General features: G+C 57.9%; 2 protein-coding genes across 3 annotated transcripts; both read left to right on the forward strand.

The window, feature by feature from the left end:
* Positions 1–19,866: 19,866 nt before the first annotated feature.
* On the forward strand, positions 19,867–109,100 carry RASA3 (RAS p21 protein activator 3). Of its 2 annotated transcripts, XM_022576681.2 has the most exons (24): positions 19,868–20,011; positions 55,699–55,816; positions 67,391–67,494; positions 76,426–76,520; positions 82,920–82,996; positions 86,166–86,246; positions 86,572–86,644; positions 87,234–87,310; positions 88,054–88,158; positions 89,567–89,723; positions 90,019–90,167; positions 90,708–90,822; positions 91,517–91,591; positions 92,219–92,342; positions 92,671–92,777; positions 93,637–93,714; positions 95,111–95,188; positions 95,648–95,721; positions 96,525–96,631; positions 96,986–97,068; positions 101,699–101,907; positions 102,043–102,146; positions 105,632–105,815; positions 107,761–109,100. In XM_022576681.2, exons 1-24 carry the CDS (start codon positions 19,957–19,959, stop codon positions 107,834–107,836), a joined length of 2,505 nt encoding a protein of 834 aa, XP_022432389.1. In that variant the 5' UTR covers positions 19,868–19,956; the 3' UTR covers positions 107,837–109,100. The 2 variants fall into 2 exon arrangements, with proteins under 2 accessions (XP_022432390.1, XP_022432389.1); XM_022576682.2 differs by lacking the exon at positions 88,054–88,158 and having other exon boundaries at positions 19,867–20,011.
* A 2,530-nt stretch (positions 109,101–111,630) lies between these two features.
* Positions 111,631–121,447, forward strand: C18H13orf46 (chromosome 18 C13orf46 homolog). Its single transcript, XM_089899803.1, has 5 exons — positions 111,631–112,357; positions 116,370–116,421; positions 116,947–117,362; positions 119,103–119,400; positions 121,358–121,447. Exons 1-5 carry the CDS (start codon positions 112,027–112,029, stop codon positions 121,422–121,424), a joined length of 1,164 nt encoding a protein of 387 aa, XP_089755929.1. The 5' UTR covers positions 111,631–112,026; the 3' UTR covers positions 121,425–121,447.
* Positions 121,448–139,309: the final 17,862 nt, after the last annotated feature.

Genomic DNA, 139,309 nt, shown 5'->3' on the forward strand with positions numbered 1-139,309 from the left:
TACCCCGGTTCACTTTTCCATCTGGCTCGAGAAGGCTTTTGTGCAGCTAGATAATTTTGTCGCCAGTTATGGGTCCTGCGGTGTGGCCTCTGGCAAAGCCCTGCCTCTGCAGGGCAGGGATGCGGATGCTGGCGGGACCTGCAGAGTCAGCAGAGCATCTGGTCCCCGGAGGACCCATAGGACCACCTGCCGGGAGGCCCCCCGGGAGAGCCCTTGACCCACCGGCGGCCGCAGACACTGTCTCAATAGCCCTGAAGTTCGGGCTCTGCAGGGGCGCAGGCTGAACAGGACGTGTGTGTTCTGGGCCCCAGGGCTGCGTCCAGGGGACCCTCCAGATGCTCGTGAGCTCGTCAGGAGCCCAGGGAAGGAGCGGGCCCCAGGTCTCAATCCCACTGTCCCTTGCTGCCATTTTAACGTAGATGCCACTGTACGATAAGAAACCATTTCCTCCCTCATGGAAACAAGGAGACAAGGAAGTGGTTCACCAGTAGTCTTGGCAGCACATTGAGGAAAAGGAGAAAATGCACCTGGAAAGAAAACTGCACCCCCCCCCCCAACTAGAAGAAAAAGGAGATGTGAGAAGAGCGCCGTTCACCCACGCTGTAACGAAGGGCCTCGGCCTCCGTGTGGGAAAGCAGTTCTGGGATCACTTGCCGCCGCGTCTGCACCTCTGTGTGGCCACCCTGGGGGGCGGCTGGCTCGGCACACTACCAGGTGACCAGGGGGAGGCCGCATCTCAGCGCAGCTGGCGAAGCCAGTTTAAGTAGTTATGTGTATGGTCTCCCTCCTTCCACACTCTCCCCTAACAGTGAGTGGATGAGCTCTTAAAGCTTGTTTCTTCTAGGACAAAATTGAGGTTAAATGCCAGAAAAGTGTCATGTTGTCATCTTGTCCTTGGGCCAGAGGCACTCTTGAGCTACTTAATTTTTAAAAATGAAAGTGATTGCTGTCAAAATGGCACCAGATCCAGTTAACAGTAATAACAAGGGTTCCAACCTTACACAGCAGGCCCGGCTCCGGTGGAGACAGAGCTGGGCCCAGGGGCTCTGACTCTTGGTCCAGTGATGTCTCCCTCTGCCTAGACCTCGGTGTCTGTCGTGTCTTGGTGAAATAAGCCAGATGTTTCACTGGTAATAGCTTACCTTCTTCTACAGACATCACAGTAGCTATCTTGGTGTCAAGGACATACAAGTTAGAAGGTCTGACCAGGTCGCTCGTTGAAGATGAGCTGTTGCTTTCCTTGAGGCCATGCTGTGCAGGCGAAGTGTTTCCACTCCGCAGTGTCGCTGACAGTGGCCTGGAAAGGGGAGGGCAGGGGCTGGGCTGTGGTTTCCCCCGCTCCTTCCCCTGGCTCACCAGCTGCTACAAGCTGTTTCCTCTGCTGTGTGAGCTTCCAGGGCCCTTTCAATCAGGTTCCTGACCGTGAGTCTCCATGGAGACCACACCAATGAAAATTTCCAAAATCTGACCTGCTCACTGCCCAACCCGAAGGTTCCTGTCCCGCCCCTGACCTCGCCTTGCTTCTCTCCCACCTGCTTCTGTACCACTGGTCCCTCCGCAGGAAAAATGCAAGTTCACCCTGAAGCTGAAGAAGCTGACGTCCAGAGCCTACACTGCACCCCCCAGACCCCAACCCCAAGGCCTTGGGAAGAGGCTGCCATTTTCTCTTTGTAACTTTAACCCCTTTTCTTTTTGACAGACAACCCCCCTCTCCCAATACCAAATCATATCGGCTTCAGGATCTGCCCCTACCTTTCCCTTCTCTGCAAAATGCTTCCTGTTCCCGTGTTCTCTGCCGGGTAGACGTCTCCTGAGGTGGCCCCTGAGCCACCAGAGGGTGTGAGGCTGAGAGGGCAGGACCCCGAGCGCCTTCCAAACCCAAGCAGAGCAACTCTTCCTGAACATGCTTAAATATGTTAGTTCTGTGCTTTTGTTTGAAGAAAACGTCCTGACACTCATAGGAACTATGAAAAACTAAGTGATCCATAGCTGGAATATTAAGTGTTAAAGCTAATAACTAGTACGTGTGACATGTGATATTTGCCCATAAACAAGGAAGAGTAATTTGCTGTGATGTCTAATTTTAAAAGATGTCAGTGAATTGGGCAATGAATCAGCACGATTCTTCCCAGTTCCGTGGAGCTGCTGAGGTGACACCTGCAGGTAAGTAGAAGACACGGTCGTAGATACTGTTTTCCCCTCTCTGTCCTCGAGTATAGGGATTTGGCCTATTAGTGAGGCCAGGAGATTTTTACCCATGCCACAAGGCACCCTCACAGAGATGAGTGGCACAGGGAGGGTTGATGGGGCCTGCGACATCCTGCAGGCCGTCCAGGAGAGCGTGACGGGTCTTCTGGGAGCTCCACACGGACCAATTCAGAACGGAGCAGGCAGAGCCCTTCCCCGTAACCCCACAGGTATGTTAGGCCCCCCTCTCCGAGCCTGACCTTTACTAGAAAACTGATTCACCCAAAAGGTCGACATTCAATAGTGACAGAGCAGCGTCTGAAGACCCCAAGTGTCCAAGCACTTCAGCACAAGCTGAACCTTAATGACCAGACAATAGGACAAAGGAAAGACGAGCGAGGGTCCTATTGTGTTGAAGACGGATCAGCAACAGAGGTGATTTTAAAAAGATGAAAACCTGCTGCCGAGTGCTGTTTCCAAGGATAGACTAGAGACAGTAACTACGCCGTCTCAGCACTTCTTGAGCTCCTAGAAGAGTGACAGGTCAGTTTCGCTCCACACCGGGGGTCGTGAAGTGGCAGGACGCCCCCAGACATCTGGGCCTCCCCCCGCCTCAGGCCTCACCAGCGGGGAAGGAGACACACGCAGGCAGGATGACCCCAGGGCTGCGGAGGCTGCGCTCACCCGTGGGAGGGGCCCTGGGCCCGAGGTGTGGGCGTCACAGGGCGCGGTTTTGTGCACAAGCTCCCGCGCCTGCCCCCTGCCCCCCCCAGCCCCTCGGCTCGCCCGTGGGGCAGACACCAGAGGGCCCTCCTTCAAAGACCTGGGTTGGGCTGCAACTTCTAACTGTGTCTGTGGCCCCCCGAGTAAAGGCTTCCTTATTCTGGTTTGGGTTGGGATATGTTGGGGGTGGGGGAGGGGGATGGCCCACCTACTGCCCAGCTGACTCCTCGCCCATCTACCCAAATAAAGCAGCAAAACCCATCTGTGGACACACAACCCCAGCTAGCCTGTCCACTCTGAGGACCCAGGGGAACCCACAGCTGCTCTCCAGGAGCAGCCTGATTCTTAACCTAGAGCCTTCCAGAAGAAAGTCAGCACAGAGGAGAGACATGAATCTCCACAGAGACGCTGACCTTGGAGCAGACAGCTAAGTAGAAAGCAAAAGAGAATTAAAAGTCGAATTATTGTCCTCAGAAACGTTCCAGAAAATATTGCATGTCCATAACGTAAGAACGGGATGCTGTTTTCAAACAGGCAGAGAACAGGAAAGAAATTAGAAAATGACTGCTGAACTTAACTCCCACGGAAAAGCTGGCGGCCAGGGTGGAGCTCAAATGGGGAGAGATGGGGAAACACACAGGAGAGGAAGGGCCATCGATGATCAGCCTGGGAGCGATATGCCTGACTACTAGGGTGTCAGGGAGGAAAAAGAAGGGTGAGTACTCACTAGCACGTAACAGAGAAAACTTCCCAAGCAGGACGAAGCCGTGGCTGAGGAGACTGACCCCACGGAGGCTGAGGACGTCAGGAGTGGGACGGGCTACCCAGACCCGGCCCGAGGGGATCTGGGGACACCGGACCCGTCAACGCCAGTTCACAGGACGCGAGCCATCAAGCCACACAGGGTGAAACAGCAGAGGGGAGATGATGTCCACCCCCACTTCTGGGAACAAAAATACACACAGAAAAGGAGAAAAAGAAACACATTCCACCTCCAGCGAAACAAGGAGCCAGCCGAGAGTCTGAACTATGCGGACCGGAGACGTGCGAGGGGCAGGAGACTGCAGGCCACGAAGCTTCAGAGTCAACGCCAGGCCCCCAGCGAGGAACAGAGTGTGGGCGTCAGGGCTCGCGGCGCGAAAAAGCAGCGGTTAGAACCACCAGACCAGGCCTCGCGCCTCGCGCCTGCCAGCGGGCTGGGGGATCACCCGGGCCCAGCCCTGGTCCGCAGGGAGTGGTGCTAGCTGGACAGGCCCCACCCCCGATGGAGCCCCCTGTAAACAGCTGATCCAGGGAGGACTTGCTACGCAAAGGTGAGCCATCACCAGAAAGGAACCAGCACAGGACCTGTGCAAAGACACGGCGAGAATAAAACACACAAAATAAAGGGAAAAGAGAAAGCAAAACACAGCAGAAGGAGCAGAAAAAATGGCCATGAAGGGGGTGAAAACTGAGCAGACACCCCTTCGGGAACAAAAAGATTGCCCTTCCGAACGAGAACACGCAGCAAATGAGAGACACAGAGTGAAGTTTCTTAAGGAGAATTAATTATAACCAGAAGCTATAACAAGAGATATGACGACAAAACTAAGACTAACCGTGTCCTTGATATCAACAAATGTCCTTAGTTCAGCTCAGCTGCCTTTTAAAAGAAGAAGGCCGTCAGGTCGAATCACAAAGCAGGAACCTGCCTAAAGCAGAGGGATTCAGGGTTTGCAATGAGAGGACGGGCAGAGGCATGCCAGGCAAATGATCCCGAAAAGAACATCAGAACGGGGTTGCATATTTTTTTAACTATAGACAAGGTAAAGAACCAAAGATAGCCACAAAAAATATCTGAGGAAAAAGAATCATGGTGGTGGGGTGGTGCTAGTCTATAAATAGACCAATTAACAAATTAGAAAACCCAGAACTACCCTCAAGTTTATAGAAGAATCTACTGATAAAAATGGCATTTCAAATAATCAGGGAAAGGATTAGTCCTCATGTGGTCCTGAGACAAGTAAATAGCCGTCTGAAAAATTAACTTGAATCCACACGAAAATAAATCCTAGAGGAATCAGAATTTAACTGGAGGAAATGAAAGCATGAAAGTAGTAAACGAAGATATGAATGACTTTTAAAATAATATTAGAATTGAATTTCTTTCTAAAGTATGATACAAAACTCCAGAAGATAAAGATTAATAAAAATAATTTTTAAAATAAAATATCAATAAATTTTATCACATAAAAATAAAATATATCTTCAACAAAACACAAGCCAAAGACAAAAATTGCAACCTATAAGCATAAACAAAAGGTTAATTTCTTTAACAAATGAGGATACCCACAAATCAATACAAAAGACCACAGACCCAATAGAAAAGTGAGCAATAACTATGAACAGACATTTCACAGCAAAAGAAATGCGTTGGCCTTAAAACTGTGAAAAGATTCATGACCCCAAGAAACACACACAAACGTTACAAGGAGTGTGGGGTGGGGTCTGCTGTGGTCCTGCTGGGTGTGTGGCTGAGTGCCTCTGTGCCCCCGTTCCTCAAAGCATTTTTACACTTCTTCAGAGCCAGCCGTGCCTTCTTTGGAGTATCCTTATATATGGCAAATCTCTGTCATTGAGGGTAAATGTGAATTTTATTTTTCAACACAGACCACAGTAATTTGGAATCATGACTTTAAGTGACACAAGTGTCGAGGACAAGGCAGCAGCACTTCCCAGAGCTGAAGGTGCCACGCAGTGGTTCCAGGAGATGCTGTGGCGGCTACGGCTCTGGGCCCCGCCGCTGGACGGGTCTAGCCTCAGCCTGTGGCTTACTCACAAGAGCATCTGGGACAATCCCTTCGTGCCCCCAGGCCCCGTTTCCTCCCCTGCAAGACGGGGTAACAGTGGGTGGGAATCACGGGGTGATTACAGGGTGACTGCTGTCTCAGTTTGCCCAGGCTGAGGGGTGTCCTTGGACACTAGATGGGGGCTGTGCTGGGGGACTGTCTGATAGGCCCCAAGGAACTAGAACTGGACGTGCCTCTCGGCACGGATTTGGGGGGCACTCTGCTGGTGAGTGCCCTGCTGGTGAGTGCTCTGCTGGTTAGAGCTCTGCTGTTTAGAGCCCTGCTGGTTAGAGCTCTGCTGGTGAGCCTCTCCTTTCTCACAAGTTGCTTTGAAAGACAATTCAGAAACCATGAAGTTTTTGTTAAGAGATTGTGGCAAACTGCTTAAGGGTTTGTGGCTGAGCACAGGTGGTCCCTTTCCATGCTGCTTCTGGGCTCGGCCAGGTGACTTGGTTCGACCGATGGGACAAAAACAGATACTCGAAACGTGCATGGATCTTGGGGTTTGCCACCTGTGCTGTGGGGAACCCCTTGGTACCGAGTTAGCAAGCCCACTTTGCTGGCCTGAGAACAAGTGACCAAATGGTGGGGCCGGCCCTGCACTGGTGAGTGAGGCCCTCCTAGGCCACCAGCCTGGCCACCAGGAGAACTGCCCACCAACCCCAGAACAAGAGAGCGACGCCGCTTTAAGCCACAAGATGTGTGGCGGTTGTTTTATAACCGGCAGAGAGATTTTGTTAAAAAGTTAGTGGTTGGGGCTTCCCTGGTGGCGCAGTGGTTGAGAGTCCGCCTGCCGATGCAGGGGACACGGGTTCGTGCCCCGGTCCGGGAGGATCCCACATGCCGCGGAGCGGCTGGGCCTGTGAGCCATGGCCGCTGAGCCTGCGCGTCCGGAGCCTGTGCTCCGCAGCGGGAGAGGCCACAGCAGTGAGGGGCCCGCGTACCGCAAAAAAACACAAAAAAGTTAGTGGTTGAAGCCAAAGCTCCTTAGTGCATCAAATGAAGATGTGGAAATCGTTCCACGCGTGGACATAAGAAAAGAACATAACACTTTATAAAGTGCAGAGCTAAGACCTAAAGAAGTGAAGTATATAAAATACATCTTTAGCTTAGATGCACAATGGTCTCTGAAAGGTTTTTTACCCCCGTTTGAATGGTTACCTCTTTCAAAGTTCCTCTTTGTAAGAGAACCTTTCTTGTAAACAAATCCAGACTAGGTGTTGGGGCTTGTTCTGCTGTCTTCCTGGTGCGTTTATATCTCAGGAGAATGTCTGCCATGATCGCAACAACGTTCTGGACGATTCATTGGTACTAGAGGTAGAACTCCATCACTGGGGTGGGTGCTTAGGTCAGGGTCCCAAAGTGCCCTCCCAGGTTTGCCCCAGGATGCTCCAGTTTTAAAACTGAAGTCCCATGTCCTGAGAGCCCCCTTTGTCCCTGGCAGACCGGGACTGCTGGTCATACCTTTCCAGGAACAAGTGAAGAATCCTTTGGGATCTGACAGAAATGCCAATTCCGGGCCTGCCTTGGACCTGCTGAGTCAGAACCTCAGGCCGTGCTGTGCAGCTAAGGGTTGTGCGCTGGCTCCAGGAGGGGCTGGGGTCCAGGCTCGTCTGGCCGGGGCCCAGGGAGGGCTGGAGTTTAGCAGAAGCACCTCAGGAGCCCAGTGGCTGGGCAAGCCGGCAGACCTGTGGTCTGACCACCGGCTCTCAGCCCTAACCTGCCAAGACTCAGGAAGCTGGGTTTTCCCGGCTGGCTCCAGGCCACCTTCCAGGCTTCCTTTTCACGTGGGGACATTGTCAATGTTTCCAGCAGGTGGCCCATGCTAATCACCCCGTCAGAAATCTGAGTAAACCCAGTGGTTGACTTGGTTGCTGAAGCATCAGGTGTCTCTATTGGCAAAGCACACGCGGTCAATCACGCCATCAGCGGTGATGAAGAGAAACGTATACTTGGCGTAATTAGCACTGCAGTGCGGTCGTGTGTAATTACAAAGAACTCTCTCCGGCTCCAGTCAGGCTGAAACTAGTAAGCACAGATTTTTGAGGAAAAAGAATAAAGGAGGATATTCTGAAATTCAGCCCATTTACTCAATCACATTTTAGCTTTTACTTTGCTTTGGAGGTGATGCGCCAATGTTGCCCGGTCCTGGTAAAAACCTATGGGGTACCTTCACCAGGACAGAGAAGAAAGTAAGATGGTTTACTGATGAGTGTGGCCAAAAATGCAATCTCTTTTTTATTTTCTTAAGGAGGAAATTTGAGACAAAGTAAAGACAGTAGCTCTATAAATTTTTGTAGTATTCCCATTACTTCACAGTTGGCTTAAAATAAAAAACACATAGTATAGGTTATTTCTGTTACCTGAGAAATTGCCCCACATCACAGCGACTTCTGGTGACTGACTTCCACGAGTGACTGTCTACTGTCTTGGCGTTGGAATCTCCTGCAATGGCAGCAGAGGACGTGATCATGGGGCTGCTCTGAACAGGACGTGAGCTGAGAGCAGCAGAGCCGATGCAAAGCGATACCTGAGCTCCCAGCCCGGCCACGGCTGGTGCGGAAAACTTGGCAGGTCCCAGTAGCCCGTCGGGGCCACAGTGGAGACATAGCTGAGAACCACAGTGACAGGTGTGCACAGGGCCTCGGCTGCCCTCATCACTGGCCAGATTTTGGGAGAAAAGTTAGCTTTGAGATCAGCAGTGACATGGGCCTCTCTGAGTTTTGAATAGAGAGTCTTGTAACTTAAACAGGGATTAAGCATTTCAGCACAGTGTTGAGTAGGTAAATATGGCTGGTTATCCTTGACGCTCTGGGTTGAGCTGGGCTTTGCCAACTAGCTCTGAAAGTCTCATACAGAAATCAAGCCGTTAAGGGCACTATGAACATGGTTGGGAGTTTTTAAAAAATCTGTTAGTACAAAAGCCTTTGAATATCTAAGTCCATCTTAGGAGAGTCTCATACTGGTAATTACACAATGATGCCTATCTATATATAGTTTAGATGTTGGCATTTAGTTTAGAGCACACAAAAAAAATGAAAACAAAGATGAAACAGAAGTACCAGATCCTCTCCAAAACGAACCAAATACAGCCCTTTTGAATAAGAATTTCAAAATACCATGCAACCACCTTTTTTGTATTTCTGATTATTTTACGGGGAGACTGAGACACAGATGAAGCTAACACACACCAGCAGTTGAGGGTAGAGCCAGGAATGGCATATGTCGATGCCAGGTTCTCATCTCGAGCTGGAGCGGTTGTTTCTGCTTCCTTTTCTCAGTTCTGGCTTAACCCCACTTAAGAGTTAAAGAAATTGAATTTGTATGTGTTTCCGGCCCTGGGACTTCTCAGTTGCCTTTTTAAACTCAGCACTGAGGGCTAGAAAGGAATTCGGGGAAATCCGCCAGCGAGGTGCTCTGGTTTGCTTAGCGGTCCAGAAATCGTGCCAGGGGTTTCCCATCTCGACACCTGATGGGACCCACCAAACCTTAACTCCTGGCTGCTTGGGGGTCAGACAGCTGCTAAATCAGAAAACATCGTCAATCGCAACGACAAAGACGATGATGCCACACATCTTAATTCTCATTTTGATCCACCGTTTAAATTCCCTTTGGGCCGAGTACCACGTGTGTGGAGGGAGGTCAGACCAGGGCACAGGCCACGCACACAGTGGGAGACCTGCTCACAGGCTTCTGGGGCCACGGGAGGCCGGGGCGGCAATGCTTCTTGTCTCCCTGGCAGGAAGCCCTCCTCCAGGGAGCAGGAAGGAAGTGACTGGAGGGCCGTGAGTCACCGACTCTGGCTGAGAATCCTCCGGTGAGGGCATGCGGAATGTTCAGGCCCTGATTAGCTCTGTAGGCCGGACGGCCGCGAGCATCCCTGAGGCTCAGTCCCTCCCGTCTTCAGATGTACACTCACCACGGTTTAGAGATGGAATGCCTGACATAAACATAGGGGGGCAGACTGACACCTGGGGATGCGGCCTGGCCCTGTTACCACTGGGGCATCACCTTTAAAGTAAATACGCAAGTCTCAGGAGGGGCCTCGGTGTCACTGTGGTAGACTTTTAAAAGTAAATTTCTATTTCACTGGCTTAGAAATTTGGGATGAATTAGAGCACGGTCACTGCGACCCAGCCAGCACAGGGATAAACATCTTTTCCTCGCCTCGCAGCGAGAAAGCGACCCTCAGGAGACTGACAGCCGCTGCCGCTCTGTGCAGACCCCAGGCCGGCGGCCTCCTTCGAGTCTCAGGCCCTGTGTGACCAGGCACTGCTCTGGCCACCGGCCTCCGGCTCTTCCATCCAGCAGACTCATACATTTACGTTCCGAGTCCCGTCCACTGTGTGAGCTGGAATTACAAAGAGAATTCAGCTGGGAGCCATGAGGCTTCCTGCTGCCCCGGCCCCCAAACCCGGCACCTCAGCCCGGAGGCCCCGTCTGGCCCCCTCTGGCCCCGTCTATCCCGGGGCTCCTCCAGGGGCCTCTCCCTCCTTCTGCTTCAGGAAGCTGCTCTACACGATGGGGGTGGGCAGGGACAGTGAAGGCGGGACCTTTGGGGACCTTTGGGTGGTTGGGGTCCAGGGTCATGATCTCGTTAGGGGCACACGGCATTTGCCGCTTTCTTCGTCCAGAGGAAAAGAGGCCCCGCTAATGCATCTGTCCTTAATTAAAGCTGGAAAAGGCAGGGAGAGAGTTGTGGTGGGAGAGGGAAATCGTGGCCTCACTTACCTCATCCCCTTCCAACGCGCAGAGCCCAGTTTCGCCGTCCATGCCAGGGAAACCCTCAGGCTGTAGTGCGCGCTCCGCTGGCGTGGTGCAGGGGTCCGGCTGTCCAGGACCTTGTGAAAATACAGGCGCTCAGGGACAGGACTGCTGCAGACGGGAGGGGGGCACGCGTGGGCTCTCAGGTTTCCCGTAGCTCTGCTCGTACAGCAACCGGCAGCGGACACGCAGAGAAGTGCTCTGGACGCTGGAGTTGGACGGAGTGCGTAAGCAACACACGGCCACATGCAGCTCCCGCCGTGTGCTGTCCAGAGGGGCGGCTTGGAGGACGACCCTCCGGAAGGCTGGGCGTTCTCACTCGGTCGCTGGCCTCTCCCCACACCTCCTCCGCCAGGTGTCTTGACAGGGACAGTGAAGACGCCCCCTGAGTCAGCAGGATGGCGGGAAGCCAGGGCCCACACCTCCCCGAAGCTGATGCCCGGTCTCCACGGCAGGATTGTGGGTGTGACAGCACTGCACCCCCAGCTCAAACACCAGCCAGTCCTGGGCGCCGGGCCCTCCCACACCCCCGTCAGTCCCTTCACATAAAACAGAGCTGGGCAGGCGAGGGGAGCTGCCTGGAATAGGGCATTTCAAGCAGTGGGTCATGGCCAGCGACGGGCAGGTAAGAGCTCGAAAGCTGCTGGGGAGTGGGGAGAGGGGTGCGTGCAGGGCTTGTCCATTTCCATGGCATCAACCCTCCGGCTGGGAAGAGACGAAAAGGGCCCATCGTATACGGTGTTTCCACCGTGTAACAGCCAGTGAGGACTTCAAGAGCAGGGGTTTGTACAGTTTTATAAACTTATAAAGCTTATATAATTTAATTTAAAATAATGGTCCTGTTTAACAACAAGCTGGCAGAACTCCCGAAAATGTAGCGGTTGATCTCGTGAGCTGCTCCCTCCAGGCCACCAGTGGCTCGCTGGCTCATTGAGGGTCCCGAAAGCAATTTCAAACTTATGTAAACCAGACGAGGTTAAGTGAAGCTGGAATAGAATATGAAATTTTAGAGCAGATTATATCTAGTCAGGATGTCAAGTACTTGTGTGAGTGTGTCAGGTCGTGACCTAAAGTGTATTTACTTTTGTGGGTCTTTTAACAAGAAGTGTGAGCAGTTCTGGAATCGCGACTCCAGCTGCCTTTCCGTCCAGCTTCAGAGTGACCGTCGGGAGGGCCGCGCCCATGACCTGCTGCCTGAGGGAGATGCCCCGAGAGCTTAAGGAGACAGACTCTGCGAAAGGAGACCCTGGAGGGGAAAGAAGGTGCAGAGACGGGTTGGTCCTTGGGCCCCTGAGCCGCAGGCGCCAGTCGCCGTCCTAGGTGTGGACGGGGACCCACACGTCACCGTCTCGTGACACCAAGGGCAAGGTGAGCGGTCGTGAGGAGACCCCTCCCGGGGCGCCGGGTCTCAGACTCCCCGCAGGAGGGGCCTGGGTCCTGCGGGGCTGCAGCAGGAGCACAGGAGGGACGGTGAGTGCTCACCTACCACGGTCTTGTCCTTTGCAGAAAAATTATTTGGGGCTTCCCTGGTGGCGCAGTGGTTGAGAGTCCGCCTGCCGATGCAGGGAATGCGGGTTCGTGCCCCGGTCTGGGAGGATCCCACGTGCCGTGGAGCGGCTGGGCCCGTGAGCCATGGCCGCTGAGCCTGCGCGTCCGGAGCCTGTGCTCCGCAACGGGAGAGGCCACAACAGCGAGAGGCCCGCGTACCGCAAAGAAAAAATTTTTGTTATTTTGAGGTCATCGTAGGTTCACGTGTGATTATATGGCGTAGGACGGAGACCCCGCATCGCCGTCCCCAAGGCCTCGTGTGGTGACGTCCTGTGTGACCATGGTGACTGCACAGATCTCAGCAGGAGCTGGGAGAGATACAGCCCGCTGCCCGCTCGGGGTGCACTGGGGCACAAGCACGCGCGCATGCGTGTGTGTAGATCTGTGTGATTCTGTGACGTGCACACGCGTGTGGCCACCACCACTGTCAGGGCACAGAACACGTCCACCCCACGGGGTCCCTCCTGCTGCCTTGTTACGTCCGCAGCCGTCGCCTCCCCCTTCCCTGGGTCCTGACCCCCACTGTCCCTTCCCCGTCTCTGCAGTTTGTCATTCTACGAAATTTGTGTAGGAAGTTCCTGATGGCCTAGTGGTTAGGATTCCAGACTCTCACTGCCAGGGCCCAGGTTCAATCCCCGGTCGGGGAACTGAGATCCCGCAAGCCTCGCGGCCAAAAAAAAGAAGAAAGAAAAGAAGTTGTGTAAGTGGCATCACGCATGAGCACGGCAGGCTCTCCTCGGCCTCGAGGTCGCCGGGGTTACTGCGTCAGTCGTCCGTTCCTTTCTGTTGCAGAGCAGAGTCGGCTTCGGCTCCTACCTGCGGAAGGGTGGGTGGAGGTTGCCTCTGGTTTGCGGCGTCAGTGAACAGCGTGGTTTTGTGAGCGTCCTGTCTTTCGAAGGAGACTTTCTTCCTCCAGGTGGAGGGTCTGGGGAGAGCGTAAGGCCTCCCTCTGCACTGGCTACAGGCTCACCGGGGGCGGGCGGGGGGGACTGACTCTTGGGAGGAGGTAGAGCTCTGGAGGGACCTGCGGGGACTGCATCCCAAGGTCCCAGGGCAGAGTCGCCGTCGCCCACCCCCCAGCGTCTCCCAGGCCCGGCGCAGGTGCTGCAGGACAGCCAGTGTCTCCTGGGCGCTGGGGGGGGCGAGGGGAAAGCACCCTGCCTCACCCTGGGGATAATGAAACCGCCGAGCCGGCCAGGGTGCTGAGCGCCGCACAGCAGCACATGGGCCCCACGGCAGCCGGGTGGGTGGGCACTGCTGCTGGCCCATTTCACAGGCCAAGAAACTTAGAAACAATCGGGGGGAAGACTTCTGTTCACCTCAAACCATGTGGAAGGAAGAGAGGTAATTTAAGTGGGGTGTCGTGGGCTACGTCTGTAGTAAAAGCAGTGTCAGCCCGTCACTTTCACACTCAAAGTTGATTGCCACGTGTTCACACCCCCAGGTGCTGTGCTTGTACAGTCTGGCCGGCTGCCACCGCCCACTCCCTCCTTCAGGGAGTGATGGCCACACAGCTCCCGTGAAGGGGTGAGGGGCAGTCCCGGCCGGGCCATCCCGAGGCAGCTCCCCCATCCCCAGAGTCAGCACAACCTCAGAAATGGGCTTTCCCACAATTGCAAAGCAATTATACTCCAATAAAGACGTAACAACAAAAAAGAAAGAAATGGTCTTTCCATTCTTCCTCAGTGCTGCCACTGTGTTCATAGCTTCGAGACCACGTCAGCTTCTGGGGTTGTCTCCTCTGTTTATTTCCCTGCACCATTCCAGGTGGAACTAACTGCACGCCGCGGGGTAGACAGTGATTTCCTGCTCTTCCCACGGGGTCTCGCGGCTTCTGGACATGTGCCCCGTGCTCAGTAAACGAATCGCTAAACAAGAGTACATACTCATTCAAACACCTTGTCCGGCCACTGTGCAAGATTGTCTATAAATATTAATAAAACCTTGAAGGAAATACAATGTAATGGTGGGCGCACAGGTATCATTTTGCCCTTTTCCAGTTTCTTTACTATTACGTTACATCTCCCAACCTAATGTTTCACAAAAGCAGCAGCTCCTACTGGCCATTGATAAAATCTGTTGCGCGGTTGTAACAACCTGCCAAGCAGTTTGCCACCGTGGCTTCCTTTGTCGCTGGGTCTCTGGAGCCTGACTCCCTGGACAGGAAGTGTCTGTGGTCAGAGCTCCTGGGTTTTCTCCTTTGCAGCTTGTGTTGTGATTCTGTTGTGAGGACTGACTGACAGCAAATCCCCATCTCCCGTGGTGGGGATCAGTTACCTCCTCCGCTCCTTTTAGCTTCTGGGATCCTTCGATGGAGATTTTAGAAGAAAAAACACACACCATCCGTCCATAGCTAAGAAGGCAAGACTTGGAGGCTAGTTAATTGCTGATTTCAGGGGTGTCTTCAAGGAACTACTTGATATTTGGCTAATTATGGTCAAAAATAACAAGTTAAACTTTACTATGATAAAAACGTAGATATTTTGAGCAAATGTTCTTGATAATAAGCGATCAAGGCATTATACAAGTGTATTCAACAGGTGAATCATTAGGTACCTGGGGTTATATTTCACTATTAACTCAACCTGACAGGTATACTGATATGAATCAATGGTGTCGCACATCAACGGTTAGGGTTCCTGTTAGTGAGGCCGGGCCAGGCGTGGGCTGGGCCAGTGATCCCTACATCTCGTTGGCTTTACACAACAGGAGCCATTTCTCACGTTTGTTCATCAAGACGGTTCCAGGGCAGCTGCCTCTCCACAGGGACTCAGGGGTCCACTTAGCTCTGAATTTTAAAGCGAGGCCTCCCAGTCGCCTTCGATGGAGAAGAGAGAGATGAAGCTACACGGTGGCTTTTCCCAGCTTCCAACCAGGTGCGCTCACTTCCTAGGCACCCGGTCCCTCGGCGAGCTGCCAGGAGGGAGGCGGCGTGGTGCCTACTCCCCGCACCCCCCAGCCCATCCCAGGAGGAGCTCCTGGTGCTGGCAGTGGCTCTGGCGCTGTCTCCTTGTAGGCAGGCCGAGCCGGGCCTCCTTTCCACCAGCAGCACAGAGCATCTGGGCTTCGAGCATCCAACAGGGATGCTTCAGTGCAGCATCCCCTTCAGTGCAACTTCAGTGCAGGCGTCTCCCCTCTATGGCTTTTCTCCCCAGTGTGGCCCAAACGACAAATATTGGAGAAAGCTTATTTGAGGGTGTTATTACTCATCTCTCTGGATTCTCCAAATGCTTTCTCTCCTAGACTCTCAGGTCACCAGAGCCACATTCCTTGACTCCTAAGGGCCTGAGCAAACTATCAGAGAATTGGGATTGGACGTTACGTTCCCAACTTTTCCATGTGACAGTAGGAGAAACCACTATGTTCATTCAGAGAATATTAGTTGGACTTTTACCATGTGCCAGGCAGTGTTGTGAGCAGAGCCGCAAAGGTCAGTCATTTGAGATGGAAAAATCCTTCCCTGACTTGTTGAATATCCATATGAAAAAATTTGTCTAAAAAATTCCTCCTATTGCTTAGTTGGCCAAAATATTCTTTTCTGAAAAAATGGATACACTTCCTTTTATGAAGTAATATATAACATATATGGAAATATGGAAACATGTTTCCATATTTCCCTTTTCACCTTGACTATCAGGAAACTCAGAGCTGAGCTCTACATTCATTGCAGTAGCTGTTTTCGCTGCAGGTGTTTGATACAATAATTTCTTCCTTCAAAGTTCATTGTATGCTGGTCATTTATTTTATGTCACTTCAAATCCTTTGGAAGTAGACTGAGCAGATATGAATAATAAACTATCTAATTATGCTGTTTTAGCCAATACATAAATACCCACTGGTTGATAGATTGACACTTCTCAATAAATATTCTTTGGGGGGGTTGCAGAAGAGGACTCTATCAGAGAGAAAAAGACAACAGCGAGTTATAAACAAAGAGAGTATAGACGCTTTCTATGAGTCATCACCTTTTCCTTTAATCCCTCAGTATCTTCCTATCTCTTATAATCACAACTCTAAGGGAACAGATTCTAATTTAGAAAAGAAGGATCAGTCCCTTTGGGCAGAGCACAGATTTAAGAAGGCATGGTGCCCGCACAGGGCTATGGAGGTGAGTCTTCTTAGGGAAGGAACAGAGGAAGGGTGCTGTGTGGGTCTCCGTGTTGCATGGGGGGAAACGAGGTGCTCACCCACATCTGGCCCCACTGATGTGTGGCCCCGCATCCTCATAAACTTATTTCCTACCCTCTGAGCACACGCGTCTTATCAAACCCTCTGATGAGCTGCCAACCTCGTGCTCATTTGGTCTGATTAAAATGATGTCATCGATACGGCAAACCAGACTGATGCTCTGCAGACTGTCCAGACTGTCCAAGTCTCTTTGGGCTGTATTATAACAGAGGGCAGGAAAGCCTAAGGGTGCAGTGAGATTCCAAGTGTGTGCTAGAGTCTATGCCATGTGATGTAAACGGCTTCTGATTCTCCTCCTTATTCGGGATGGAGCAGAGGGCATTTCCCAGTTCCATGGCCATATGCCACAGATCAGAGGCCATGCTGATGTGGCCTGGAAGTGGCACCACCTCTGGTGTGGCAGCTGCAATGGGGGCTACTGTGTGGTTGAGTTTTTGGTGGTTCAGTGTCATCCTCTAGAACCTATCCGGCATCAGACATGAGACTGGCGAATTATATGATCCTTTAGGTCTTTAAGGGAGGTCTTGATCTCCATGGTTCCTCCAGGATGCGTCATTGCTTTTGAGCCTTCCCTGCTGGTATGGCTGTTAACCCACATACCAAGGAACCAAGGTGGGTGTTTTGACAACTGTCACATGCATCCCTACCGGTCCCTTACCTGTGGTGCAAGGAGAAATGATCACTTGGGGGTTCCCTGTGAGCCGCTCCTAGCAGAGTTCCATGTGTTTCTTGGACCTCACAAGTTTTGCTTTAACCGGGGTGTGACGAGCCCTCGACTCAGACCTCAGCCCAGCAGCCCTTCAAACGTCTAGGTGTTTCCCTTTCCATGTGGAATTACATGAGTAAATGGCCACAGGCCCCTCTGGGGTCATCCCAGGGGCATCCTCACTGTCAACACGTGCAGCCGGGTCCTCTCCTCCAGTCAGCAGGCTCCAGGGCTGAGAACTGGCTCCCGCCTGGAAACTGGGTAAAGGGCTGTGACGTTTTATTGAAGCAACTTTCTTCAGCACCCCCGAGCCCCGTGTACGATTTCCTTAGGCAGCATAAACTGAGTTATACCGCTGCTGGCCGGCTCTCCGTCCTGCCCTGACACTGTGCTCGACTGACCATCACTACAGCCTCTGCAGGTCAGGGCGCCGGGGCTGCCGCTGCAGCCTTGCTGCACGATAACTGCCCCTGCCTGGCTTCTGATGTTAAGTGTCACCTCTGGCCTCCATCATGTCACCACCCCATCATCCTCACGCTCTTAGGGGGCCCCACGCTCCCTGTGACAGCGTCTCCACCCGCGGCCCAGTCCTGCATGTCCAGCCGCGGTTGAGCTCTCTCTGGCACGTTCGTCATCCTAGGCACTGACTAGGTTTCCTGGTCTCGTGGAGCTTATTTACTCTCCCGTGCCATCTCTAAGCACTGGGATGCCTTCCTCGCTGTCTGCACTTCACTTAGTGTGGGATGATGCTTTTTACAAGCTTTCAAAAGCCATACTAGGGGCCTGGGGTCCTGGCCAGTGTGCCAAATCCTGCATCGTGGTTGAATGATGCCATACCAGTGAACTCTAACCTGGTCCCCCTTGCGTGCTGCCTCTCCTGGGTCCAGCATTCTCTGGCTCTGCTTCTGCCTTTGCTCACCCACTCCCACTGGCATTCCTCCCGGGTCTGTTTGCAGACCCAGCGCTTCCCTGGCTGGGAGTGGAGCTGGACACAGTGCTGGTACCGTCCCGCAATCATCTCCAAGCACAGGGGAAGGGGGACACCTCTTCCGGTCCAGAAGGTTTACGGAAAGCTGGGAGTCAAGGTTTTGAGTGCATTAATTCAGATGATGCTCCCCCAAGCTGCAGGGTTACAGCAACCTTCCTTGGGTTGAGCCTGCAGGCAGCCCTGGAGCACCACTACCTTCATGATTAAGTTCTCGCTCTGATCTGCACCTGTTTTGGTTCTCTGGGGTAGGAGATGAGGCTGTCTTTATATGGTAGCAAGAAAACCTTTTTGTCACACTTTTCTTTAAATGGGTGATCTTTTCACTGCCTTGCCCTCAGCAAGAACCACCTGATTCCAAAGTTGAGGTGATTCCTGCTTCCCAGCCTCCCCATGCCTGAGACGCTGCACCCCACTGTGTGCCCCCCACGCTCAGCACTGCTGCGTCCAACAGCGGGTGTCCTGCTCTCAAACCCCATCACAGAGGCTGCCCCTAGAACACTCCTGGCCCCAACCATCTTACGCCGGGTTCCTCTGGAAACAGACTCCGAAGAGACGTCTGTGTGCGGGCCTTTATTGGCAGTGTTCTCAGAAGGGAAGTCCTGTGAGGGTGTGAGGGAAGGTGGGCTGGACAGAGAAGCAGCTTGACAAGGCTGCTGCTACCGGGGCTCCGGCCGATCCTCTGAGAAGCGCGGGAGCTGGGGGTGCTTTTCAGTTATGTTGATGGAGGCAAAGCCTTGGTCATGCAGAGGGATGACAGCACTCGCTACAGAAGCCGCCTGAGGTCCAGGCTTGGAGACAGCAGCTCTAACTGGCTGCTTTCCTACCCTCCATGTTAAACCTGAGTAAACACCTCCTATGAAGGTCTTGAGAAGATAAACTCAAGCAGAGGACTGAGGACCTGGAAGGAGGCGCAGGTAGTCTGGGTGAAGAAGGGTCATTAATCTTTTTTAACATGTACCTAAGCATTTTTTTTTAGGAAGTGAGGTAAAGCAATGAAAAGAACAGGCCTTTCTCTTTATTAAGCTTGTAGTCTGGTCTACACATGGTGTGTGTGTGTGTGTGTGTGTGTGTGTGTGTGTGTGAGAGAGAGAGAGAGAGAGAGAGAGAGAGAGAGAGAGAGAGAGAGTGTGGTGTTGGCGCTATGAAGCCAGAGGAGTAGGAAGTGGACAGGAAATCAGGAGACACAGAAAATGAGCTGAGGTTGGTGGCCTGCGGGTCAGCAAGGGCAGACAAGAGTGCACTTGGCCTGTGTGAGAAGCTAGGAGCCAGGGTGGCCCGAGGGAGGCCCGGGGACAGCGGAGGGGCAGGAGGGCAGCGTGAGGGACTGGGCAGCTTTGGAGCCTGATCAGGATCTCACCCCGACTGCGCACTACCCCTGACCCCAGGTGGCCGGCAGCCCCTACTCTGAGGGGGCTGAGCTGGGCCAGGGAATTCTTTTCCTTTGATACCCGTAGGTCTGAGTTTCTTAAAACCCTGTGCATGTGCCCCCCTCCCAAGCCTCCCGGGCAGGTTCCACCGCCCCCGCCTGGTCCCCACCACCACCAACCCTAGCCCGGTCGCCCCCCCCAGCAAATCTCGCCCGGTCGCCCCCGCCGCCCGACTAGGTACACCGGCACTCCCGGCCGGATCCTCCCCGTGGGGCGAGACGCCCCCTCCGGGTCCCTTCGATGCCTCCTCGGAGGCCAACCCCGCCCCGCTGCGGGCCTTGGGATGTGGGCGGAGCCGTCTTGCTCCCGCCTCCTAGCCCTCAGCCAATGGGCAGTTGGGGACGCGCTGTTGGCGGAACCGTACCGCTCCCGCCCCTCTGCGGGCCTTGGACAGTCGGGAACTGGGCAGGGCCGTGGGCGGAGCCTCCCCGCCCCCACCCGCGTCCTCGGCCAATGAGCGGGCGTGTGGGCGGAGCCGGAGGTGGAGGTGCAGCGGACGCGCGGGCACGGGGTAGGGCGCAGAGCTCCGGGACTGCGCCGCCGCTCGGGCTCTGCTGCTCCGCGGGGTTCGGCGCGCGAATTCCGGGCAGACCCAGCATGGCGGTGGAGGAAGAGGGGCTCCGGGTTTTCCAGAGCGTGAAGATCAAGATCGGTGAGCTCCCGGGAGCTGGCGGGGGCGGCGGGGTCTTCGAGGGGGCTCGCGGCGGGCGCCCCCAGGCCCCCGACCCCTTCCCTTGGGGCCAAGGCCCTGACGCCTTCTGGCCATGTGTGCTCCCCGGTTGCGGCCCCTCCCCACCCCCTGGAGATCCCCAGCCGCGGCCCCTCCCCACCACCCCGGAGGCCGCGGGCCTCGGCCCCCTCCCCATCACAGGGAGATGATGGGCCGTGGCTCCTTCCCCATCTCCAGGAGATGCCCGACCGCTGCCCTCTCCCCACCTCCCCCAAGGACGGACTGGGCCGAGCCGGGCTGGCGGCTCCGGGGGACGCAGCTCCCTGCGCTGGCTTCACGCCACTAGCGGCCCCAGGTCCCCGGAGGTGGGGTCGCCTGCAGCAGAGGGAGGTGCGGTGCCGGTCTTGGGTCTGGTCCCCGCTGGGAGTGTGTATCTGCGTGTGCATGAGCGCGCGCGCGGGTGCTCTCCGGACGAGTGCATTTCAGGTGCCAAAAACACCAACCCCGGGGTTCCGAGCCTCGCTGAGTGCGATACCCAGACCCTTCCTTCGCTGGGGACGTGGAAGCTCTTTCACATTCCCCCAGGGGCGAGGGGCCGAGCGGGCGGCTGAATGGAGCCTGGGTGTGCACGCGACTGTGTAGGTGGACGTGTGGGCATGTGTGTGTTCTTGCGTGTTTGTGTGTGTGTGTGTCTGCCTGTGACTCTGTGGAACGCTCTGGCCCAGGGCTCCCTCCGGGCAGGTCGCCACAAGAGCCACCCCTCCCCCTTCCATTGAGAACTGGCTGCGGGAGCTTTTGGCCACCAGGGCCTGCCATTCAGGTCGTGTCCCCAGAGCAGTCTGCCTTTCTCACTGGACCCAAGAGCTGGGGGAGGGAAGTGCAGATTCTGGAGTGGGCTGGAAGGCTGTATCAGGACTTCCTGGGTTTATCTGGAGAGACTTGCTTTTTCCCAGTTCGGTTTTAACTTGGGAGGGTGATGTGCAAGTTTCTTCCCCCCGAAACAAGATCGGTTCCTGGAGTGACTGTTGCACATTAATGCCATAAATGTGCCAGCTGAGAGGACAGCTCCCCTTGGAGAGGGCTGCTGAGACCCTGGTGTGTTGCCCGTCCTCGGGGCCCTTCTTGCCCACTGAGTGCCTGGGTCCTCCACATTCCCATGTGAAAAAGGGGCTCCGGGAACCAAGCCAGACGCCCAGTGACTGCTGGAGTGTCAGCTGCTGGCGACATTCGATGCTGCTTAGGGATTCCAGCTACCCCAAATCAGCGTGTTGTTTCCTGTCCGCTTTATTTTGGTTTATGGATCATCGCTGAGACGCTGTTGATGTTTGGCTCAGAAGCGCTGCAGATAGGATGTGGTCGCACTTCAGCCTCGAGGAGCCTGCCTGGAGAGGGTTTCTCTTGTTTACTTGGTTGAAATCTGCTGTCCCTTTCTGCTGAGAGGTTCAACATGGCACTCCACCTGAAGTGGGCAGGGAAAGTGCCTCTCAGTGCCAGGGTCCAGTGAGCATGAGGGGGCTGCCAACCCAGAAGCCTTGAGGTGTTTCCTTAATCAGGGTACAGGAAGGGGTGGGCCACGGCTGTGAGGCCTGGGCCCGGCTTCTGGGTGCAGCAGGCAGGAAGGGGCCTGGGGACTTCGGGGCTCAGGCCCCGCACGGCCAGCCTGGACTCGACTCAGGAGGGTTCTGGAACGGGGGTCTGTTAAGCAGAGCGGATTGACTTCTTCGAGAATGGCACCAAGGAGATCTGCTGGCCTGGCGGGGCGCCCTCATGGGAGGTTCTGGACCTCACACACAGGGGCCACGTGTGGAAGGAAGGGCTTTGAAGATGCTGCTCGGTTAGGCTTTCCCTCTTTTGTGCTTCAGTTTAAGCAAGTGAGAGAAATGCCCAGCTCAGCCGAGGGCTAGTGCAGCGGCTGAACGTCTGCTGGCCTAACTCCACGTGGGCACGGGGTATTATTGGAACCTTTGGAGCCCCGCCCCCACGTCTGGGGGCTGTGGCAGAGCGGATGAGCAGAAACGTCTGTGCGCAGTGGTCCATCTCCCTGGACGCGGCTCCAGCTCTCAGAAGCCCCTGTCTTCTCCCCTCTCCAAGGGTCTTCGCCTGCAGCTCGGGGCTGCAGGAGGGAGACATCTGTGTCCCACCCTGGTTGCTGGGGCTTGCAGGGAGCAAGGGCCTGCGCACAGCACAGGCATTGGAGCAAAGAGGTGTCCTGGGCTGTGCTGCCGACTTAGAGCCGGGGCCGGCCCCAGAGGTGAGCTGTGGGGACTGGCCTGGGGCTTCATCTTGTTCCGCTGTGAGTAGACAGGGCCTGGTGGGTGGTGCCCCGAGCTCTCCGTTTCTCTCCTTAGTCCTCTGCTGTGGCCAGTCTTGACTCTGACTTGCCTGAGTGCCCCAGCCGTGAAGGTACAATGACGAGGAAGGACACCAGAGATGACCTGGAGGAGGGGCGGCTGTGCAGGAATCACAGGCCTGCTCGCCTCCTTGTTCCGGGAGACCCTGGCTGGCTGGCCATTCACGCTGAGCCCTGTCTCCGGGCGGCTGGCAGCGTGCCCGTGTCTGCTGGTGGCCTGTTGGCCTGCCGGCTGGAAGACCCAGGGCAGGCGCCCCCCACCCCGCCCCCCTTTCATGGCCTCGTTTTTCCATTTGCGAAATGCCAGCAGTCATTGTCTGCAGCATCCGGTGGGAGCCCCTCATCCCAGAAAGAGACAGAGAGAAATTCTCCCTCCAGTTATACCCTCAGCAGTGTCACCATTCCTGTTGCTGAGGGGAAAGGCGGAACATTTTGGGGGGCTGAAGAGTTTTTAGTGGGGGGGCCTTGGCCGTTAAGTCCTTAGAAAGTCTGGAACGTGTGGTGGTAGTACGTGGTCACTGAGAGGCTAACGCTGGGGAAAATGAGAAGAATCTCTTCCTTTTCTCCCTCTTCTCCTTCTTCCTTCCACCTTTCGCAAATAAAAGTGGGGTATTTTTATTGTAACCATTTCAACTCCTCGTCCTGAAGAGCTTGTGTCTTTCCCCACTTAAATCTCGCAGTTATTTTGGGCCGTTCTGCTGCACACTTGAAAATCTTACCCGCGGTCTATCTTTGGTAACAGCAGTATCTCGTGTCACGTAAGACTGAACACACTTCCTGTGAGGCTGCTTGAGGAAGTGTGCTCCTCTGGCTTTCCATGAGTCAGGCCTTCAGCCCTGGAAGGGAAGCAACGCGAAGGTTTGTAGGCGGCGACGGGTGAAGACTCCCGGCCAGAGCACCTCTGCCCAGCAGGGTCGTTTTGGACTCAGCACTCCTGTAGGCCTTGCAATGTAGCTTTACTTTCCGGTGATATTTCCCTTTTCCATGATAGTTACTCCCTGTTTTTAAAAGTGTCGTCTTGATAAATATGTCCAATTAAGAGCAATGTACAAAGGTATTTCTCTCAAGCTAAAAAAAGAGAAAATCCTGGCCTTGCCCTTGAGGGTGAGAAAAGCCCTCTTGGGCTGTGAGTGGGTCTCGTCGTTGTCAGGTTCGAGGGCAGCTTGGGGATGCGTGGCGAGGCCACAGGGCAGACCTTCCTTCTTGGACCCAGAGCAGCGGCCCCCCTGCTCTCCCCGGGCTCAAAGCACCCACTCCTGTCCCTTCTCATTCAGATTAGAACCCGTCACCAAGAAGGGCCAGGGCGGTCTGGGTGCAGCGCGAGCACAGGGGAAGCGACGTGCCCCCATTCAGCCAGACGTGGCCACGCAGCAGCTGGCTGTTGGCCCGTCTGCCCCCCAAACGTCACCCCCCCACAGACGCAGGAGGCCCCTCAGGTCAGGGAAGCGGGGAGCAGGGAGGGCCCCTGGGCGGCCTGGAGAAGAAGCCCCAGACCACAGGGGCTGGGAGCTCAGGGTTCTAGGGCCACGCTGCCGAGAGTGTGATTTTTTTAACCCAATGTCCAATGTGGGAAGCAGTGGCGCGCCAGTTCCGGGGTCTGTAAGGCTCAGGCGGGGTGGTCCAGCTTATAAGTGGCAGTGGTTGTCAGCAGCTGGGCGTCACAGGCTCCGTTAGAGGACACGTTCTGTGCACACGATGGCCGACGTCTGCGCAAGGCTGCGCGTGAGTCGGGGAGCGGGGAGCTGCGCCGGCCACGCACGGTTCTTGGCATCAGGGGCTGCGTGTTCTCCGGAGCTCTCTGATGCTAAAATTAGCCTGGATACTCTATTAACCTGGGAGCGCAGCTCGGGGGCTATTTTTGGCCCCTGAGGACCGGTGTGCAGACTGGCGCCGCCCACGGGGCCGCGAGGTCGGCCACCTGGCCGCAGCCCGCGGATCTGGGCTCCTCCGGGCAGTGGCGTGTGCTGACGTGTGAGGTGGGGAGGGTGCAGACTTAAGGGTCTGGCGTGCGCCTTCTCTCATTGCACCTAAGCTCTCACAAGCCCGCGTGGAGTCACGTGCCCAGGGTCTTGGCCTGCAGGGGGCGGGAGCTCGCCTCGCGTGCTGCCTCCTGCCCGGTAACGCGCATGGACAGGAGGGGCTACCGGTGCCCCTGAGGGGAGGGCCCGGGCCACTGGCGCCTGTGGGAGGACCAGGGCGTGCGCACACGGCCCCTAGTGCAGGTGCTGGCCGGAAGCTGGAGGGGACAGAACTCGTGAAGGTGCAATTGAACAGGGCACGAGATCCAGAGGCGACCCCTAGAACGGGGCCACCTGCAGCCCACGGAGCCCCGGGCACGCAGGGAAAAGGGTCTGCAGGTGGTGGGGCCCCGTGGACGGGTCATGGGGCTGCAAAACACCATTTGGCAGAAAACGTCTGGATTTGTTTCTCTGAAGCTAACGAGGCACTTGTGTGTGTCAACACTCACACCTTCCGGAGAGTATTTGGGAAATCAGGACATCGGAGCATCACGCTTTAGAAACAACCACAGTGGGAGCAGCTAAGCCCGAGAAGTGAGGTTTGCAAGTCACACTGGAAGGTGGAGGCTGCAGGTGCCCCAGCTGCTTCCGAGCGAGGAGGGTCCATGCTGGGCCCAGGCGGCTCAGGAGGGGAGGCTGGGACCTGAGACTGAGTCCCGGCCACCTTTCTCGCTAACTCTGCAACTTCAGGTTCATCTGAGCCCACTCTGCTTCAGTTTCTTCCTCTGCAATAGGGGAGAGTAAGGCCCTTTCTGTGCAGCTCAGCGAGCTTGTGTGAACACAGGCACTTGCATTGCTCCGGTCCTGATGGCAAGGTGTTACTGCTGGTACAGTTTGAAGCTACTTGTTCTCTTAATCTTGTAACGGGTTAGAGATCCAGCTCAGCAAGTCAGGAGAAGTTGGTGAGGCAGCAGTGGGGAGGGCTCGCCAGTTGTCTGTCCCCTGCACCCAGTGTCAGCATGGGGGTCTGTGTTCCAGCTGTGCCCAGTCGGTGGGACGTTCAGATAGCAAAATGGGGAGACAGAGTATTGATAAATGCCAGATGAAGGGGCAGTTACATTATGGAGCTTCCACAGCCTGGAATACTATGCAGCTTTCAGAGAAATAAGTTGGAGCCCGGCCCGGCCATGTGACATGCAGGAAGCCCGTGGGGTGTGACTGGAAAGAAAGCAGCATGCGGAGCGTGTCTCCAGAGGTCCCGGAGAAGCGCAAGGCAACAGCTACGGGTGTGCAGGTGTGGGGACGAGACCCACACACGTCTGTCACTTGGACCCCGGGGCTGGGGAGTGTGGAAATGGTTTAGTAGGAAGAGGGAATAAAAGGTCTGTTTGAAAAAGCAAGAATATTACTAGTATGTATAAGATAGGTCAGTAAAGAGTTTAGAAGTCACAACCACTTAAAAAATGGAATGAACAAGTTCTGTAGGGGACACCGAGGCCCAGAAAGATAAAATAATCTCCTAGACACACACAAGGCTCACTCAGTGCAGGAGAAGTGCGGGGCTGCCGTCAGGTCCAGGAGCAAGTGAGTAGCGGGCTGAGGGCTGGCCCGGGAGGGGACCTCGAACGGACCCAGACACGCGGGCGGCGCGGGCTGCAGCCCTGTGTTCAGGAAACGCTGACCCGGATGAGAGGGGATTTAAAGTCCCACCATCCACACAAATGGCCCTGTGCTTCTCTTTAAGTGTGAGGCAACTTCCAAAATTAACAGTGAACACATTCGAGTTGCGGTGTAAATGCACGTTTCATGACCCTCCTTAGAGATAAGTGGACGAGTGTCCCCGACCGCGCGTCCCAGCTCTCGCCGTGGGCCGGGACCCATGTGTCGTTTCCGCACGACGGCTCTTGGGTCAGACTCAGAGCTGCTTGTTATCGGAAGCTTCTTTGCCGGAAGTGAGGGATCAACGAGTGGACCGTGGGACCACAGGTCGTGACCCTAGTCCTCCTAGTGTCTGCAAACACGGGTTGTGTTTCTGCACGCAGGGCAGATCCCGGGCCAGCCCGGCCTGTCCTGAGATTTGGCCTCGCTCGTTTGCATTTTCAAGTAAGCCTGCAGCCCGTGGCAGGGCCAGTCAGCATCTGGGCGAGGGCCCTGTTGGTGAGGCCACGTGTCTACGCCTGAGACCTGCCGTGGAGGCCTGGGGGAGGCTGCACCGCCCCCGCTCAGGGTTTGAGCCGAACGCTGTGCCCTTCACTCCTAAGTCAGACCAGTGCCTGTTTCCCTCTTCGCATAGTTTCTCTTCCTGTTGTCTGAATAATTTCCAAAGTGTGAAGGAGTGCTCTGTCTTGGCCCCCATTGCCAACGGGATGAAATCCAGAGGCCGGCAAAGTCGCCGCATCTCTCTCGGACTCAGGGTGACTCAGAGCCTGGAGCCTCGGTCGGAGGCCGCTTCCCCAGCCAGGCCGCCCCGCTGGTGCTCCGGACACAGCCTCGCTCTCGGCTTGGCGGCCACCAGTGCCGTTGGGGCCTGTGGCAGCGCCAGGACCAGGGCCTGGTCGCCGGCCTCTCCTGGGACCGGCTCCCCCTTCGGCCGCCCCCCAGGGCTGACGGGAGCCCAGGAGTGGGCCTGGGCTTCTGGGTTTTCGGGACATTTAACCGACTAGGGGGCTGATAACTAGCCTGCCTTTCTCTGGAGCTTTGATTTGGACTCGACAGTGGGTCCCGTCGGGTGTGACCCGTGTGTGGAGTCAGGGCCTGTCTCTCCTTCCTGTGACGCCCCTTGGCCCTCCCAGGAGCCCCCGTGGCCAGGCCCCCCGTGGTTGAGGGCAGCTACGCGTGCCCCTGGATCTTCTCTGGGGCTTTGTCTTGTGTGGTTTTTCCTCTGAGGAAAAAGTTGTCGTTTTCCTTTTTTGCTCTGTGGGACTGGTCTGATTTTGTGCACTCTGTCCGTTTCCACGACGCCGGATCCGTCGTTGCCCGCGGAGCCCTGGACACGCCGGGGAGCAGCAGGTGCCCCTGCAGAACGTGGTCCTGTCAGAGTCTGGCAACGACTCCGTGCCTTGTGCAGGCACGTGTCTTAACTGCCCCCCACCCCTCCGAGGCCCAGAGAAGCCAGGTCACTTTCCCGAAGTCACACAGCAAGAGAGGTTGTGACTGTCTCAGTTGTCCTGTAATGAACTCGAAATTACCAAGGCCCAGGCACTCCTCCTGTGGTCAGTGAGGAACGGCCTTCTTGGGTGTGTTATCAAGTCACTTCCTCAGTAGACAGCTCACTTCCCACCAAGGCCTCTCCTTCCCTGAGAATCTTTGAACGAGCATTTATGGGAGATTCTCAGGAGAGTGACACCTGCGCCTGAACCTGTGGTCCTGAGAGGCCAGGACACCCGGGGCTCAGGGCCTGCTGACCACCTCCCAGCTGAGTGTCTTGAGCTGCTGGACACCTGAGCAATTTCACCTGAGACCATGCTTTACACAGGGGGCCAGCCTCCGAGTGGACAGACTGCAGGCTGCCCTGGGGGCGGGAGCAGCCCTGTTTCTTCCTGACGCTGCCGTCTGGCTTCTGACCATCTCTTCCTCCTGCTGGGGTGGGACCCAGGCCCAGAGGTTGCCTTACGCAGGAAAAGCCCCCGGGCCAGGCAGGCAACAGCGGGGAGGGGTGAAGTAGGGCAGTTAAACTCCAGCCGGAGGTGGTTCAGCCCCAGGCCCGGAGCCTCTGGGCCTTTGCTTGTTTGGACCCAGCCGACCGGGGACGTCCCAGAGCCGGGCTCAGATGGTGGTGCAGAGATGTTTGCAGAGATCCTGGAACCCGAGCTGGTTCCAGAAATCCCATCGGTGTGCAGACCCCAGGGGATCTGGCCAAGTGCCTTGTTGCAGAGGTCTGCAGTGGGCTGGTGTGCTGGGGCTGCTTTTCCCATGGCCTTTGGGGTGAGGGCGGGCTGGGGAATTCCAGATTGTTCTCGGCTGCGGCTTGGCGAGCTCACCCTTCTCAGGGGGCCCTGCTGGCCTGTCCTGGGGCTGACGGCCACAAGCAGTTTTTAGCTTAGGATCTGACGACTGGGTGTTTTATCTACTTTTTTTTATCTACTAGGAGTGAGTTTCAAGGGCAGAAGACACCATGTATGCGATGTTCCCATGGAGGGCACACCCCACCCATGTGTGGTGTGTCCAGGACCTTCTGGAGGAGCGAGGTGTCCCCGGGCTCCCCTGAGAAAGGCCTGCACCCCACGAGGCAGAGCGTTCAGTTGAGGGAGGGGTGGTTCGCCCTGACCTTCTCACGGGGGCCCCTCACGTCCTAGTACGGGTGTGCGCGCACACGCACACACACGCCCCCGGCCTGTCTCGGGGCAGAGGTGCGTGGTGTCGTGTCACCGCGTGGTGATGGCGGGGGAGGCCGGGAGGCCCATGGCGGCTCCTGCTGGCTCCTTCCCGTTGGCGGGACCCGTGGTGCAAGGGAACTGGCCTCGTCTGCGCAGCAAGGCGTGCGGAGTTTAGAAGAGCTTCCTGTGTCTCAAGCATTCTTGCTGTCCTTTCTTCTGCCGTCGTGGTGGAGGCTGCAGAGTCACGTGGCCCATGTGGGCCCGACCCCGGGGGTCTGGGGGTGTACGTTTGGCAGCACCTGCCGTCTGAGAGCCCTGAGGGCGGCTTGGCCGGGTCCCCACCCCGCCCTGGGGCCTCGCTGCTGGGACGCCTGCCTTTGCGCTTTCTGTGACTCCAGCGTCTTTTCTGCACTTTTTGATTCTTTAATATTTTGTACGTGCATCAGACACCTTTCACATTTTAGGCCCACAAGCTGGGTTTTTCCTGTAGCTTCTTTTCCTGTTCGTTCTGGCCTGCTCTCTCTCCTGGCTGCGCTCAGGTGGGAGCCCCCAGACTTTGAGAAGCTCCGAGGACCCCGGGCAGGGCGGGGCTGCCTGGGAGAGTATGCTGGGATCGAGCGAGAGGACGTTAAGGTGAACAGGGAAGTACTGCAAACGGGGGTGCATGAGCCATAGTGGGTGGGGGGCTGCCGGGGGTCCTCCTCGCCCCCCGAGGTGTGAGGCTCTTGTTTCCTGCCCGGCTGTACGGGTGAGAGAGCCCAGCTCCCTGGAAGTGGGCGCCCTGCCTGGTGGGACCCGAGCCGCCCGAGCCAGGTGGGCTGCAGATGCCCCATGGCCCCCTGGGTCTCCTGGCCGTGCTCCCGGAGACCTTGTAGCTCCTGGGCGATGCTTCCTGGGGCGTTGGGAGGGGAAGGGCAGAGGACCCTGTGCTTCCTGAGCCCCAGCTGGCCCCGTCCATCTGGAGTCCGTGGCGTTCCTTTCTCTGTTCATCATTTCCTGCTCCACTCAGCTCCGCCTCCGTATTTGGAGAAAGGATTTCTCAGCGTTTGGACCCGAGGATGTGTTTGTGCACATCCTGACCGGAAGGAAGGGTCTCGGGGATAGAAAACCCCTGGTCGCTACGGTGTTGCTCAGTCTCCTGACTTTCTGTTTATTGGTTTTGCGGAGGGTGTTCTGGCCTTCTCTTCGAGGGTCTTTCCCTCGCTGCCGGTGTCCTTCCCGGACGGGCAGGCTGTCCAGTCAGGAGGGCAGAGCCTGGGTCCTGAACGAGACGCTTCCACCTCTTTTTTGCCCACACAGGATTCACTATAGTTAGTAGCAATGTAGTTCTAATTGTTACTAGACCTCCTCCTGCCTCTCCCCAGCCCAGCCTGCTTCCCTATCAGTATCTGTGTGAGGACCCACCAGTTTGGTGAATAATATAAGAGTGTTGGGTTTTCGTTTTCTTTTTTTTTTTTTTGTGGTACGCGGGCCTCTCACTGCTGTGGCCTCTCCCATTGTGGAGCACAGGCTCCGGACGCGCAGGCTCAGCGGCCACGGTTTACGGGCCCAGCCGCTCCGCGGCATGTGGGATCCTCCCGGACTGGGGCACGAACCTGTGTCACCTGCATCGGCAGGCGGACTCTCAACCACTGCGCCACCAGGGAAGCCCCGAGTGTTGGGTTTTCTTAAGCAGGAATTTCTGTGGCCGGAAGGAGCTGGCTGGGGGGCAGTGGGTGTTGGCCCCCAGTACACAGATCTCTTCAGCCCTTCACGTGCCGGAGGCCAGTCCAGGTTTACTGTCACCGGGTCCTGAAAGCGGTGGAGGCACCCTTTTCGGACAGAATATTTCAGAAGAGTGTGGGAGGGCTCTGTGCATCTGACCTGGGATGTGTTGGGGGCGTGTACACACATGTTGATTTTGTGTATCAGGGCCCGTGGAGGCCAGTGTAAGGGCCACCCTGAGGCAGCGGCAGGAACTCTGAGCCTGACCTAACGTGCAAATCACAAAGACTGGTTGGGAAAAGCTAGTTTCCAAAAGCTCTCCTCCTTGCAAAAAGTGCTCCGGCGTCGTCTGGGGGGCGATTCTGCATCGCATGGGCTGACGTCTAGGTGAAGTCGGCCTGGGGGTGGGTGGGGTGACCTGTGCCTCCCTGGTTGTCCCACGGCAGTTGGACGCCACCGGCAGATGCTGCATGTGGGCCCGCGGGGCCGTAAATTGGGCATTTCACAGGATGCGTGGGAAATGCTGGCCTTGCCTTCCAGGACTACAGGTCAAAGGGTAAATAAGACAAACCATCAACACAGTCACGCTTTTATGGGAATAATAATAACTGAGATTTTCAGGTCTTGGGGAGGCGCTAAGGAAGACTGGAAGGGGTCTCCCTGCTCTCTTCCTGTTCTCCCAGGAACGGGAACCTATGTGTGCACACATGTGCACAAACATACATGCACACGCATGCAGACGTGCACACGCACACACTCTGCACACGATGTATTTTCCAAACCTGGAGAATTCTTAGAAGTAACAGAAACTGTATGTGCAGAATTAATTTCTGAATATGTAAAGTGACCCCCATTGAACAAGGACAGCACTTACTCTTATCATTAAAACTAAACTAAACATTAACTTACCGTTTTCTACTCTAAGGCTTAGTCTGTCTCAAGGTGTACCTGCGCCCTGGTTAACAGCTCTGGGGAGGGGACGCCTCTACAGCGGCCCCTTGATGGTCACTGCTTCCCGCTCTTAGTAGCAGACGACAATAGTCTGTCTTGTTATGAAGGCATCTTGGGGTCCTTGAAACGTGCCGTCTTCCTTGGAAAGCAGAGGCCGGGAGGGTGGCAGACAGGACACTGTACGTCTGTTTTAGTGTGTCTGAATTTCTGGGTCGCAAACCACCTTAGGTAAAGTAGGGCCCTGGGCAGGGCGGGCCTGCTCCGGGGACCTGGCCGCCCCCTTGGGCCAGGCTCTTGGGCTGTGCCCCAGCTCGCGGTTTGGTCCTCTGTCTCTTCCTTTTCAGGGTTTTTGTAACCTGTGGGGTCCCTGTAGAGAAGGTGCAGAGCAGGGCACAGAGGAGAAGCACCATTGAGAACATGAGTTGCAGGTGAAGTGAGGGCGCAGCAGGCCCCCTTCTGCAAGGTCCCCCTGGCCCCGGGGTCTCCTGGCTCCGGGGAGCTTGCTGGGCTCTGCCCCCGAGGAGCAGAGCGGAAAACAGCAGGACGGCCCGCGGGTTCTCTAAGATGCGCTTGTTCCTGGGTGACCAGTGAGCGTAGTTCCTGCCTTGAGAGCAGACGTCCTGCGGGGGGACAGTCTCCCCATCGGGCTCCAAAAGACCCGTCCTGAGCTCCCTGCCGCTGTGGAAAGCGTCTCCACTTTCCTCCAGTGCCCTGGTTCTAGCCAGGGAACCGCCCCCCGGGGACAGGTGGCCCTGCTCTGGGACTTGTTGTTTGTCACGCTGGGGGTGGGGGAGTGTGGACCTAGTGGGCGGACACCCCCCCCCCCCCCCCGCAGCTCAGTGCCTGACTGTGCACGGGGCGTGCCCGGGAGAGGGGGCTGTGGGAGCGGCATCGGACCCCGGTGAGAACCGTGCGTGTGTCCTCTGTGCTCTCTGCCTCTTCTCAGGAGCGTGCGGGCAGGGAGCAGCTAGACCCCATGCTCGCCTGGGGGAGAGATGCCTGCGGTGTGGACCCACCACACTGCCTGACGGTTTAGGGCGTGGACAGGCCGGCAGGACCCTGGGGCAGCGGCACTGTGGCCAGTCCGCTGGCGACGCTCCCGCTCTGCAGCTAGCTTGTGGCAAGTCACTTAACCTCTCTGTGCCTTAGTTTTAGTGTCTGTAAAATGAGGATGCTAATAGCTGCTTCGCGGGGCTGTTAGAGGGCTGAGTGTAACTGTCACCGTCCTGCCAGCTCTCACTTCACGCTGGAGGAGAGTGAGCCTCAGAGGGTCTGGACCTGCTCGAGTCGCCAGGTTGGGTCCGTGAGCCAAAGCTGCTTTCACGAGCGGTGGGAAGCAGGACCGGGCCGCGGACTCCTGGGGAGGATGTGTCTGTGCGCGGAAGGGCTGGGCTGGGAGGGCGTGAGCTTGTGTGGCCACCCCTGGGGCCTGGCGGCACCCTCCCTGGCTGTGCGGTCTGAGCTGCGCTACCCGACCCCACGAGGGGACCCCGGGATGGCACCAGCTCCGCCGCGGGCTGCTTCCGAGCCCGAGTTCTCTTCCGAGTGTCGGTGCTCCTCTGGGCAGCGCCGATGACTTAAAGGTGAAGTGTTAACCAAGAAGCATAATCTCGCATTCGAGTGTGGCTTTGCGGGAGCAGGGACCTGTAGCAGCGTAATTAGGGGCTGTGTTCCCCGAGAGAGGCAGGGAGGGGGGGAGCGGCAGGTGCTTCTGGCTTCCGGGCTAGCACAGAGCACTTAGACCGGCTAAAAAGCTCACACAGGGCTGCATGGGTCTGGGAAGAAATGGGAAGAGCATTCCCCCTTTAGATACTGTGGACGTCAGGTGACAGTTGCTTATTTACCATGTTTTGAATTCTGTAACTTTTTTCTGGATCATTCTGTGGTTTTATCTCTATGGCACAATGCTTTTATGACAGGAGGTGTGTATTAATGAATCAGTTAACTATTTTGTAAATCTAGGGTGCTGTCTTGTGATGTCTTTGTAGCCCCCAAACACAGGCACCACGGGCAGGACTTGCACAGGTGGGTAGGGACAGCTGCCCTGACCCCCCTGTGCTAACCTCGCCCGGGAGATGCTTGGGGAAACTGCTTAGCCTGTCACAGTGGGACAAGGGTGTAAATATTTACCCACCTCTGTGGGCTGGGAATACTGCACTGTCGCCGTGCCCCCCTGCAGCGGTGACCTCTCCATGGGCCGGGGGTGCTCTCTGCATGCAGACATTAGCCGGGGGGGGTGGGGGGAGAATCTAGCTCCTGTGTCCCCTGCTCGGGTGACGTGGATCATTTCACCAGTGATTTAGAGAGTCTGCTTCTCCCCACACATGGAAATGAGGCTGCTGAGAAGCCAACACCAAACAAGTTTGGAGGATGTGTTTAACCCACTCTCAGGCTCGTCCAAAAAACTTGTCCCAATTTTATTAATGGAAAAGAGTGAACAAAGGTTCGGGACTTCCCTGGTGGTCCAGTGGTAAAGAATCCGCCTTCCAATGCAGGGGACGCGGGTTCGATCTCTGGTCAGGGAACTAAGATCCCACATGTCGAGGGCAACTAAGCCCGCGAGCCACAACTACTGAGCTCCCGCGCCCGACTAGAGAGCCTTCGTGCCGCAAACTACAGAGCCCATGCGCTCCGGAACCCGTGCCACAGCTACAGGCCCACACGCTGCAGTGAAGAGCCCGTATGCCACAACGAAAGATCCCGCATGCCTCAACAAAGATCCTGCGTGCCGCAACTAAGACCCAACACAGCCAAAAAAAAAAAAAAAAAAAAAGAGTAAACAAAGGTTCGTGAAGAAAAACACGTTGCTTTTATAAGTAAAATCATATACATAATAACGTTCCACTCATTTTGGCCCATGCACTGTAAAGACCAGCCAAGAATAAGGCATTTTTAAAGGCAGGCAGGATGAGGTGCTGGCCCATTTGGCAGCGTTGAGCAGCGTTGTGGCTGGTCCCTGAGGGCCCCAGAGCAGGGATGCGCCCACTTCCACGCCCCTCCGCAGGTTAACTGTCCTCCTCACCCCCTTACAAGTGCGAGGCCGACATGACCCAGAGTCCTTTCTGAGATAGACTTGGACTCAAGTCTAATAAAGGAAACCCCAGGAAGTCCAGAATACACATTAGCACGTGACAAGGGGAAGTTCATTTTTAAGCTCTGCAGATAAACTGTGGTTTGGCCTCCTCACATCACAGCAAAGGGCAGGGGCGCCGGGGCCCTGGTGTAAACTGGGGTAAATTAAGGAACCGTGTGCGAGCTAACAAGTCTCAGTCCTGAGTTCGGGTAACCGGACTGGTTTTCTTACTCGCACATTTCTCTCCTTCTTAGAAGTTTGCTGAAAGCAATGGTGGTTATTCCCCATGGGGTGATGGGGATCCGCAGAGCCTTTTCAGATATGTTTCTTTGATGTTCCTTTTGTTTGTTCGGAGGTTGCAGGAACGCCCCAAGCCACAGCTGCTGGTTAGGGTGTGGTGTGCAGGGGGCGGGGCCTGTCCTGGGAGAGACTCTCGGGACCAGAGGCCTGACGATGAATAAGCTCGATGAAGAGGCTGCCAGGCCCACCTGGACGTGGGAGAGGACAGGACCCTCCCCCTCCTGAGTTTCTCCCCCTCGACCCTCTGAGGGCTCTCCCTGGGGGGTCCTCTGGGGCGGGGCCTGGTGGTCTTGCTTAAGCGTCCCACGCGAAGGGAGTCCGAGGGCCCAGATCCAAGGTCTGCTCCCTTACAGCTGAGCTGGGCACCCGCGTGCTTCCTGCGTTGTCATCCTGCACTGTCATTGGGAAGGCTGCGCTTGGCCCTGGGCCCGGCTTTCCCGGGGGCGGGGAAATCCTCCCTGCCCTGAGGCCAGGTTCCGGCTCCCACGGGGGCCAGCGGCTTTGGCAGCTCCGGACGGACGCCACCCCCCCCACCCCGCGTCTGCAGGAGAGGGTGGGACCCCACGGTCTGATCTGAAAAGGCTTCTGCTGCTTCCACTAAAATCCACCCCCTCCCCCGTTCTTTGGAATTAGACGGAGGGTGGAACCTGTCAGCGGGACAGGTTTAGGATGGTTGCGTTCTGTGCGTGGTGACCCCGGCCACAGCTCGGGGTCGGACAGCCCCCAGAAGCGCCGGTTTTGCTCAGGTTGCACCAGGGAGGCCCCGATCGCCGGCCGTGCACGGAGGCCCCACACGCTCTGCTCTTACTTCTGAGCTGCTCTGAGCAGCTCGTGTGGCTAGAGACTGTTCTGGAAGGCGATTGTCACGAATGTACTTGGAGCACCGAGGCTTTTCATGGTGCTGTTGAGAGGCTGGCCCTGCGTGCGAGCATGGGGTGTGGGACCTGGTGCTTCTTTCCTGGAGCCGCCAGCCCCCTGGGATTTTCTCTCAGCTCGTTGATGGCATCAGCAGTGTTCCGTCCTGTAGCTCTACCTGGTTCACCTGGAGCGGCCCTGAGTGGCGGCGGTGCTGGTCCCACGTCCTCTGGGCTGCCACGCCGGCCGCTTGCAGGCCCAGGTCAGGGTCTCAGCGCCGTCCCGCGTGCTGACCGTTCTCCACGGGCCCCAGACAGGCGTGAACCAGGGCTCAGCTTCTTAGTTTCCAGAGCAGTGTGTCCCTGTGCAGTGAGGTGCATGCAGGCTGATGACCGAGTGGGTGGAGGCATCCCCCAACCCATAGGAGATGCCCACGGGCCGGGGCCTACCTCTGTGTCCCCCTGACGCCCACGGGCAGTCAGGCAGCTGTGCCCAGGCGGCCCTAGAGAGCTCTAGGGCAACAGCAGTGCCGGGTCCCCCCCAGGACCTGCTTCCAGGGGCTGGGCCAGGCGCCATCCACTTTCAGAGCCCAGGGTTGGAGACAGAGAACAAGGGGAGTGCAGCGAGGGGGGGGGCGGGGGGCAGGGGGGCTCCTGCTGCGTTGCCCTCGCCTCTCCCCTCGCGCTTCCGTTTCAGGGTCTTGGCTGCCCGCTCCCCAGGCTCGTCCCCTGAGGACTGAAGCAAGTGCCCTCTGGATGCCGTGTGTGTGTGTGTGTGTTCAGAAGTAAACATCTCCCCTGAGGAAGGTGTGGGGAACATAGAAAAGCAAAGTGGGGACGTGAACAGCTGTAATTGCACGTCGGGTGCCTCGGGCCTGGGTCACCCCAGCCCATCAGCCGGCAGCCGCGAAGCGGGGCACGTTTGCGCTCCACGTGCACACGTCCGTGTGGGTTCCGACCTGTCGGCCCGTTTCAAAGCTGGGAGACCCCCGAATCAAAGGGCGGTCCCGCACCCGGGGCCGGCTGCAGCCTCTGCCCTGGGAGCCGGAGCGGAGAGGGGCCTGCGGGTGGCGGTCAGAGGCTGAGGGTGGGTGCGTGGCCCTGGTGCCCGGTGAGTGGCGCAGGTTTAGAGGCGGCCTCGGCTTGGGGGAACGTGGCTCGTCCTCCCAGCCCGTGCCGCGCAGTGGCCGGCCCCGCGTCTGGAGCTGTCGGTGGTTGGGAGTCGTGACGAGACCTGGCTGTACCTGGGCCGAGCTCTGGAGGGACGTCAAGAGAGAGGCAGCCGGCAACGGGCCCCGAGGGCCTGGCTGGGCTTCTGGGTTGGTGGGAAGAGCCCTGTGACAAAGCAGAGCCGTGAAGGGGACCAAGAGCACGGTGCCCAGCGCTGCAGAGTGCCTGCTGCCTACCTAAAGCTTTTCTCTAGACGAGATCGCTGCGCCAGAGCTTTGGACTGAAATAGGCAGCCGAACGTCCTGCGGCCGTGGGGAGGCTCTCAGAGCCCAGGAGTCTGGCCGGCCCGCGTGGCCTGTGGTCAGACCCGAGGGCCTGATGGCTCCTTGGAAGAGTCTCCCTGGGAAACGTCTGGGATGCTGACCCTGTTGAAAGTTGTGGGCACCGCGTCCCTGCGTCTGGATCTGGATCTGCACTGACCATCCACGCAGCCCGAGCCTCCTTCCTGCAGCTCTGAAGGGAGTGGTCACCCGTCTGCTCGCTGCTGCCTCTGTCATTCTGGATGCCTCTCTGTGATGAACTGGACCTTCACGGTGATAACTGTGGCACCAGAGTTCCGTGGAAGGACTCTGGCTTACACGGGACGTTTGGCTCGGCTCAGAAACGCGCAAGCTGAAGCGCTGTCGGTGTGATTGGGGGCCGTGACACCCCTCCGTGGACCCGGCCTCCAGTGTGAGGCTGTGGACCCGGTGGGTCCGGACACGCAGCAGGAGCCTCTCCCCGCTGGTCTGGCACCAAGAGAGCCAAGCAAGGTGATGAGAGCGACGGCCCCTGTGTTGTGGCGGGAGCGGGAAGACAAGGGCTCCGATGGTCCCGGGGGAGCGCCTCCCCTGGGAGAGTGCCAGGAGCCGGGCATCTCGCAGGCGGTGTGTCCCCTTTTTACCGACGGGGACACAGGCAGCTGCTGGTCTCAGGTGACAGCGGGGAGGCCGCTGGTTCGGAGCGTCGTGCTGGCTCTGTCCTGGAGAGCACAGCCGCACCGTGAGCCCTGACCCCGGAGGCTTGGAGCGTCCCGGGAGGATGGGGGGACGCCCGCGTTGGGAGCGGGGCGTGAGGGGCAGGACCGCAGACCTTCGAAGGGCGGGTAACGGGGGTGGGAAGTGGCACCGCTGGGCCGCGCTTGAGGGAGGTGGGGACGAAACGCTACATCTGCCGTCACCAGCCAGTGGAACAGAAAACGCGGGAAAGACACCCAGGGCGCTCGGGGTGTGCGAGGGCCGTAGGCTTCTGCTTCTCCTCCCTCCTTCCTTCTGGGTTTCAGATGTCCTGGGCTGTTGTTCCATTGTTGTAACAACACACACAGTGGTAGCTGCTTCCTGTGTTACTAATTCAGGGAGCGTTCCCTCTGCCCTTGGGCCTCCACCTTCCCTGACGCCCCGCCCTGCCCTTTGGCCTTCGTCCCCAGCTCCCTGCCTGACCTCGGCCCTCTCCCATCCTCTCACCCCCCGTCCCCTGACCCGGCCATCGGGGCTGCTCCTCCGTCACTGCCCTGGGGAGGGGCCGCCAGACGGCCACGGCAGCTGGAAGCACTTTTCATTTCTTAGAAGTGGTGGTGGCGTTAGGACTGGGCTCTTCTATGAGTGCAGTTTATTTTAATTCATGGAAAATGGCGAATTGGCCCTTGGTTGATTAACGAACGGGCAGGCTAGGCCAGGCCAGGCCAGCCAAGGGCTCAGATTGTGGGAGCTGAAATAGAGGTGCTCTGGGGAGGGCGAGTGTCCCCAGGTGAGGTGCTGGGGCCCAGACGGCACACGGCCGACAGGGCACGCGGCCGGAGAAGTTTCTGTAGTTCTGTGTTTTGCTCAGGCACTGTAGACTGTTAGGCGGGATGTGGATGGTTAGATTCAGATTAGAATAAATTAAAGAGTAAGTGTGGAGCGTTCAGTGTTGGTTTATTAGCTGGTGTATAAGTTAGTGTGTGGAAACGTGATTATCACTTGGAGGGTGACAAGTGATGGGGTTGTCAGCTTGCATATATGTCACCTTTTAGTAGGCAGACATGGTCGACTCAAAAACGTTAGGTAGATATTCTTAGATTCCTAATAGACAGAAAATATCACAGAGGATACGGAAGCAGATCAAAACGTATATGGGCACCTAATCCACAATGAAGACGCGTTTTAGTCCCTGGAGAATGTGGGAGCTGCCTTCTTTGGCATCCGGCTTGAAAAAAGTTACACCCTAACTCACACCATGTAAAACAAATGCCGAATGGATTAAAGGTTACAAAGTGAAAAACTAAAGCCAGATATCAGAAACGTTTTGGAGAATATTGTGAATAACCTCTGGAATGTGGGAGAACTTCTAAGCAGTCAGTAAACTAAAAAGATAGACCGATCTGATTATATAAGAATAAACATTTCTGTCTAAGTGATGACCTCACAGCGGCCGAGCGCTCATGCCCGGGACAGGCCGGCCGGGAGGTGGGGGACAGGCGGGCGGGGCCCAGGCCACGTGCTCGCAGACACTTTCCCCTGGTGGCTCGGCCTCGCCCTCAGCCCTGCCTGCACGAGGTAGCGGGGTGGACACTCCATGTTGGTGCCACGTCCTGAGGGTGGCTGGGTCGTCCCTGGATCCATGGGTGGAAGCAGATGTGTCTCGTGGTAAAGAGAAAATCGCTCTCGCCAAGCCGTGATCAGTGATCCTGTTTCAGTGACCAAGTTAAGGCTCTCCCCCCACCCCTGACATTTCCTCCCTGTGGGGCTGTGAGGGTGCAGCGCAGGGTCTGGAAGTGAACCAGCAGGGCTGGTGTAGCTCAGGGCTGTGGGGCGGGCAGAGGGAGGCTGGTGACGAACCTTATCTGTAGGTGCTTACGCAGCATTACCGGTTACAATGAATATGTATTTCTTTTGTAATAAAAAGTGTTCAAAAAGAGGAGGAAAAAAGAGTTTCTCTATAAAACTCAGTTTCAAACATAGAGCTTCTAAAAGAGCCTGTGCCTGTCCTTCGGTGGCCGTGGACTGTGTGCCCCCCGTGTGCCCTGAGATGGGACAGGTGACTTCCTGGCATGTGTCACAGTTTGGACCCAGCTGGTTCAGGACTTAAGCAGAAAACAATAAGATTAAGTGATTAATTTACCATCTGCCAGGGACTCAGCCTCTGGAGCTGGAAGCTCTCGGCCTCAGTGGGGTTTGTGAGTGAATTTCTAGTTTAGAGTTAATAAAGGGGGCATTTGTTCACAAAGCCCTGAATTATACTCTGTCATTTTACATTTAAACTTACTTATCAGAAATGGCTGTTATCATGACACATAATAAATTGACTCTGTCAGTGTTTAATGTAAAAGGAAGGAATAGCTGGCGAAAGAGAGATTAGACCTAAAATTTATATTTAAAATAAATCTCAGATGCTGTTAAATTTAGAAGCATTTCTATTCAAACATAGTGCAGGCTCTATAGAAATTTTAGAAAGCCTAGTTCTTAAGTTTTCAGGGTTGAGAAAAAGGTGACTCATTTCCCCGCTGAAAGCTTTGCCACTGTTAACATGTTGGTTCTTCTGTTCAATTATTTCCTCTCCATTTTTGTTTTTCATATGGAGATATATTGTGTGTGCACATATACTTATTAGATATTAAATACACACATATATACGTGTGTATTACGTATGTCCCTTAAATTTTCCCTTCAGACATTTCTGTGTGTTACTGGAAGTTCTTCGTAACCTCCACTCTGGTTGCTGTGTCGCAGCCCCCTTCCCTCCTGCAGCCCCCGGCCCTCACCTCTCCTGCGCTCTGGACACCGGGGGTCCTGCCGTCGGCTCTGGAGGCCGGCCCAGGCCGTTGGAATCTCCTGTTTTTGGACATTTAACTGTTCCCTTTTTTTTGGCCAACATAAATATTGTTATAATAAACATCGATCCTTCATAAATCTTTGTTTTATGGATTATTTCATTAGGACAGCGGTCCCCAACCTTTTTGGCACCAGGGACCGGTTTCTCGGAAGACAGGGGTGAGGGCGGTGGTTCAGGCGGTAACGCGAGTGATGGGGGGCGGCAGATGCTCGCCCACCGCTCACCTCCTGCTGTGCGGCCCGGTTCCTAACAGGCCATGGACCGGTACCGGTCCGTGGCCTGGGGGTTGGGGACCCGTGCCTCAGGAGACCTAGATGTAGATGTATTCATGGCCTTTAAAACATGGTTTTGAAAGTTCGAGAAGAAACGGCAGCTGTGGGCATGGTAGCCAGGCGTCAGGGGAGGCCGTGGGGCTGCGGGCACGTATGCCCTGCTTCCTGGACACGGGGCCTCTGCAGTGAGGCGTCCCCACCTCAGGCCGGTGAAGAGGCGGAGGTGGATTTCTGCTTTGTCAGCCGTGGCCCTTGATGTGACAGTGGCTTTGGGGGAGGTGGGTGGCCAGTGGGGGGCAGGTCCCACGCAGGGGCCGCGGTGGCGGGGCTGCTCTGCCCTCGGCCGGGTGGCCCCAGAGCCCCCTTCCCCGCAGGCCCTCGCCCTCGGCGCCCTCCGCGGAGCCCGTGCTGCTGGCCAGACCCAGGGGTAAGGAGCTTCCGCGCAGGTGTCGGAGGGCCGGCACCTGCTCCCTGCGCCCCCGAGCTTCTGCTGCTCTTGTGAACGGACCTGCCCCTCGTGGTTCACACAGCTTGGGGCGCAGGCCTGTCAGGCAGCAGGGGTCCCTCTGCCCTGCCCAGGACCACCCACTGCCTCCTCTCTGCGCACTGTGGGCGGGGCCTTCTGCCCCGGGGCGGCGGGAAGCCTTGGGTGGGGAGAAGGTGGGCCACCCGTGTGCACCCGGGTGGGCCGCAGGTTTGCCGCGGCTGTGATTCAGAAGCGAAGGGACAAACACAGCACCGTGTCTCTGACGTGGAACCTGATCTCACTCTTGGCCGCTCTTTTCAGTAATGAATGAGGAAGGAAAAACCAAAGTCTTAATTTTGCCGTTTCCTCCTGTCCTAAAGTTGCCACGAAGACTCAGATCCAGAGGCCAGCACGGCCTTTAGGCTGCGGTTCTCTGCAGGGACATCAGATTAGAGACCGTCTTTGCAGCGGGTTCACGGAAGCGGGCTGATGCTCTCCGCGGTCACCCACGCCCGACGACCAGGCCTGAGGCGGCGCTCCTGGGGGGCTCACGGCCTATGCTCGCGGACCCCAGGGGCCACGCTGTGGCTGGTGTGTGTAGGCCCTGGGCCCAGCTTCCAGTGTGGCTGCACCTGGCAGTTGGCCACCTCGTGGCAGGAGCCCCCCAGGCCCGGGTCCGTGTGCCGTGAGCCGGGGCTCCCTTCGGGGCGCCGAAGTCTGGGGTGCTGGGCACAGACCCAGCGTGCCTGGGATCCTGAGAATCTGTGTTTGCTGGCGTCACCGAGCCTCTCAGACCCTCGGGCTTTGATGGGGCCGGGATTGCCCTGAGGGGGTCCCGAGTGGCGGACCGCAGTCCAGTCGGCGCCAGGCGACGGCACGCGTGCCAAGATCTGAGGCCTGGGGTCTTGCCGCGTCTGAGCTGGTCAGCCTGCCTCTCCTCCTGCCGGACCCCGCAGAGTGTGGGCACCGCCGAGCTGGCGAGCTTAGAGGGGCCCTGCCTCGGCCGCTCGCTGCTCTGGGCAGGGCCGTCTACCCCTCGAGACCCTGGAGCCACGCACACCTTCTGGAGAAGCCAGTCCGCAGACTGACCCTCTGCTGCTTGCTTGTTCTACGTGACCTCTGGTCACTCACCGAGACTCTGCCCCCAGACCCGGAAAGGATGACGGCGGGGCTCCCTCGGCGGTGGGACCCTGTCTCCGGCCTCCAGGGCGCGGCCTGTGCGCTGCGTGGAGCCCTGCGGGTGAGGGGTGAGGCCGCGACCAGCGTGGGCATCTCTGGCACGCTTTGGTCCCCGCTCAGGCCGGTGCCCGTCTGCTCCCTGCGACCTGACGAGTCTGCAGCGGGAATGGCTGGGCAGGAGCCCGATCCTGGAGGCCCACGTCCTGGCGTGGAGGTCCCCCCGCTGGCCGGTCGGGGTGGTGGCCGCGGGGAGAAGGGCCGCAGGGATGCTGCGCCCACGCGGCCGCTGGGATCAGGGCCATTGTGGATTGCGCTTTTGCAGCATCTCGTGCCCGGGCAGGTCCTGGGCTCTTCCTCGGCGCGGTCCTCCAGCAGCCGGAGAGCAGGCCGTTGCCACGGATGGCGGAGTCGAGTCGCGAAGCCTGGGGCACGGCAGTTGTTGCTGGGAGGACGCTGTGCACACAGCCCTCGGGCTCGGGCAGAGGCAGGCTCGGCCTGTGTCCTCTGACCGAGCCGCGCCCGCAGTGTGGGGGCAGCCCAGGCGCCCCCTGGTTCGCATCTGCCGGGTGCCTCCGGGCCTCAGTTCCCCGTGGAGTGGGTGCTGGGGGCTGTGCCTGGCGAGGCCCAGCTGTCCAGCCCTTCGCTGCTGCAGGTCCTGGTGGCCCCTCCCTCCTCCTCCACACAACAGGAGGTGTGTCTAGCGGCCGAGGCGGTAAACTTGGTGGTGTTTCGTGCCTCCTTAGACAGATAGCGGTGTTGAAAATGACTTTGGAGTTTTAAACAACTCTTGAGATACAGAGCCCCGGGGGCTGCTGTGGGGCTGGGTCTGCGGCCGTATTCAGGCCCCGAGGGTGGGGAGTCCAGGCTGCCGCAGCCGAGGCCTGAGTCACCCGGGGACACGTGGTCCTGGCCTGCAGGGTGGGCCTGAGATCCTTCCCACCCAGAGACACTCGTGCATATGAATCACAGCTGAGAGCACAGCCCACAGCCCTTTAGAAATAGTTCTGAAGCTTTTATTACTTCATTCTCGGAACCCCTGGCAGGGTCCCTCCTCCCCCGACCCCACCCGCGTGCCTTCCAGCTGCCTCTGTCCTGGGCCCTAGGCTCAAGGAAGCCTGTGTTCCGGAATGTTCCTGGGGCGTCACACCTTCTCTGACTCAAGCCAGCCTCCACTGTGCCTGCCCTTCCCGCGTCCCCTTGTCACCCCCAGGGGCGGTCACCCCCAGCCTCCACCTTCCAGACTCCTGCCCACCTTTCTGCCTCCACGGGGCCTGCCCCTCGGACCCTCGGGCGCTTGCTGTCGGCAGCGACGCCCCTTCGCTCTTGCGGGCGCCCTCACCTGGCCCTGGCTTCCTCTGCGTGGTGGTGCGTGTGGTCAGCCGCGTGGCTGCTGCTGCGCTGAGAGAAGGCGGGTGACGAGCCAAGGTCATCCTCCCCTCCGGGCGGGTCCCCGTTAGCGCCAAGCGCGCTCCTTGTTCCCGCGTTTGCCGAGAACCACCCAGCGACTCGAACGGGGAGGCCTGGCCCCTGCAGGCGTGGCCCTCCTGTGGGACTGCGTGGGACGGAAAGGAAGCACCATGGCCTCCGCGGAAATGGCAGAGCGCTGGGGGCAGGGGGCGGGCCTCAGGGTGGGGAGGTGGGCGACGCGGGGGTCTGGACGCAGGGACGCACTGGCAGCGGGAACCATGGGGGCCTCAGGGGCCCAGCTGAGGGCTGTGCCTCGTTCAGGGGGAGTAGGCGGCTTTGGAGGGGTGAGGCGGGAGGGGTTGTCACGGAGGTGACAGGCACGCCCACGTGAGCCACCGGGGAGGCCCCTGAGCATCCGTGACCGGGAGAAGCGTGCTTCCCGGGACAGCTAGAACGCTGTGGAATGTCCTGGAATACAGCGCGAGGCATGGGCTGGGAGGCGCCGGCTTTGGGACTGTAAGCGGTTCTCAAACGTGGGCCAGCTCCTGAGGCCGCGGGGCCGGTGGGCCTGGGAGTCTGCTTTTCCAAACAGGCGCCCGGTGATGCCGCTGCTGCCGGTCTGGCCCCCGGCTCAGAGCCGCCGGGTGGAAGGATGCGGGGAGCCGCTCGTCCTGACAACCAGCTGCGCACCGGTCACCTGGTGGGTGTCCCGGTGAAGCTGTGCCCACACCCTAGAGATGCCGCCTGATACGGGCCACACGCGGGGGAGCCTGGAACACGAGGCCAGGGCCACGCTTCCGTCGCACGAGACGTCCAGGGAAGGCAGGCCGGGTGGGCGCCTGGACGTGGGGCTGGGGCGGGAGTGCTCACGGGACCATGCTTCTGCTTCAGGTGATGAAGGTCCCGGGCATTAGTGCTGATGGCCGTGCAACTCTGTACTGAAAAGCACTGAATCGTACGTTTCCAAAGGTTGCATTTTATGCTGTATAAATTACATCTCAATAAAAAACAAAGGTTGCAAAAAAAATTACAAAAAACTCAAATTATCCACCTTCTGAGGGCAACAGGGAGCTAATTCATTCTTTGAAAACTTGGTAAGTAAAAGGCAGTTACCGAGTGTTTGCCCTTGGTGTGTGGACCTCAGCAGTGGGTCAGCAAATGGCAGAAGAGGGGCACTCTCTCATAAAATTACTTCAGCTTATAAACCAGAATCAAGGACTATTACCATTTGCAACCCCGAACGGGTTAGTGGATTTGGCTCCATTTTTATGAGGTATAGAGTGGGCAAAACCGATGATTCTGTGGAACTCCGAGAGGGCCAGGCTCTGGACGGGGAGGGGCCTGAGGATGTGCTGAGCGCCGGAAATGTTCCCCATCTTACCGGCCGTGCACGTAGGGAAACTTGTGGAGCTCTGTTTACCGAGTGTGCGTTGTACCCCAACAAAAAGGTACAAATGAAAAACAACAAAATCACATGCACACTCGAAAAGAGGTATTTATTTATTCCCACCCTTTCTCTCTCCAGAAAAGGGTCTGGGGAGGTGCGTGGCCGTGAATGACACACGGTCACACTGAACAACCACCGCCCTGTCCACACTGGTAACCAGCTTTTCTTCGTTTTGCTTAAAATGTGGTAAAATGCACATAACATAGAATTCAGCAGTCTAGCCATTCCTAAGTGTACAATTCAGGGGCATTTAGTACGTTTACATGTTGTGCCACTACGTGGTCTAGTTCTAGAGCTTTTGAGTCGCCTATAAGGACATGTCTCATCCTGGCCCCCTGGCGACACAGAGGATACACCGTGTTATCAGCATGAATAGAGTTGTTGTGAACATTCACTACACGTGTGTTTTTTTGTTTTCTTAAAAATAAATGTATTTATTTTTGGCTGCGTTGGGTCTTCGTTGCTGTGCGCGGGCTTTCTCTAGTTGCGGCGAGCGGGGGCTACTCTTTGTTGCGGTGCGCGGGCTTCTCATTGCAGTGGCTTCTCTTGTTACGGAGCATGGGCTCTAGACACGTGGGTTTCAGTAGTTGTGGCATGTGGGCTCAGTAGTTGTGGCTCGCGGGGTATAGAGCACAGGCTCAGTAGCTGTGGCGCACGGGCTTAGTTGCTCCGCGGCATGTGGGATCTTCCCGGACCAGGGCTCGAGCCCGTGTCCCCTGCGTTGGCAGGCGGATTCTTAACCACTGCGCCACGAGGGAAGTCCCCAAGTATTTGTCTGAGCACCTGTTTTCAATTCTTTCCAGTGGAATTGCTGGGCTGGTTGGTGACTCTGTGTTTAATTTTTCTTCCCACCGTGGCTGCACCGCTTTGTGTTTTCTTCCTCAAGTTCAAGACAGGACTCTTTCAGAGAAAGGTGTGGGAAAAAGAAAAGCAAAACTAGTACCAAAATATACAGGGTGGGCTCGTACGTGGATTGTTTCTGAAAAATGAACCTAGGTCTTTCCTCTGCCAGTGGAGTGGGGGTCTTTGGAGGCCAGCGTCTTCCTTTGCTCATCGAGACCAGCGGGGCTCGTGGCTGCGCCACACTTGGCGACTTTCCCCAAATTCATATTTCCCAGATTGTCTTTCCTCCTTGAATTCGAAATAACACTAATGCAAGCTGTGAAGAATGTCTTGCTGTCAGAATCCAGAAACCCGGGCTGCAGCGGAGCCAGGCAGCCCTTAGCCCGAGGTGAGGGTCCTTGGCCTTCACCGGGGGACCTGCCGCGTCGGGCTGTGCGGGGGTCCCAGCCCCTCCAGTCCGTGCACCACAGGCTACTGTAGGGCTAGTCAGGAGGGTGGATCTAGACACAGCTGGAAAATCAGAATTTGACAGCAAAGGAGGTCTCGGCTCCCTAACCCTTGCTTTCACAGCCTCCGTCAGAGCTGGGTGTGCTAACCCTTGTCAGGGCTGGTTTGGGGGCCCTTGTCCTCGGAGGACAGAGAAGAGGGACAGGAGAGGCTGGGAGCGGCTTCAACTCCCAAATAAATGGAATGGAATCAGGTCCTTCAAAAAGAGCCCTTCTTAACAAACGGAGGGCAAAGCACACACAGCCTTTTTACCTCTCAGATTGGCAGAGATGCATGATTTCACGACTAAGTTCTAGCAAGGATCTGGGAAAGAGCGTTTTCAAACGCGGTGGTGGGCCTGTGAATCGGTGCTCCAGACGAGAGCTGTTTGGCAACGCGGTACATGCGTATGAAAATTACAGGCTGCCCTTCTGCCAGCAAGTCTGAGTCTGGGCACTCGTTGCTGCTGCTTCTCGGTCCCAGGAAGGGACCTGTCACTCAGTGGGAGGCAGAGCAGCCCCCCGCCCCCGGCAGAGGCGCGGCGCTCACGCGGCCCGGTGGTCGCCGCTGCCTGGGTGCCGTGCTAGCTCCTGTTTACCCTGAACCTCCAGCGGGAGCAGGACCCGGCACGCGGCAGCCCGTGAAGGAGGCTGAGGGTGGCACTGAGATGTGGACCATTCAATACGCGCGAGCTGCTCCCACAGCTGGGACGGGGCCCTGCAGGCGTGAGGGGAAGGCAGCTTGAACCCTGAATTGACACTGGGTCAAACCATGAGGACCTTGGGCGGAACGAAGTTGCCAGGGCCTGGGAGTGGGGAGTGGGGAGTGGGGTGTGGGGTGTGGGGGGTGATAGTTGCACAACCCTGGGAATGTGCTAAAAGCATTGAATTGTGCACTTTAAATGGGTGAACTTTATGGTCCACTGATCCTATTGCGATAAATCGGCTAAAAAACAAAGATCAAAACATGCACGTAGGGCTTCCCTGGTGGCGCAGCGGTTGAGAGTCCGCCTGCCGATGCGGGGGACGCGGGTTCGTGCCCCGGTCCGGGAAGATCCCACATGCCGCGGAGCGGCTGGTCCCGTGAGCCATGGCCGCTGAGCCTGCGCGTCTGGAGCCTGTGCTCCGCAACGGGAGAGGCCACAACGGTGAGAGGCCCGCGTACCGCAAAAAAAAAAAACAAAAACCATGCACGTACACACCTGTCCATGCCAGGCACGTGCAGCATGGCTGTCTGGCCATATGCCCACTGCCAGGTGTGGGCCCGGGTGTCCCCACCTCTCCTGGCTCTCTTCTGGGTCCCTCCCTCACCCCTCACATCTGGGTCTCGTAGCACGGAAACGTCCCAAGGGTTGTGTTCTGTTCTGTGTCGTCTGTGCCCACGGGCACCTCCGGATCGCTGCCCACATGTGCAGGGACGCTAGGGGTGGCCTCCCTGCCCTTGCGGAGCTCGTATCCAGGGGTCCTCACTCTTCCCGAAGTTTCCACAATATCCTCACCTTAGTTTGTTTCATTCAAAAGAAAAAATCTAGTCATATCCCTGCCACCTGTGTTTCCTTTTTCTCCTTCACCCTCTCAGCTACCTTGAAATTCTCACCCCACCCTTTTACTGGTAACCTCCTAGAGATTCCTGTGCAGTTAGTAAAAGCAAAGCACAGAGGAGCAGAGGACAGGGTCGTGCAGCCGAGCGGGGAGGGGGGGCCTTGCCGACAGTCTTCAGCTGCAGCTTTAGTCGTCACGATGCCGCACGTAATGATATTCTTGGTCCCTGTTTATTTCTTAGGTGTTTTCCCTACTTTGTTTTCCAGAAGCTTCTTCATTGATCTTAGTAACCAGCTAACCAACATCTTCTCGTGTGAAAGTTAATCGGGAGATTTGCAGTTTACAGATGTATTCAAATGTGTCAAACGGCGGTTCTCGGGAGGACCCCGGCTTCTTCAGACTCTGCTCCTGTTCTCGAGGGGCTCGCAGTCAAGAGGAGAGACGGGCGGGAACTTCCACCCGGACGAGGCGCGGGTGCCCGGAGCTCGGGTGGGGAGGGTCCCGAGGCTGGTCGCAGGCCAGGGGCGAGAGCAGAGGCACAGCTGCTCGGGGTACCCGGCACACGGGGGCAGTGGCGACCGGCACGTTGGTCAGATGCTGTGTCTCAGTCGTGGGACCTTTGACCGTGCTGTTGATTGAGTGAGCGTGTATGTCACGTAGCACTCCTCCCTCCTGTCCTGCCCCAGAGGGAGCCCTGGAGGGGGGGCCGTGTGCCCCCGAGTGCCTGCTGGGGCGCCCGCTGCCCCGTTTCCAGTGTCCCCGAGGCCCCTCAGGTGTGTCCCCAGGGTTAGGGGGGCAGAGTAAGTGCCGCTTGTTCTTTTCTGGCCTTAGCAGCCCTTAGGAATGCAGCATTAGGTGAAAAAGGGTGTCCTAAACAGAGGCACAAAGTTTCAGGTTGCAAGGAATCGGAAATGCCCATTCACCACAGCATTCTGAAATTAAAGGAAACAAGTGGTTTCTTTTTCCCTGGGCTTAATTGTACAGCTTTTATTTCGGGATTGGGTTGTTGTCCAAGAACACTATTTTCATTTCTAGCTGAATTGGAAAAGCACAAGAGAATAGCACTTGCTTTCTTTTCCCGATGGGAAGAGACCAGCCTCTAAGTAAAAGCAAAGTTAGCTAATATTTTGTGCGTTTTTAGGTGCTGAATAGGTTGAGTTCAGTTCAGATGGAAGATCCAAACGATCCTGGGGCTGCGCTGTCATCCACAAAATCCGCTGGAACGTGGGGAAATCGATGACTTTCCACCTGCTGTTCTTCGTGCCATAGGTGTTCTTTCTTGCCCAAGAGCCTAAACTGCACTTTTCTTTAGATTCTAAGGCCTTCTCAGTTCAAGCAGAGAAGTGTGTAGGGTTCTCCACGCCCCCTTGCCTTAGGGGGTCTGCCGGGCTCTGCATGAAGGAGCTCTGAGGGCGGGGGGACAGCCCAGGGTGGAGGAGACGCCCACCCGCCCCCTGCAGCCCCGGCATTTTCCGCCGGCTCGGAAGCTGGGGGGTTCCCACGGGTGTCGGGGCACCGGGCCGAGCAGCCCGGCAGGTGGTGGCAGCCCTGCATTTTATGATTGTAGGAGTGCCACAGATCTGTGCCCCAGAGGACCCCCGCAAGCCCTGCAGGGCCGTCCAGCCAGCCAGAAATTCCCGTCCCTGAAGGTGACTGGTGCTCGGGCCATGGGGAGAGACGGAAGCTTCCAGGGGCGGGTGGAGGCCTCAGGCAGGAGGAGTAGACCCTCGTGTAGCTGGGGGTCCTGTCAGTACTTCTTTCCACAAGTCTTCTGGGCGGCGACAAGATAGAATCTGACAGTCACAGCACATGAGGAGGGCGGACAGGTGCCCCTGGGAGGGGCTGCCCCGACCCGGCCAGGGACTGTTAAACGGGTCCGTGGCCCAGCACCACTGGATCTTCTGAGTTTTCTCAAGGAGTGGCAGTCCTGGTTTAGAAAAACGTGAAATCACCAGTTTTAAATGGCGTCAACTAATTCAGAATTGAAAAATCACCGTGTAGGGAGAGCATTGCCTTCACCGCCAGCCCCCAGCTGAGACCTGAGGGGCAGCTCCCAGTCCGGAAGGCCCTCGGTCATCGCCGCACTCGCCCAGCTGTCGACGGTGCTGCCGGAGCCCGGGTGTCCCCCGGCTGCACGGCTGCCGCACTTCATCATTTTTCTCATTAGAGTCGGAGGTACTTTGAGTCAGAGTCAGAAGGCAGCAGGGGTGCAGGGCAGGGTCTCCTCACCGGGAGGGACTCTGGGTGTCTCCTGGGCTCTCCACTGCCGGGTTAGTCACACCTTTAAGTCCTCACCGTGTGCAGGGAGGGGACCGGTGAAGAGCTGCTTCGCCTAGAGCCCCGTGAGCGTCCGACAGCTGTGCTATCACATCTCACAACGTTGGGGCCAAGGGATTCGGGCTGGACGTGAGGCCTGGTTGGAGCCATGGTGGGCAGCTGGTGGGCGGGCTGCCCCGCAGGCACAAGACGCGTCCGTCACCCGTGTGGGGCGCTGGGAAGCTAGGCTGGCCCGGGTTGTCCAGGCAGCTGCATTGCCCCACCAGCGGTGGCCTCCGGGGCCTGGCCTGTGGCTCAGGGCGCAGAGGGTGTCCAGTGGCCAGGGTGGAGGCACATGGCTCTGACATCTCCCAGGGAGCCGGCAGTCACTGCTGGTCAGTCAGGGCCCTGAGGCCAGCCCAGACCAAAGGGAGGGACACGGGAGTCCCCCTCGGAGGAGCAGAATAGGAGCCGTGACTGTCCCCACGTCGTGTCTCTGGCGACTGTCTTCAGAAGCTGCCGTGCGTGGTCACTTCATCACAGACTTTCTCCTTTAATCCCTGGGACAAACATTTCAGGGACGCTCGTCATCTGCCCGGCGCTGCTGGGGTGCTGGACGCAGAGAGGAAACGAGACCAGGCACGGCCGTGGGGTCCACAGAGAGGAGGGGGTGACCAGAGGCTCCTCCGGGGTCCCTCCGCCCCGCGGTCCCCGGGCCTGAGGGGCGACCCTGTCGTGTCTGCGTGCGGAATGGGGCCTCACCGGGCTCTTCCCGGGACTCCTGGCCGCCCAGCGTCCTCGGCCCCCGTCAGCGTGCCCCCCTGTGCCAAGCGATTCTCACAGGTCGTCACTCGAGTCCCCACCTGCTGAGGACAGAAAAGAAGCAACCCCCGAGCATGTTTCTGCATCTTTTGTAAAATTTTCTCGGAAGACATGCCAGCCCCTCTTTTCATGGTGTTTCCTCCTGGGGAGCTGGTGTGTTTCATTTTTAGGTAAATCGTGAGAAGTGTGTGCCATATTTCCATTTGTTCCTTAGCTACCGGGAAACTCGGAACCACTCACGGTGGGGTTGGATAGGTGTAACTTTCCTCCCTCTCACCATATGTTAAACGTTTAATTTCCATTCTAACAGCCTTATTTTAAACTGGTCTTTCATGGTGTCACCTATTCTTTCTGGAAATTGGAGGAAACCTGCGATGCATGTTAGTAAATCTTCCTGTGTCCTGGTCATGCCCCTCCCCGGCGCAGACGTCAGCCGAGCCCTGCGGGGTCCGGCAGCTCAGCCTGGAGGTCTCCTGACTTGTAACTCAGCGTGCAGTAGAGGAGGCTGTTGGTAACTTGACTATAAAATCCAATCTCGTCAGGTTTTACGGACTTTTGTTCTATTTAATATCAAGTGCTAGAGTCAGCTAGCAAGGCCGTCAACAATATATTCATGGAAATAGTATGTTTTAGTCATGAAAGTGATCTTCTGAGACCAATAGGCTTCTATGTAGGTATCATGAGCTGTGCTGGCTGCCAGAATTTGTAGACCCGTTAGGTGTTTAGAATGACCAGACAGCCCATGGAAAGACGGGAGCGCCGGGGGCTGTAATTCCTCCACATGTCCTGCCTCTGTGCATAGAGGCCCTGGGCCGGGGAGATTCGCTTTTACAGGACTAGTGCACTGGGCTCGAGTACCTGTTTAGGTGTTATTTGCAGAGGCTGGCCTGTAGTTGAGGTGAAAACCAATACACTGAGTAGGAAAGAGCAAAGTTCCAACACTCCGTGGATGTGGCAGACTTGAGGCCCCAGGCTCACGGCTGGGAGTCTCTCTTGGGGTGGCTGAGGACACTCTTCTCGAGGGCAGCAGACAAGACAGAGCCCCTCGGAGGTGAGCTGGCTGATGTGCGGTGCCCAGGCTGGTTAGACCTCCAACACCCCTCTTGGGGTGCAGACAGCGTTGTTGCCCCACAAGGGCAGTGGGCTTCCTTGTCAGGGCAGAGCCTAGCGGTGCCGCGAAGACCGCCCACAGCCCTGCGGGAGGCGTGGACAACCACACGTGGCCCTTCCCTCCACCGGGTCACGTGCCTGTGGGTCTGGGGCTCTCTGGCCGTGATCACCCCGAGTGTGACGCCTGTAATCAGGAACAGGTTTGCTGTTTCAGTGCTGTTTCATTACCGATTTTTAAGTGCAACCTTTCGCTTCTGTTAGTAAGTTCAGGGTTCAGAGATGGCACCGGGTGCCAATTTACTGTCTTTATCAAATCCACCAGCAGACAGTTCTGGTGGGTGAACAGTGCACGTTTTGGAGACGTGGATAACAGCAGGGAGGCGTATGAAAATGTGACTTGGCTCGTAGACTGAAACCAGAGTTTACTTTCCTTTTTCCTTGCAGGCATTTATCCACCCAGTCATTCAACAAATGTATACGAGGCATGGCTTTACCTTCTTAGGTAAATGCCTCCACACACTGGAAAAAGGGTCATGGCTCTCTTCTCCTTTGAGGGAGACGAAAGGCCCCTAATCTGCCTCCAGGGAGGGGAGCGGCCTCCGGCCTTTGGCACAAGTAACACGCATGGAAGAGACGTCATCTGCTCTGAGTGTGGCTGGGACACGCCCCGCCCAGCCCCCTGGGCCACGGTGGGGTCCCCAGCTGGAGGACCCTGGGCAGACGACACGGCCAGGACCGGGTGCTGGCCCACTCCCAACCCTCCTGGCCTGAGCCGCTCCTTAATGTTGGCTCCGCTCTGCCTGCCGGTGCTCTGGTGTCGCCATTGTCATAGCAACCGGGATGTTTCTGTAACCGGTGGGGTTGGGCAGGGCCAGGGCTGGGAGGCGGGGAGCCAGGCCACGTTCACAGCCACACAAGGTAGTTCGGTATCTCGCAGCTGTTAACCCGATTGTTCAGGGGAGGCGCGTCCGTCTCTTCTGTCCTTGAAGAGAAGTGTCAGCTGCCACTGCTTGTGTTCTGAGGTTCTTCCGAGAATAAACAGAAAAAAAATCCCAGTTCTGTGTTTTCCACCGATGGCCATCTCCAATAAGACTTTCCAAAAAAAAGGTTTTTTATCTACTTTTAAGAAACACAGGAATTTGCAGCTAAATATCTCATTTGTTGCCCAAAAAGTTCCAGCAGGAAATAGGGTCACATCCTAGAGGTGTCAGCTGGAAAGTCAGCAGAGCCGGGCTGTGTTAGGGGGAAGATTTGTGAGTGTAAATCAGTTTGGAGAGCGGGCAGGAAGCCGCTGGGCCCCTTCGGCTGTGGGTCATCACGCCCCCCGCACGCACCTGTGTGTGCCCACGTGACTGCTCACATCTGCCAGGAGCCGTCGGAAAGTCTGTCTTTGGACACTTAACAGCGGGCTCGAAGCCGGGCGGGATCACGCGCCTCTTCTCAGATGGTCCGTGGTTCTGTGCCTGACGCTGTGTGGACGCGCTTCCCGGAGCCTTGCGGCGTGAGGTGCCGTGAGGATAGTCGCACCCCTAGGAAAACATTCATTGGTTATTTCTTTTTCTTCACCATCTGAGAGTCACTGACGATTCCCTGATGATTCCCAAAAGAAAACTTCCTAGAACCTTTTGAGTTAGAGGAGGCTGGGAGACGTGTGCTGTCTTGCTTTTACGGTCGGGGAAGCCAAGGCCCAGAGGAGAGGCCTGGTGTCCCGGCCGCATGTGCGGCAGACCCGCCTGGGCAGAGCACAGCTGGGGCTGCTAGGAAGCCTCAGGACACTCAATTTATTGGCCCAGTTACTGAGCCACTTCTGTTCATTGCTGCTGTCCTCCGTCCCGAGCAGTAAGGCTAATCAGAAGTTTGAGAGAAAGATTTCGGCCCGTCAAGCTCACCTCCACCCTTGGCAGGTCGCAGCAGGAAGTTGCCGACTGCATGTTTCCCCGAGAGCGGCGTCAAGTGTGTTTGTGGGGTGCGGGCGTGGCTCCTCTGGGGGCTGAGCTCTGAGGCTTTGGTTTGCTTTCTGTTGTTGCTGCTTTTCCTTCAGTTTTAACCAGAAGAGGTAGTGCGGCCCTGGGTGGTACTAACAGGTGTCGGCCGTGACTGGGCTGCGTTGGTGGGTGCTGGGTGCTCAGCCCCGGCCCCCTTCCTGGCCCTGGGTCTGGTGCCTGAAAACGCCCAGCTGGGGGACAGGAGGCCCCTGGGAGGTGGGAGCTCGTCAGTGGGGGTTCCTTCCAGGGAGGGGGCTTCTCCTCCCTGGTTGCAAGCCCCTCTGCTCCCTATCAGTCCACAAGCAAAGGGGCTGCTCGCACTTGCAGCCCAAGCGCACTCCCAGCTTCTGGCAGAGGGTCCAGCGGCTGCGGCTTCACTAATGGTCTTCGGTCAGACCCAAGATCAAAGGCGACATGGCGTCCAAGATTCCACGGGGCCGTTGGCAGCTCCTCCCTTTTCTCCAGCGTATGTCGGGGAGGCATGGCCCGTGGCTGGTCTCCCCACCCCAGACTTCTCCTCACCGGCTTCTAAACAGCTGGAGTTCGTAGCTTACTCGTCAGTAAAAAAAGAGTCCTTCTCCTTAATTATTGCCCCGACTCTGACCTAATACTATCAAATTAAATTCAAAATGAAAAGGGGCCCGGGGGATGAATAGATAAGCCAAACGTTAGCCTTGGAAAAGAAGCGAATCCTGTCTCGGGCCATGACGTGGATGAGCCTTGAGGACATTGTGCTCAGTGACATAAACCAGGCCCAGAAGGACAGGCAGTGTGTGGTTCCACTTCTGTGAGATCCCTGGGCAGAAGGTGGGCGGCAGGGGCTGGGTGGTGGCGGGGAAACGGGGCTTGTTGTTTAGTGGGTGCAGTTGCAGCTTTACGAGGTGAAGGAGTTCTGTAGATTGATCGTGCAGCAGTGTGAACAGAGTTAACTGCGGGTGCTGCTGAGCTGTATGTGTGAAGGTGGGTGAGAGGATACATTTTAATTTCTATGTATCTTACCATAATTTAAACATTAAAAATATTAAAGGGACCAATGTGGGTAAAACGAAACAATCCTTAATTCCTAGGCCAATGGATTACTACTTTTATAGGAATCCATTGCTTTAGAGGTTAATGTATATGTTACCTTACGCTGTGACAGTACAGATGGTTTTCTCATCAACACTTTGGTGGCAAGAGAACCGAGACCTCGTGAAGAGCTAATGAACGTACAGAAGTGAGCGGGTGCCTTGCTGTGAGATAAATCCATCATTGGGAAGGTGTCTGTGGGTATCAAGGAGACTGAATAATTCCATGCTAAACTGATGATAGATTTACGTTTGCTTTTTAGGTGAAGCCAAAAATCTGCCCACTTACCCGGGGCCAAACAAGATGCGAGACTGTTACTGCACCGTGAACCTAGACCAGGAGGAGGTTTTCAGGACCCAGATCGTGGAGAAATCACTCTGGTAACGTCTGCTGCCGCTCTGTTTGCTGCTGACAGTTGCTTCTGTGCGGAGGGTGTCCTTATCCTTATCCTCCATCCTTATCCTCTCTCTCGGCCTGAGAGAGGAACGGGCTCCCGGGGCAGTGACGGGCTCATGGTCCCTAAATGCCCGTAATGACCGGGGCAGAGCGGGAAGGACAGAGCACATAGACTTATTAGTCGGCTGAGAGGTGGGTGAGGACTTTCTAAGTCGAGATGAGCTGGGCAGTATACAGTGCAACAAAAGAGTACAAATCAAGGATTTCAGAGCATAAATATTTGGGGAGCTTTTTTTTTAACCATCTTCCTTTTTCTAAAGAGGCTCAAGACGGGGGTGGAGGTAACTGTTCACAGAGATCAGAGACCTAGAAAGCATTGTTGCTAGATTTGAGGAACAGAGGGGTCAGGTGAGAGAGGCTAGCATTTAAGCCTTAAGACTGAGAGGTTTTCAGCCTAAGAAACACGTCCGTGCCCCTCAACCCCAGCTTGTGTAGGAACCGTTCGGAGAGCCTGTTAAAGCCCGGGTGTCGCCCCAGGTGGGTAGGGTAGGGCGGTGATTTGCATTTCCCACCAGCTCCAGGCCTGCTGGCCCCGGACCCCGCCCTGGGGTAGGAAGTGGTGGCACCTGTGGTCACAGCATGTCTCCGGGAGAGGGAGTGGGTAGGTGAGGGGGGCCTCTGCCGCCCTGGCAGGCGGGCGGGGACGGTGGCGTGAGCCTGGGGGAAGCACAGCAAAGCCGGTGGAGTCCCAACCAGAGTAAGTGGTTCTGGAGCCCGTGCTGACAGTGGGCCACCCTCGGGCTTAGAACTGTGGGCTGTATGGGTCCATCCAAAGAGCTATCTTGGGCTTGAGAACATTTTTAGCAGATGAATTATACCCTTGCATATTGCTGCTTCTAAGTGGGAACAAACGGCACGTTCTGATGACTTAAGGAATTTAATAATTTTAGAAACTGTTAAGATCTCCTGCCCCCGAAACATGGAGACACTTCCCTCCTCCGTTTGCCCCGTTGCCGCCCAGGCTGGCAGGGCTGCTTCTGAGGCCCTGTGTTATTTGAATGCACCCTCCGGATTCTCTGAAGTAATTTGTTGAAGGAGAACGAGAAGACTGAGGAGTTTGTCAGGAGTCGCGTGTGGCTTTGGCGCTAATATTGAAGGTGCTACCGTCGCCCTCAGGGCTATTTCCGTGAGCTCCCCAGGAGAAGAGTCCACGTTAGAGGGTTGTAAACCTGGAGAACCAGCGTCTGTCTCTGCAGAGCTGGGCTCCCTGCAGACCTGCCGGGTGAGGGTCTCTGGGAAGGGAATTTGGGAACCTCTGCTTTAGTTGAGGCTGAGAAATAGGGACCATTCCTGAAAATATTTCTTACAAGTTTAGAAATAGAAATCATAGTTTCTGGTTTTGATGGCACAAGAAAATGTGCTTTTGGAGCAGAAAAGGGAGGCTGAGAGCCAAATAGAAAGAGTGGTGTAGTAATATTGTCTCTTCTGGGAAGTCGGCTACCTGTGATACAGCCAGAATCAGGGGCAGCCCCCAAACACTGTCACCAGGAGCCAGTTAACTCTAGTGAGTATGCCGAGGTGATTCTCCCAACTCGTCAGAGCGTCTAACCCTTCACAGGCCATTCCTGCTGTCCTCAGACAGTTTTAATAAGCTTAGTTTTTGAAAGGTTAATTTATTCATTAGCTCAATTAATATTTATTGAGTGCTTGTCTAATATGCCAGATAAGTCAGGGAGCAGTGTAAGCAGAAAGTCAAAGCTGACAGCAAATAAAGAGACAAACCTGCACGAGATGATTCCAAGAGGTTAAAAAAATATGAGACAAGAAACAAATGGGACCTAATTAAACTTAAAAGCTTTGCACAGCAAAGGAAACCATAAACAAAGTGAAAAGACAACCTACGGAATGGGGGAAAGTATTTATAAATGATACTACTGACAAGAGATTAATTTCCAAAATATACAAACAGCTCATACAGCTTAATAACAAAAAATCAGACAACCCAATAAAAAAATGGGCAGAAAACCTAAATAGACATTTCTCCAAAGAAGACATACAAATGGCCAACAAACACATGAAAAGATGTCCAACATCGCTAATTATTAGAGAAATGCAAATCCAAACGTCACTGTAATGAGGTACCACCTTACACAGGTCAGAATGGCCACCACTAAAAAGTCTACAAATAATAAATGCTGGAGCGGGCGTGGCGAAAACGGAGCCCTCCTACATGGTTGGTGGGAATGTAAATTGGTGCAGCCACTATGGAGAACAGTATGGAGCTTCCTTAAAAAACTAAAAACAGAGCTACCATATGATCCAGTAGTCCCGTTCCTGGGTGTATATCCAGAGAAAACCATAATTAGTAAAGATGCATGCACCCCAATGCTCATAGCAGCACTATTGACAATAGCCAAGACATGGAAGCAACCTAGATGTCCATCACCAGGTGAATGGATATAGAAGATGTGGTACATATATATATAATGGAATATTACTCAGCCATAAAAAAGATGAAATAGTGCCATTTGCAGCAACACAGATGGACCTAGAGATTATCATACTAAATGAAGTAAGTCAGACAGAGAAAGACAAATATATGATATCGCTTATATGTGGAATCTAAAAAAATGATACAAATGAACTTATTTACAAAACAGAAACAGACTCAGACATAGAAAACAAACATGGTTACCAAAGGGCATAGCAGGGGAGGGGAGAGGGATAAATTAGGAGTTTGGGATTAACCATACACAATACTACATATAAAATAGATAAAGAGCAAAGACCTACTGTATAGCACAGGGAACTATATTCAATATCTTGCAAGAACCTATAATGGAAAAAAAGAACATACATATATATATATATATATATATATTCTGAATATATATTCCTGGATCACTTTGCTGTACACCTGAAACTAATACACATTGTAAATTAACTATACTTTAATTTTAAAAATATGGGTGTATGTGACCATTTAGTATTGAGGCAAAACCCCTATTTATACTGGTGAGGGGCAAGCTAGTAGCCCTAGACCTTGACTCTACAGTGTAAGGGCAAAAGCAAATAACCTGCTCCATAAAAGAAGTTAGCGAGGAAAATTGTGCCTCCACTTGGTGCTGAGTACTTGAAATCACAAGCTGGATCTTGTGAGTGTATAGCCTGAATCCGCACCACATCTGTGGTTCAAAAACCACAATCCATACACATACCTTAATGCAGTCTTGGGTTAGTAGTTTGTAACTCCTGCTGAGGCAATGACAGGGCAGTCGAAAGCAAATCCACTCCTCTCCTTCAATCTAGGTCTCAGGATTCTCCAGTATAACGTTTCAGGGAGCTTGAGCTCAGAGGAGAAAATGCACAAAGAACACAGAAATAAAGCGTCGTGTGCATTTTCCAAGAGAAACAACAGACAGCAGAATCAGGCCTGCAGTGTTTGCAGAATGTCAGCTAACAAAGTTTAGTGAACTTAAAAGTAATGAGACAAGATTGAAAACACGAGCAGGATAAGGAACGATGAAGAATGCCTGCACCAATTTGAAAAAGAATCTAACAGAATTTCTAAAAGTGCAGATCACAAGAATTTAGATGAAAAACTCAGTGAATGAATTAAATAGTTGATTAGGCATAGCTGAAAGGAAAATTGGTAAAGTGGAAGGTACATTTGAAATATACCCCAGAGGGACTTCCCTGGTGGTCCAGTGGTTAAGACTTTGCCTTCCAATGCAGGAGGTGCAGGTTCAATCCCTGGTCAGGGAGTTAAGATCCCACATGCCTCGTGGCCATAAAACCAAAACATAAAACAGAAGCAATATTGTAACAAATTCAATAAAGATTTTTAAAATGGTCCACATGAATAAAAATATTTAAAAAAAAACAAAATCTACCCCAGAGACACAAAGGAATGGAAAGTGTGAGAGAGGTTTAGAGACACAGAAGGTAGAGTGATGTCTGAACACGTCCTGTGGGAATTCCTAAGGCCAGAGACCACGGGTGGAGGTCACAGGAGGTGGTGTCTTAATGCAGCTCAGTCCTTGAGGGGCCGAACCTGGGGCGCAGAGCCCAGTGGCACAAGACTCAGACCCAGATGGCAGCTGCGAGGGTGGAGGGAAGGGGGCATGCCTGGGTGACAAGGAGGGCACTGCGCCCTGGACAGGCCACCAGCACCAGCAGCCGTCAGGGTTCAGTGTTGCCCGCACAGAGCAGCTGCACGCCTTGCTGTGTTATGGCCCTAACTCCCGCATCGTCCTCCAGGCTCAGCATCGCCTGTGAGGGTTGATCATCTGTTTGGCAAAGTTGCTGTAGGAAACAAAGAGCCTACGTCTGATCTCTGGACCTGAGGGAGCCGCCAGGACCTGGTGCCCTTTCTGGAGCTCATAGCCAGAGGGGCCTCGGTGGCCACAGAGGGTCAGTGCCCACCCAGCGTGGTCTGTCCTCCCTCAGGCTGGAGTGCAGATGGAGCATGAGGGTGAGAGGGAGGACACACACCCCATTCCCTCCTTTCTCCAGGGGAAGGGGGTCCAGGAATCGGGCTGCGGCCTGGCTCTGTGGGTGTCCCCACGCCCTGGGTCTGCAGAACGCCGCTCACCCATGAGCAGGTGTCACCGTCCCTGCCTTCCTTTCCTGCATGTCTGGCGTGGGACAGTGGGCACTGAGAGGGGACTGCTGTTGCAAATTTACTGGGGGAACCCCCTTGGTCAGACCCTTCGGGGAGAAGGAGGTTTTTCCGGACCGTCTCTCCTCCAGGACGGTGATTCGGGGAAAGCTCTGTCCTCCTGAGAACAGTATCTTCCTGATGGTGCAAGTGGACGGTGTTCACATTTAACTTTTTACAGCTATAATTTTTAATCATTTAAATGGCAAGTCATCATTTCTTTACCGTTTATTTAAACGGAAAGGCTCTATGAAACTGTGTTGTCAGGGTCCGGGCGGGATAGCTGCCTGCCTGGGGCCACAGTGCATCTGCGGAGGGCATCCTGGGGTCCCCGGGAGGGCAAAGCAGAGCTGAAGGCTGCCTGTGGAGAAAACCACCGTCCTATCCAGTAAAGGGAGCACGTTCGTGCTACAGTTAAAAAAAGGAACTCTTAGGAGCTGGGTTGGCCCAATCGTTTGCAGGCGTATCCCATGAAGTGTCAGTTTTTCATTTCCTTTTGTCCATGTAAGTGATTATTTTGAGGATGACATTGCCCGCCTCTCCCCTCGACAGGCAGGAAGCGGCTCCTACTCTGACCCTCACTTTCCCCCAGGGCAGCTCTGTTGAGGCTGTGCTGAGCCTCCTGCCTGGACGCCTGCCCATATCCAGCCCAGAAGCCCCTCCCTCCCGCCCCCGTGGGCCTCTGGACCAGACGTCCCTGACCCCGCGACTGTGCCTCCTTGCCTCCCGCAGAGTTTGGTTGTGTCTGTCAAGCGATAAAGGCAAGTTAGAAAGTTGTGTTCACAGTAAGATTCCTTTTTGTTTAAAAAACTGGCATAGCTCTAAAAGTGGTCTGGCATGTGAGGACTTAAACGCCAATGTGGTTATTTTTTCTGGGTAGTGGGATTATGGGCAGTATTTTTGTTCTTTTGTTGGTAGGTTTTGTTTTGTTTGTTTTTGTTTTTTACATAACATTAGAAGTTAGTAAAATAACCGCTTTCTAGAGCACAGTGAGGAAGGAGCTAGCTCATCACCACGCTTATCGATTTGGGTGTCATTACAGAATCTCTAATCCCGTCATTCTCGCCAAGAATTTTCCCGAATGAAAGGCTGTTCCCCCGCGGGTGGGCGTGAACTTCTGGTTTGGAATCAGAAGGAGCCTGTGGGTCAGTGACTTGAGAGGGTCTCTCTGTTCCTCCGAGAGATGCAAATTGCTCAGAAAATAGAGCTTTGTGTGGTGGCCTCCGCGGTCTTCGTCTCCGGGAGGGAGAAGTTGTTTGGGGTTAGGGTGTGACAGCACAAGAGGGAGTCTGTGGTTTGGGAAGAAAGACGTCATTTTCTCAGATGTTCTTAATGAAAACCAAGTTGTTGACTAGAAAACACCAACTTTGAGATTATGAGACTGTACAGATAGCATCATCTCTCCTTATGTTTCTTTTCTCTCTAATTTCTCAAGTTAAAGCTTAAAAAGTAAGTCTTTTTGACATAAATGCAGGTCTCAGGCCCAGACGTTCCACACCACCCTTCGCCCCAACGGTCCCGGGGAGCTCCAGGCGGGTACCCTTCCACCACCCCGGTCCTGGGGAGCTCCAGGTGGGGACCCTTCCACCCGCCGGTCGTGGGGAGCTCCAGGCGGGCGGACCCTTCCCCTCGGTCCTGGGGAGCTCCAGGCAGGGACCCTTCCCCTCGGTCCTGGGGAGCTCCAGGCGGGGACCCTTCCACACCCCCGGTCCTGGGGAGCTCCAGGCAGGGGAACCCTTCCCCTCGGTCCTGGGGAGCTCTAAGCGGGGACCCTTCCCCTCGGTCCTGGGGAGCTCCAGGTGGGGACCCTTCCCCCCACCCCGGTCCTGGGGAGCTCCAGGCAGGGACCCTTCCCCCCGGTCCTGAGGAGCTCCAGGCGGGGACCCTTCCCCTCGGTCCTGGGGAACTCCAGGCGGGGACCCTTCCCCTCGGTTCTGGGGAGCTCCAGGCGGGGACCCTTCCCCCCGGTCCTGGGGAGCTCTCTGGTCCAGGGTGGGCTTTCAGCTTGGAGCATCCCCCCGACATCGGGCTCCAGTCCTCACTGAGCCCCTGAATCTCAGGATGTGGGGCTTCTCACAGGGCTTCCCAGATGCCCAGCTGACCGCTGTGCCCAGGCCCAGGTAAGGCTGGGACCCTGCAGGGAGAGACCACCCTGCAGGGAGAGACCCTGGGCCTGCCCTGTCCACCCTCCCTGAGTAGACAGTCAGTCCCCTTGGAGCTGTGGGCTGGGCAGTTTGGGTGTCGGGATGCTGTGGTTAATGGGTTCCTCTGGGGTCCCCAAAAGCTCCTCAGGCTGCCGGCCCCCTCACGCCCCCAGGCTTCTCCCTGACACCCTCCTTCCCTTGGGGCCTTTCTGAAGGTTCTGGAGTCCGGGGGCTTCAGTTACCTTAAGAAGCGTGGCCAGGCCTTAAAAGGACAGTCCGGGTGTGAGTTGTTGGTGACGACACGTGATTTCTCTGGGGGGAGGTGGGGGAGGGGAGGGGCTGCACGTGGGAGTCCCGTGTGGGGTGCACCCCATGTGAGCAGATGGGAAAACTGAGTCTGGAAGAAGTGAGGAACCCACCAAGGCCACGTGGCCGTCCACCCTGGGCTGCTCAGGCCAGGGCAACGGGCTGCAGGTCACCCATGAGGGCCGGGCTCCAGCACAGACATGCAGCTGTGCTTCTGGAAGAGCGTGTTGCTGGCCCTGTAGGCGGGCGCCCTGGGTGCCCTTGTGCCCTGTGATCCAGCCTTGTCCCGCGGGCCAAGACTGGCCCAGGTGGGGTCCAGGCGGGGTGCTTCTTCCCCAGCATTTGGAGGAAACTGTGATCTGACCTCCAAGGCTCCTTCCCCGGGAGGGTCAGCTGCATCCCTCCGTTCACATCTGCATGAAGCTGGGGGGCAGGCCCTTGTTTCTCCATCCGTCCTTCACATGGACGGAGCGGCTTTCTCTCCTGGGAGCCGCCCCTCCCTGTGTTCAGGCCGTGACCCACGACTTGGGGGGAGGCTTCAGCTGAGCACCCGGCCTCCCAGTGAGATGCAGTAGCTTATCGGAAGCCTCAGAGACAAGCTCTCGGGTGCCGAGGGCCACGCTGCTTTAAAATCGCCATTTAGAGGAAGTGAGGGATAAACCAGACAGGGTTTCTCCTGCTTCTGGGAGCCATGGGCGGGTTCGCGCCTGGGGTGCGGGCCCTCCCATGCCGGGGTCCCGCGAGCACCAGCCCGTGCGGGGTGCAGGCTGCACGGGTCCCCTCCCTTCCTGACTCTTCTGTGGACGTCTGAATACAGTATTTGGTTTCATGAATTTTAATCCAGGTTTTAGTGAACGGTTTAACCACCTGCACATTTATTAGCCGAACGCAGAGCTGTTCAGAGCCGGCCGGCACCCTTTTCGGAGAACGGGCCCTGCATGCCTGGCTTCCAGCTCTCTCTGGGCCTCGGCGTGGGCCCCGGGTCCCCGCTTCTGGGCACCTGGGCTCCGCCAGGGCTGCCCTGCGGCGCATCCGGGGCTTGCGGGGAGGCTCCCCTCTGTCCCCATGGCTCCCACGCTCCCCTCCCCCAGATGCTGGGAAACGGATGCTGGCGTTTGCAACATAGGACGCAGCACACAGCACGAAACCGGGGAGAACCTCGCGTCTGGCCCCGGCGGGGGCAGGGCAGTACCAGCCGGGCTCTGGGGGGGCCGGGGAAGGACTCTGCGGTCCTGCGGGGGGTGCCCTGCCGGGACCTCTCGGCTGCACATCTGGGCTCGCGGAGCCAGAAGCCAACAGCTTCCCCTGTCGGAGGCTTTTTCTCTTTTCCCAATTCTGTGAAACTGCATTTAAACTTCTCCCTGTAATTAGCGAGGAAAGCGCTCTGGCCGGCCTCAGAGGCCAGAGGCCACGTTTTAATCCCCTTGTCAGATAGTGGTAGTTAAGGCCGTCCAGTCCTTTGGGTGGCATTTTCCCTTTACCTGGACAAGCCTGCAACCGTGCAGGGCATGAATCCTGCCTCTGCTGCTGCTGAGCTGTGCGCAGAGATGCCCAGGCAAAGGTGGCAGCTGGGGGAGCTAGGGTTGTGCAGCCCCTCTGAGTGCCCCAGAAAGGAGAGTCTGTGTTGCAGGCACGTGGGGGGATCTCACCCCACTCCCCACCATCCACAGCTTCCTTTTCTTTTGGAAATATGCTTCCAACTCTGCCCCCTTGAAGAAACACTGCAGGCTTTCCGTCGACCAAGAAGGGAGTGGCCTGGCCGCGTGCGGGCACCAGGGGGCACGCCTGTCCCACCCCCAGGATGTCTGCCCTGCTCCCTCACGCCCCTGTGGGCCCTGCTGATGCCAGCCCCGACCTGAGAGATGCCACGATTGGGCTGAGGAGGCCTTTGTGCAGGGACCCCCTGGGCTTCTGGTGGGGACAGCCGGGTCGCCTGCCTGTCCCTGTTTGTGGACGACAAACATATTCCTTGTATGTTGGGCGTCAGGTACTTGTCTTTTACTTTGCAACATAAATTTAAAAGTTCTCAGTGGATTAGTATCCTGAACTTGAAAAGAATGTGAAAAGATGGTCATTTGACAGAAAATGAGCCAGACATTTCAGCACAAAATGAAACAAAAAGTGCTTACACACACACACGACATATTCAGCCTCACCAATAATGTAAACTTTTCAAATGAAAGCAGTAGTTTTGGTCACCAGCTTAGCAGAGTTTGTAAACATTGATGGAGACCTTCCTGGAAGGTCCATGGTCCCAGAGCCCAGGATGGAGGACGCCCTCCCACCAAGCAGGCCACCTCGGGGACTGTCCTGAGGACACCAGGGCTAGGGACACTCCCGGTGGTGGACGTGGGGGAGGACTTGCTGTCTGCGTGTTGGAAGGTGTGAGTCCTGCGGTTGTGGTCACTCAGACCTCAGGTGCCGTTTGGCCTTTACTTACTTGGGAAGTGGTCCATGGCCTCATGTTAAAGGAAGAAGCCGACTGTGTATCAGGTTGAAGAATGTAGCCCCACTTTTATTTAAAAACATGTGTCTTTATTTTTATTCTATATCCATATATCTTAAGAGAAAAAAACCTTAAGCATGATATACCCTAGGATGTTAATTCTGTTACTCACATGCTGACATCTTTATGTATTTTGTAAATTTTTGGTTTTTGAAAAATAGCTTCACTGAGATATAATTCACATAGCATATAATTTACCCATTTAAGATGTACAGTTCTGTGGTCTTTATTATATTCAGAGTTGTGTGGCCATCACCACAGTCAATGTTAGAACATTTTCATCTCCCTAAAGAGAGAGCCATTCCCTTCCCCTGCTCCCCAGCCCCTGGCCACCAGGAATCCACTTTGTCTCCACAGATGAGCCAGTTCTGGTCATTTCACGAACAGGGAACGGCACCCTGTGTGGCCAGTTATGTTGGCTTCTCTCGTTGAGCCTCAGCGTCAGAGCTGAAGGCGCCAGTGGGTCAGGGGCTCCGTTCGGTGTGTCCGTCCTCTGTTGATGGACGCTTGGGTTGTTTCTGCTGTAACCTTGCACGTACCAGTTTTTGTGTGGATGTGTTTTCATTGCTTCCGGACATACCCCTGGGGGTGGGCTGTTGGGCTATAATGGTTACTCCGGGTTTACCGTTTTGGAAGAGTGATGGCCCCGTTTTACATTCCTACGAGCAGCTCAGTTTCTGCACGTCCTCACCTGGGGGAGTGCCTTCTGGGTGCAGGACCGCCCTGTCCCGGGGCTCCTGTGCCTCTGGGGGCCGGGGGTGAGATTTGTGTCCCCCATGTGTAACCGGCTGGCGTCACGGCTCTGTGTTAGGAGGTGGCAGGTGTGGGACTGAAGGTGCTACCCTGTGGCCCACCCATGAAGAGGGTCCTCTGAGTGGGGCCTGGGCAGTGTGTTTTCTAGAAACCTCTCCAGGCGATCCTGATTTGCAGCCGAGAGTGGGGACAATCCCCCGAGATAAAGCCGGGACGGGGCCAGGCCGTGGGCAGGGACACTGGAGTCAGGGCTCGCGTGTGTGGCCGTCTCGGGGGCAGCCCTGGAAACACCTGCTGTACGCGTGCGCCTTCTCGCGAGGCCTCAGCCGCAGCTCTGACTCCTGGGGGACGTGCCTTTGGGGCTCTGGCCCCCAGGACATGGCGGGGGCAGAGCAGCTGCTTCTCTGCATGCCTGGACCTCAGGCCAGCACGGTCCCTCTTCCTGCTCTGGACCTGAGCTGGTCAGTAAAACAAGCGAAACCTGTTAGGTGCTTCTGACGGCAGCACCACAGGTGGGCTCGTCCCCCTCCCGAGGGGAGGCTCTGATGCAGCTCCTGCGTACAGGTCCTTCCATATCTGTCACCTGCCATCGCCTCCCTCCGCCCCCCCGCCCCGCCTCCCTCGGCCCGCCGGGACCACCAGCTCCCAATTTCATGTACCTCACGTGAGGTCACAGGTGCATGCCTGAGGCAGGCGCTTGGAAGCTGGCCCCCCCAGGACTGACCACCCCTCAGGACTGATCACCCCCCCAGGACTGACCCCCCCTCAGGACTGATCCCCCCCAGGACTGACCCCCCCTCAGGACTGATCCCCACCCCAGGACTGAGTCCCCCCTCAGGACTGATCCCCACCCCAGGACTGAGTCCCCCCTCAGGACTGACCCCCCAGGACTGAACCCCCCTCAGGACTGATCACCCCCCAGGACTGACCCCCCCCCAAGAATGATCCCCACAGGACTGATTCCCCATAGGACGGATCCCCCCCAGGACTGATCCCCCCCTCAGGACTGATCACCCCCCAGGACTGACCCCCGCCTCAGGACTGATTCCCCCCAGGACAGATCCCCCCTCAGGACGGATCCCCCCTCAGGACTGATCCCCCCAGGACGGATCCCCCCAGGACTGATTGCCCCCAGGGCAGGGGACGCCGCCTCGTAGAATCTAACGGTGCCCCTTCTGTCTGTGTCCAGCCCCTTCTACGGAGAGGACTTCTACTGCGAGATTCCGCGGAGTTTCCGTCACCTGTCCTTTTACATTTTCGATAGAGACGTTTTCCGGAGGGATTCAATCATAGGTAGGTACCGACCGACCTGGGCTTTCTTCATTTTCTCCGCCTCTTCTGAGCGGGGCTCATTCTGGCAGAACTCCCAGGCACGCCGTCTGAGCCGGTGAGCCACACCAGCATCTCGCCTGCCCTTGCTGGCCGTCCCGGAGCTGCCCTGTCACTGTGTTCTGGGGCGACACACCACGAGCTCACGCGGGGACACGGGGACACGCGGCAAAGGCAAACCATCCTTCAAGGCGAGAGTGGCGTCCCCCCAAACGACTCCCGAAGCCTTCTCTAACCATCCCACCACCCCAGACCTTGCCCATCCCTGAACCCAGCGCCCATGTATGGGGGACTGGGATGGTATTGGGGTGCACTCATAAGTATTAGGGGCTCTCAGAGGCACTGGGATGCTGTCAGAGGTACTGGGGGTCTCAGGTATTGAGGGTCCCAGAGGCACCAGCGTCCTGGAGAGAGTGAGACCCACCTTGAACGTGGAGCCCAGAGCCGCCCGTTTGGTGGGTGCCTCTGTCCCGGGAAACCTATCAGCTCCCCGTGGCACCAGAATTAGACCCGAGCTGCCCAGCGTGGGCTCAGTTGTGGCCATGGGACCCCAGCTGATCGTCGGTGGCTTGGCTGCTCCTGGCAGGAGGCGTCTCGGTGCTTCACTCCTGGACAGAGCAGTTGAATCTGGCGGGCCCCTGACACTGCAATCTCCCGCCCGCTCCTGGGGCATCTGACCAGCTCCACTCACTTCCCATACGTGACTGGTCAGGGGTGTTTGTGCCCAGGCCAGCAGCCCTCAAAAAAAAAAAAAAAAATAGTCTGGGGCTTCCCTGGTGGCGCAGTGGTTGAGAGTCCGCCTGCCGATGCAGGGGACACAGGTTCGTGCCCCGGTCCGGGAAGATCCCACATGCCGCGGAGCGGCTGGGCCCGTGAGCCATGGCCGCTGAGGCTGCGTGTCCGGAGCCTGTGCTCCGCAACGGGAGAGGCCACAGCAGAGAGGCCCGCGTACCGCCAGAAAAAAAAAAAGAAAAAAAAGTCTGAAGGCAGCTCTGGAGCTGAGGTCCTTTGAAGAAGCATCTGGCAGTGTTTCCAGCACATGGATCAGAGCTTCCCACACTCTTCAAAATGCAGGTGCTGGGTATTGGGTCTGGGGCAGGGCCCAGGGTCTGCATTTCCAACAAATAGCGTTCTCGGAAACTGCTGTGTTTTACATAGAAATCACCAGTTTGTTCAGGAAGTACACGGCCTAGATGACACAGCAACTCAGATAATTCACACTTGACTTCATTTAAGATGGAGCTGTGATAGGGCCCCTCAGCAGACCTTTACCTCTGAAGCGAGGATGTTTCTGTTTGCGGGGGCACTTCTGTGCTGGTCCTGCGGGCCTGCCCCCTTTGCCCTCAGGATGGTGCCCGAACCTTAGCTTGGCGTCACGCTCCGGGGATTCCTCCTCCAGCCCAGACATAGGCTCTGGCCCTCCCAGCCCCTCTCCCGGTGCCTCGCAGCCTGACGCCCACCTCAGGCCCTTCTCCGATGCCCGCGTGGCTGCCGCTGTCGGCCCGAGACCCTGGTCAGCTGGGGGCTGCCCCTCGGTGTGTGTTATTCTCACCGTCGCCTGTGGGAGCATTTCTTTTGTGTCCACTGGCCCGTACTTCCTGTGGCCTGGGGCTGTTGGAGCAGGGCCCGGGGGTGTCTCCGTCTAGTGCCTGCTGGATGCACCAAGGTTTGTTCGAGGAGGAAAGGAGAGGGGCAGAGTGGTGGGTCAGAAGTTTACACGTTACTTGATGGAGCTCACCTGGGCAACAGGTGCAACCCACAGGGAGATGCAGTACCACCAGGGCAGTTGGCTCAGATTATACCAGAATGAAGAGGAATTTGACTAATCCCTGGAGCTACACGGGAGCTTCTTTGAGTGGTAATCCTAAGGAAAAAGAAATTTTAAAATATCTTTGCCCATTTGAATCAGAGAACCTGATCTAGTTGGTTTTGGGGTTATTTCCCCTTATAAAAACCAAATAAGATGTTTATCAATCATTCTGTTTAAGGCACCTGCTATTTTTAAAGAGAACCAGCAAAACCATGGTTTAGCAATTCCTGGTGGCTTTAAAATTGGGATGTGTCAGGGTGCAACCAGATTTAGATGTTTTCAACATTGTTCTCACAGCCGTAAAAATAAGAGGCTGTCTGGATCTCCAAGGATAATTTGAAGTTATGACTAGCAATTATGTTGTTACCAGGATGAGAAACCAAGTTCTAGGGTATAAATTTGTGTCACGTAAACAAGCGTAGTGTCACCGGCTTCTCACGTCTGCCATGTGATCTGATGGCACTGCACCAGGTTCTCCGGGTGCAGCAGCGCGTGGGCCCCCCCCCCACCGCGGGCCGAGTCCAGTGGTGGGGTTTGTCCCAGGGAGGGTGTGGAGATGCAGTGTGGGTGTGGTCGAGGCAGTGCTGGCTCAGGACCACCGGCTCCACTTCCAGTGCGGGGCGTGGGCTGGTGGGGCTCTGGGGGCCCAGCCAGGCCTCCCCCTCTGCCCCAGTCCGGCTGTGGGCCTGCCATCCCAGCATCTCCCCGCTTGGTCCCTCCAGCCCCGCTGGCAGGGGCTTCCTGCAGGTTCTCTATTAAAGGGTGGGGGGGTGTGAAGTGAGACCTTGATCCTTTTGTTTATAAGCCAGGGTTATCAAGGTATGATTTGCACATTGTGCCCGCTGCGGGGAAGTGCCACCGTTTACCCACTCGTCATTCGATGGAGGTGGGGTTGTGTCCTGCTTTTAGTGATTGTGAGCAAAGCTGCCGTAACATTCTTGCCTAGGTCTCTGTGTTGGCAAATGTGTTTATTTCTCTTAGAAAATACCTAAGAGTGAGATTGCTGGGGCGTACTGTAGGTTTTAAAGGACGGCAGAATTTGCCATCCCAAATAGGCCACTGTGGCATAACGATTTGTTTCAGCTGCAGGCAGCTGGGAAGAAGCAGACACAAGGAAATCTCTCTACCCTAAAAGCAGAACATAAATTCGTCCAAATCCGAGACGACCCTAGACCCTTGTCGGCCCAGAGGCTACACCAAGGAACCCACACAACGAGCCATCCGGACCATTGGTTCCCACATACATTTACCTTCCTTGAAACTCAGAGTCCTTTCCTTGGTCTTGTCACTTCTCTGAAAATTGGTGGTGGTTGTTTTAGGTTAAGATGCTACGAGTTCCAGCCACCGCCTTGCGATACTCATCACCGAGTTTCCCCCACGCATGTCTGAGATACACATGTTGATAAACTTCTGTTTGTTTTTCTCTTGTTAATCTTTCTTTTGTTACAGTTCTCTTTGTCCAGAGAACCTAAAAGAGTAGAAGGAAAAAGTTTTCCTCCCCTGCGGTGTATGTTTACCTTTATTAGAAACTGACAAGCTGCTTTCCTGAGCGCAGCATTTTGAATTCTCTCCGGCACTTGTATCATCAACTTTTATTTTTGATTCATTTTTGCCCTTCTGATATGTGTGTAGTATCTTATTGTAGCTTTTACTGCTTTTTCATGATGAAGAATGATGTTGGGCACCTTTTCATGTGTTTATTTACCATCTGTATCTCTTCTTTGGTAAATCATTCAAATCTTTTGCCCCTTTAATTGGATTTTCTTATTGAGTTTTTAAAGTTTTTAAAATATATTCTGGATACAAGTCCTTTATCAGATGTATGTTTTGCAAATACTTTCTTCTAGCTTGTGGCTCGTCTTTTCATTTTCTTATGAGTGTCTTTTGAAGAGCAGAAGTTTTTAATTTTGAAGTCCAATTCATCAAACATTGTTTTTTTGTTTTTTTTTTGCGGTACACAGGCCTCTCACTGTTGTGGCCTCTCCTGTTGCGGAGCACAGGCTCCGGATGCGCAGGCCCAGTGGCCATGGCTCACAGGCCCAGCTGCTCCACGGCATGTGGGATCTTCCCGGACCGGGGCACGAACCCGTGTCCCCTGCATCGGCAGGCGGACTCTCAACCACTGCGCCACCAGGGAAGCCCCCCATTTTTTTCTTTTATAGTTTGTATTTTTGATGTCATGTCTAAGAAATCTTTGCCTACCACAGGGTTGTGAAGATTTTCTTCTATCTTTTCTTCTAGAAAGCTTTTGGTTTTAGCTCTCATGTTGCGATCCATTTCAAGTGAATTTTACATATGACAGGCTTCGTTTTTCTCCTTACAGGTGTCCAGTTGAATTACCTTAGCACCTTTTGAAAGTCAACTGACTTTATATGCATGGGTCTATTTATGGCTTCTGTGTTCTGTTCCACTGACCTGTATTCCTCTCCTCACACCAACACCAAACTGTCTTAATTCCTGTATCTTCACAGCAAGTCTTAAGTCAGTCATGTGAGTCACCAACTTTATTCTTTTCCAAACTTGTTTTGCCATTCTCGGTCCTTTGAATTGTCATTTACATCTTCAGTTATCTTCTCAAATTCCAAAATGACTGAGATTACACTGATCTATAGATTAATTTGGGGAGAATTAGCATCTTAACGAAACTGAGTCTTCAGACCCTCCAGCGTGGCTTGTCTCTCCACGTACTTGGGTTTTTAATTTCTCTCATCAGGGTTTTGTGACGTGTTTTCAGCACACACACACGTGTGTGTGTGTGTATACATATAATTTATCCCTATATTTTATGATTTTGATAGAGTAGACAAAGATTTCTGGGATAGTACACCAAAAGCTGAAGCCGTGAAAGCATCATTTTGTGGATGTGCTGTTGGCATCTTTTCAATTTCAGTTTCCATTGTCATTGCTTGTGTGTACAAATACAACTGATTTTATGTATTGACCTTTATTCTAAACACACCTACTTTGCCAGCTTTTCTTGTAGCTTTTCCTATAGATTCTGTGAATAAAGACTTATTTCTTCCCTTCAAGTCTACAGGCCCTTGTTTCTCTCTCTTGCCTCTGTGCACTTGCTGGGCACCAGGGTGAACAGGAGCAATGAGAAAGACATCTCTGCCCCCTGCCAGGCCCGGGCAGCGGGGGGCATCCGGCTGTCCCTCCTTAGTCACCACCCTGCAGGGGTCACCCCTGGCTGCCCACCTTCCCGCACCCTCTGACCTACCGTACCTGGTTCCCCATGTCACATGCTGCCTCTTGAACTACCTGACGTGCTTCTCTCTTCTGAACAGACCCTGGCAGGTACAGCACCCACCAGAGCAAGTAATACACGGGGCTTTTAGCGGTGGAAAGGCTGCCACACCACCTCTGTCCGCATCAGAGGGTGAGGCCCGGGGGGCATAGTGACCTGATGTCACTCAGATCGATTGGGACAGCTGTGGATTGTGGCACATCAGGCACATTTAAGTGGGCATTGTGGTCTGCACGTCAGGTGCTCCCCAGGACAGCCTGTGGGAACACCTGCCTCTCATGTATAAGGAGTGCATGTCCATGTGTTCTTGATGTGGTCGGTCTCCAGAAGGACAGACTGACAGCTGGTGACAGAGGTGACCCTGAGGTGGGACCCTTGTAGCAGGGGAGAGAGAAAGTTATTCTTGGCTGTATTTTATATCCTTTCTAATGTTTCAGACTTTGTTCTATGTTCTGGTATTACCCGTTTAAAATTAAGTACTTCCAAAAATAAAGAATAATGATGATGTGTAAGTTGTAGGGGTCATATGAGCATTAAATACGTGTCTCCTCCCTATTCCAATCAAAGCTCATAAAAACATTGTAGTTACTTAAAATTTCAGACTTCAGATGTAACCCTCCTATCCAGCTGAACTAATCGTGGAGTCTGCAAGTTTCTTTATCCGTTTTTAGTGGAATATTATTGCCCAATTTAGTTCCAAGAAATGTTTTTTTCTTGTGGTTTTATTCCTGCAAGACTCAAAATTATATTCCCAACAGGGAAGGGGGTGGAGTTTTGCAGGAGCCAAGCAGAGAGAAAGCCAGGGGCTCTGCCTGGTGACAGGTGGTTGGAGGTGGCGGCACCCACGTCAGAATGTCAGCGGGATGCCCCCAAGGCCAGGAGCGGTGGGAGGGGCTGGGCTGGGCGGGGGGGTGGGGGGGGGCTTAGTCCTTGTGACTTGATGCTGGCTGGAGAGAGGCCTGTGTGGCCGGTAGCTCCGGTTCTCTGAATCCCTGTGGAGCCCCTCTTTCTGCAGCCTATAGTGCTCTGTCTTCTGTCCTCTGCCCCTGCCCAGCACCTACGGACTGTGCGTGCCGTGGCCTCAGTGCCCTGTGAGGCCTGTGGCTGGGCAGGACTTGGCTACAGATGGGTCTGCGTGGCCAGAGCTGAGCCAGCGAGGTTGATGTGGGCAGTGTGTTGACCCTCGGAGCCAGCTGTGCTGTGTCCACCTTGCAAGTGGACAGAAGGGCTGGCCTTGAACTGCCGAGCCTGGCCTTTCCCGAGGCTGTGTGACGGTGGGAGGTGAGCGTGCTGAGGTGCTGCGGGGACAGTGGGCAGGGAGATGGGGCTGCCGCAGGTGATGGTGGGGAGTAAACAGACCCGACTCCGCTATGCTCAGCCTGTGGCACTCGGGCCGGCGTGTCCCTGCTTCATTTCCAGCTTCCCGTCTGTGCCCGGTGGGTGTGCCTGTCGGGTCTGGAGACCAGGCGTGAAGACTGCAGGGCGAGACCCTTCTCTCACCCACCTGGGTTCCCCGGCTGGACCCCTACAAAACTAGACGGAAGATGGGCTAACAAGAGAGAAGCAAGCATTTTCTAACGCCTTTCAGACGCACGTCTCGGGAGGAACCTCAGCGTCGAGTAGCTGGGCGCTGGCGACACATGGGCCCGCAGTGCATCTTAGCAAAGGGACAGCACATTCAGAGGAGGCGAGGGGTGCAGGCTCCTGGGGCGCCACGCGCTGGAAGGAACCATGGAGGCTGCCTGGTGGGGTGCGTGCATGGGCCTCTGGGCTGACGCCCCCTCCTCACGGCTGAGCCGCCCTCGCCTCTCGCTCGCCTCGAGACGCACCGCGTGTACGTTGGGTGATGGTCTGAGCTCCCCCAGGAGCCAACTGCAGAGTGTCCTTTCCCTTAAGCCTACCAACCAGCAGGTGGCTGGGCCCCAGCGAGGCCTCGTGTGAGCCCCTGGGAGCAGAGTGGACGCTGCCCTGCGGGCCCCAGGGGAGGCCGGAGAGGAGGTGACGTCACAGGAGGGCCTCGTGGGACGGGGGCGTTTGGGGAGAAGAAGTGGTAGGAGAAGCACAGAGGGCAGAGCTGCAGCGACGAGGCCCGAAGCCCATGGGCAGGACGCCTGACACGTCTGCGACCAGCACCCGCCGCCTCGCGCCGGGGTTGCTACAGGGCGACATGAGGGGAGGGTGTGAGGGGCTGGCGGGCAGCATGTGTGGGCAGCCCCAGGATCAGCTGGGGCGTCCGGCCCCGCTGTGAGGCTGCCGGGTGCTTCTCAGAAGCACAAGTCTTTGAAGAAACAGGAAACGGAGAGCAGTCCCTTTGCGGAGAGGACTCTGCGTCCTGGGTGAGGGCAGGGTGGGCCAGCCAGCTCGGGGCTCTGCAGGGTGGCCACAGGGGCCTGGGGAGCATCCCAAGCAGCAGATGACGTGGGGTGAGACGGCGCCAGGGGCCCAAAACGTCTCCTTTGGTAACTGGACTGCAACCCCGAGTTAGGCAGTGTGTCCTGGGCTCTACGCCAGGAGCACCTGAACTTAAAAAATGTTTACTTTTATGTTGTCCTTTATCGTCCCTATTTCCGTATGTGATTTACAGTGTACGTAAGACATTATGTGTGTGTACGTGTGTATTGCATGCATATACATGTGTACGCAGGGATGCTCATGTGAGCAAGCATCCGACTCCCCTATCCTGGTGGACAGCGTGGTCCCCGTGCCCGAGGCCACGGGGTGTGGGGGCAGGAGGACAGCCAGTGCCCGGCGCCCTCTGTCCTTCCGAGCGGTGGGGTGTGTGCTTGCCGGCTTCCGCGTACGTCTTTGGAATAAACAAGGTGAATGAACAATGCGTGACGGTGGTAGATGGATATTTAAATACTATAAATCTATGTCAGGTAATGTACATCATACATGTATATTTACGTGTGTATTTTCGTTGAAATTCTAGCTCCTAAGTACCAAGCCTATGTCAGGAATGTAAAACTATTGAGAGCAGACGTCCTTAAACTATGGGACCCACAGAAGTTCCCTGGGGACCTCGTGAAAACGAAGATTCCGGGGCCGCACCCCAGAGATTGTTTTCTCGCGCAGGATGGGGCCAGGGAACTTGCATTTAGGAAACTCTCCAGCTGTTTTGAGGCAGGTGGCCTGTGATTACACTTTGAGAGACACTGATTCATAGACCCAGGCGGGCGATAACCCGGCTCATTCCACGGGCCCGACAGGAGCATGTGTGCACGCGTGCTACATAAGCTAGATGTGCATGCACACGCCTGTGCACACTCTGTGTGAGCCGACTGTGCGCGTTGCCTGTGAGCTAGACGTTCACATACGTGAATTCTAAGCCACAGCTCATACGGGCACCCGCGCACTTCCAGGGACTCTGCAGCAAAGCCCTCCCGGCAGACGCTGCCCTGCCTCGCTCTGCAGCTCAGGCATCGGGGCGGGGATGGCCGGGACGTGGCTGCCTGGGGTGCCTGCTGCCTCACCCCATCCCACACGCCACCCTCCGGGCCCTGAGCAGTGCACCTGGTATAGCCGCTCCCTGATCTGTAGGGTCTGCGCCGGGTGCCCCCATCTCCCGCAGTCTGGGTGGCGGGGAGGGGCTCCCGTCCACGCCCAGGCTGTGGACACCGTGGCAGTGACCTCGGGACGGGCTCTGCTCAGGGTGGACGTGGCACCTCCGAGATGCAAATTGGCATCTGCTGCTCTTACTGCGTCGTCTCTTTCCCGATGATCTGTTCTGGATTTCTCATCTGGAGTGACTGGCAGAGGCAGTGGAGACTGCTCCCAGCCCTGCTGCGTGGGTGGGTTGGTGCCCTCGTGACTGGTGGCCTCTGTATTGATCTCCCAGGGAAGGTGGCCATCCGGAAGGAAGACCTGCAGAAGTACCACAACCGGGACACGTGGTTCCAGCTGCAGCACGTGGACGCCGACTCCGAGGTGCAGGTGAGGCCTCGCGGGGCCCGCGGGACGTGGGGGCCTTGGGGGAGGAGGCCTGATTGTGGATAGAGACATAGACGCTGGACTCTGGTCTTCAGCTGTCCCCTGCGTATGTCCTCCTGGGCTTATGCATTAGGTTGGTTCCATCGGTTACTGTCGGACTTAGTCGTGCAGCTTAAAAAATGTAACATGCGAAAGAATGCAACGCGTAACTGAAGGTAAAGAGAGAATAGGTGAGAAGACGTAAGGCTGTGGGCCTTGCCCACTGGAGGTGCCCGCGTGTGTTCCGGGCTCCCTGCCCTCAGCAAGGCGGGGCTGGAGCTGAAGGGAGTGACCGGAGTGAAGACATCCCCTGGCCTGAGCATCCCTGGGGCTCGCCCAGCACCCTGGCGATGTGTTAACTGGGAGTGACCCCTTGACCGGTGCAAGGTGCCCCCACCCCGGGACTGGGGGTTTCTCCCCCAGCTGGGCCGCTCCCCATGCCCAGGGTCAAGGAGACGCCCATCAGGGGGGCCGCCTGCATCTTCTCTTCTCTGGTGACCCTGGCATGAGTTTCCGGTCAAGCCCGTCCCCGAGCCCAGGCCATGCCTGGAATTCCGGGGCCAGCTTACCGAGCCGGGCCTGCTCTGAGCTCAGCAGAGCGTGTGGCTCTGGTGCTCTCTGAGCCTCGGTTTCCTCCCCTGTAAAGCGGGGTTTTGTGAACAGCAGGGTCAAACAGCAGGTGTCGCAGACAAAATCCCCAAGTGGGCACCTCGCGAGGCCTTCCCCGGGCTCCCGGCCCAGCATCAGCACGCCTCCTCGTGGACCTGGGGCCTTGGCCGGGCTTGGAACTGCACACCGGCGGCTCAGGGTGTCCACTGCCGAGGCCCCTGGTGGCCGCCGGGGCCGATGCTCAAACTTCGACAAAGAGGCAGCCAGAGGGACGCCTTGAGAAGCCTAGCCCAAGGGGCATCGTAAGGGTGCTTCATGCTCAGTTAATTCCGACCGAGGGGCCCACACGTGCTGTGGAAATTGGGGGACTGCTCAGAACTAGTCACAGAGCCCCAAATCCAGGAGGACAGCGGCCACTGCTGCTCAGGTGACCAGGAAATCGCCTCCTTAGGAAGAAGTTTCCGGACCCCTGTGCTGTGTGTGCTTTACACCTGGGCCCCGCCTGCCTCCATCGCCGTCGTTCTTGAGAGATTCTGCCTGTGGCCGCGATGAGCCCAGACTTAAGTTCTGTTTTGTTGGCAAGTGTAGCTTTTCCTTTTTCTTGCCTTTTTAAAAAAAAACCAACTTTTAATTTTGAAATGGTTACAGAGTCACAGGAAGCCACAGGAAATACTGCACAGGGAGTGATGTTTAGCAAGCCGTGTGTTCTCCTGTTGACACTCAAAGACTGAAAATAGGAAGCAGGGCCATGTCCCTTCCCGGGTCCCGCACAGTGACATCTGCATAGCTCGTACAGGGTCCCCGACTCCATTCAGGTTTCACCAGCCCCACGTGTGCCTGCATGTCCCCGTGGGTGCGTTTCACGCGTGTGGCTGTGTAACCACCACTGTCCAGATCCGGAGCCGCTGGGTCACCGCAGCCTTGGGAGCGTGACGCGTGTGTCCACCTGCAGCCTGAGGACGTCCGGGCCATTCCCTGATGGTCCCCGTGACATGGGTCCCGACCCACTGGTGATTCCACGGAAGCAGGACTGGGCGGTGGCGGCCCCTGAGTTCCAGGCACCGAGCAAGTGCTCTCCAGAGGGGACCTGTCAGGTGCCATGGGCAGCAGCCTTTAAAGGGGCAGTTATGCACTTTCTGCAGCCACGAAGGTCAGGGGACACATACGGTTTCTCCAGCTGTCTGCTCAGCGATTCACAAAGACAGCAGAAAGGGAATGTCACAAAGCCGGGGCCTACGAGAGACCAGCAAGTCATGGAATTGGGGGAAGAGAGGAGTGAAGGGACGTCTGGCTTCCCTCTGGAGCTGATGCTTGTAAAGGTCTCTGCTCAATCACTTCATTAAAAAGGACCCGTCGCTCTGCTCCTTCCCTGTCCCCGGCCGGGCACCTTCTGGATGAGGCAGTCGGCAGGGACGGCCCTACCCGTGGTCCGCGCCAGGCAGGGTGGCCAGATGCACGCTCACGTCCGCGAGGGCCCCTGCCGATCCTCCAAGGACGCCAGCAGCCGCAAGCTCTGCATTGAGCGGCTTCTGTGAAACTTGTTCTTGGAGCACATGTTCCGAAAAGGCAGAGGCAGGTGGGCTGCCCCAGCAGAGCCACAGCCTCCCAGCCCGTGGCCTCCTCTTGCACCTTTAGAGACAGGGCAGTAACTTTGGCCTCATAGTGGACGCCCTGGGAACGTCCTGTGTGTGTCTGCCGTCCTGTCTGAGGATTTCCCCAACGATCAGCGCCTGCAGCCATACACCTGCGAGGACCCGAGTCTTTCTAAGGTTCGGGAGTGTCAGAAGGAGAGGATGGGGTGGCCCTCGCCTCCCCTTGAGGACGTGGCTGCTTCTCTTGGTCGCCCTCACGTCCCTGCCCCTTCCCGATGCTCTCAGCTCCAGCGGGGCTGCAGGTCCAGCACTCAGTCGCCTACGCCTGGGTTTGCTCTGCGCTGACCTCCGCCCGGCCTCGCAGGCCCTGTGCAGAATGAGGACGGGGCAGTGATGGCTCATGTTCTGCTGGGCCCTTGCCTGCGGCCACGGGCCCTGCAGATCAGGGACCGACGCCTTCCTGAGAAAATTGCACAGGAACCACCAGTGCTTTTCTCTCTTAATTAATAAACTTTATTTTTCGAGTAGTTTTATCTCTGCAGAAAAGTTGAGGGGAGTGTATGAAGAACCCCGTGTACTCCTCCCCCAACCATTGCTAGCGTCCTGGGTGCATTTGCTATGGCTGACACCTTATATTTGCTGAAGCCCCCAGCTTACAGTGGGGTCCACCTTGGGCTCTGGGCCCCCCTGGCCGACAGGTGGGAGACGTCTCGGATCCCCTGCCGGAACCACTGCTGGTTTTCTGCAGCCAGGAGTGACGGCCCTGCTTTCATTTCTGTTTTTTCTTAGCTAGAGCTTTACCAATTTTATTGATCTTTTCAAAAAAGCAGCTTTGGTTTGTTTATTTTCTGTATTGATTTCCAGTTTCCATTTTCATTGATTTCTGCTCTAGCTTTTATTATTTCTTTTCTGCTCACTTTGGATTTAATTTGCTCTTCTTTTTCTAGCTTCCTAAGGTTAGAAACTTACATTATTGATTTTTGCCTTTCGTCTTTTCCAATATATGCATTCACTGCTTTAAATTTCCCTCTAAGCATTGCTTTTGCTGCATTTCACAAATTTTGATGTTTTATTTCATTTTCACTTATGAAAAGAAATGAATTCAAAGTATTTTTCAGTTTCTCCTGAAACTTCTTCTTTGGCCTGCTTGTTATTTGGAAATGTGTTCTTTAACCTCCACGCATTTGGGGATTTTCTAGCTATCTTTCTGTCACTGAGTTCTAGTTTAATTTCCACTGTGGTCTGAGAGCAGCTGTGATGTAATTTTTATTTTCCTAGACTTGCTGACGTGTTTAAGGCCAGGTCGGTCGATCCCAGTGGATGTTCTGTGAGGGTGGGTGATGCTGTTCAGTCCCAGCTGTTTTTTAAAACAACTTCTTATCCTTATTCTCCTTAAATGAGACTGGGAACGACTATGAAGTCAGCATTCTCAGTGCTCTGTCCTAAGGTTTCTCTTCTCATCTCATACACCAACGTAAATGCGAGAACTCCGGCCAAGTCTCAGCATGTCCTGCCTGGGCTAATTGTTAACGAGCACGATTCAGCTGGACCCCCCCTCCGGGGTTCCAGCCCCTATGGGAGGCATGGCCACCTCTGCCCTCAGCCTGCCAGGTGGGCCTGTGACCGCCTCCCTGGGGAGAGGGCTCCCGCTGGGGTCAAAACAAGTGGAGGGGGAAGTTGTGTGTGTAGCTGTGCATGCTTGGAAGGTCGCGTGCCCCGCAGGGGCGAGCGTGGGAACCACACTTCCTGCCGCCCTGTGCAGGGTGTGGCCCGCACCACCCCGGGCCTGGTGTTTGCGGTGGGATCGTTTGTGCAGTGAGGATGGGTGCGAACTTCTAAGCTGCAGACCCTGGGTTGTTCTGCAGGGTTTTCTCTCCGAGATGTGTGTGTTTGTGTTTTCTTTACCTCATACCCCCCCCCAAAGCCCCCGAAATGTAACAGCGCGAATCGGCTGACAGCACTGCCCCTCCAGGAGGACGCGCTGCCCCAGGAGAGGAGCGCCAACGGTCACAGTCCGCGCCCGTCCCCCACTGGGGGTGCGTCGGTCTGAGGGGCCGTGGCCCACCGTTTGCCTCAGAGCGGGCGCCCGTGCACCTGGGGTGCGACGAAGGACACCAGGCTGACCGGGCCACCAGTGACAGCTGAGCTTCCTGCTGGGCTAGTTTCCAGGCCATCAGTCTATGCGTTCTTGTTTGATTGTAAGGACGGCGGTGCCCGCTCCGGGGACAGTGCTGAGGATCGGGTAGCTCAGAATGCGCCACTGGCCTTTGGGGACTTTGTTTTTTCCACCCGCACAGAGAGGCCACCCACCCCCCCGCCACTGCCACCCCAGTTACCGGCCTCAAGGATTCGCTGTCGGACCAGCCTGCCGCGTGCAAGGGTTGCGGTGCGCCGTGGACCCTGTGTCCGCGCCTGGCGGGTGGAGGGCGCTCGGGCGGACGCCCCGAGCCGCTGTGGGAAGAGCTGCTGCTCTAGGCGAGTGCGTCCCCGCGAGGGGCGGGCCCTGTCAGAGCCTGCGCAGATACAGATGTGACTCCGGGTCGGGATGCTGGTGTCACCCGGGCCGCGCGGCTGTGACGCCTGCGGGCTGGTCCCACCTCGCGGGACTTGTCGCGGGTTGCCTGCCCGCAGGTGAGGGCAAGGCCGGGAAGGCGGCACCCAGCCCTGCCCACGGCTGGGGGGCCTGGACGGATGTGCGGCCGTGAGCGCCGCCCACAGCCTGGGCTCCCCACAGGGAGGCATCCGTGTCGTCGGGAGCCCGTGTCAGTGTCGTGGGCGAGGTGTCTGGTGCGTGAGGCCAGCCCCCCACCACCACCACCACGCTGCTGCGGCCCGGGGCACCTGCTCGCTTCCAAGCTCGCGATCCCGGAGCTGGTTTGCTCTGAGTGGGAGATGCTATCATGGGGAGCTCGTGTCACCTGCCAGTGCGGGGCCCGAGAGGCGTGTAGGAGACAAGAGGGCCTGGGGTGATGGAGGTATCGCCCTTGGCCCTTCTCATGGCCAGACCCTGGTTTCTTGTTTATTTTCTCTTGTCTGGCGGTGGGGCTGTAGCTGGGGGTGCTCCCCACACCCCCATCCTCAGGCTGCGTGTCCGGGTCCAGCCTCTCCCTTTCTCATAATCGGTGCTGCCGGCATTTTGTCGAAACGCTTCTCTGGTGGCTCCGGTCAAGCCTAGAAGCAGCAGGTGGGAAGGTCTGGCCGCGGTTGGAGCAGGCTTCCCTGGGGCGGAAGGAGCAGCAAGGATCCCGGGCCCAGGAGCTGCTGGCCAGGTCTGCACACGCCCCGTGCAGACGGCCCGGAGCGCCGGATGCTCCCGCGTGGGGTCGGGGTCCCACGCTGCAGTGGGCGACCGTCGGGGCTGAGCGCCCCACACCGACCCCCCAGCTGGTGAGCCATCCCCACCGCGTCCTGGGCTCTCCTGAGACGTGGCGGCCCTCACAGGCTCTCCCCAGGCTGCAGGGTCCGGGGGTTTCAGTCGGAAAGGACCTTGGAGACAATGGATCCAGTTCACCTCCGTGTCTAAGGAAAGTCAGTTTAATTTAACCAAACGCTCGCTCACGGAAGCACGCGCATCATGCATCCTCCTGTTGGACTTTCCGGGAGCTCATCTCCCCGCTTCTCCTCGTGGCCCTCATGATGCCCTGGCCGTGTCCGCCCCGCCCACTCGCCGTCCTCAGCCGGCGCCCTTTGCACAGGCAAACGGGTGGAAGCACAGCCTCAGCTGCTCCATTACCCCAGCTGCTCTGCCCCTCCTCCCAGAGCGCGCGTGAGCGTCCGCTTCCTTCCTAAAGAGCAGGGCTGAGGTTCCTGGCCTCCGACCCTGCCTGTCGCAGACGCAGAAGCACCGAGACGCCTAGGCAGAGCTGCCCACGCCTGCCCGGGGCCTGCGGCGCATGAGTGAACACAGCCCAGAGCAGACAGTCAGGCCCATTTGGGACACTGCTCCCTCCAGTACCTTTTCCTTTTCTTTCTTCTGAAACAGTGCCTGCTGTCAGCATCGTGCCAGATGGGCTGGAAGCTTCTTTAACTCTCTGGGATCTGAGCCGGGCGGCTGGACACGTGTGGATGCCACGCAGGGTCACGTGTTACCAGCCTGTGATCGAAGCCCAAGAGCTCCTGCCGCTTGTGGCCCCCCGTGACCCCCTGTCATTGTCACTTTCAGGGCAAGGTCCATCTGGTGCTGAGGCTGAGTGAGGTCATCACCGACTCGGGTGTCGTCTGCCACAAGCTAGCCACGCGGTAAGACGCGGGACGGCTGCCACGGCCTGTCTGCCCAGGGCTGTCTAACCCCAGGGAGCGGGGCGGCCCATGCTTTATAAACAAATGACTCAGGAGTCCCAGACTTGGGCATTCCCCAGACGACTTTCTTAACATCCTTGCTCACCCTGGAGGTGACGCGTTTGGCTTTTGCAAATAACCAGTTACCCAGGGCGACGTTTAGGCAGAGGTTGGGGTTGTGGAAACGGTGAGATGGGGGCAGAGCTGGGGCCTGACCTCAGACCTCGACCCCGAAATCGGAGCTCCTTCTCCCCTGTATGCTTGCTGAGTGCGCACGTGTGAGTGTGTGCAGGTGTGAGTGTGCACGTGTGTGTATGGGATCGGCTTAGACAAATGCCTGGGGTGTGAATATACCTTTTCCAGTGAAATAGGCTCTGGTCGGATGTGATGCAAGCAGCCGTGACCCCCAGGTTGTACAGCTGAGCCGTGACCCCCAGGTTGTGCAGCTGGTGAAGTGACATCTGAGGGAGGAGGGTGCAATGTGCCCATGACACCTGTTTTCCTGTTGTGCGTTTTGCATCCAGGTATCAGCGTGTCAGTTTTTCTTTTTCTCCGGGATGTGTAACTGCAGTTGGGGCCAGTCCGCGTGTTGGTTAGCGCCTTCCTCACGGTGGTCTGTGAGGAGTGGCAGTGACGTTGACGGGCGGCTGCTGCCCTTCATCTGGCAGCGCCTCTCCAAGATGCCAGCTGCGGGAAGAACTGCCCCCCGTCTGAGCTGCTGCCGGGAAAACCGTTATCTCTGCGGATCCAAAATGCACCCGTCCCGACCTTCCTGATCAACAGCTGAATGTGACAAAAATGCATTTGCCTTGAACTCTGGGCTTTGGCACAGGGAGGGGACGAGTGAGCGCCTTCTCATGCTTCCAGCCCCAGAGGCAGCAGCCCCCCAACTGAGGGCGGGTCGGTCTTGTCCTGAGACCTCCTCCCACCTGCCCACCCGACGGGCCGCCCTGTGTGTTCCTCCCATGCGTGACCCACCCGCTGTCCCTGTGGCTGTCAGGACCCTGAGCCCCCGGGGGCTTCGCAGGGTGTCAGCCCCTTGCACAAGCTCTTGGCTGGCTCAGGGTTCTGTGCCTGTTCCTGGAAATGTGCCTGAAGATACTTGTTTAGTGACGAGTTAGTTCACAGAGGGAGGAAGATGACCCAGGACCAGGTTATAGCAGGGAGAGAAGTGCAGAAATTCCAGAAAGAAGAGTGAAAGGAGAAAGAGTTGAAAAGATTCACTAAAGTCCCTGAGGGCCAGCCTGTGTAGCGGGGTGGAACACAGTGGTGGAGAAATGGAGAGAGAAGGGGCCACACGCTCCAGGGAGCAGGAGCGGAGGAGACGGGCCCTCACCCTGAGAGAAGAGGTCCCGTAACGCGTCAGGACCACCAGGCTCCCGAGAGGGGCGGCAGCCGCCCAGGCCAGCCGGCGCACAGGGCTGAGTGAGGAGGCAGGGCACTCAGATCCTCGGCGTCCAAGTATGGGTTAGGGCTCTGCTTCCAGCCAGGATGGGACAGGGGGCCTCACCCCTCTCCCGCCACAAAGGACTAAGGAGCTGACGCCGTGTGAACCAGCCGTGCAGGCGGAGGGCGATCGGCCCCCAAGTGGGGAAACAGACAAGGTCGCCGCAGGCCAGCTTTCGTCCTGGAGGTGCATCGGCGACATGGCCAGCAAGGCGTCCCCAGCAGGGCCCAAAGCGGGTTAGGCGATGGGAGCTGGGGCGTCAAGGCCACCGTGGGCACGTTCTGCAGGGGAGGGGACCTTGTGGCACTCCCCAGACCTGTGCCAACGAGCAAGGTGGAGTCCCTCAGGGCTGGCAGGCGAGGGGGCAAAGGGGCGACGGGGCCATAGAGCTGGGGGTCATTCGAGTTTCCACCAGCCCAGTGGAGAGCCTGCGCTCACTCCGGCCCTCAGCACGGACTCCAGGGGCCACACCGGGTGGTCGGGCCACGCTGTCCCCGAACAAGGCTGCTGGCACCTCCCGGACAGAGCCGCAGACGAGAATTGCTCTCCAGACAAGAGACCCCAACCACTGACGGCACGGATGAGCCCAGAATCCGGGCACCAGCGACGTGAAGTTCACAGCGCCCAGCGTCCAGCCAGAAGCAGGAGCAGGAGCTGTCCAGCGACAGCCCAGGGTGACAGGCGCAGGAGTGACAAGGGCGGTCCAAGAGCTGGAGTGACTTCGGTCCAGAACCCAAAGGGGGCCAGGCGCCGGGGCGGTCGGCAGAGTGAAGCCTGAGACGGGGTCTCCCGGCCTGAGAGGTGCGTTGCAGGCAACACCCGGCCTAGGGCTCTAAGCCCCTGGGGTGCCAGGCCCTCAGGTCCCCACCGATAACACAGACTTCACCGCAGTTCCTACCTGGCAGGCCGGGCCGGGTGGACCTCTCTCGAGCTCCCAGGAAGGGAGGGCAGGGGCTTCGCTCAGGAAATCTCCACTGTGGACGAAGAATGTCAGCTGCCGGATCAGGAGACAAAGGGTGTTGCGGCCCCCAAGCCTGCAGCTGCCCCCACGGCGCCCCTGAGGGGACTCCGGCTGGGAAAGCACAGGACGCCGGCCCTGGAGAGCTGAGGTGCACGTCAAAGGAACGATTCCAGTGAACCCAGACTCCCATACCTCACCACACATAGAGAAGCACTACATTCCTTAACTGGAGATGTCGGGTTTTCTTTCATTAACAGTAATCTTTTGATGTTCCGACTACCTGGTCTTTGTTGCAGAAGCTCCTGTATATCCTGGCTTCCCCACCCCCCCGACCTCTTCAGAGGAGTCCCTCCGAGCCCTCTGAGAGGCTGCGTCCCGGGCTTGAATCCTCAGAAAGTCCACCAAATAAAACAAGTCTCAACAATATTTGTTGTGCGTTTTTTTTGCAGTCGACACCAGCAACATGTCCTCCGCAGCCGGGCTGCTTTTCCCTTTTCCCTGGTTGCCCGCACACCTTCTCCTGCCTCCAGATGTCTCATGACTGCTGACCAGCGCGTCCATCTCTGTTTATTAGACGGGAGCCCCTGGGAAGCACTTTGCAGGGACTCGGAGCTCTTGGCCTGAATGCTGTTGAGACAGCTGCCCTCCCGGACCCCAGGGTGGCCTCGAGAGATGGCCCGCTGGCCTTGGGTCCCCTCCTGACCTCCCACTTCTTTCCTCAGCATCCTCGAGTGCCAGGGCCTCCCCATCGTGAATGGGCAGTGTGACCCCTACGCCACGGTGACCCTGGCGGGACCGTGCAGGCAAGTACAGCCTCGGCTTGGGGGGGAGGGCGAGGTCGGATTCCCCCCTCGGGAGAGCAGGTGAGCCAGACGAGGGTGTGCGATTTTAACGTCCTTTTGTTTCCTTTACTGCCTAGAGTTGCTTTGTAAAAAGAGCGTTTCTGGGCTTCACGTGGGGTATCTTTGGCTCAGTAAAGGGCCCTGATTTGCATACCATCTGGGGTTAGAGACAAACAGACCCGCCCGTAGGCCACGTGACGTGCGTGCTGGGTGGCCCAGCCTCAGAGAAGAGATTCGGCATCAACAGTGTTTGTTTTCCACCCCGATCTTCCCCCCTTGATTACAGGTCGGAAGCAAAGAAGACAAAAGTGAAAAAGAAGACAAACAACCCCCAGTTTGACGAAGTGTTTTACTTTGAGGTTGGTGTTTCAGTGGCACAAATGCAGTTGAAACGCACACCCCAGGGTCTTTGGCAGAAAGACCCTCAGTCGCTTACTTCTGAGAGTTCTGGGGTGCTGTCCCCCCACGTGAAGACCCCTCCTGCTCTGCAGCTCGAATTCCTAGGAACTGCCCTTCCTTCCCTGGGCAGAAAGGCTGTTTGTTGCTTCCAGCATGACCCGGTTTTGAGTTGAATGCTGACAAATTAATACTTGCCAGATTATCAAGACATTGATTTTTTGTTTGGTTGGTTTGGTTTGGGGTTTCTTGGGTTTTGCCCGCCCCACCCAGTCTTCCCTGAGCAGTGGAGGGAGGCTTGTTTCACCGGAAGTAGTGAGGGTCTTAAGGCAGAAGGGGAAGTGCAGGCTGATGAGAGCCCCCGGCTGCCCCTCAGAACGCGAACCACCAGCAGGACGGCGGCGTGGGGGCCGCGGCCCCGGTGACGCGCAGGTGGCCGTTCTCGCCCCGCAAGGGCGGGCACAGATGAGCACGAGGGGGCCTGGCTCCCAGTGCAGGGAGAGCGGGCAGCCAGGGGCAGCAGAGGCCTGACGCTCTCCCTCTGGCCCCCAGGTGACCAGGCCCTGCAGCTACAACCGCAAGTCCCACTTCGACTTCGAGGACGAGGACGTGGACAAGCTGGAAATCCGGTGAGTGCGGGAGGCGCTCGGGGTCGAGGTTCTGGCTCGGCGGGGCGGCCTGACTTCCTCTAACACTGGGGAGTGGATGGAAAGGAACTTCCGTTTTCTGGATTATTTTAACGCGAGGATGTTGGGTGGTAGCGAAAGGGCAAAGGTGGTGTGTGTTCGCTTTGCAGTATCTTACGCCAGCTTGAAGGGCGAAGGCTCCGAGCCCCTCTGCGTGTGCAAGGCCCGGCCTGGCTCGCAGTCCCACTGCTTCGGGGGCCTCGCTGTGCCAGGTCGCAGCGTCCGCTGGGGGACTCACCAGCCCTCTTGCTGCGCCGGCCGCAGCACCGCCCCCATGTTAGGGGACAGGTCATGAGCCTGAGGCTGGGGTGACCGCATTAGGTCCGATGGGCCCTGCTCACGAGAACCCTAGGGATTCTCCAGATTTGACATCACTTAAAATCCGCTCTCCTGTGGGGCAGGGTTTCCCGAGGCGCCTGAGGTTCGGAAGCTCAGAGGGGGCAGAATCAGGTCCCTCCCACGAGCCCGGCCTCGAGCAGTGACAGGCATGGGGGTGGGGCTCCGGGCAGGCGGGCTTGTCCCTCCAAGGGCCTGAACTGCCCGACCTCACGCTCCAGCCGTGCTCAGTGTGGCCTTCATGCCCCGTCCCGTCCTGCCCCGGGTTCTCTGGGGAGAGCTCAGGGGCGCAGGGACCCCGCCCCTCCTCGCCGCCCGGTAAGAGGCCCTGCACAACTGCTGTTTTCTAGGGTGGACCTCTGGAACGCCAGCAACCTGAAGTTTGGGGACGAGTTTCTGGGGGAGCTGAGGGTCCCGCTAAAGGTGCTGCGGCAGTCCAGCCCCCACGAGGCCTGGTGAGGGCACCCGGGGCCCCGCAGCGGCCTCCGCACGGAAGGGGGCCGTGCCAGCCGTGCCCCGCCGCACTCAAGACCCTCGCGTGTCCCGGAGACCACCGTCCTGCGCCCCCTCTCCCTACCTCATCTCCAGGGCGCCCGGTTCCCTTTCACCAGGGCTTCCAGGTCACATCGCGTGACAGGGAGCAGGTGCCAGTCTCGGCTGCTCCAGCCCCAGACTGGCTTCACTCCCCACGGCCCCGCAACAGACGCTTGGGCGGGGGCAGGTGCCCACACCCCACGCCACACAGAGCCCCGCATGCCTGCAGACCCGGGTGGGTAAAATTTAGGTTGTGCCCTGGGGAAACTGGAATTCTTGATTCAGTGCCCCAGGCGACCCTGCTCAGCCAGCAGCCTGGCCTCGTGACAGGGCTGTGACGGGCGGCCCCAGTGGCCAGTGCCTCAGCCCACAGTGCGCCGCCCGGCACGTGCGCTCAGAGCCGCCGGCTGCGCCGGGAGAGGGAGAGCGTCTGTCAGGAGGACCGCTGGCTGCCTGTGTGCCCGGGGCTGCCCGCCCTGCAGCACAAGCCCAGCCCCCGGCGTGCACTTATGAGGGTGATTCCACCCGGGCTCTGCTCAGGGCTGGCCGCTGTCGGGTGTCAGTCTTCAGGGGAAAATTATTTTACCGCAGTTTCCTAAACTGCTCGTGACCCCTTCCCCTGTCCTACCTGTTCCCCCCACCCTCCCACTTCCCACCCCAGCCTGAGTCTGTGGCTCAGTGTGATCAGCGCGAAGTACACAATGTGGGGGATGCCCGCGCAGACGCTGCGGGGCTGTCAGATGCGGAACCCCCCAGGTGCCCGGACCCTGCGGGGCTGTCAGATGGGGGACCCCCCAGGTGCAGGGACCCTGCGGGGGTATCAGATTGGGGACCCCCCAGGTGCCCGGACCCTGCGGGGCTGTCAGATGGGGGACCCCCCAGGTGCCCGGACCCTGCGGGGCTGTCAGATGGGGGACCCCCCAGGTGCCCGGACCCTGCGGGGCTGTCAGATGGGGGACCCCCCAGGTGCCCGGACCCTGCGGGGCTGTCAGATGGGGGACCCCCCAGGTGCCCGGACCCTGCGGGGGTGTCAGATGGGGGACCCCCCAGGTGCAGGGACCCTGCGGGGGTATCAGATGGGAGACCCCCCAGGTGCAGGGACCCTGCGGGGGTGTCAGATGGGGGACCCCCCCCAGGTGCCCGGACCCTGCGGGGGTGTCAGGTTGGGGCCACTGAGGCAGAGGGACTTAAGCAGGGTGTCCTGCAGAATCTCCCGAGTCCCCTTGCCTCAGACCCCGACACAGCCTGTGACGGGAAGACCACCCAAGCGGGGTCCCTGGGGGAGCTGCTGCCTCAAACTGCCTTGTTTGTCTGTGTGTCCTGCACCAGGTACTTCCTTCAGCCCCGGGATAACGGCAGTAAGAGCATGAAGCCGGAAGACCTGGGGTCGTTGCGCTTGAACGTGGTTTACACGGAAGACCACGTCTTCTCCTCCGACTACTATAGCCCCCTGCGGGACCTGCTTCTGCGGTCGGCGGACGTGGAGGTACCTGCGTGGCTCGCGCACCATAGCCCCCACCTTGGGCCTGCCGTGTGTTCGGGACCATCTGGGTCTCCCTCTGCTGGGGAAGGGAGCCCTCACGTCCCCCGCAGCGAGAGCCACAGGACCCGGCATGGCCCACGCCTGGCGCTCTGTCTGACAGTGACCCCAGGGTCATGGCCCTCTGCTCACCGGCCCCGGTGCTGTGTGTGGGTGCGGGGGGGAGGCGCAGACCTGCCGGGCGCACGCAAAGCAGGGGGCTGGGCCTGGGGCTCGCCTCCTTCACGCTCTGTCTCCTCAGCCCGTCTCAGCGTCTGCGGCCCACATCCTGGGTGAGGTCTGCAGGGAGAAGCAGGAGGCGGCCGTCCCGCTGGTGCGACTCTTCCTGCACTACGGCCGGGTGGTGCCCTTCATCAGTGCCATCGCCAGTGCCGAGGTCCGGAGGACCCAGTGAGTGCCAAGCGCGCCCCGAGACCCTCCGGGGGTCCGGCCTGTTCAGGGGCTGGACGGGGGTCCGGTCGGCCAGAGGAAGCCACATGGTCAGGGTTCCTTCAGAGACACACTTGCTCTTCTAAAAATGCACCTTTTCTCCTGGGAACTGGGAGGCACGTGGCACGGAGCGGTGAGCGGGGCAGCGGGTGCCTCGGGGGCGGCTCCGTTCCTGAGGCTGGGCCCGCGGGCCTTCCGGGGAGGTGGGTTCTGCTGGGAGTGGCTCCCTGGGACTGTTGGCTCAGAAAGATCCAGAGCGTGCCCTGCTGGCGGTGTCGTTGGGCCTTGCCTCCCGTGCTGACCCCAGGCCCTGAGGAGCAGAGGAGGCCCTCAAAGCGCAGGGTGGGGGGCGCACGGCTGCTGCGCCCTGGGGACCCGGCGGTGGCCGCGGTGGGATTGTTACACGGCAGGCAGGCCCAGGGCTCAGGCCCCCACTGTGAGGCTTCGGTCAGGTGGCCTCCCTGCCCCCTGGATGCCTCCCTATCCGACACTGTTTTCCAGGGATCCCAATACCATCTTCCGAGGAAACTCGCTAACATCCAAGTGCATTGACGAGACGATGAAGCTGGCGGGGATGCACTACCTGCATGTCACCCTGAAGCCCACCATAGAGGAGGTGAGGGGGGCACTGCTGGCGGGCCAGAGAGTCCCGAGGGAAGGGCAGGTGACGCAGAGCCCGCAGCCCCGGGCCCCGCCTAAGCCCAGAACTGTGGTTTCCATGTCAGCTTCTCCCCGGCTTCCCAAGGGGACCTTCTGAGCATCCCAGAAGCTTCCTTGTTTTCTCAAATTAGAAAAATACTTAAGCAAGTCCATCATTCCGCTAAGACAGAATGACACGCAAGAGAAAAACTGGTTCTTCCGAGGACGCCTCCTCCCCCGAATCCGCGAGGCCAGAGAGACAGCCCTGCTGCTGTCCCCCCCACCCCAAACCCCTGCCCCGGTCAGACACCCTGGGAGGAGTGACCCTCCATCTCTTACTGACACCTTCCTGGGAGGGGGTGTTTCCCCCAGAACAGTTTCACCAAAAAGCAGGTCCTTTGCGGTCCTTGAGGTCCTTTGAGGGAATTGAGAGTAGATTCTGGTTTGATCTGTGAGCCAAACCCTGAGAGCACTTTGAGGTAAAACGTTAATAAACTGGTGAAGCCTCATCCCGTGTCAGCCGCCGCGCTGCAGTCTCGAGAAGGACCGCCCCTCCTAGGCCAGGCCTCAAGCTGCCCCTCCTGGACCAGGCCCGCCTCGCCTGCCGTGACCCCGCCCACCTGGGCTCCAGGCTCGGCTCACGCACTGCGTGTCTTCAACGCTCTCCACAGATCTGTCAGAGTCACAAGTCCTGTGAGATCGACCCCGTGAGGCTGAAGGACGGTGAGAGCCTGGAGAGCAACACGGTGAGGCCCGGCTCGCCCTCCAGCGCCTTGGACGCTGCGACCCCCGGGATGGTGGGCGGTGGCAGGCGCCTGAGCTGCAGCGGCCTCGGGGGACAGCCCCCCCCCACCGCCCCCGGCGCCAGCCACCACCTCCCCTGCTCTGTGCCCGGCCTGCGCCTCCCGCCACCCATAACCGGCAGCCTCCCATGGGTTGGGGGCGTCTCCCTCAGCTCAGCAAACACGGCTCCCCAACCTGGGCCACCTGTGGCTGCTCCTGGAGCTCTGCCCCAATTTTTAAAACAGCTAAGTCCCTGTCTTCATCTTTCCGTGTGGTTTCTTCACGCAAATCATGCCAAGTCTTTGCCTCTAAAGAGCAGAGACCGGTACTGGCATTCGGGAGGTCACATCGCTGCGGGCACTGCCTCTAGGCTGTCGGTCGATGTGGGGGACACAGCGTGCTCCCTCCACCCGCATCCCTGGTTGGTTGCATGGGTCACTGTGATTGCAGCATGCTGCTCCTGACCCACGACGGGAAGTCTGTCTTTGCTGCTCTGGGACCCCAGCCTCGCTCTCGCCCCTCCTGGCGGCCGTGGGGCACGGCAGCCCAGGGGAGTCTGGAGCAGACGGCACTGAGCCCCCCCCTTGCAGGAGAACCTACGGCAGTACGTGGACCGCGTCTTCAGCGTCATCACCACGTCGGGGCTGAGCTGCCCCACCGTCATGTGTGACATCTTCTTCTCCCTGCGAGAAGCAGCCGCCAAGCGCTTCCAAGGCGAGTGCTCGTGGTGCCCACACCATGGGGACACCCGCACCCCTCACTGGACGGAGGCCTCCAGGCAGAGACGGACGTTCAGGACCCCATAACGAGGGTTCTGACCCCGTAGCCAGTGGGCAGGTTCAGGCACCAGCATGGGGGCTGCACGGCGGGCAGGGCCCCTGGCTCCTGTCTGCACTCGCCCCTGTGTGAGTTGGGCCCCAGCCCCACCCGGAGGCCACAGCCGAGCTTTGTCCCAGTGGTTCCCAGTTTCTTCCTGGGCCCCAGTTATTCCCTGCGGCTCCAGAAGCCCCGGTGAGTCGCTGTCTCTGTGTCCTGGCCACAGATGACCTGGACGTGAGGTACACGGCCGTGAGCAGCTTCATCTTCCTGAGGTTCTTCGCTCCAGCCATCCTGTCCCCCAACCTCTTCCAGCTCACACCCCACCACACAGTAAGTGAGCACCTGTCCCGGAAACTAGTCAACCAGACCTCCTGACCATCCGGCCCCCTGGACCAGCAGGTGGCCGGGGCAGTTCCCGTGAGCCGAGCCGGGGAGGTGCAGAGGTAGCCCCAGGTGGTGGCTGGGTTGTGAACGTGCCACGTGCTCTTACGTCTTTGTCTCAGGAAGGTTTCAAGACGTTCTAATCAAAGTTGTGTTGTTAAAACCGCTGGATGGTGTGACCAGGGCTTCCTCTGTGGGCTTCTGTTATGACGCTACCCACTGGCCACGCACAGCAAGATGGGGCATGGACACCAGTCATCATTCAGGCCATGTGGTCGTTACCCAGTGCCCACGCACAGCAAGATGGGGCATGGACACCAGTCATCATTCAGGCCATGTGGTCGGCAGATTATTTTTGAGCTCCCACCGTGAAAAGGCCCGAGGCCCGAGCCCTTGCAGAGAGAGTGCCAGGGGGCCACAGTGCCAGGCGGAAAGCCCAGGGTGATGGGCCCATTCCTGGTTTTGCTGGTTTTAAATTAAGCCTGCGAACCGTGTGGAGGGTGAGAGGCCCCCAGGCTGGGTTCCCGGGAGACTCAGGCCCAGGTTCGCCAGGGGGATCTGCTCCTTTGCTGGAAACGTGGGGTCTGGGGTCAGGGGTGGCCTGAGAGCCTGCATTTCAGCAGCTCGCAGCCACCTGGGTTGGAGGGCCCACAGGGACCTCCGAATCCAGCGCCAGCGAGTTCACCTGCTGACTCACGGACGACGCCCGCTCCGTGCAGCTGTTAGGGGTGTCGTTCGTTTTGTCGGCGGCGGTTCTGGGCCCATTCACGACTCAACTGTGAGACCGTCCCCTTCCCGTCTCCGGCAGGACCCGCAGACATCGAGGACACTGACGCTCGTCTCAAAGACCATTCAGACTCTCGGCAGCCTGTCCAAGTCCAAGTCCGTGAGTCACTGACTTGAGTTCTCTTTTCAACACGAAGGAGGAGGAAGGAGTAGTAGGACGAGGAGCAGGCACTGCCCAGAGTCCCCGCGGGGCCGTGCGGGGGGTGCCTCACCACGTGGAGGCGTCCCCTGTGGGCAGTGACCGTCCCCTGTGGGCAGAGATGTCCCCTGTGGGTGGTGACCGTCCCCTGTGGGCGATGACCGTCCCCCGTGGGCGATGACTGTCCCCTGTGGGCGGAGGCGTCCCCTGTGGGCGGTGACTGTCCCCTGTGGGCAATGAGCATCCCCTGTGGGCGGTGACCGTCCCCTGTGGGTGGAGACGTCCCCTGTGGGCAGTGATGTCCCCTGTGGTCAGTGACCGTCCCCTGTGCGTCCCCCGTGGGCAGCTAACACTCCCACTGCCATGTATGGATCCACAAACCATGTCCCTTTGGCTGTAGGGACTGCGTAGCCCTGCCACACAGCCGGGCGTCCTCGGCCTGAGCACCTTAAGGAAGTCGGGGTGCTGCCTGGTGACCGAGGGCTCGTCTACGTGGGGCAAGCGAGAGCCCCTCCTTCCCTGGGTCTGAGCTCATTTTACCCCATTTGGTGACAAATCTGCGTCTCCCCTTCACGGGGGCGTCCTGGAGACTGACGATGTGCCAGGGCCCCGAGGGTCCACCCCGTGACAGCAGCAGCAGTGTGGGCTCTGGGTACCCCGCACACAGGCAGTGACGTGGCCTGTTCCTCAGGGACGGGCCTGTCAGGCTCTGTCTGGAAAGGGTTGAGCCATGACCTACAGGATCACCCCAGCTCTCCCCATTCTGTTCTTTGTGGGGCGGAGTGACCCAGGCTCTCAGCACTGCAGACAAGCAGCCCCCTGCAGGGCAAACGCTCGGCTTTCTCTGAATCCGAGGGACACAAAGCCGTGGGCCAACGCTCTCCTCCATCCGTCAGCCCCAGCGTTTGTCGGCTGGAAGCCCAGATAAACAGGCATCTGCTGGGCTGAGGTCTGCACAGACTCGCTCGTTTTCACACCCAGGGTAGCAAAGTGCCCTCATGCGGACACAGGTCCCCCCGGGTCCCTCTTGCCACTGCCCCAGCTCCTGGAGGTGAGGACCCCTCCCGTCCCAGCAACCGCGTCTGGGAGCCACGCGCCCGCAAAAGGTGTTGAGTCGTGCATGACGAAGATCTCACCAAGGACCCCGTGTGGTTCGCTTTTTGAACACAGCTTGAGTGGAATCCACCCTGCAGCGTTTGGCAAGCCCCTCCCTGCGGCTGGGGTCGGGGTACTCGGCACCCGGGACAGCATCCACCCCTGCGTGTTTTGCTGTTCAGCGCCCGTGGCCGCACTCCAGATCTTTCAGGTTCAGGCCAGGAGACCTCAGGCCTTCATTAAGTGACCTGTTTCATTTTAGGCCAGTTTTAAGGAATCCTACATGGCTGCATTCTATGAATTTTTCAACGAGCAGAAGTACGCTGATGCAGTGAAAAATGTGAGTATCGGCGTCGATTAACGCAGACTCGCGGCAGCAGAGGCCGCTGACTTGGTGGGAGGGATCCGGACGGTCGTGGGTGGTTGAACTGAGCGGGGAGGCCCCGTGGGGGCAAAACCCGGGGCGGGGGCCAGGGAGGGGAGCCGCGATGGCTTCCAGCTCCACGAGGGGAGCAGGTGGACCTCCAGGTGTTACCTGAGGCCTGGCGGCCTCTCAGGAGCAGTAACAGCTGTGGGTGCGGCCAGCCCTTCCCGGGAGGGGCCGGGGTTCAGCTAGGGCTGGAAGCGGCTCAGTCTCAACAGAGACAAGACCCCATGGTCCTCTCAGAGGGACCCTCGCCCGACAACTTGCTTCTCAGAGTCTCCTCTCTCCTCTGGTTCCAGAAGGAGATGCAGGGCACCCAGGCACTGTTCCTACGAAGGTTCGCCTTTTAACCATCCGGTTTCTTTCCCACTTCAGTTCTTAGATTTGATCTCGTCCTCCGGGAGAAGAGACCCCAAGAGTGTGCAGCAGCCCATCCTGCTTAAGGAAGGGTAGGGCTGGCGGGAGAGAGGCAGGGTGGGGCTCCCAGGCTGGCTCAGCGCCAAGCAGGCATCCCTGCCCGCGGGCCCAGAGGGCATCCAGACCCGTCTGGGGCCTTGGTCCGTCTGGGAGAGATGCCCAGGGCTGCGCCATGGCGTGTTTTCAGTCCTGTGCCTGTTCTCTGCTGAGACTGCGAGTGGAGGAATGCCCATCTGGGAGCAGAGTTTGAAGGCGGGGGAGACTGAACAGCCCCCAGATAATCAGAGGCTTCTGCCCGGGTGGCTCCCTCACCCGAGTCCAAGGCCCCCTGCCCTCCCTCAGCCCCTCGCTCAGAAGTGTCCCCCGTCAGGGGCTCAGGATACAGGACGCAGCAGAGGGCAGCCACCTCTCACCTCCTGCCTTTGCTTGCAGAGCGCACCTGCGGGGCTGGGAGCCTGCCGCCGGCACTCTCTTTGGGAGCATCTCTTGTCCATGTTTTCAGGGTGGGAGGTGAGGGGGGTGCCCTTTGTTGGAGCTCAGATAGACCCATGCTCATCACCAACTTGTAACTTGAAGTTGACACGAGCACAGGAGCTAAACTTTTCAAAAGTAGAGACCTTTGCCTTTTGATTTTTAAATCCTGTCACTTGGAAATAAAACTATAAGATACTGAAATCCCACAGTCTGCTTCGAGTATCGCAGGTGCGGCAGTGGCGACCTGCTGTGATTCTGCAGGCTTTGACTTTGTGACTTTGGGCTGCCGGAGCTGGCGGGCAGCGGGGACATGCACCCCGCCCTAAGCCGCTCACCCACCAGCCTGTGCTGTTCACGACAGGTTCATGATTAAGAGAGCACAAGGGCGAAAACGCTTTGGGATGAAGAATTTTAAGAAAAGATGGTTTCGCCTGACAAACCATGAATTCACCTACCAGAAAAGCAAAGGTACCAAGAATAGTTCGCTTTTTATTTGTTCTCACATACTGTATTCCGAGGGACCAGAGCCTTGCCTCGGCCCCCGTGGCGGTACCGGTCGCTTTTCTGGGGTGGGCGGGTCCTTACCCGGGAGGGGGGCACCGAGAGGGCGGCCTGGGCATCGTGGGGAGCAGGGTCTCGGGGTAGACGCTCTTGTCCTGCGTGAGTGGCTCTGATCTAGATCACAGGATGTCCCCATGGAAACGTGGGGTTGGCTTCTCAGGGACCCGGGTCCTGTGGGGGGTGAGCGCGTGAGGCCGGCGTCACCTGCCTTCGAGGGGAGACCGGCCCCGCCTGGCGGCTCACGGGCTCACTCTGCTACAGGGGACCCGCCTCTCTACAGCATCCCCATCGAGAACATCCTGGCGGTGGAGCCGCTGGAAGAGGAGTCCTTCAAGATGAAGAACGTGAGTGCCACCCCATCCCCTCGACCTCGCCGCCGCCCGCGTCCTGCACCTGCTCCCAGACCCTTGTGAGCTGGCAGCCGCAAGGCGCTGCCACGGGGCAGAGAGCCCGACCCTGCCCGCTGGGTCGGCAGGCCCCGCGGGGTTTCTCTAAGACTTTCGGTTTAAATTGAGTCTTGCGTCTACAAGCTCCAAACATAGAGCGAGGGCTGCAGCCCCTCACCGCGAGCGGCTGGCCGTCTGCGCTTGTCCTGTTGGCTGAGCCGAGTCCCCGGCCTCCTCCCGTCTCTCTCCGTGTAAATGTGCGTATGGCTTCTGAACCATGTGTACCTTCAGTGTGTTTCTTAAAGACAAGGACATCCTTTATGTAACTCTGTACAGCTGCCAGCATCAGGACACCCAACCCGCGCGCAGCGTTACTGCTGAGCCGCCGCCCAGCTGCCCAGTGACATTCTCTAAGCCGTTGTGTGTCCCAGGCCAACACCTGTACTTGGTTCTCTGCTGTCTCCTTAATCCAGGACATTCCTCAGCCTTTCTCTGTGTTCTGTGGCCTCAGCATTTTTGAAGTAGAAAGGCCAGTGTTTGGAGGCGGCCCTTTGTTTGGGTGTGTCAGGGGGTCAGTGTGGCAGCTTCAAGTGATGCGTTTTGTAGGGACTCCCTCGGATGTGGCACAAGTACTGGTGACTTGTATCAGGGACCCATGGCCCGGGGTCGGTCGGGGACCTGTGGCCCGGGGTGAGTCAGGGACATGTGGCCGGGGGCTCTGTCGGGGACATGTGGCCCAGGGTCAGCCGGGGGCCCATGGCCAGGGGTCGGTCGGGGACATGTGGCCCGGGGTCGGCCGGCGGCCCGTGGCCGGAGGTCTGTCGGGGACACGGGCCCCACTCTGCCCCGTCTTGCTCGGCCTCATGCTTTTTGCTTCTCTTGTCCCTTCGCTGCATCCTGTCGCTTCCTTCTGCCAAGGGCCTTTCTCTCTCCCTGGTGTGTTTTGGGCTGAGGCCCCGCAGGGCCCCGTTTCATTCAGGCCGGAGCCCCTCATTGGTGAGAGCACATGGGTGCTCACGTGGCCCGGATGTGGCCATGGGAATGGCACGGTTTTCGCTGCCCCTGTAGCTCCCCCCTCCGGGTACACACCATCCATGCAGTCGGGCCCCATGGAGGTGTCCGCGTCTGCAGGAGCCCACGCATGGCCTGACCAGCAGGAGTGAGCAGCTGCCACTGGTCATTTCAAAGTCAGACTTTGGGCGGAGGCTCTGGGGGACCCTCCCATGAGGTCCGCCTCTGCTGACCATCCAGGTGCTTGCAGACAGCTTGGGGAACCCCCGCTTTGCGTTCACTTCCCGACACTGTGGACACCATGGTGGAGGGGGGCTGGGGAGACGGTGCCTGAGTTCTCGTCGCCGAGCACCTCTGAACGCTGGGGAGGAGAAAACACTCCTGCCCACCCCCCGCCATCACCGCCGTGTCCCCTCCTGTCCCCTCCGAGGGGGAGCACAGGGTTCCCACCGGGTGCCAGGACGACTCTGCTCTCCAAGGGGTGGTCTCGTGGGGAAGTACCCTGCAGCCTCGCGCGGCCACTGGGGGGCGATGGCCTTGCGTCCCACCTCCCCAGGCCGCCAGCCCGTAGCCTGATCTGAGGGCTTTTCTGGGTTGTCTGTTTTCATTAGAAAATCTGCGCGCTTAGGTCCTGTTTCTCCCAAGTCTGTTCCCATTTCTCTTTCCCTGTTCCTAATTTTCTAAATATTTTTTATATTTTTCAGTTTTGTTAGATATATTTTGTATAAGTCACATGCGGTCTTTTTTGAAGGAAGGTGGGGCTGTAAATAATAACTAAGAGTTAAAACTTCAAATCCTCCAAATTCTTCCCTAGTCTTCCAGCTTTAAAGAGACCCCAGCCTGTGGCCAGGGCCGAGGGTGACTGGCGGCATGGGCTCCACACCCAGGGGCCGTGGGCGGAGCCTCCCTCAGGAGTGCGGGCAGCTCCCCAGCGTCCCAGACTGGGCACCTCTTCTCTGTGGCTCTCCCTCCTGTCCTGAGGCTGCAGTGGTTGGAGGGATGGCCCCACCGGCCAGGATCTCCCTGAGGGTGATGGTGGCAGGGACGTCCCTTCCACAGATAGGCAGAGCAGGTGGGACCCTCGCGGCTGGGCGGTCAGCCCCTCAAGCCCTCCGCTGCAGACGACGGCTGTCCGCAGGGTGGCTGCCGGGCGAGGCAAACGGCAGATGAGGCTCCACGCGATTCATTCCCCTTGTGACGCGTTGACTTGGAATGTTTCATTCAGGGGAAGGTCCAGTCGGGCAGAACCGGGCAGAAGCCTAACCGAGGGTAATAATTTGGAATGCTTTGCACAAAGGGACACCTTGGTTTAAAGAGGAGGGTGGTATTCTCGGGAGATCAACCCTGTTTAAGGCTCTTCACTTCAACGTTCAGACAAATTCCTGCCCTTACTCTGAAGAGCTGCGGCTGGGGGCCTTAGCGGGGTCCAGGCCCTGGGCATCCGCGTTCTCCTGAGGTCACTGAGAGCCATCTCCCCCCATGGCCGTCCTGAGGAGGGGTCACGATGCTGACCCAGAGCTCACACCCGTGCGTGGGGGCGGAGCCCGGCCCAGACCGTGCGGCCCCAGAGCCTGGACGTGCTCCACGCCGCCACACACCCGGCCTCCCCTCCTGTGTTTCACGTTGCCACCCCGCCCTGCTGCCCTCGAGCCCCCTCCCGGCCCCAGGAGCTCCGGTGTCTCTGTGGGTCACGCGCTCCCGGCTCACAGACCCCCGAAGAGTCGGGCTTGCCCCCGGGACCCGACTGGCCGCCAGCCTCCTTCCCCGTCCTCGCGTCCGTCTGCCTTGCGCTTCCGGTTTCAGTAGGTGCCCACGGCCGCACTGGGTCTGTCTGTCCGGCCTCCGTCTGGTCTGAGGCCGGCCCCACGGCCTCAGAGGGTTAGGATGCTCGCTGGACAGATGGTCGGAGACGGCAGCTGCGCTCGCCCCGCACTGGCTCCCGACCTTGGTGCCTGGTCCTGCCCCAGGATAACTTGAGGCCATGTTTTGGGCCGGCAGATGGCCCCGTGGCAGGTGCGGGCAGGTTTCTGGACCTGAGGGAGGTTAGCACCCTCGACCTGCCCCCTTGGTGGGCAGCGTCCTGCCGTGTGTGTTTCTGCACGGCACCTCCCACCCCTCCCCCGGATGGGGCTGGGGACGCTGTGCTCTCAGCCGGTGGCCTTCCCGACGACCACAGAGGGACAGAGTGTGGAAAATACCCTGGAAGCAGCCGTGAGCTGCTTCGTTCCGTCAGGGCTACAATGATTCCCTAATTTCAGGATCCTTTTCTCATCGGCCTGTGCTTTCCCGCTGCCTTACCCAGAGGCGGCTTCCACGCACTAACTCACAGGCCAACGTCCTCTTCCATTTGTGAGACGTCTTTGAAGGCCTGTGGTGTGCTGGGCCCTGGCGGAGGGGCCAGCCTGTGAGGACGATCGGAGCAGAGCGCTCCCTCCAGGGCCTTCCCTCCATCGGGGATCGCAGCCACGTACAGATCATGCAGTCTGAGGCCTGTGTGACGGTGCACGTGTGGGTGGGGTGGGGCTGGGGGGAGCCTTGGCTGTTCACTCCGGAACTTGGGCCCAGGCCCCTCCCAGAATCCTTCGAATCCTATTCGTCCTCCGGGCACACTGCCCCACCTTGCGAAAGGCCTCTGTGGACTTTGACGTCCCGACTCCTGGCCTCCCACATGCCCTCTGCCAAGTCCAGCCTGACAGCCTCCCAGAGCTCAGGGCTGCCGACCTCCCTGCCCTTCTGTGTGCAGCCGGGCCTGCGTCTGCTGGGAGCACCTGCCCCTCGCTGCCCCCAGGGCCTTTGCACCTCCCGTCCCCTGCTGCCTGCTTTCCCCACTGAGCTTAATTAACTCTGCATCGCCCGTCTGATCGCAGCTGGGGGATCGTCTGTCTCGAGGGCTCCCTCCTGACCCTCCTTTTGGCCTCCTCCTCTCCCCTCACAGCCCCCGTGCTTTGTGTTCACTCTTGTCTTTCTTGCTGGCTGGGAGCTCACGAGAGCAGAAACTATGTTTGGGCCACTGTGTCCCCAGGACCTAGGACAGTGCCTGGTACTCAGGAATGTTTGTTGAGTGAATAATAAATAGGAAAGGCAGTGGAGGCTCCAAGAAGCCTCACAGGGGAAGTAACATCGGCCTGGAAGAAGGAGGGGTCCCTGGAGTGGTCAGTCTTGCGGGGGGGAGTACATTTCAGATGGACAACAGCACATGCAAAGGCCCCGAGGCAAGTCTGGGGATGCGGACGGGAGAGTGGGCAGGGTGTGCTATGGCGTCTTGTACAAAGCCCATCCCGCCCAAAGACGAAGGAGGCCGAGGAGCCAGCGCGTCTGTGTGACGGCCACGTCCCAGTTCATGTGTCCTGGTGCAAGTGGTGCAGTGCCTTTGCTTTTCCAGGGGGACCCCAAGGCCCCCGAAAGGCAGCGCCCTGGCCCGGGTGACCGGGGCTGACCCCGCCGAGCCGCGCAGCCTCCTGTGTCCCCGCTCTGCCCCCACTCGGCCCCAGGCTGGTTGGCGTGGACAAGAGTGGCCCTCGCAGTTCAGGCAGGAGGCCCTGCCGTGGAGCCCCCTGAGCCTGCCCTTGCCCCTCAGATGTTCCAGGTCATCCAGCCCGAGCGGGCACTGTACATCCAGGCCAACAACTGCGTGGAGGCCAAGGCCTGGATCGACATCCTCACCAAGGTGAGCCAGTGCAACCAGAAGCGCCTGGCCGTCTACCACCCGTCCGCCTACCTGAACGGCCACTGGCTGTGCTGCAGGGCCTCCTCGGACACAGCCGCCGGCTGCTCCCCCTGCACCAGGTAGGTTGTGACTGGTACCCCAGCCCGGGGCGGGGATAAGTGCGGCGTGGGGCCCCCGTCTTTAGTGACCTTTAAATAGCCACCGCCACAACTGACCCCTCCTCCTCTCCGCCCGCCCGCGCGGTGTCTGGGCAGCGGCCTCCCAGCCAACATCCAGCTGGACATCGACGGGGACCGAGAGACTGAGCGCATCTACTCTCTCTTCAGCTCGTACATGACCAAACTCGAGAAGATGCAAGGTGAGGCGGGGCGGGCAGGGGTGAGCCCTGGGGGCCGCCAGGGGCTGCGCGCGGTGTCATCGTTTATGGCGCCGACGGGGAAAACGTTCTGCAGGTTGAGTGGCTACTGGGGGGCAGTTACTTGGATAACAGGTTCTATGGATAATTTTAAGATGGAATTTAGCTTGCAACCTCTGAACTGCCAAATTCTTGAGAAGATCCTATGTCTTAATAACCTCCCATGCCTCCAAACAAGGAGTTTCATTCTTGTGTGTTTTCCAGAGGGACGTGTGCACGTGTGTGTGTGTGCATGTGTGTGTGTGTGGACCCGTGTGTGAGTGTGCGTGTGCTCGTGCCCCTGCCCGGCAGCTCCAGGCGTATCTACGCAACTTGGTTTTCCTGCATTCCATTGCTCTCCATGCCCTGCAGAATGAAGCAGTGTAGGTGGGGCAAGTCAGGAGACCAGGGGGGTGCTTGGGCTGTAGCAGGAGAGGCAGATGCAAGACGAGCTGGGGGGCGGTGAGCTGTTTGACCCTGCACTGGGGCTGGCACTTCTCAGAGCTGCTGTTAGAGATTCTGTGGTGGGCCCTGCAGCCCCCTCAGAAGGTGCCTGGAAACAAGCCTGTTGGACTCTTTTCCTTTTCGCCTCCTGGTCAGTTGTGGGCCACAGCCTGGAGGGTACTTTAGCCATGCCTTGGTGAGCACGCAGCTGCCCGCCCATGTTCTCCAGACCCCTCACCTCCCTCTCTGCCCCAGCACCACGCGGCAGACCCCTGTGCCTTTGCCCCTGATGCGCCCCTCATCTGGCTGACGCCGTGTGTCCTGTGGGGGCCCCTCCCGAGCTTATCCTGCCCCCCTGCGGACAGCCTGTGCTGATCTCTGTCATTACGATGATACCCTCTCAGATCTGTTCACCAGCGACACACATGACCTTGAGAGGAGAGACAGGTGTCATTCATCCCGGTGCCTAGCACACAGGAGGGACTCAGTACCTGTTTGCTGGATGCGTGGATGGATGGGTGGATGGATGGGTGGATGGGTGGGTGGGTGCATGGGTAGATGGATGGACAGTCAAATGGAAAGGGGTCTTGAACACCCAGCCTCCCTCCCAGGATAGCAGTGATCTTGACAACAAGGGTTCACAGAAGGTCAGCCGGATTGGAGGCCTTACCGCTCACTTCACGGAGGCACCAAAGCACCGAGTCACTTTCCACAGTCTTCAGGCCTCTGCCTGGAACCTCAGTGCTTTCTTGAGGCCGATACTCTGCTGTCAGGGGCTCTCATCTCCTTGAGACCCTCGTTTACGTCGGCCAAACTGCCCTGAGCACTCAGCCCGTGGGCTGACGACATACCAAGGCCTCTCCTCTGGGCACAGCAGCCCTTCCGTGCTGGGAGGCGGCTGTGTCCCGGTCGCCTGTGAGTCTGTCCCTCACCTCCCTAACAGCAGGGACACCCACTCAGTGTCCCCCTGAAGTTTGGTGCCCAGTGCTGCAGGTGGCACAGGGCCAGTGCAGGGCTGGGCGGGATCGTGTGCTGAAGGGCTGCCGGACCGAGATCACGCGGCCAAGGTCTTGGTGATGGCGGCCGGCCACCCCGTCTGTGCCCTGGAAGGCAGCCTGCACCCACACCTTCCCGCAGGCATGATGAGGGGGCCTGGGAAGGTCTCGGGGTGACTTTCACAGACACGGAGCCGTGCTGCACGCGTGACCATTAAATCAGCGTGAAGCCTTTTCACCCTCCCCCCGCAGCTCAGCCAGCACCTCAGTGCAGCTTATCAGCTACGGGCCACCGTCTGCCCTAAGGAGGGACCAGGACGCACTTTTAGTCTTGCCCTTCCCACCTTGGGGCACGGACATTGGGCTCACTGTCAGGGCCTCTGTGTCCTGTGTCACCCGGCCGTTGGGTGTCCTCCCAACTTAGATATCTGCCCCCCAGTGTCACCGGCAGGGGCCACTCTCGCGGTCCTCCAGTCATTGGGACGCGGCTTGTCGATCAGCAAGTCTGCCGTTGCACTGTCCCGCGTCTGCCCTGTGCTCTTCCTCGTTCCCAGGGCTGTTTTAGAAACATGTACCCGCCGCCAGCCGGCCCCAGCACACGCTCCAGCGTTGCCCAGGCTTGGTTTAGGGAGCCCCGTTAAAGAGGAGCGGAGGGCGAGCTTGCCGCCCGGCCCCGTGGATGCTCCGGGTCTGTTTTGGGTCCAGTCACGAATCTTGCGTCTGACGTTGGGCCCAGAATTAAGAGCTGCTCCCCAGCCTGGTCCTGGGACCTCCTCCCGGGTCTGTCCCAGCTCCCGCCACTGCGGCCACACTCCTTGGCGCCCTAGCATGGGATTCCCCGCGACGCACAGGCCTCGGTGCGGAGCTGCTTTGGCATCCGCTGCGAGACCAGCTGGGCACACAGCCCCCTCCTCTGGGAAACGGCAGCGACGGGCCCCACCCGCCAGGCTGGCCCAGGGGCCGCGTGGAACAACCCCTGTGAAGCGGTTCACGCAGCCCCCGAGCTGAGGCGGCCGGGCGTCCCTGCCTGTGTCCCGACCCCACCACCGCCCGTCCCCCCGCGTGGGATCGTGGTCCTTCGGTGATTCCCATCCTTCTCCTAAGCTGCCCTGTCCCCAGGGCTCACTGCGGCTCGGGAGCCTGAGGCGCTCGCTCAAGGCCGAGCAGGCACAGCCAGAGGGGACTCGGGGGGACGTGCGGGCAGCCGGGCTCCAGGGACTCACCGGTGCGGCTCACCGCGCCCTGGGCGCTCCCGCCTGCATCTCTGCCCCTTTATCCCTCGCGTGCGCAACCCTCATATCTTTCTCACGTCATGTTCCCATTTCCTTTGAAATTTTGAATCTTCCCAGGTTCCCTTTGCACAGACTTGTGGTTTTTCAGTAAGAATTAAGAGGTTTCCCTTGAGTTGGGAGTGAAGGCAGTAAATCTTTCCGTGACGGTGAGCCAGCAGCACATCACAGGCTGTGCCGAAGGGGCCTGATGCCAGCTCACCTGGGCCGGGCACCGGTCTCTCTGTGGCCCTGGAGTGCAGGGCTCAGCTCGGGTGTTTGTAGGCAGGTGGGGGGCCCAGAGGCCACAGCGTGGTCTTCAGCAGGAGTGAGGTGGTCGGATGAGAAAGGTACCTGTTGAGCAGGTGGGGCGATGGAGGCCCTAAGAAGCTGCTAGCACAGACTGGCCGACAGGTGACGGCCGAGAGGATGGCTTCTTGTCCGCCCTGCACCCTGCAGGTCCCTGCCGTGGCACGTCCCAGGAGCAGCCATCTGGGAGCCTGGGCCAGGCTGCACAGAGCCCGGTCACCCTGCAGAGGGGTTGGGCCCTGGTGCTCGGCGTTGGACCCTCGGGTCTGTGGTTCCGGCGCCACAGGCTTCTTCGGGGTTCAGGGTCAGCCCCACTCTTAGCGGTTCCTGTTTCGTGTGCGTTTGCGTGAGCGGTCGGCTCTTCCCGTGCGCTCGGGGGGCAGCCTGTCCGCTCGCCCCAAGCTGACCTCGGCCCCTGCCCCCGACGCTGCAGAGGCCTGCGGGAGCAGGTCTGTGTACGACGGTCCAGAGCGCGAGGAGTACTCCACGTTCGTCATCGACGACCCCCAGGAGACCTACAAGACGCTGAAGCAGGTCATCACCGGGGTCGGGGCCCTGGAGCTGGAGCACGCCCAGCACAGAAGGGACAAGTTCAAGAGGACCAAGTACGGGAGCCAGTGAGTCCGGGGTCTTGGAGGCGTGGGGAGCTGGGGAGGGACCGCCTCGGGCTGCCTGCCTGTGGGGCACGGCGGGCCCCCATCTGGCTTCACCCCCAGCGCCCTCTGCACCGGGTCCCCGGAGGCGCCTCCTGCTCCTGCCTCGCGACCCATGTGCTTCTGAAATTAGGCTTCCATCGTGGGCCAGCGGCCCTGCCCCTGGGAAGCACGTTTTGCCTCTCCGGGCTGGCTCTGGACGCCCCCCCCCCGCATCCTGGGAGGGAGGGGTCGGCCGCAGAGGGGCAGGCGCAGCCAGGTCACCCGTGCTCTGTGCCAGGGGCTGCAGCTCTGGCTCCGGGCAGGCGACCAGGCGGCGCCCTCCTCCTGCACGAAGGGTGTGGGTGACGAGAGCCTATGAGCACTTGGAGCCCACGGACCCACGGCAGAGCCCGCCCCGACACCTGAGGCGGGAGCCCTGCGTGGGCCCAGCCCCCTCCCTGCTGGCTGCTTCCTTCCAGGGAAGACGTGGCTTGGGTCTGGGAAGGGAAGGGGGCTCTGGGAGAGACCCCGACTCTGGCCAGGCTGCAAGGGTGCCCAGCACCCCTAGGGATGCCGACCGTGCCTGCTGCCGGCCCCACAGACGTTCACATCACATTCTAGACCCTTTAACACCCTCTGTCAGAACCCACGTCGACCGTCTAAAAACGCCTTTTCTGAAACACGGCAGAGCCCGTGACTCACGGCTGTGCCAGCATCTATCAGCTAACGGCACAGCGCCACTGTGCCCACTCCAGGAGGCCACGGTCTCCCCGCGCATGAACACGCGCCCCGCACGTTGGGACCGGGGTCACGGGCTGTGCTTCCGCAGGCAGTTTTGGGCTAACTTCTTCCTTTGCTAGTCCATACCTCTCATATGTATTACGATGAACACACATCACAAGCAAAGGTAGGGAAGGCGATGAGAACAAAACCCACAGGAAAGGATGCTCAGCGTCACTAATCATTAGAGAGAAATGCAGATCTCACCACTACAGTGAGGTACCACCTCACAGCGGTCAGAACGGCCACCGTCAGAAAATCTACAAACAATAAATGCGGGAGAGGGTGTGGCGAAAAGGGAACCCTCCTGCACTGTTGGTGGGAATGTGAATCGATACAGCCGCTATGGAGAACAGTATGGAGGTTCCTTAAAAACCTACAAATAGAACTACCATACGACCCAGCAATCCCACTACTGGGCGTACACCCTGAGAAAACCATAATTCAAAAGGGTCATGTACCACAATGTTCACTGCAGCTCTATTTACAATAGCCATGGCATGGAAGCAACCTACATGTCCATCGACAGACGAATGGATAAAGAAGGTGTGGCACATATATACAATGGAATATTACTCAGCCATAAGAAGAAACGAAATTGAGTTATCTGTAGTGAGGTGGATGGACCTAGAGTCTGTCATACAGAGTGAAGTAAGTCAGAAAGAGAAAAACAATACCATATGCTAACACACATATATGGTATCTTAAAAAAAAAACGGTTCTGAAGAACCTAGGGGCAGGACAGGAAGAATAAAGATGCAGACGTAGAGAATGGACTTGAGGCCACAGGGAGGGGGAAGGGTAAGCTGGGACGAAGTGAGAGAGTGGCATGGACATATATACACTCCCAAATGTAAAATAGATGGCTAGTGGGAAGCAGGCACATAGCACAGGGAGATCAGCTCGGTGCTTTGTGACCACCTAGAGGGGTGGGATAGGGAGGGTGGGAGGGAGGCGCAAGAGGGAGGGGCTGTGGGGATATATGTATGTGCATAGCTGATTCACTTTGTTATACAGCAGCAACTAACACACCATTTTAAAGCAATTCTGCCCCAATAAAAATTAAACAAAACAGGCGATGGCAGTTCAGAGGCGCACCAGCCACAGGGCGGCCCACGCTCACGCTGCTCTCTCTACACCCCCGCAGGGAGCACCCCATCGGAGACAAGAGCTTCCAAAGCTACATCAGGCAGCAGTCTGAGACCCCCGCCCATTCCATGTGAAGCCCGCGGGACCCCCTGTCCCAGGATGGTGCCCTGAGCTGCGCCGGGTGAGCCCGTGTCCAGGAAGGAGAGAACACCGGACCAGAGGGCAGCTCCTCAGCTTGCAAGCCGACAGGGGTCGAGCTTGTGAACTTCTGAGGCTCCCGGGCCATTTCCGGGTGGCTGTGCACTTGATCACGCCAGTGGCAGGCAACCTGAGCTGGCCTTTCGGGAACAGGGTGCCAGCGACACTGCGGCCTGCGGAGCGTGTGCCCTGCGCCACGTGCACGTTTGTCTCTGCTGGTCTGTGGCGCCCGCGCCGTGGAGCCTCCGGCACTAACGTTCTGCTTCGACTCAGCGGGGGCGTTGTGAGCGTTATTCTTCTCCTGTGAGCCAGACGTCCAGACGGCCACCAGCACGCAGCCTCCTGGCTTCAGCTTTTGACATTTGTATCGGTCCTGGCCAGAGGGTCGGAACCGCACGGAGATCCCAGTTTGAGGATGCCCTCGCTCTTTGGGGACAGGGGGTCCTTTTGCAGAGAGATTTCCTAGGGGTCCCAGCCTTCGTTCCCGGGGTGGGAGCCCCCCTGCCTGCTGCTGATACGCATCCACGCAGCCGCCACGTCAAGCGAAGTTGTGTTGTTTGCTGTCAGTGGGGCTAAAAGTAGAATCCACGTTTGCCACCCTGGTGGGAGTTTGGGGAAGGTTGTAAAAATAGAAATGTGCATTATTTTCAAGCTGTTTTTCTTAATGTTTTTAAAGGACTGTTTTTAATTAGCTCTTTGATATAAAGTAACTCAGAACATCCAGGCCTCTATGTGCCTCCAGACAACAGAAAAGGGAGTGGTTGTGTCTCATGGCAGCCAAGTGCAGGTCCCCGAGAGAGAACAGGGAGGGAGGCAGGGGGAAACCTGGGCCCGCACTGGGAGGCTTGGGAGCGGACGCCAGGCCAGCGGCAGAGCTCGCCGTCTCTGAGGCCCTGGGGGCTGCCAGGGCTGCTGTGCTTTTGGGGCTGGGGGTCCTGACGAGCTTCTGCTGACTCCCCCGAAGGCCTTGGCTGTTGTTCAGACTCGAGATCTAGATGGCAGATGGTAACATTGCCTGTTGTCGCAAAAATGGTGGAGGAAAATGTTGCAAAAAAAAAAGCTCCGTATACGCAGCTCTGAGGCTGCTCCAAACTGCAGTTTTTAATATGGATTTGTAACTTAATGTTTCTGTTTATAAGATACTAATGATTTGGGATGTATTTTACTGGCCAATTAAAACAGACCTTTTATTCTTTCTGAGACTGGCTTGGTTCCACATGAGCGCCCACTGATAATGCACACGTGGAGATGGGGGTGTGTGGTGGAGTGGGGCAGGAGGGAGCTGGATGACATACCTGTGATGACAGGTGAGGTACCTTGACAACAAATGTGGTCCCTCTGATGATAGAGGGTGTCCCCCTGATGATAGGACAGGTCCCCCTTACAACAAGTGTGATCCCCCTGATGACAGGTGAGGTCCTCTATGACAGGTGAGGTCCCCCTAGCAACAGGTGTGGTTCCCGCTAGCGACAGGTGTGATCCCCCTGATGACAGATGTGGTACCCATGGTGACAGGTGAGGTCCCCCTAGCGACAGGTATGGTACCCATGGTGACAGGTGAGGTCCCCCTAGCGACAGGGTGATCACCCTGACGATAGGTGAGGTCCCTTTGATGACATGTGGGATCCACCTGACAACAGGTTTGGTCCCCTGACAACAGGTAAGATTCCCCTGATGACAGGTGGGGTCCCCCTAACGACAGGTGAGGTCCCTCTGATGACAGGTGTGATCCCCCTGATGACAGGTGTGGTCCCCCTGATGACAGGTGAGGTCCCTCAGATGACAGGTGAGGTCCCTTTGACGACAGGTGGGATCACTCTGACAACACATTTTGTCCTCTAACGACAGATGAGGTCCCCCTGATGACAGGTGTGGCCCCTCTGACGACAGGTGAGGTCCCGATGACAGGTGTGATCCCCCTGATGACAGCTGTGGTCCCCCTGACGACAGGTGAGTTCCCTCTGACAACAGGTGTGGTACCCCTGATGACAGGAGATGTCCATTTGACGACAGGTGGGATCCCCTGATGACAGATGAGGCCCCTCTGACGACACGTGAGGTCCCTATGATGATAGGTGAGGCCCCCAGGACGACAGGTGAGGCTCCTTGGATGACAGGTGAGGTCCCTCTGGTGACAGGTGAGGTCCAGTTGTGGGGCTTTGGGTTGTGCTGGAAACCACAATGCTTCTGGGATGGAAAGGTGTGGAGTGGGGGCCCTGTGAGGGCCATGGGGACCTCAGGGCGGACAGAGACGGCGTCAAGCTCAAGGAGGGTGGGAAAGGCAGGGCCCCTCGCGTCTCCGAGGACTCAGCAGCGGGGTGTGTGCTCGAGGGCCAGACACAGGTCAGTGTCCCGAGGGAGCGGGGACAGGAGGCCGGTGGCCCGAGGGGAGACAGAGGGAGCTCAGTGCCGTTGAGCAGATATGGCTGCTCCCCTCCGAAAGGGGGGGAAGGAGCTGGGTGCACAACATGGGGGACGCGCCCCGCCTCCCAGGGAAAAATGCCTCTTCTCCTTTCTCCTGTCTTTTCTCCATTTGGTTTCCACTCAGTTGTCTTTTTACTTCCAGCCCCAGTCGCTCGGCCGCCTGGTGTGAGAGAGTCGTGGGGGGAGGGGTGGGATCTGGCTCTGGGGAAGCCGGGTCAGGCCTTCAGGGGTGCCGCGGCCCTGAACCGAGGACAGTAGTGATGAGCGTCCTTCCCAGGTGCACGTGGACTGGGGAGGAAAGTGCTGTTCTGCTGCTCTCCGGCTCCCCCTGTCTGCTCTGGGTGGGGGCCAAGGGGTTCAGACGCCCCGAACACGAGCGTCCATGGCAGGGCCGCAGGGCGGCTCCCAAGGGCCTGCGCAACACAGATTCACACGCAGGACCAGGCCCAGCGGAGAGAGTTGGGGCTGGCGGGGGCAGATAACGAGCTCTGCCCATGTCGGGGTATGTGGGAGGACTGAAAAGAGAACACCTGGGAGAATGAGGACCCAAAGCCCCACTCCGAGGACCCCAATCTTTTGCGACCCCAGTCTGTGCCCACTGACTTTCTCCAGCCCACCTGTTACCCCAAGAGGGAGCTGGTTCAGCTGCCCGCCTCTATCCGTGTCCCCCCGAGGCACAGAGCCTCCGAGCAGCCTCCAGGGCGGCCCCTGCACCGGCCCCCGGCTGGCGGACCCGAGGGCTCCCGGGAGCTTAGATGCCATGAGCTTGTTTAGGGAATGGAAGTGCACGTGGAAAAAGGGAGTTCGTCACTTGTACTTCATTCGGAACATTACGACACACCTAGTGCTGTCGGCTGGGTCCTCAGGAAACACCTGCTCTGATTTTCCCCCGTGGTCCCAGGTGATAAGAAAAAATTGTGTTGAATAGATTATCAGAAACTTTCTGTTAGGCTGTGTTATAGGCTGAACTGTGTCACCCCAAAATTCATGTGTGAAGTCCTGGTCCCCAGGACCTTAGAAAGTGACTGCCTTTGGAGATAAGCCTTTAAAGAGGTGATTAAGGTTACATGAGGTCACTAGGGTGGCCCTGATCCAGTCTGACTGCTGTCCTTTTAAGAAGAGGAGGTCAGGACACAGACACGCACAGAGGATGACCCCGTGAGGACACAGGGAGGAGACGGGCATCTACGCACCGAGGAGAGCAGCCTCAGGAGGCCAGCCCTACCCACGCCTGGACCTCAGACCTCCAGGCTCCTGACCCAGAAAGCGAATGTCTACTGTGGAAGCCGCCCGAGCGAGCCTTTGGTCACGGCAGTGTCAGCAAACAGCTCAACTGAAAACGCAGAGAAGGGTTTCCTCGGCACAGTCAGAGGTACCTGTCCGCAGACGGCTGCCCTCCGAAGCTGCGTTTGCGTGAATCTCCCCTCGTCTGGAGGGGGAGGACGCAGGACGCCACCCAGGGCCCAGGCCGCCAAGTGGACTCCCCGCCGCGACCTCCGAGTCCTTCGTCCCTGCTAGGAATCGAGAGATTCGCCTGAAGGCTCAGCAGACCCAACACCAGAAGCGCCTGCAGAGCCGCATGAAGGCCCCTGGCCGCCTGGCCCTTTGCCGTCTCTGCTGAGAGGCAGGAGGCCCTGGGAGGAGGCCACTCCGACCTAGGGCCGCGGGAAGGGCCAGCAGGCTGGCCTCTGCCTCTGCAGTGATGTCACAGGGGCCACCTAGCAACGGGGCCCAGGAACACAAGGGCAGCTCCCCGTGGAGGGGGTGGAAGCCATGCGCTCCGTCTGAGGGCTGCGTGAGAGCCAGCGTCCTTCTTCTTTCCCGTGGCCCGAAGGCAGGGAGGATGGAGAAGGACACCACGGCCGCACACAGGAGGCACCAGCTGGGCCCCGGGGCCCCTCCCTCGGCCGTGAGCCCCGGACACCTCAAGGCGGCCAGCGGGATGGCTGAGCTCCAGAGAAGCCGATGTGTGGGCGGCCTGCACCAGAAAGGGGACCCCCCGAGCTGCATCAAGACGCTGTGCAAGGAGCTAGGTAGGGCCGGGGGCAGGGCGGGGCAGACTGCTCTCCCCGGGCCAGCGAGGGCCACACACCCACCCCCCACCCCGGACCCACTGCCCCTGCCTAAGATCCTAAAGGCCAGGGTGGGGCGTGTCGGGCACTGAGGTCTGAGGGGGCAGAGCCAGCCTGGGACTGTGTGGGGACACCCCGGGGTCCAGCACGGGAAGTGTCTCAGGTTTATGAGGAGGCCCTGGGGTGAGCCCCAGTCCCGCTGCCAGAGCCAGGGCCCTCGCAGCCAGGGGCAGCAGTGAACCCACGGGGCTGGGGGCCGCCCGTCTGCTCGTCGCTAATGTGGCCTTTACGTTGTAAAGTGTGCACACTTACACCTTGTGTCAGCCACGTGTCCCACATGTTTCTGACCCTGCGAGCGGGCCATGGTGTGGCCGAAGTGGGGACGGGTGCCCGAAACGCCCTGGTCCTTATGTGGACCTGCCCCTGGAAGGTCAGCTACCCCAGGGCAGCGGGCCCGAGTTGGCGGAGAGACGGGGTGACTGCCAGTCGTCGGCAGGACCCCAGCAGTTGTGGTTCACACCAGCAAGTGCCCTTTGCTAAGACTGTCGTGTAGGAAGTCTAAGTGACTCTCTTAGGAAACAAAACACGGTAGGCGGGAAATGCGGTTTGCTTGTTCAAGCCCTAGGAGCGATTTTAAGAGGTCATTGTATAAAAATATTTGTTCTTCTCTCAGCTTAAAAATCCAAAGCTGTGTTATCTCTGGAGGAGGAGGGGAAGGGGGAGCCGGCGGTCACAGCACAGGGGCCGCTGCATCTCCACTACCTCCGACCGATAAAAGTCCAAGCACAGGGCTTCCCTGCTGGCGCAGTGAGAGTCCGCCTGCCAATGCAGGTGACACGGGTTCGTGCCCCGGTCCGGGAAGATCCCACATGCCGCGGAGCGGCTGGCCCGTGAGCCAAGGCCGCTGAGCCTGCGCATCCGGAGCCTGTGCTCCGCAACGGGAGGGGCCACAGCAGTGAGAGGCCCGCGTACCGCAAAAAAAAAAAAAAAAAGTCCGATTACAGCCACTCCTTCTCAGGCTCTCGGGAGGGCCGAGCTCCCCAGAGAGGAAACCAACCTATAACCTGCTCAGGAAATATTGCAAGTAGCCACAGTGTGTCCCCAGTAGTGCCGGCCACGGACCTTCCCACCCAGCACCGATGGGTTTGCCGAGGCAGGATGGAGGGCAGGGACGCACCGAGCGCTGCACTGCCAGCCGCCGTGCACACACCCGCCCCAGGCGCCAGGCCCGGTGGGGCTCCCGGACAGCATGGAGGGGATGCGCCGCCCGGAGCCGGAGCCACGCGGAACACAACTCGCTGTCTACATGGTAAAATGAGACGAGGTGCGGCCTCCCGAGTGAGGGCGGGGCACCCGCCAGGCCTGGGCGCTCACACTTGGAAGCAAGAGCCTGGAGGCTGGTGCCGCCGGGCCCGCAAGCGCCAAGGTGACGTGGACGCAGGAGGCGGGGCCGAGCGCCTGTGGGACACGCCCCCCAGCCGGGCGGGAGAGGAGTCCGTGCACGGAGGGTCCGCGCGAACCCGCGGATCCACGGCTGAGCTCGCGCCCGGGCCCTGAGCCTTTGCCTGGGACGCCAGACCGCAGCCGCCGGCCTCGCTGCCGCAGAGCCTCCGGGCCAGGCGCCCCAACGACGCCCCCACTGCAGGGGTGCGTCCAGGGCAAGGAGGGGGCTGTTCCCCGGAGGGGCTCCAGGCATCGGCGAACTGGGCCTGCTGAAATCCGCAAGGTGGAGGAGGGGGCGAGGGGCGCCCTGGCCGCGAGGTAGCGTCAGGCCGGTCGTGCAGCGGGTTCCCGCCCGTGTCGGCCCCGCCCCGGCCCGCGCCTGTCCCGCCCTCCGCTCCCACCGGCGCGAACCCCGGCTTCCGGGGGCGGCTCGCGGTCCAGACAGTGACCTGTGAGTGGTTTGGCGATCACTTGGAGGCCAGCTGAAGAAAGGCAGCAAAGGAAATAGTCTCTTCGCGTGCGGGGGCAGCTTCTGCCCGGCCTGCTACTCCTCCCGGAGCCACGCACGAGCCCAGCCTGGAGCCTTACGGGCTGAGCCCTGCAGGTGCGCCCAGAACCCCGAAGAAAGCAGGGCCTTTCTTAGAAAGCGGACAAAGGGGGAACCCGCGAACACACTGATATTTTTACTTTATGATAACGAGGCACTGGGGGCAGGTGTGTGTTTCTCATTCCACAGCTGCTTTGGAGCAAAGAAAAACCAGGCTCTCTTTTTACTGATTCTTTCCTTCCTGCCAAATACACGTTACAGGAAGGAGCAGGTTTGAAGATCTATCTGGAGCGGCCCTGTGTCTTCTAAAAACGGACACACTTGCACACATACACAGACATGCACAAGCACACACGTGTGCACACACGTAGGGGCTGCTGAAGATTTTCTGGAAGAAGCCCACGGTAGATCGCTGCCAGAAAACCACTGAGCCGAACCATCCGGGCCCTTCCATCTGAGGTCGACGCAGCGCCCTTCCTGCTGAGAGCTGCCAAGTTCTGAAATAGTCTCTGAAGACCCAAGGTCGCCTCAGCCTTGGCCTTCAGGGCTTTGTTTCTAGGTGGCCAGGGCCAGCCTGGGGATGGCGGCACAGCCGCAGGTCAGCAGACGTCCCGGAGCCCGTGTGCGAAGAGGATGCACAGCACCTAATTCTCACCCACAGGGAACTCAGACCAGAGACAAGGAAAGTGTGTGGACGACCCCGCCCAGGGCGGGGGCCAAGTGCCGGGGAGAATGGGCGTGACGGAAAGCTCCCTCCAAGGAAAGTTGCTTAACACTGGGCAGGGGGCCCAGGTCCCCATGAAGGATGGCGCTGGAGGACGGCAGGGGTCGGGGGACACGGTCCAGGGGAGGGACAGCATGCAAGACAGCGAGGACCAGCGAAAAAGCAGGAACAGAAAGCAGGGCACCTGCCGGAGCCGGGCCCTCACCCCCTCTGTCCAGCAGGTATCCCCGGCCCCGAGGCCTGTGAGCTGAAAGGATCCCGAGTAGCTGATCTGGCCACCAAATTCTGTAGGAAGTCCTCCGGGATAGTGGCTTGCAGAGGCATCCTGCTAGGTCTCCTGTCAAAAACATTATTTAAAGCTTGGAGTCTCCCTGGGGCGGTGTTTTCATCGGGGCCAGGGGCCCAGGCTGTGTGTCAGGCTGTGGGGTGGAAACCAGGCCGCTCTGGGGAGAGTCTGGAGCAGCTATGGGGACCGTCATCTCAGGCATCTTGGGCTCAGAGGTGACTGCACAGAAAGGGGACCTGGAGCGTCTGCGACTTCAAGACCCCTCCCTCGGGGGCCTTCTCTTAGGTCCCAAAGGGATAGGAAACCCCCTTGAGGTCTGCGACCTGCGAGAAGCAGAAGCCTGCGTTTCACCAGGAAACCCCAGTGTCCTGCTCAGAGCTCACAGCTCACAAGGCTCACGCTGTCTCGCCGAGGTCACCAAAATGCAGCTTCCCATAATAGTTTACTGACAACTGCTCCATGCATGAGCCCGGGTCTGGATCCTGTGCCCCTTTCTCCTCACCTGACAAAGACCTTTCCCAGCCAGAGGACTCCCACCGCTGGCAACGCCCCTCAGAGGAGCCAGGAGGAGCGTCCTGGAGGGTGTGGTGTGGTTCAGATCTCACCTCCGGGGCTGGGTCGCCGCCCCCCGCCCCACACTGGCCCTCAGCTTCTGCTGCTTCCAACCCCACCTGCTGCCACCAGGAGGACGCAAGGGGTCCCTGCGCCTGGCACAGTGACAGTAGAGGCAACGCCAAGGCCTCCCGCCGCGTGCCACGGAGCGGGCAGAGGCCCTGCGGTCTCTGTCGGTCTCTGCCCTTCGACGGCCTGCACCGGCCTGCAGAGGGCTGATGTGAAGAGTCGGGGCGGGCGGCCTCCTGGGCCGGGGATGCGTGAGAACGCCGGTCAGAACTGGGGCGGCAGCGCCCACACCCCGCAGGTGGCCCGTCAGCATCCTCGCAGGCTGACGACAGACCCGCTGCTTCCTCCTCAGAGCCTGAAGGTCATGGGAAGGACCTCAGAAGCGACACGGAAGATGCCCACTGGTGAGTGGCCTTGTCCAGCGGAGGCAGCTGTGCAGAGCCGTGCGGAGAACACGGCAGGCCGGGGTGGGAGTGGGCGCCAGCGTTAAGACCTGGCGGGGGGAGGGGGTGCTGAGGAAGGCCAGGGCGTCCGGAGAAGACCTCGAGGCTCAGACGGGAGGGGCGGGGGTCGGTGACCCAGGGGGTTCGCAGGGCCTCAAGCAGCCCCCTACCAGCATCCCCCCGGCCCAGCATCTTGGGGCCGGCGCCTATCGCTGCAGACCTTCCCCCTCGGATCCCCGGGCAGAAGGCATCTCGCCCGAGAGCCTGCCAGGGCTGCCGGCGTCCCTTGTGTTGGGGCAGGTCGGGGTGACGGCTCCTCAGGGAGGTCAGCTCAGCAGCACTGCCGCGTCCTTCTCCGCTCTGCCCACCCCTCTACCCGGGTCTGCCTCGCCCACCGCCCGCCAGCCCCGCCCTGCTGACCCAGGGGCGCCGGTGCCCAGGAGGGAGGAAGGTGTCGTCTCAAAGTCCCGCTTGCACCCGCTGCAGCCAGGCAAGCCCGGAGGAGCAGCGCCAGGACGCCGCTGGGCAGGTGCGGGGGCGTTGGAAGGAGGCGGAGCCCGAGGCCAGCGGCCAGGAGGAGCCGGACGGCAGGGAGGGCGCAGACAAGCGCGCCCTGGAGGCCGAGGTCAGGCCGTGGTCCTTTCACGTGCACGCGCTGCCGGCCCTGCGCGTTGGAGTCCTGCCTCTGTTTATCCGTTCGGTGTCTTCTTACAGGAAGGGGAGCCAGAGTCCGTACAGCTGGGTGACCTCCTGGAAAAAGAGGCAAGAGCTCTTCACTTTAGTAACAGAAGTCAGAGGGGAGGCCTGTCAGGCACAGTCCTGCCGAGGACGCGCGGGCAGCACCAGGCCCCGCCTGAGCTGCCTCAGCGCCCAGTCTGTGCTCCTGGCTGGCGCCAGGGCACCTTAACCCCGGCTTGCCAAACAGCACAGCTGCTGAGGGAGCGGGGGCCCCGACAGGAGGTGACCCTCAGCTTGCCCTTGTCAGGGAGCCCCAGCCCCGGCCCGCCGCAGCCCAGGGGCAGCGGTGCTCACAGGACCCTGTCCAAGAGAGGCTTTCCTTCCCCTTCCCCATCCGCGTGCAGGGGTGGAGGGGAGCTGGGCTTGGCCTGCATCCAGGGCCCCTGGGGTCCCCTCCACTCCCCAAAACACTTCTCCCATTGTTGACTAAACTGCTACCACTGGGCGAAGCCAAGGTGCCTGGTCAGAGACCTGGGGGCCGCTGCACCTGAGCCCCCCAGGCCTTCCCAGCTCACTGTGTGTCTCTGCAGCTCGGGCAGCGGGGCAGGGGGTCTGCAGAGGCAGAGCTCAGGCGCTGCCCAGATGAGCAGGCCTGCAGTGGGCCTGGAGGGTCCACCCAGCTCTGGGCATCACCGGCCCTGATTCTCAGGGGGCAAAGCCGGGGGAGACCCTCTGAGTTCTCAGGGACCTGATGGGAGGTGAGCAGGGAGGGTTGGGAGGCCACATCCCTCCTCTCCCTGTGCCAGAGGGCACCTTACCAACCAGTGTCAGCAGGTCCCACCACAGACTGCCAGTGTCTGGTGGGCTCAGTGTAACGCCCAGACCCTGGCCACCACTGGCCCAGAGCCCACGCTCCCTCCCAGGAATCTGTGTGCCTTCCTGGCTCACCCAAGCCCACCATCCACGCCTCTTTGGTTTCCATCCACAGAAGCCATCTGTGTTTGTGGACGTTGATCTGGGAGACGGATCAGAGGAGGTAAAAAAAACCCAAAGTTCACAAAGCCAAACCACCCACCGGGAAACGCCTTGCTTGGAGCCATGCGGCATTCCCAGGAGCTTGCCCCGGGCATGGGTGTGCTGGAGGCTGAGGCAGAGATGGGGCCCCAGGGTTTGGAGACTGGCCAGGGGACCAGAGAGCACCTCGCTTCTTTCTCATTTTCCCTCACGCCAACCCACACACATTCCTGCACCTCCATAGATTCCAGGGCCTGGGTCAACCCTCGAGGTACCCAGGGGCCCTGAGAACCTCTTGTGAGATTGTGCTGGGGTGGTGAAAGGGCACAAGCTGAGGAGCTGGGAGACCCAGCCTCCACAGCTCTCCAGTGAATGCTCAAACAAGTCACCATACCTCTCCATGCCTCAGTTTTCTCACCTGCAAAATGGGGATCTTAGTAGCACCCACAGTCCAGCGTTGTTTTGTGACACCCTCAGAACACTGCCTGGTACCCAGGAAGTGCCAGCATTAGATATCATCTTCACCACCACCACCACCATCACCATCATCACCATCATCACCACCACCATCATCGTCACCATCATCACGTCTTCACCATCATCACCACCATCACCATCATCACCGCCATCATCACCATTTTCTGTAAAAGGAAGTGGTTAACCCCATGGCCTGATTGGGCCTTTCCAACACAAATATTCTCCATTTCTCTGCTATAGTGAGCAGCCATCTCTTCGGAAGTTTTTTGAAATTCTCTCCTGGCAAATGTAAGCCCCTACCCGGGGGTTGCTTTTTTCCAGATCGCACCTTCTATATCTGCCCTCAGAACATGCTGTACGATGAAGAGAGCTGGTTATTGACCGCCTCCACACACAAGGCTACCTCGGGGCACCACAGGCTTCAAGGACTCATGAAGAATCAGTCAGGGGCAGAGCTGGGACTTAGGGTCCAGGTCTTCTGACCTACAGTCCAGGGGTCATGGTAGCTCACATCCAGGCACAGTTCCTTCGTCAGGGTCCCCTAGTTAGAAATTCCCACTTGACGGTGCCCCGTCTTGTGGGAGGATGCTCAGTGCAGTCTCCACGCCCCACCTCATCCTTGGGCAGGTTCAGCAGGTCCGGCCCTGGTCCCTGTCATGACCCCCTCGCCTGTCCCCTCAACTACTCCCACCACATCCCACAGGTGATCACATGTGCCATGAAAGAAGAGAAGCGGTCCCAGACGGACATGGGGGATTTGTCAGAGGACGAGTGAGTGAGGGGTTCACACTGAGGAAGGTGGGAGGCTTTTCCTCCATCAGGGTTTCTGGTGGGCAGAGCGAGCCCCGGGCTTTCGATTCCTCCTGGGCACACGCAGAGATCCAGGCATTTACTGCAGCTAGAGGGGTGAGGCAGGATCCCCATGAGTCCCACCTCACCCCTAGCTAGACCCCTCTCCCCACCCTGTCAGCCAACAAAAGGGCCAGAGTAGGAGGGAGGGAAAGGTGGGAAGAAGAAGAGGGGGTGAGAGTGGGAGGGTCTCCTCTCTGTGCAGCTCCGAGGTCGCAGCCCTTGGTCCGGCAGGCAGTGGGGGGACCCGTCACACGTGGCTGCTGGCTCAGCAGGGTAGAGGGACCTGGGGCCGGGGGCGGGAGACGTTTGTCCTGACCGCCTCCACCCTGTGGGTAGAGATTGTGAGGCTGCGAGCGCCTGGGAGCAGGTGAGACGCTCGCCCAGGGCCGTGGCTCTGTGGCATTTTAAACAATACAGAGAAACACAAAGGAGAAAACAGCAATTTGTCCCCTTTCCACCAGAGTCGGAATTAACAACCACGTCAACGTCTTGGCTAATTTGCTTGCACGGTTTTTAAAAGAAAAATTTCTCTATTTACTTTGTAAAACCGATACGCGGTCATTTAAAATAAATGAAAATGTGAGATAGCCCAACACAGAGGAAAACTTTTAAATCTGCGAGTGCCACCTCGGAAACAGTGGGGACTTCATGGGAGCACGTGGCCCCAAAGGAAGATCCGCACCGCGGGAGAACAGGGCCTTCGGGCCATTGTGGGTTGCCAGCTGTGAACGTTTATAGCATCACAGCCCTTCGCTTACTTGGCAGTCGCTGTTACTGCCTTTCCCCAGGTTGTGTGTTTTGGAGGAGAGCGTTCCTGTTAGGAAGTGTCACCCCATGTCTCTCCTGATCTCTGCTCACACAGCCGGCCGTGTGGCTTTCACCAAGATGTCAGGACTGGCCGGCACGCCCCCAAATCTATGCTTGGGGAATTCCCTGGTGGTCCAGCGGTTAGGTATCCGCGCTTTCACTGCCAAGGGCTCAGGTTCAGTACCTGGTTGGGGAACTAAGATCCTGCAAGCTGCATGGCATGGCCCAAAATAAAAAATTTTTTTAATTTAAAAATTAAGAAAAATATTAAACCAAACCTATGCTTGACATGGGAAGGTCTTTCCTAAGCAGACATCTGTTTTTCTCATTAATTCTTGATTGGTGATGGATTCGGCCACACTGGACGCAGCCTGGCAGCTCCTTTTCTGCCCCAGGCCAGGCGGGCCCAGGCCCACCCTCTCGGCCTCTGGTTCCGGCTCCCCACCGCCCGTGCTCAGTCACCCCAGAGAACCTGCAGACGGGCCGTGCCCAGGAGCCAAGCCTCAGCTGCTGGAGGCTGCTTGGCCAGCAGGACAGGGTCTGCTCCACAGGGGCCTGGCCTGGACATTTGCCGGGCAGGGCCACCTGTCTGCCCTGCTCACCTGCAGCCTCAGTTTCCCTCAGAGCTAAGCCGCCTCTATCCAGCCAGCACCCTAGGGCACCCAGGCACTAGCAGCCCGTTAGCCACCCGCTGGAGGGCTTTGGCACTGAGCCGTGGAGGTCCCTGCGAAGGGAAGGGGGCCACCTCGTCCCAGAGCCTCGGTTGCAAGCGGAACCCCCAGAGCCCACGCACCGGGACAGGCACGGGCTGCGATGCTCGGGAAACGCTGGGCTGGGCACCGTCCACCTGCAACGCCTCTTCGGAGCCGGGCAGGGGAGGGAGGGCAGCTCGGCTCTGCTGACCTTCAAGGTCTGCTGTGCTCAAGGGGTCCCTCCTGGGCTGGAGACACAGGGGTGGCGGTGGGAGGGCAAAGCCCGGCTCTGCACCAGCCGGGAGCCCCGCTGGCCTTGGCAGGATGGGGCGGGGGCAGCTCTCTCACCCGCCCACCCTGCCCCACTCTGTCTCCAGGATCGGGACCAGCTGGGTGTGCTGCATCCCATACTCCACCAGGAAGAAGGTGGAGGAGAGCTCATAGCAGCCGGAGAAGGTAGTTCACGGGCCGAAGTGGGTGCCTGGAGGGGCAGGAAGTAGAAAGGGGGCGGGGACCAGGCCGCCTCCTGGGTCCCACCCTAGCCCTGCCCCCTCTGGCCAGGGGTCTAACCGAGGTCTCCATCTGTCTCCTAGGGTCGGCCAGGCCGGGAGGGGCGAGGGACGAAGCCAGCGGCCCTGAGAGACGCCACGCAGACCTGGTGCCGTGACCGCCCCGCGTGTGGCGTCCCCACCACTGCGAAGTGATGATGCCACCTTTAAAAAGGGCTCAGTAAAGCACGAACGGAAGGCGTTGTCCCTCTCCAGGGGCCCCATCCCTTCTTTCCACACACCCTGCCCTGTGAAATGTAAGTTAGGGGGAGATGCAGCTCAGGGATGGACGGCACAGGTGGCCACAGCTCCCAGGTCAGTGGTCGCGCAGCCCCGCACTCAGCCCCAACGAGGGCTGCCACCAGGGTACGGTGGGACCCCAGGCATTGGTCCCCAAGCACCAGGGGCAGGCGTCCTTGCAGCTGGAACTGGGAGCCTCGAGCGCCACGTGGAGGAGATGAAGCCGCAGGGAGATGCTGCTTGTGGGAGCGGGGAGGGGCGTCAGGGGTCGGGGAGCCGCACCAGGGAGACCCGACGGGCTTCGAGGCTCCTCTGTTCAACCAGCTGAGGCTCTGCAGCCTGTCCCAGGCCATTCCTGTGGTTCAGCCCAAGACTAAGGACGCGGTGGCCCACGGGCCCCCAGCAGCAGGCACACTTGCGCGTTCTCACCAGGCACACCCTCCTGAGCAAGTGCCCCCTGTCCCTGCCCGCTGGGTGGCAGCTCCTGGCTCCGGCACCTGGCCCCCGAGTAAGGCACCGAGAGGAGCTTCCGGAGAGTCCGCCGGAGGAGGCTGTCTGGGCTGCAGTCATTTTACCGGTCCCTCTGCTCCCGGGGCTCAGCCACAGCGGGCCAGGAGGGTGACCGGCCCCCAGCCGGCCCTCGCCCTCGGTCTGTCCGTGTCCACCTCTGGCCGCCACGGACAGCTGGCCTCGTTCAGAGCCACGTGCCGCCTGTCTGGCCATGGAGGGGCCCCGGGGGGGGCAGGGCGGCCTCACACGTGTGCACAACCCGGCTGGCTTGGCGGTGACCTTTCACCTCCCGTGTCGGCTGGGGTGCCTGCAGGGAGCTGGTCCGGGCGGCGCCATGGGAACCTGCAGGGCCGGCTGCAGGTGTGGAGGTGGCGGCTCCTGTCTCCTGCCCACGGGCCAGGCTCCAGCCCGGCGGGTGGACGCGGCCCTGGGGGCCTCCGCTCTGGCGCCCCCAGGCCCGCCGAGGCCCATAGAGCAGGCGCTACCCATGGAGCCCGACCACAGCCCTGCGTCGCCCACCTCTGCATCCTGCCAGGCAGCACGCCAGTCCCAGGGGTGACGAGGGCGTGATGCGGGCCTTGCGGATTTAAAAAGAGCCGACGACCTGGAGGGAAGCTGTACAATCTAGGGCAGTAAGAACCATTAGCTCGCCGTTGGCAGCTCAATGCGCTCACGTCAGACCAGGAGGGAAGCCGGAGTCTCCAGCCTGAGCCGCCCTGGTGGCCGGAGCTGCTTCTGCCCATCGCGCTGCTTGGAGCTCGGCAGGGGGCCAGCCTGGCCTTTGTGGCCTGCAAGCAGAAGACGGGTGTTTACATTTAGGGAGGGTTGCCCCCCAGCCTCCCCCTGCTCGGAGGCCCCAGTCCTCAGGGTCCCCCGACTCAGCCTGCAGGGGCGCCTATGCAAGCTCACCAGACGCTGGGCCCCCTGTCGCCTGACCCAGCTTCCTCCTCCGTCCCCGCTGGCCCCCCAGCTACTCAGACACCAGTGAATGAGAGGCCGCAGGGCCCCCCCCAACCCGGGGCAGGGACAGCCCCTACACCTCTGGCGGACGCCAGCCGCACACTGGCGCCTGTCTTGCCTGGGCCCCAGAGCACCACGCCAGTGCCTCCTGCTTGCTTCTCCCAATAGTATTCTCCCCCAAATCACATATGCGTTTTCGCTGTGGGAAACGTGGGAACCAGCAAAAAGCATTTAGCCTGTCATCTCGTCAGATTACCTCCAGATTATCACTGTTAGAATTTCCATCTATTTCTCTTGAGTGTTTCCTCTCTCTTGATGTATGTAGAGAGAGCTATATGTGGAGATGGGTAAATAAAGCTTTTTTACAAAATTGGCGTCACACTGCACCAGTTGTTTTGTTTTTTTTTTAACAGGTTTTCCTTCCGTCATAAGCCCTTTCCCCAATATCACCGTAAATGTTTGCTGAAAGCCTACCACGTGCCAGGCACCGTTCCAAGTGCCGGGGACATGGCGACGGTTGAACGAATCCTGGCCTCGCGGAGCTTCCATTCCAAGGGGGAAACGAGAGTGGGCGTCCAGTGCGTCTTGCTTTATCTGCACGCAGCCCCACAAAAATGCGCTCCATCGGGCTTCCCTGGTGGCGCAGTGGTTGGGAGCCCACCTGCCGATGCAGGGGACACGGGTTTGTGCCCCGGTCCGGGAAGATCCCACATGCTGCGGAGCGACTGGGCCCGTGAGCCATGGCCGCTGAGCCTGCGCGTCCGGAGCCTGTGCTCCGCAACAGGAGAGGGCACAACAGTGAGAGGCCCGCGTACCGCAAAAAAAAAAAAATGAGCTCCATCATCTGAAAAGTGATGCTCCAGGGCCACACCTCCCAGGGCACTGTGCATACCTGCTAATGAGCACGCAGAGTAATGTGAAACGTGGATGGCGGGCTGGGCGAGGAAGGGGCTCGGGGAGCGTGCGGCGAGCAGCGGTGACCACGTGACACCTCAAGACGTTTGGCGAGTCTCACTTCACTGATTCTACAAGGTGGGCCCTATTATGGTCCCGATTTGGCAGCAGGAAGGCCGGGTGTTGCGTGTGGAGAAGGGTCAATAGCATGGCGCCGCCCACCGGCTGCTGCCCTCAGAGGCCGCCGTGCCCACGTGCCAACCAGCGTGTGCTGTTGCTGCTGCTGCCGTCGATTCCTGGTCTTTTCCTGCTGCTCCAAGGACTTGGACGTGAAAGAGAGGCGTCCCCGCCCTCCCTGATCCCGCCTAGAACGGCAGCCGCGCTTGCCTCGCACGCCCCCTGGTGGCGGGATGGCGCCCTCACAGCCTCTCTCTGTTTTTCAGTAGGGAAGTCATCCTCCCAGACCTTTCACCAGGCGGCGGCCCATCTGAAGAAGCAGCCAGAATGTGAATGCGGTGGTGGCCGTCTGTTGTTGGGCAGAGTGAGGCCTGACCCAGGCCCCGTGTGCATGGCCACCGCGCCCTCCAGTCCAAGGCATGTAGCTTACACGCAGCCCGGCGGTCAAGTGTCCTGGCCACTGACCCTCCCTGCACCATGACCTCGCGACCCATGACCCCACGAGCTCTGTAGGACAAACAGACCTGCACCTCTGTCTAGAGTCCTGGGCGCCTCCGAGGGTGGACGACATTTGGCTCATGTGGAAACCCACCCCCCAAATAGATGCTTCCCGTGATGCCCTGACGTACTTCACCCAGCAAAACACAAGCGCAAAGGTCACTCACACGGCAGCATCCTGAGGCCCCTGTGCCCAGTATCCCTCCAGTGTCCCCATGTCCCCAGGTGCCCTGAGTCTCTCTGGACTCCCTGGTGTCCCTGGTGACATCCGGCATGGAGGGCCCACTTGTAGGAGGGTGGAACTGAGTAAGGACGGCCTGGCCGCCGCGGGGAGGGGGGCACTTGCTAAGGCCTTTGGAGGTGAGAGGCTCACCGGAGCAACATGCAGAGCTTGTCAGGGCCAGCCCGGGCCGTGCAGTGGGAAAGCATCCCCTCCTGTCCCATGAGTTGTCCCTTCCCAGAGTGCAACCTGCCTACGGACTCTACCAGCTGCCTGGGAGAGGGGCGGGCAGGGGGCAGCCCTGAGGGCAGGAGAGGAGGGGAGCCCTGTCCTGGGCAGGGTCTGGGGGTGGGGGGACTTCAGCATTTACATCAAAGAGACAGTTATGTGCGCTGGGCTGCAGGAAGCCCAGCGAGGTCTGGCTGGACCCCCTCGGTCCCCCTCCATCTGCATGGACCTGGGATGCATCTTCAGAGGAGTGTGGTGCTCACAACGCAGGACGTTTCCTCCATGGACCCGGCCCGCTGTGACAGTCTGTGGGCAAAGGTCTTTCCGGTCCTGGTAAGCATGACTGTGGATCAGGGTCTTCTGTGTGGAGCAGGGTGTTCGGGAGCAGGGTGCTCGGAAGCCGGGGAGCGCGCCCTCGGGGCGACAACAGCAGCGCTTAGCTGGATGCCACTCTGATGGCGCCTGAGACCAGCCGGGGAGTGGAATGATCCCACTCTACAGACAGGAGCACTGAGGTTCACAGAGGCAGGGACGGAGGTTCCAAGGGTGCCGGGCAGTCGTCCTGCCCCACAGGCGGGAGCCCTGGCCGGTGTCAGGGCACATCCCACCCAGGGGGCCCAGACAGCCCTGCCACCCACAAGTTTCGTCTGCTCTTGGGGTCGGTGTGAGGGGCTGCCTGGTATTCCAGCTATGACTGTATCTGGACAGGTTTTTGAGAACTTCATGCCAGTTCTCGGGAGTCAGTGGTACCCCCAGACCCCACAGCGGAGCAGCCTGAGCCGGGGCTGGGGCTGGGGCTGGGGCTGCTCTCTGGGGCGTCCAGCGTCCCAAGACCTGACATTGGTTCCTGGGAAGGGCAGGAAGAGCTGTCAGTGCTGAGAGCCCAGACTTATGGAGCAGGGAGCGAGCCAGGAAAGCACAAATCACCCCCCGCCCGGGGCTCTGTGCTGTCCCTCCCCAGGCATGGAGCCAGCATGGGGCAGCGCTGCCCCCGAGGGGCTGTGGCGGCGGGGAAGGACCCAGGACCCCCAGGGTAGCAGAGCCGCGGAGGACGCCCCACCCCCACCCCCACCTCCACCCCCCACACATCTGCTTGACTCTGTGTTTGGGGCCTGCTCTTGTCAGCCACAGACACCCTCCGCGGGGCCGTGATGTAGAAGCTGGAGACTCAGATGTGGACGCCGGGGTGCAGCCAGCGGGAGACCCAGGACGTCCTTGAGCCCACGTGTGCGCGGGTGCTCGGGCCGGGGAGCGCCTGGCCTCCAGCAGGTCCTTCAGGAGCCCAACCCCTGCACACTCCTTCAAGCCCTGCCCGGGCTACCGTCAGCTACCCTCACATCTGTCCAAGCCCTCACTTGTCCTGGACTCCATCAGTTTCGGTGAAGGAACAGACCATCAGACCTGGGCTCCCTGCTTCTCGAGGAGCCACCTGCCTGGTGCCTGGTGACCACACGGGGCAGGAAAAAGACCTCCTGCTTCTCGAGACGACCGGTGGCACCCGCCCCCCTGGCCCCATCTGGCTGCGGGCTCTGGGTTTGTCGGGGGCCCTGGAGGCTGCACCACTGACCGCCCCCCCCGGACCAGGCAGGAGCCCGTAAGCAAGCCCTGGTCGGTGCCCTGGGGTCACCGGCCCCAGCCCTGCAAGCAAGCCTGCCTCTCGCTTGTCCAGAGCGGAGGACGCCCTCGGTGTTAGGGTTCACACAGACCCTCCTCCAAGCAAGGAACTCTGACTTCGCTTCCTGCGGCTTCCGCGTGGGTGTATATACTACATGTATATAGTGCACTCGTGTATAGCCCTGGGCTGCGTCCACCCGCCGCAGGACCTCCAGCCTGTCCTACCTCCTCCCATCACCTTTGCCTCCCCACAAACCAGGGGCTGACCTGGCCTCGAGTGCCAACCCTGGCTTCTCTGTTTTCACCAAAATAGTTCAGGGTGTTACAGAGGCAGCCCTGGTCTTACTGAGGTCACCAAGCAGCCAGACGGTGAGGGGGCACTCGGTGTCTCATCTGACTAGTCCCAGGATGGCCTGCACAGCCCCAGCTGCTGACACACGCTACCCTTCCCAGTGGCCCTCCCGCTAAAGCAGTAGCTCTACTCCTGCCTCCGGCTTAAACCTCTGCTCTGACAGGACAGGACAAAGAGAACAGCTCAGACACCGGCTGTCCCTGCAGGGGCGCTCAGTTAACATGGAGCTAACTAACTCAGCAGGCCACCTAACCCAGCTAATAGCCTAACCCAGTTTACTACACAACCAGATGGCTACCTAACCCCTTCACTGCTTACCCCACCTTACTACTTAGCCCAACCATCTAACCCAGCTGACCACATTCGTTAGCTACTACTTTTAACCCAGTTGACTACAGATCCAGCTCACAACTACCTACCCATCTGACCACCTGCCCATCTGACCACCCGCCCATCTGACTACCTGCCCATCTGACCACCTGCCCATCTGACCACCCGCCCATCTGACTACCTGCCCAGTTGACTACCTGCCCAGCTGACCACCTACCCATCTGACCACCCGCCCACCTGACCACCCGCCCATCTGACTACCTGCCCAGTTGACTACCTGCCCAGCTGACTACCCACCCAGCTCAGTACCTGCTCAGCTGACCACCTGCCCAGCTCCTCTAAACCAGCGGCTCCCCCGGTGAGGGTTCTGCTTGCCACAGGGGTGCTGTCTGTCCAGCACCGCCCCGTGCTCGGACACCCACCTTAGAGAACGACCCGGCTGCACTGTGGACTCGAGGACTAGCCATGGGAGCCACGCCGATCCCATAAGCGATTCCAAAGGGGTGTCCGTCCTCACGCCCCTGAGATCTCTTTTCGGCTGGTGTGAGTTCGCCCAGCTAATTTTCTGTGTCCCTCCCTCTTTCCCCGTTACTTATCGATGGAAGGTCTCCCGAAAGGAGGGCCGCCCTTGTCCCTGCTCACTTGTTTATCCAGGCGGCCATTTCCATCGGCGCGGCTCTCACACATTACTCTGTGGGTTAGGACCCATCACCACGTATTCGCTGCTCACAGGGCCCCCCATCTGTGGCCACCGGCAGCGCCTCCAGGGCTGTGACGCGCTCTTACTTCTCTAATTAACTAAATTCGGGAGCGTTTCCTGGCTTTCTGGCCCCGCTAGGTGTTCCGGGCTCATCTCACTGTTTGCCCTGCCCCTGCGGAGTGGTGAATCAGCCACTCCTCCGGGGACCTGGACCCCACTCAAAGGGGAGATTAAAGGCGTAATTGGAAACGCTGAAAGGACGTTCTAATAGGAAAATTGACACGCTGGTCAAGCCCAAGGGCAACCTCTCCACCCAGGTTGCCGCCGGGGGGTCCTTCAGGCCAGCCGGCCGGGCAGAGGCTGGTCCAGGTTGGGGACCATGCATGCGCCCCCGGCCACCTCTGCGGGGGCTCCACTGCGGCCTGAGGGGAGGGTGTGGCCCTGCAGAAGGAAGGGGCAGGCAGCCCGCAGGCTCCAGCAGGCCCCACGGGCCCACGGCCATCCCCACGTCCCAGGGGGCAGAGCGGGGCCTGCTCCCAGAGTCTGGGGCACCCTCGGCTCACGGGTGACCCGGGTGAGTCCAGAACACACAGCCACTTGCCTGAAAGGAGACCCTGACGCTGAGGGTGTGAAAACGTTCCTCCTGAGGAATGCCCGGCGGACCTCCCCTGCCCGACACCAGCTCCTTGAGACCCGGGCTCCTTCCCCCGACAAGGAGGAACACTTATGAGCACCTCAGACGGGTGATCCATTTGGTCCTCACGTAAAGCGTCTGGAGCAGGGACTGCCATTAGCTCTGCTTGCAGATGACAGCCTGGGTCACAGAGAGGTCAGCACACTGGCCCGGGCCACACAGCACATATAAGGCAACCTGGACTCCAGACTGAGAGGTCGGTCAGGGCCTGACCACTGCCTTCCTGTAGGGGCTAGGACTGGTGCTTGTTCCCGATTCACAGCTGGGGAAACTGAGGCAGCCTCAAGGCCTCTCACCGAGGGGCTATGGAGGCCCTGGTCCAGCACGCCCACAGGTGTGTCCCCACCCCCGTTCTGGGGGCTGCTCCCCCCGAGTTCAGGAAGGCCTCGCTATAAGCTGAGTTTTCAGAAGGGAAGGGGGTAGCAGGTGAGGGCCGTTTGGAAGGGGTGCTGAGTAGTGGGGACGGCTGAGCTAAGATGTGGAGACGGGAGAGGAGAGCACCTTTCCTGGAACATAAAGCTCAGGGTGGGCCACGTAGATACCTTGTCTGGCAGAGACCCCCTGCCCCGAACCCCGGGACCGGTGGGTACGTCGCCTCACTGGTGAAAAGGACTTGGCAGGTGAGATTAAGGTGGGGTTCCTGCAACGGGAGACTGTCCCAGGGTATCCAGGTGGGCCCAGTCTACACACTGGGTCCTGGTCAGAGGGAGGTTGGGGGCCAGAGACAGGCGAGGCTGGGAGATGCTGCACTGCTGGATTTGGACTCGGAGGCCTGGCCTCCAATGCTGGCAGGGGAGGCCGGCCTTCACGGAGCCTCTGGTGGACACAGCCTTGCAGCCCACGGGGCCCAGTGAGGCCACGGCTGACCCCCAGCTCCAGGTGGGAAGGCGCTGAGTCGGCAGAATCTTGAACTGCGAAGCCTGTGGTCATTTATTGAGCAGCTGGAGGCCCCTCGCCAGGGGCTGCTGCAGTCACCTTGGGACCCGATTGTCTATGAGGAGTCTGCGCGGAGGCCGGGGCCGCAGTCCGAGCCAGGACCCTGCAGCCTGCCTGCCGGCTCGGGGCTGTGACACGCAGACATCTGGCCTCGGCCTGGATGTGCACGGGCTCAGCGGGCAGCAGGGCCGGAGCCCAGGACCGGGGGTCCGTATCACCCCCCGACCCTGCTGCTCGGAATCCGCAATCGCCCCCAACAGGTCCCTGACAGGCCTGCACTTCCTGGCACCTAGTCATGTCTGTCTTTTCTAACGCTGGGCTCTTGAAAAACCCTTTGAACTTGATGAAAACCTATTGTGCGTGGACGTCTTTTCTGCCAGTGCTGAGGAACTTCACGCTGGCCAGAATCCTGTCTTTCACCACTTCAGTCCTACACAGCCCTGCTGGATTTTAAGATGCTATTCATTTGTGCATATTTCCTGCAGCACCAGGAGTTTTCAACTGTGATCACAGTTTGCGAAGTTGCTGGGTTTTAGCCGACATTTGGCGCTGGGCCTGGCATGGGGGAGGCACATGGCTGCTTCCCCTCTTACAAAGCATCGGTGCAACCCCCTCTGTTCCCGGCATTTCTCCAGGGCCCCGGGGGATGGGGGGGCGGGTTGGGAAAACACACACCCCGGCCTCCAGCAGCTCACGGCCCAACCAGGAGCCCCGGAGCCTACGACGCAGTTTACACCAAACAGTGGTTGCCACAGCAACAGAGCACCGGATGCCCGGTGGCCGACAGCCCCCAGTTTGGCTGCTGAGAGACAGCTGTCAGGGGGACCAGGCTACCAATCCTTTTCCCCACTAAAGAGGAAGAAGCTGGATTTTCTGAGAGATTTAAGAGGACAATCCAACCAAAGCAAGGGCTGGGGAGTCAGGCGGCAGCTGGGCCGAAGGCCAGCCACCCAAGGCTGTGTTTGTTCTGACCTCAGCCAGGGCCCCACTTCACAGCAGGGGGACAGCGGCCAAACTTTTATTGGTTAAATAGCACATGGGGCCAAGTCTGCTAGGAGAAAAAACAATGGCCTGGCGCCAAAGGAGGCTTTGGGGAGCTGTTTCCACTTTTCCTCCAGGCAGCTGCAGGTCCCGGGGCGAAGGCATCACGGGGCACCACGCCCGCGGGACCAGGTCCTGACCCGGGAGTCGAGACCCCAGGGAGGCAAGGAGGACAGGCCCCCCGCCCTCGCGCCCAGGATCTCTGGCGAGACTGAGAGGGGGTTTGAGGTCAAAAGGAGAGGGAAGAACCGCTGGCTCCTTTGAGCGGGGGAGAGGAGAACGGGCGAGCTGGGGTCCAGGCCTGCCCCCAGGACGCTTCCCCACAGCCTGGGCCGCTGTCCTGGGCCGCACCACCCCTCACTCTGCCCAGGGCCGGGTGACCCGCGTCCCACTGTAGGATGTGGGTCCCCTTCTCGTACATTCCCTCCTGGTGGCTGCAGGAGACCTTCAACCAGGGCACCTAGCAGGTGCCACCATGTCACCAACTGGTCAATACTTCCCGAGTGACCCATCAGGAGCCGTGAGCTAGACTGCGTCATCCGAGGCAGGGGCGCTATGCAGAGCGGACAGGCCCACGGCCAGGGTCTTGTGACAAGCGGGCCCAGGTGCTGTGACAGGAGGTCAGATCCAGACCCGGGCACTGCAGCCAGAGACGGGCCAGGCCAGCGAGGCCCCAGGAGGTGGTGCTGGACACGCTTGGGGCTGCCCGGGGAGCGGACAGAGATTTGGCTGGAACACCAGGCCGGCCCCGGCTTCCAGACAAGCAGGCGGGAGCCTCCCGCAAGCTGTGGGGAGCGTTGGACGGGGTGGTGGCTGAAGACGTCTGAAGGCAGAGCCCATCGCATGTCCCGGGCACCCAGCCTACGGCTCCAGGGGGCACACTGGCCTTCCCGGGCAGACCCCAGAACCAGATGGGCAGGAGGGTCTGACCCTGGGCCATCTAGTCACATTTTTTTGTTTTTCGGTTTCTTTTAGTTTTTTAGGTTTGGTTTGGTTTGGTTTTGGCTGTGCCGCAAAGCATATGGGATCTTAGTTCCCCAACAAGGTATTGAACCTGCGGCCCCTGTAGTGGAAGCACAGAGTCCTAACCACTGGACCGCCAGGGAATTCCCCTAATTATGTTTTATAAAGTATTTCTTCCTTGGGTATAACTTTATTGAATCAAAATTAAAGTGCAATAAACTGTATGTACCTGAAGTGTGTAATTTGATAGGTTTGGGCATGTGTCTGGGCCCAGAAACCGTCACGGTTTCCATCACCCCGAAGGGTGGCAGCTCAGCCCCTCCAGCCCATCCCCAGAAGCCAGCCAGCCACCTCTGGGCAAAACAGACTAGTTTTCGGGTTATGAATTTTATATGATCGGAACCACACACGTGGGCTTCTTTCACTCAGCGTCATGATTTTGAGACACATCCGTCATCACACATATTTTCTTCCTTTTACTGCTAAATAGCCCTGAGTTGTATGGCACCATGATCCGTGTGTGTTCACCAGGCGACAGGCATGTGGTTTGTTCATGGTTTTAGTGATTCCAAAGGAAGCTTCATGTTCACACCTTGGTGTGGACATATGTTTTTTTTTTTCTTGGGTAAACATCTCGGGGTGGGATGGTTGTAGAGTTGTGTATGTTTCTGTGATTTATCTTTTCTTTTTCTTAATGGTGTCTTTTTAAGAGCAGGAGTTTTTAATTTCAATGAAGTCCAACTGATCCATTTTTAAAACTGTTTCGTGCTTTTTGTGTTCTAAGAAATCTTTGCCTACCCCAAGCAAAAGATCTTTCTCCTGTGTTTCCTTGCAGAAGTTTTATAGTTTTAGAATTTACATTTACCAATAAATTTTGAATCAAAATTTTAAATTTTGAATTATTTGTGTGGGTGTGTGTTGTATGAGATAAGGGTCAATGTTTTTCTCCCTATAAGGATATTCAGCGGATCCAACACTATTTGTTAGAAAAACTTTCTTTTCCCATTGAGTCGTCTTGGCACCTTTGTTGAAAATTGATTTACCATATATGGTAGGTCTATTTCTTTTTAAAAGCAGATTTTTGGAAGGAAAATTCGAGACTCTTTCTTCTAAATTTGGTCCCTGTCCTACCACTCCCCACATTTGACTCACCTCCATCCATTCTTTGCCTCGAAGTTTCCTAAAAAGTTAAACATAGATGTGCCTCATGACTCAGCAATTGCACTCCTGGGTTATCCTGGAGAAATAAAAATTTACATTCACACAAAACCTGTACAGAAATGTTCACAGCAGCTTTACTGTGTTAGCTAAAGCCTGGAAACACCCAAGCGTCCTTTCAGGTTAAAAGAACCTTGGTCCATCCTGGAAGGAAGCGTATTCCAATTACACAATGCTCCTGAAATGACAAATTATCGCGATGGAGAAGAAACCAGGGGTTGGGGGAGAACAGCACAAAGGAGTCCTCTGTGGGGACCAAGGAGTTCTGTGTCCTGAACGTGGTTGTGGAATCTACATGTCACAGAACCCCTGCACGAGGACACACCCGCAGGAAAATGTGAACCTGCACAAATCAGCCCAGCCGAGGGAGCTCCCCAGTCTAGCTAACTGCGCTGTGCCAACATCCGGCTCCTGGTTTTGACGATTTACGATCGTTGTGTAAGTTTCCACCACTTGGAGACTCCGAGGGGTGGGTACGTGGGACCTCTCCGTACTGTTTTGCAACTTCTTGTGAAGCTGTAATTCATTCAAAAGACAAAGTTAGAAATACAAATACTTAGAAATAAATTTGACAAAAGATACACACATGACCCATACACTGAGAATGCAAAAACATTGCTGAGAGAAATTAAAGAAGACCTAAGTAAATAAAGAAACACTGAGTTCAGGGAGTGGAAGATTCAATACTATTAGAATCATCAAGATGACAATCTCCCCAAATTAATGTAGAATCAATACAATCCCAGTCAAAATCCTAGCAGGTTTTTCGGTAGAAATTCAAATTCAACCTAATTCTAAAATTTGTATAGAAATGCACAGACTTAAAGTAACCAGAGCAAGCATGAAAAAGAACAAGGTTGGAGAATTTATATTACGTGATCCCAAGATTATTTTAAGCAACAGTAATCAAGACTGACTTGTCATGGTTATAACAGACCAGCACCGGACAAAACAGATTCCAGAAACAAACCTACTCAGATGCCGTCAGTTGACTTTGACAGGGTGCTGAGGCAATTCACGGGAAAAGAAGACTCTTTCCAGAAATGACACTGGATCATGTGGACATTCATGTGCACCAGAACAAAGCAAAGAAAAGCCCTCAAAAACCTTGGCTCACTCCAAAAAAATTATACAAAATTCACCCGAAAGTAACAAATTTCAAAAATTAACATAAAAGAGATCTTAGACCTAAATGTATGAGCTAAAACAATGAAACATCTAGAAGAAATATATGACAAAATCATAGCGACCTCTCCTTTGGGAAAGATTTCTTAAATACGACACAAAAGTTTAAACTATGTGGAAATTATCAATAAATTAAATTTCATCAATCTTGAATTTTTCCCTTCAAAAGTCACCAAAGAAGATGAAAAGGCAAGCAATAGAGTGGGAGAAAATATTTGCAAAACATACATCCAACAAAAGGCTTTTACCTAGAACATATAAAGCAGTCTTACAACTCAAGAAGACCAACAATCCAATTTATAAATGGGCAAAAGATTTGAACAAACACTTCACCAAAGAAGATATATGGAAGGCAAAGAAGCACAAAAAAGACACCGAACATCTTTAGAGAAATGCAAATTCAAACCATAACTAAACACCACTACAAACCCACTAGGATCGTGAAAATTAAAAAGCCAAGCGGAAGTGAGGGCGGGGGACGCCTGGGCTCCGTAGACAGCAGGCAGGGGCGTGAGACAGGAAAACCCTCTTGGAAAATATTTTAGCAGTTTCTTAAAAAAATTAAACCCAGACATTCCATTTCTAGGTTTGTCCACACAAAGACTGGTGCATGAATGTCCATTATAGCTTTTAATAGCCCAAATCTGGAAGCCACCCAGTCGCCCACTAAAGGGCGAGTGGATAAATTAAGACATGCACACAGCGGAAAGCTACCCAGCACTGCTCAGCGTGAACAAGGTCAGGCCATAACTACGTACACACGTATAATTCCATTCATAGAGAAATCCAAAACACGCAAATTAACCTATAGCGACGGAGAGGTTAGTGATCCCCCGGCAGGAGAAGCAGGAAGGGCAGGGGGACTCCGGGGTGGCAGATGCGTTCGTGATTGTCTTGATTACGGTGATGATTTTACGGGTGTGTCTGGGTGTCAAAACTTACCAGGGTGTGCATCTTACATATGTGCATTTTATGTCAAATATAGCTCAAAAAAGCTGAAAAGTGAACAGAAACCCACAACGAATGGCGTCCAGTTCTGATGGGAGGGATTTAGGTCAGTAGAAGGGAGAATCCTTCAGTAGAGGCCGTGGGTCTCTGGGGACGTGACACAACCGCACTCCGTGAGTCCTGCTTGGGTGCCATTGGAGGACAGGCATGGATGCCGGTCACACCGGTGACCCATGGGCTACTCCTGGGAAATGACATAGAAGTAACAGAACAGCTGCGATTTCTCGTCTTGGAGCGCTCTGCAGTTTACAAAGAACATTCCTCTCCTGACCTAAGGGGTTCCTGTCATCTCCCTCCTGAGCGGCTTCTCCTCCCATCCACTGCCCCTCCCAGAACAGAGGCCTCACCCTGCCTCACCTGGACAGCTTCAGGCCACGAACTGCGTTCCACCCGCACAATGGAGTTCTGTCCAACACAGGAGCTACTGATGGAATAAAATTATTGTTAAGGCAGGACAAGTAAATTTAACATAAAAGTTTCCCTGCCCTTGAGCCACTGGCCCTGCCCTTCAGTGTGCATTGCACACGCACATTGCACACTTGCTAGAGCCCCTTAGAAGACGCAGGAATGCCTGCTCTCCAAACAAAAAAGAGCAAGTTCCTCCTGGCGCCAGCAAGGTGACTCCTTAGGAGATAACATTCCTTTCTCAGTCCTGTAAGGGCCACGGTGACCCACTGCTCGCCTTGTTAGACGAAGTACACTGTCAATATGTGACTCTGACGTAAGACCCTTTGTCTCAAAAACTTATCTAACTGTGCTTTGACCTCAACCAGGCAGAACCGTCCTCAGAGCTTCTGAAAGACTGTCTCCTGGGTTATAATCCTCAGGTTGCTCGGATAAATTTTTCCATTTCTTTTTTAGATTGGCTACTGATTAATTCTTCTCATCGACTACAAACTGAGTCTCACAGACATAATGTTCAAGGGAAAAGCCAGACTTTTCCCTTGAACATTACTTTTCCCTTGAACGTTCTTCAAAGAATGCAGTTTGATTCCATCCTTGTGAAGGCTCAGGACAGCCAAGGATTCCTTTTCGGCCTGACAGTCGGCCCTGTAAATCCATTTTGCTAACGCGACGCCCTAGCCTGGCAGGAGCGGCCCACCTCCGCCCACCGGGCTGTGCTGCTCCCAGACAGGCCTCTGGCGGGACCTCAGGCAGACCCCTCCCAGGGTCACAGCCTGGGGCACAGGAGCAGCCGGAGCTGTGAGCTGCCCTCTACTGGGGGTGGCGCTGGCCCCAGACGAGGGAGCAGGGATGGCGGGGGTGGGGGGCGGTGGGGGGGTGGGGGGGAGGAGGGATCCCTTCCCGAGGACACAGACCGTGCACCTCCCCCGGCTCCCGCGGCGGGGAGGGGCAGCTGCGGGGACAGAAGGGGCAGGTAGCCAGGGGAGGGCGGGGGAGTGGAGCCCGAGGGCCTGGAGGCCCCAGCAGCTCTGCGGTCCGGCCGGGGTGGGACTTGAGCCCTCTGGCTTGGCTGAGCCGGAGGCTCCGTCTGGTGGTTGGAGCTCTTCCATTCTGCTAGTACCAGGGCTTAGATTCCTCTGACCTTGGCCTAAATCCCAGCCTCCCAAGGTAGGGCCCCGGACTTCTCCATAACCAAACACTGCCTTCTCCTTGGCATGCGGCCTTTCCCTGTCCTAGAGCAAACGGGGGCGGGGTGGTGGGGACGGTGACCTGGGGAGTGTGACATCCCGCGTCAGCATCAGAGGTCACGGAGCGAAGTGGACCAGGACCCCTCGTGGGCTCCTGAGGGAAGAGTGTTCCTGGCACGCGGCTGATGGGAGCTCACAAGTGCTTCTTGGGATGGCGACACCGCCGGGATGGGGCAGCCCTCTCGTCCCCCTTCCCAGGTGAGGAGGCCCAGAGCCCGCTGCAGTCTCCCTGGTCCCCACCCCCCAGCGCCATGGGTCTCCGTTCCAGGCACCACCCTCAGCTCCAGCCTCACTTCTCACCCAGGCCACTCCCCCTCTGCTCCACAGATGGGCCCCCCCACCGGCTGTTCCCCCTGCACAAACCTCCTTCCCTGGCTCAGTCCCTGAAGGAGCCCTTGGAAACAACCCCCCATTCCCCACAGTGAGGGGTACGATCACCCTCCCTGTGGTCTGCCAGGACCCCTGCTCCAAGCATGCTTCTGGCTGGGAAGACGTGATACACAGTCAGCACTTAAAAGGATAAACAGAAATTCCAATCCCCTTTTCACTGCTCGGGGCCACGTCTGGAGTGAAGGTTTCACAGCATCTGGAGGAACGCGGTGCTTCGTTCCAGGAACCTCCAGAGTTTTGTGGGTTTTACTGCAGAGTTGAGCATCCTTTTACCAGGAAAACAGGTCTGTGTGAACACGACAGCGGGGGAGTCCCCCAGGCCAGGACGCAGGCTCTGGGACACTCACAGGGACTCAGCCCAGGAAGCTGACAAAGCTGGACATGAAAGTGGTCCGAGCACCGAGGCCATGGGACACCACTCGCCACGAAGCGAGGGCCGAGGCCCGGTGCCCACGGGCTGCTGGCCGGTGTCCGCGTGCGGTGCTGAGCTTGGCCTCAGAGACTGGATGCAGATGCAGACGTGACCAAATCTTCTGAGTCATCGCGGTCATTACTGCGTGTGTCCCTGGAGCGGAATGGCCGCTGGGTATGTGTGCTCTCCCGAAAGCTGGGTGACCATCCTGCCTCAGGAGGGCCACCTGGGGGTGAGGGACGGGCGGAGGGCTTCCTCCCAGGCAGGCCTCCCGGGGGTGGGGGTGGAGGGAGGCATGGGGAGAAGGCCCAGTACTTGTCCTGGAGTCTAAGGCCCAGACTTAAGAAATCTGGACCCAGGAAGGGAAGGAGGGTGCAGGTGGGTGGAGTGTGGAGGCAGGCCTGGGGGAAGCACGGCCGGGGGCAGCTATGGTCTCCTGCCCTACAGGCCTCGGGGTCGGCCCAGCCGGGGGGCGGCGCTCCGTCCCGTGGGCCTGGCCGCGGGGTTGTCAGCCGGAGCCCCCCTTCCGTCTCTCAGCTTTGACAGCGGGCAGCCAGCAGCTGGCTCTGTGGCCCGGTCAAGGGCTCAACGGCCTCCTTGTGGAGTGAGGCCCCCGGGGGCACTTTACCCCATAGGTGAATGGGGTGGTGTTTTGTCGAGTGTGACACAAGAGTCAAGCTCTGCCCCTGCCCCAAGGTCGAAGGCCGTCCGGTAGAGATGGCCAGATGCTCCTCAGATCCGGGGACAGACTCAAAAGGCAGCACCTGCAACAACCTCGACCTCTGGGGCCGACCTGGTCCCTGAGGCCCTGACACGGCAGCGAAACCGGAAGAGGGGCTGAAAGGGGAAGCAAGTGTAAAGCGGTTTGACCCATAAACTGAAATCATCTCAATAGCCCAGCATCACGATGGAAAGCTGGGTCACTCACAAATGGAACTATTTTAAAGTGTACAGTCCAGTGCCATTTAGCGCACAATGTCTGTAACCACCACTTCTCCCTAGTTCTAAAACGTTTTCAAAACACTCACCCCAGAAAGATACCCCGAAACCATTAAGTAATCCCTGCACCCCGCCACTGGCCAGCCCCAGGCAACCACTGGTCTGCATCCTGGCTCTAAGGATTTGCCTCCCCTGGGCATTTCATGTAAAAGGAAGCCTACAGTTCGTGACCTTTCGTGTCTAACGTCTTTCACTGAGCAACTTTTCCGGGTTCATACAAGGTGTTTTGCCACTGAACGTCTGGCCCTGTGCTTTGCTTTGTCCGGAGGTCTCTGATTACTGATTCTATCTCTTTACTTTGTATAGGTCTGTTGAGATTTTCTATTCTTTAGTCAGTGTTGGTAATTGGTGTTTCTAGAATTTGTCTTTTTCATCTGGGTTATCACATCCGTCAGTATACTGTTACTCCTAGAATTCTTCTCTTATAATTCTTTTACCTTCTGTAAGGTTGGTAGTAAAGTACCCACTTTCATTTCTGTTTTTAGTAATTTATGTATTCTCTCTTCTTTTCTTAGACGGTATAGCTAATTTCTGGACTCTTGGTCAGAGTTTATCACTTT

Source organism: Delphinapterus leucas, chromosome 18, assembly GCF_059928025.1.
Source record: "Delphinapterus leucas isolate spDelLeu-1000000601 "Yukka" chromosome 18, BTC_Dleu_Yukka2, whole genome shotgun sequence".
Lineage (NCBI taxonomy): Eukaryota > Metazoa > Chordata > Mammalia > Artiodactyla > Monodontidae > Delphinapterus > Delphinapterus leucas.

Coding starts and splice junctions, on each gene's coding strand:
- C18H13orf46 (XM_089899803.1), top strand. CDS start 112,027: ATGTCACAGGGGCCACCTAGCAACGGGGCCCAGGAACACAAGGGCAGC. Junction 112,358..116,369: donor GACGCTGTGCAAGGAGCTAG/GTAGGGCCGGGG, acceptor CTTCCTCCTCAG/AGCCTGAAGGTCATGGGAAG. Junction 116,422..116,946: donor GACACGGAAGATGCCCACTG/GTGAGTGGCCTT, acceptor CACCCGCTGCAG/CCAGGCAAGCCCGGAGGAGC.
- RASA3 (XM_022576681.2), top strand. CDS start 19,957: ATGGCGGTGGAGGAAGAGGGGCTCCGGGTTTTCCAGAGCGTGAAGATC. Junction 82,997..86,165: donor TGCCACAAGCTAGCCACGCG/GTAAGACGCGGG, acceptor TTCTTTCCTCAG/CATCCTCGAGTGCCAGGGCC. Junction 86,645..87,233: donor ACGAAGTGTTTTACTTTGAG/GTTGGTGTTTCA, acceptor TCTGGCCCCCAG/GTGACCAGGCCCTGCAGCTA.